Source organism: Pyxicephalus adspersus, chromosome 12 (genome assembly GCF_032062135.1).
Source record: "Pyxicephalus adspersus chromosome 12, UCB_Pads_2.0, whole genome shotgun sequence".
Classification (NCBI taxonomy): Eukaryota; Metazoa; Chordata; class Amphibia; order Anura; family Pyxicephalidae; genus Pyxicephalus; species Pyxicephalus adspersus.
The window spans coordinates 9,415,264-9,559,442 of record NC_092869.1 but is presented as its reverse complement, the minus strand read 5'-3'; the positions used below and the strand labels follow the sequence as shown (position 1 = coordinate 9,559,442).

The following is a 144,179-nucleotide window of genomic DNA, read 5'->3' as shown; positions in this document are numbered from 1 at the left end:
AATAGCAGCTGCCTCTGCTTCCCTTTAGCCATGTATTTTATTGGCATCCCCAGCACATACTGTAAGGCTGTGCACAGCTGAAGGGAATTTTGGAGGCTGATCAGTTCCTGACTTTATCCTGCCATTGGCTGCTGGGACTTTATAGCCTGTCTGCTCCCAGTCACCAGTGCCTGTTGTAGCGTTAAGCCAGGCTGACTTGCTGCTGGTGTGTATTTGTGTGATTTACTGTTGCTGACCCTGTGAGTTTTTGCTGCCTGGACTGACCTTTTGCCTGTGACCCCGACTCAGCTTGTGTCTTGCATTTGTGTACCTCATCAGGTGGATGGATTACCTGTGTATGTCTCCTTGCTCTGTATTGTGGACTTGACTCTGTTGGAATCTTGGTACTGCTTATCTGGGGGCAACCGTGTGCTGGGAAATGCAACCAATCTCCCAACGCTGAGAGGGGCCTTGCTATAGGTGATGAGTGCGGCATTAGATTGGGGGACTTGTGTCTGGCGAGTATTGTTGCTGGACCAGTGCCTTACAGTTATATGTTTTCTTTTACCTTCTATTCCCTGGCTGTCTTTTGTTCTGTAACATCACAGGTTCCTTTTCTAATGTTTCTCTCTGCAGCCTCCTCTTTTGAGTCCAGAGCTTAGCTAAGTGATAGACATGTTTCCCTAATAAAAGTGATGCACATATAGATAAAAAAGTAGTGCTAAAATGGAAGAAAGGTCAGCGAGCACACAATCTCATTCTAAATACCGGAAAACTGATTTCACTTAGCATTTTGATATTCAGCCAAAAGTATGCCGTTACTACATGGTGAATATATAATAAGCTGCAAATATGTTGTACCTCTTGGCTTCAATGAATTTGCGGAATTAAATGAAAATGGGAATGCTGGAAGCAATTATTGCAACTGCATTAGCTGAGACACTTAAATCAAATCATATGACATAATTTAATAGAACATATCAACATTTGCTCTACTCACTGTCATATGCTCTTGAAGTAGGCACAATGATATATTATTAGAGTGTAGGCAGCTACCAATTTTTAACCACTTTCTTTGTTGTGATGGAATTTAATGCATACGTTCTGTAGATAATGACCTCTTTTTGGAAATAAATGTGGTCCTCCAAAGTTAAATGCCAACTGTAGATTTTGAAAGATAATAAATAAATGGACTACGCCATTGGAACAGAAATTTGTAAAGTTTTCTTAATTTTTAAAAAGTAAAGCAGTTCTCAACAACACACATCAAATTTCAACTTTCAAAATGTAATATTAATAGCAGAGCAGATCATTGTTGTCTTACAGTGTAGGGTAAAAGCAAAAAATGTGCATTTGGTTTAGGCCTATCCAGTAGCATGGCAATGAAAATAAAAAAAAAGGCTTTGTTTAGGTGTAACACTCGTCCCCATAGGGGCATTCAATTTTTCCTGGGTTTCAACTTCCGTGTTTTCCCGATGATAAGCCATACCCATCAAATAAGCCACCCCCCCCATTTTTGCTTAAAACGTTAAAATAAGCCACCCCCCGCAAATAAGACACCCACCGATACCTGCGCCTGCCCGAATCTCCCATTCGGGTGGTACGGTGGGTAACTGTGTGCCTCTGTGTGACTCCGTCGGTGCTGGCTGTAGTGCAGAGCGAAACAGAAAGTGACTACAAAGGCCTGCGCACGCGCCCGCGCCTCCGCGCCAGGAAGGACAAGCAAGCTGCTGATCTCTGCCCTAACGGAGTCTGTTACTCGGCCGTAGAACCCAAAAAAAGTGAGTCAGTGAACAGAAGGGGATAATGATAGGCACAGAGTAAACAAAATGGGACAATAAATGGCACATGAGTGATCAGAAGGGGACAATGAATGGCACAGAGTGATCAGAAGGGGACAATGAATGGCACATAAGTGATCAGAAGGGGACAATGAATGGCACAGAGTGATCAGAAGGAGACAATGAATGGCACAGAGTGATCAGAAGGGGACAATGAATGGCACATAAGTGATCAGAAGGGGACAATGATTGGCACATGAGTGATCATGAGTGATTTTCAACAATAAATGTGTACTGTAATCTTCTTCATGGAAAGAAAAGACATCCCCCTGAAAATAAGACCTAGGGCATATTTTAACATTTCAAAAAAAATATAGGACAGTGCCTTATCATCGGGGAAACAGGGTTGTAGTGTGAATAGAGGTTGGGCATCTTACTTTTAGGGGTTTATTGTTGTACAGTATAGTTGCTGACTTTTAACCTCCCTTTGTGACCTCTTGGTTCCCCAATGAGCCAAACAAGAAACATCAATACACCAGAGTGGGTCTCTTGTATAAAATAATAGCCCCAAATTTTAGCACTAGTGGGATTCTTTCCTTAGCTTTCATGTCTCTGAGCCCCCTTCTCCTGAACTTATCTTCTTAAAGCCAGACTCTTTTTACCATGGAGAACTACGTTTCACTCCTCATTGGATTAAGATTTCAGGCCCAGGCCTAGCCAGAGGCCTAAGGGACAACCTACCATGTTCCTTCTGATTTATTTGGCATGCTATGGTGAGGGAACCCCTGACCTCACTTCTTTACACATAAAACCACTCAAAAAGCTATGAAATGTTGTTATAGGCCCAAAATGTATTGCACCATGGAAATGTTCGGCTGCTACTTAACTATAGGCAGATACTTCTAAAAAAAAGGTAGTCAACACTCCCCGAGGAGCACTGAAGGGGTGCTACCTAGGGCTAGGGTTTAGCTTAGAGATAGGTGATGCTAGTTAAAGGCTCAAAGATTAGGAGGAATAGTTTAAATTTTAGGGTTCTTAGTGTGTCAGGTTATGGGGGTTAATTAGGTAACAAGGTAATGTGCAACAAAACCCAAGAATAAATATATAACTTATTGAAGGTTACCAGTCTTTGGTTTGGTAAGTTTGTTGATTTCCCTTTTCAGGCTTTTTGTTCAGGCTTACTATTGTCAAGTAACAATGTTTACTCACTCAACTGTGTTGAGTAATAGCATTGTCATCCTTGGTTAAATTGTATTGGGACCACACCTCACCCCTAAAATAGTCTCTGAAAAAAAAGGAATATTCAGCTTTGGCTTCAGAAGCTCATTGATTTCACTGGATTTTGAAAGCAGCACAACCAATGTCTATATGCTGTAAAAAAACTCAAAAATAAGTCCTGCCCATGTCTATTTATTACTTAAAGTACAGTAGAATTAACCTTAATTGGATGGCATTTCATTTGTGAAACAGCGCACATGATAAACAAATGCTGTGGTTTTTATTTAAATAAAATACTTTTTATTCATCCTTTCATCCTGTTTTGCATCTCGGTGCTGATAACCTCCTCTGGCCTTTTTCAGCCGATTCCGGTCTCCATCTTTTCCTTTCATTTACTGCACATTACTGAATAGCATTGGATCAGCTTTCTAATGACAGTGATGAACCATGGCTGTGCAATTTGTGCATAGCTGCTTGTAGTCCCAACCCTGGATGCATATGATGCATAAATGATGCCACTGATTTTACAATTCATGCCATTTCCAGAGGAACCGTAGCATTTGTTTCTGAAGTTGACTCCATAGCTTTGTTAAACTCAAATTTCCATATACATGAATCCATATATAAGGTGAATCATCAGAAAAATTTATTCTATAAAGCAAACACAGAAGATAATAACTTGGTGCCTTACTACACTACTGTGCTTAGTTATAAGGCTCATGACTAAGTCTTAGCCTTAAGCGTTATGACTAAGCACAGAAACGTGAAATGCACACTGCTGTTTTTCCTTTCTTGAACAAAGTTTCTTGGTGTTTTACCCACAGACTATATATATATATTGTGAGGGATTCGCTTGAAACGCATTCACTGCAGAAAGGTATTTCAGCCTTTAGTTTAAATTCAGGGTTCTCTGCTCATATTTATTCACAAAAAAAAACTCCAAAACAGAACAAATTTCAGGGTTTTCCCTTGCAGGGGATTAGTGACAGACAAAACATGAATTTTAGCGTCCGGGCTCTCTCTTTTGGTCCTACAGACCTCAATGTTCGGAGACCTCCTTGGCTCCCCCAGCATACAGGCTGCATTCAGCCTGTCTACCTCAGTCACCTGCCCTGCAATTTCCTGGCCAGGTTCTCCAGAGCCACCCTCAATTCCTGGCCTGGAAAAGGGGCATGCCTGGCCCATTCATTGCTTCCGGGACACTCCGGGCCTGGGTCCCAAATAAAGTGCTGCAAATCTGCAGCAACACAAATATGCAAAGTCCTATTCAAGCCCTTTAATCCCCTTTCCAGAAGAAATTGAGACAGATGAATTACATAGAGTACCTGCAGTTCAGTAATTATTCTTTTGACTATTTTGGCCCCAGCCATGTCATTATCTCATCCCGATATATACATTTATTGAATGGTATAGTCCACTTCTCTTTCTCTTATTTTACTAAAGAGATAGATAGATTCATCCAAGTAATTATTAACCTGCTACGTTAATTTTCCTGTCACTGTAACTTTGTCCATCTCAATTCACCACCTCTTAACATCAATGGCTTGGATCAGAGCAAGATAACATCTTTGCCCAGGAGCAAGTTGTTAGAATTATCATCAATTAGAGCAATCACAGTTTCTTCTTGAAATGAGAAGTAGCATTTTCATGACCAACTTCCCAGCATGGAATTTAAAGCCTGAAGAGGCTTAAAACCCTTTTCAATGCTTAAATGGAGCTATATTGGAGCTAACTAAATGGAACTTAAATGGAACTATTATATAGAACTGACATGTGAAATTTATATCTTGTGGAATCGTATGAAAAAGATACTTAATACTAGATGGTATAAGTACAAAGCAGTGCTAAAAATATGCTTTATATGTCTTTATCAATGCTAGAAGACATTGAATAAAGTATATGTAAAGCAAAAACTGGATACATCTAACACTTGAGAGTTGTCATGCAAGCCAGAATAGGAGGAATTTTACAGTCTGGACTGATTTTCCACTAACAATGGTTTACAACAGGATGTCCAATTTTTTTGGAAAGATGACTCCCTATTACTCTTTTGTGTTTTTTGGACAGGAAGTGAAGAACCACCAAGGAGGGACATAAAGCAAAAAATAAACCTGACAGGGGTTTTAACTATTCCCTACTATATCTGCAACATTTTATCTAAGAACTGCCTACTCTGTTTACAAAGTATTATGTATGTTTAAAGAGTTTTACTCTTAAATGAATAATTAAAACCAATTGACATTTTAAGCAACCCAAATAGTGATTGTCATAGGAACCAACAAGAACACCCTTCTAGTGAGCTAAGAATATTTTTGACAAGTACAGAAAATACATAGATTTTTTTCCAATAATGCCCATTTCAAGCCCCTCTCGGTACTAAATAGATGGGGCCAAATAAAGTTTATTTTTATAAACTTTTTTATAAACCTGTGTGATGAACAAAAGCAGACATGTTTGAGGTCTGGCCTGGGTGGCAATTATGCTTTCCCTCATAGGAGGAGTGAGCATAGCCACCCAGATACAGGAGGAGTGTTTATTTGCAAGATAACTAGGTAAAAATAAACGGAAAAAGGCTGACAAAATAAAACAGTTATCTTATCTAAAGACTGGTAGGCTGCATAATATACATTTTTGTTTTTGGATTTAGATACATTTTAAGTTTGGCTTAGACTTTATGTATAGAATTGCCTTTGTCCAGATCCCTCGCCTCCCCCAAAACAGATCAGTGTTCTTCTATAGGATAGTGATATACTTCTACACTTCACCAAGGATAGCAAAAGTCTGATAAAGACAGAGAAATGGTTGGGAAGGCAGCTTTAGTGTCTATCGAGAACATTTGCAGAAGTGGAATATATGTCCTTGATCACTCCATAGTTTTAGGTAAATACCACATCCTAAGCAATACCATATCAAACTGGATTTCCCTGTGCATGTGCCACAATACAGTACATACAACTTGACTAAGAGTGAACAAACAGGTTGTCACAGACTCTCTTGAGTTGAGACAATTAGCTGGCGTTCTTTACAAGTGGCTTAGACAGCGACTGGGATGTGTGATGACTTTGTTTTAGGGTCAGAATAGCCCTTTGGACTTGGTTGTTGTAAGTCAGCCAAAGAGCAGACGTGTTCTTCCTTTTATATGTGTCACTGGTCCTCCTTGACAGCTTTTTTGACCTTTTCATGATATAGTATCTTTCGATACAACAGTTACCGTTCTTGAAAGATTAATTAAGAAGAGTTCATTAAGAAAGGGATTTACTAACAGTAGCACTCCATGGAAGACATAAAATGTAAGATTCTCCAGAACAATTTCATGTTGGATTGGAAGTCACTTTTTTTAGGGAACTAATTCAATTTTTTTATCTCCATGATTCACTGGCCTCTGGGTGCACCTCTCTGTTTGCAAGTCAACGTAACAGAAGCAAGTCAAAGTAACAGATTCAACAGAAAAAGCAAGCAAACACAAGAAAAAAATCAGCTGCTTAGATTGTTGAACTGTATTATCTCAATCATTGCCTAAATTTTACGTTGTTGGACGAGAATTCACTTCATACTGCTTTAACAATTGTCTAGAAGTTCCATCAAATATTTTTTTTTAATTTCCAGTGTCTAATACAATATGCATATCCACAACTACAAGAGCTCAAAACTTCCCTAGACTTCCTCTTAATAAGGATAAGTCATGCTGAAACTGTCATATGCTAATTGCCAACAGTTGAGGATGCCAACCACCACTGCAATATGAAAGAAAGAAAGGCAGGAAGTGTCATCTCTTATGTAAGCTGTATGAGATTCAGGACAATTTGAGTATGTCTCTTCTACACATCTGCTAGTATGGCTTCCTAAAGTGTAATTTTTAGTAATTTTACCATAATAGAGATCCACAGGTTTGTCCTTTTAAACCAGTACAACAGTAACACAATATTGAGTAGGAACAATATTGATATTTCCTGGCAAATACTTTTACTGTAGGTTTGGTATGTTGTAATTCCAAAAGAACAAGCTTTTTTAGAGTTTAAAAGCTTTCAAAACAAAAAGTTTTCCAGCTACTAATTATACCTACGTTAATTACAGTCTTTATTTGTCAAACCATATAGTATTGTTTATATTGTTAAAACAAAGTACATTTGTACAAAGTCTTCTTTGTTTCCATTGTTGCCTCTTGTACTGAACATACCAGTCAACCTATGATGCTATAGCATTGACTTTTTTGTATTTTATTGTACAATTTTGACCAGAATCTTTAAAAAATTGAGGCTTTGTATAACTTGTTACCAATGTATCATAGCCACTTTTATTGTTTTTTTTTTTTATATGGCTAGATGAGATATTACGTTTGCACGATCGGTTGTGACCTTAAATGTGGTGGGAAGTCCTTGATGTTGATTTGTTCTATTTAAGCTTTGTGTTATTTGTATGTTATATCATTGTTACCTAATTCTGAGCCTGAAACAATGCTTCAAATAATCTGATTAAACTCATCTCTCTATTTGGATCTGTTCATGTTCTGATAAATGTTGAAAATATTCTCTTCTACAATGTCACATTTTGCTGGAACTCAGATGGATCCTCACATACATCCTATTTATTAATTTGCTACACTGCACTTCAAGCACATTAGTGCCCAGATATGCACATGTATTCACTTTGATATGTAAATGACCATCACTGCGAACCACTGGTAACAGGAAAGATGATGACAATCTAAACCAAGGTGTCCAAGAAGCTTCATTTGCTTCATGAAATACCACCAAGAGCTTTACTTGCATAATAAAGGTGAAAAATACAGGGATGTAAATTCCCCACAAATTGGCAAACACAAGACATAAACAATACATATTCCAAAAGACCTTTTATATGTAGCAGTGGCTACATTATTCAACTATATGTTTAGTTTTGTGTCTTGGGGCCCACTTATAGGTTTTGAGGATCCACCAGATAAAGTTCACCTCAAAAGGTGTAATCTTTACGACAGTAGAAATGTGTTTGTTTTGTTCAACTTTTCTTTGGGTCCAGAATCTGCCAGCCGTATTTTTCTTTCTTTGGTTCCTTCTATATAAACCCTCATCTTTAGTTTGCACCATGTATTATTAGGAAACTTGTAATTTAGAAGTACCAGGATCTTCCAGCCATACTCCTGTAGGTTTTTGTAATATGGTCCAATAGTCTTTCTGTAACACAGGTAATCAATTTGAAGTCAAGTTGGTAACATTTTGCCTTGCTGTGTTGTTTAATGCTACATTTGTGTTTTACTGTAGCATGTGGAATGATCCATAGTTTCAGCGGGTTACTTATATTAGGCAAAGTGATTAGGAATCACTGATTAAAGAGCAACTGCGATGTGTATTTCTGTACCCCAGCATGGCAATGTATGGATCTGCTACACTTTACATTCGAGAAAAAATGTTTTACAGTTCTCCAAATTTGTACATTTGACCATGAAAAGTTAGGCATGAAAGTATACTGAAAGTAATGTTACAGCAAACTAAAAGCCATTGTTTGATACAAACACTTCTAAATTCTGCATCTAGAAAGCATTGTTTCACTGTCCTAAGAAATATAAAAGGTTTTTTTTCAAATACACATTAACCTTTATGTAACAAAACATAAAACACAATGCATAATATGGTTTGCACAGTGTCACTCAACAAACCTGATATCCGGTGCTATGATGTTCTATATGCACTTATTGGTTTCATGGAATGAGCATTTTGGTGCAAACAAAGTAGACATGTTAGTACCCTTTGGTCAAACTGATTCCTGGTATTTATTCTTAGCCCGTTTAATACATACTGGACTCTTTTATACATTTATCATCATCAATAGCATTTTTATATTTATTTATTTGATTTATTTTCTATTGGATTTAGAAATAATCAACTGGATCAACCATTGTAGCCATCTATTTTATATATATATATATATATATATATATATATATATATATATAAATGTGTATATATATATATATATATATATGTAATTGCATAATTTCCTAATTATTTCCCTTTTATTAGCAACAGAGCACTAGGTTCTTGTATGGAGGCATCCAAAATTGTCACTTTTTAATGTCACAGTAGACCAATGGTCCAACAGTAGCAAAGAGTTTTTTTCCCCTTGTCGAATGCTTTATTCTACTTAGATTCTCACTAAAAGTCAGAGTATTTCTTAAAAAGGTGATAAAACATCAAAAGATATGGAATGAATTTTGCCAGGTAATTGGCCATTCCTAGAGTCGTTTCAATGTCTGACTGTGTTCATGTGGTCTCTTGTGAGAGAATGCTGCAATTTTATCTAGTTTTAGGAAGCCTGATGACAAAATGTGGCCAAAATACTTGACTTCATCTGCTTGTAGTGTATATTTTTCTACACTGAATGTAACTCCTTTACTCCTTAATCTTTTAGGTTTTGGTTTCAGATTTAAATTGTGTTATTCATAATTGCTGCTAAACATTACCCACATAACAGCCTTCAATTTTGAGTTCTGCATATGCTTCCTCTTCCATCCTTGGGAACACGTCTTGCACAGATCAAATGTCAATACGTGGGTGTGTTATGCACAGAAATTGTTAATCTTTTGTTTGCCAATATTCCAAGCAGGCATACAAAAGACTGAAGTCAATTACACAAACCTATGGGTTATGTCTTCCATTGTAGGCATTGGATAGTGCTTCTGGTTTAAAGCCTCATTTAGGACTCTGATGTCAGAGTTTGTTTTTCAGCTATTGAATTTACCTATTCATCAGCCTTGAAAGTAACAATGGCAGCCACTCAGATCAATGTATAATCTTTGCATTGTTCATTATCTTTGAAAAACCACATCTGGTTTTTCTGTTCTCATATATACTCTTTTGTAGGTCTTTCTTTAGGCATTTTGCTTGACTAGGGCAAAACAGAGGGTCACTCTCCTGTACACCTCCCAACTGCCCCCAGATACCCAGTGACCACATATACTACTTAACTCTTGTTACAAAATTGGCCATGGTGGCCGTTTAATATAATCAATATTAAGTTAACAACAATATACCAACAAGTATACCAGTTTCATATTTTACAGATGTCAATTTTCATGGACCAAGGATCACTTACTCCTACTCACTACTTTAAACGCCTGCCAACTCCACCCACCGGCCTGACCAAAACCTAAAAGGTAAGCTATACGTTCCCCACCTTCTTCCTAATTAAGACTCCTGCAACACCCCCTCTCCCCCGCCATTCACCCTGTCATGTAGCCCCTTTGCCTATTGCTTCTTTCTTTTATACTTGGGGTCTAACTTTACAGACAGAAGTTTGGGAGATCTTTTTACTTACTGTGTATCTGATTTTATCTATATATTATATTTTTGCCCAAGCTGCCCTCTAAGCTCTTGCTAAAACTATTTGCTTGGAGTAAGATCACTGCTTTCGAATATTAATACCTTTTATACTGGTAAATAGGCTATTCAAAATACAATATTGACACAGGTTAGTTTATAATTATTAACAAATTCAGGTTTCCGAATAGTTTATTCATGCATTTTGCACTTGATGTAGAATTTGTGTCTGGCAAACACTTGGATTTGCTTTTGGGATTCACATAATTATTGCATCGTGTGTACTAAACATTGAGCTACTTGCTCTACTTCTACTGTGTACCATAAATACATTAGTCTTTATCCCCAACTCATATTAGAGAATACAAACACTTAAATGAAATTATTTTAAGAAGCCAGGATGTATTAGGATACAATCAATATATTTGTTCTTCCTTTCTTGTTTTTTTTTTTTTTACCTATGCATAGTTTGCATTTTCAGGAAACATGTTCTGTCAATGGGCTTAACACTGAATTTATGTATTTATATTTACTTGTGTTGTAAAGAACCTCTAGTATCATATTTTTATACCCTGACATCTGAAGGCTTATACACTTTTGATGCACCAAGAATATCTTCAGAGTCATATCACGATAGTAAGGAATACCCAAAACATGCTAATACAGATTTAACTGCATGAATAAAATTCTCCATCTAATACAGATAGTCAATTCCTCACAATATTCAATGGTACCATGCATTAAATTCACCTGTGGCTGATAGTTATCTGGTTAGTGCACTCAACGTATTTCACAAGTTTGTGTAACTGTTTCATCAAAAAAGGAACTACCTTGAGAAAATTATATATGTATGTGTTTTTACAACTTGCAATTTACATAGGTTTGCCTCTTAACTTTTGTATAAAATGTTTTTAAAGCATATAACACAATATTACCACAGGCCAACTTGAATAGGTTCTTGGACCCAGAGTGAAAGAATCCTTGGGGGCTAAAGACTTCCACCAAAACACCTCAAGGTGATGGATATAAATAGTTGTTAGAAAAGGATCATGATATATTGGCCCTGGATCCAAGTTATCTATTAGGAAACAAAGTCATGTTTGTCATGCCACCTGGAACAAACAACTGCAAACATAAAGATTAAACTCACCTTGTTATTTTTCCACCCAATGATCATCACAGTAAGTTTCATCAGAACAATGTTTGTTAACCAAAGTCCAGAGTTTGCTTGGGGTTCTTTAAGCAATTTATGTATCTCAGGTCAGGTACCACGCGTGCCAATAATCTTTTTGGCTTTCCGTATGGCTGGCATTCCCACTTCCCACTGGTCAGCAATGAAAGAGGCATTCTCCCAAATGACCACCACACCTATGTAAAGTGAGCTATGATTATTGATAATATTGTCAGGGGTTCCCTAAGATGTTAAAGTTTTTTAAAGTTTTTTTTTAAAACCATATATAAGCCAACATCTCCAATGCAACCTTGCACAATAGGAGTATACTGTGCAGTATGGTGATATGCGGCAACCTAAACAACATATCATTTAAGTGTAGTCAGATTATCCAAAACTGTTTTCTAATTGTTTGCTCTGGATTACCGCAATCCATGTTTTTTATGCAGTGAATCCCAATATACGGCTATATTATTCCAAAATTAATTAGAACGTAACCACCAATTCATAATATTAGTATTGACAAAGCACTTTCTTGCAAGGTCTTAAATTATTAGAGCCATAATGCAAAATGTAAGCCATCTTTTCAATATGTTTGCTCCATGTTTACACAACTGGATCATACAGCAAATGACAGGGTAATGATACTGCCAATGCAACGGGGGCTGCATTGGATCCACCCCCAGCAAATCACCAAAATCATGGCCACAGGAGTGACTGTTGCAGCTACTTTTCCTAATGCTAACTGTTCAGTATCATCAATAAATGATAATGAATATATAGGTTTAATAAAGGATCAATCCACAATAAATCTGTCTCCAAGCTGTGTAGGCGATGGAACGCTTTAACTAGCCTATATGAAAGCAGCATCATGAGCATGCTTTAGAAGATCAAAAGTACAGAGTGAATTTACAAACTGTCATATCCTTTTGTTGTAAAATAAATGAGATTATTTATGGTGGCAGTGTGTGGGTGTATTATAAGGGGAGCCCTCTTAGGTACACTCCGCTACTGTGTTGTTTGCAACTTAGGTTCATAATTATATCAGTGTCGCTTTGTAAAGGACACAGGTGACCAAAAATAGTCTCGGAAGCCGGCTACTGCAATCCTTGTCAACAAGATGCTGAGGTGTGTTCATTATCGAGGATGTAGCCAAAGAATACAGCCTCTGTAATGGAGGGGTTAATTGCCTTCAGAGCCAGACGCTGGCTCGTTAGCCCTGGTTGCTGAAGCAGCCCAAGCGTGGGTGGGGGATGAGGGGGTGCTGTAGGGGGGATTTTAGTAGCTGGAAATGTTTCCTATGGCTCCCGTTGCCATAGTAACCACGGCTCAGTGTGTACGTGTTCGGAATGGATGCTTGAGGACCACATCTTTTCGGTCAATACCTGCTGTATCTAGACATACAGTACACATCTTCAACATTAACTCCCAGTGTGCTGGGGAACGTGTAGCCACGTTGATAAATGTTAATATTTCAAAGGCCCAAGTCTATTTATTTTGTAGCGCATCTCATTGTATAATCCAAAAGGTTTAACGAATTTGCCATAAATACATAATAGCGTTAAACCAATAAATCCAAATCTACGGCTCCTTTTTTTCAAGTGCCAATAAATATGAAGAAGAACCACATCGGTAGCAATTGGTTATGTATCATTTAATTACCCCTTTATTACTATCATTTCATTACCATTTGATTTGATGTATTTTTGGGATGTACATACAGTATGTTCCTGTTTAGTATAGAGTATCCTAGGTTCAATGGTTTGGTTGCAGTATGCTAGACTGAATTGGCAAACCCTAGACAACAAAATCCCTGAGCTTTATTAGAAAACCATGTAAACCGCCATTATTATGCATGGTATGGTATTGTGGCAGAGAACAATATTGTACAATGCATACACCATCCCATGTCTCCAAGCTTTATTAGCGATAGAATCAGCCCCTGAGCAGTGCAGTTAGCAGTAGTATTAGGACTATTTTAGATTTGGTTGCTCTTAACCAATTTAAGTGCTCTCAACCAAATGGGAGTGGTTGGAAACTGTTTTGTGCACATGGTTTTGTGAGAGATGGTGACACGGTTTCTGAACACGTCATGTCGCTTCTGACTGTGCGGTTGCTTTTCTGTAGAATGAACCACACTGCAAACACAAAGCTTGTGAATACATTGAACAGTGGTGTGGTTTGCCACTCCTAATTTTAAAGCAGCAGTTTGCTATGTCGAGCTGCTAACTGTCCGGGAGCTGCTAACTGTCCGGCTTTCCACTGCAGGTGTCCAAAATAAAGGAGTCAATATCATCTAAGCAGTTTCTACCTTTTTCAGTATACTAAAATCAGAATAATGAAGAATACCTGGCTAATAGTAATGATTACTATTTTGCAGCACTTGGTCACAGGTTCAAATCCCTGCCAGGGGATTATCTGTAAGGAGTTTCTATGTTCTTCCTGTGTCTACATTCTCCTTGGTACTCCACTTTCCCATATCCCAAAAACTTGCAGTTAGGTTAATCAGCTTTCCCTCAAAAATTGTCCTTAGACTTTGGTATTGACATATGACTATGGTAGGGACATTTCATTGTGAGCTCCTTTGAGGGAAAGCTAGTGACATGACTATGGACTTTGTACAGCTCTACATAATATGTTGAAGCTATATAAATAATAACGTAATATTAATAAACAATAACTATGTGATGTAGCCCAGCACCAATAGATCATAGTCTAGTTAAACAACCTAGACTTTTATAGGAACCCCCACTGTGTTTTTTACTATTTAGATTGTTTCATGCTTCAAATGCAAGTACTGCCATAGAAATGAATGATACCTTGGCATTTAGAAAGTCAAGAAAATCACAGAACACAGGGAGTTTTGTTTTCAGCTGTAAAATATGGAGGTTTGGTGATGCCTGAATGTCTTGTAGCCACAGATCACATTTATCCCAGATGCTGAATCACAGCTGCCATATATGCCTGCAAACACTAATTTCAAAATCACAATTAAGCTGCAGTTCATTAGCGAAGCAGTAATGCATCTTTTGGGACCTCAGGAAACAAGAAGTGTTTTAAATGTCTGTTATATGCACTGATCACTCAAAAACAGGGATGATGGATGAGAGGGGGCTACTGTAGTGGGTGAAAGCATGCTGATGTAAAAAAAATCATAATAAAAAGGTATACCCTGCATTCTTTTCTTCATTTCATGCATAGGTTTTTATGTGAGTTACACCGACCCTGTTGAAAAACAAAAAAGAAGTTTGTTCGAAATAGTTTTTTTTTTTTTTTATTCTTGCAAAAAGGCTGGCTTAAGCATATATGAATATAACAATTGCATAGTAATTCCGTCGAAGTAACGGATCATACTAGTAAATGTTTTACGGTCAGTTTTACAGTAAGAAATATCACATCATAAAAAAGCAATCAACACAAAGAGTGCGCTTCCTCCATAGACGTCATTAGCATGGGCTAGAAAGTTTATGTTAAATTGTCCATTAAATTTCAACATAGTGCAGAATCTACAGCAGTGACACACTATTAAAGGAACTGTGCTTGAAAAATTGTGCTGTGCTACATTGGGCAATGAGCAATACAGATTGGAATACATTATACACTGCAGTAATGTATGTATATGTGGGAAATTGTATGTGCCTGAATTAAGTTGGTCATGTCAGTTAATGACATTTAAAATAGAGAACTAGCATAATGATACCATAATTGTATGGCTGTGCAAAGCTATGCTTATTTCTGCATTATTATAGGAAATATTTTGAGCTTAGATGTTTTGGAGTTGCCCTTACTGACTTTGGTGTTGTTGGTAGCTGGTTCTGAAGATGTCATGTGTCTTTTTATAACCTATGTAGCAATGTAGATCCTCGAGTCAGTACCTAGCCATTGGAGGCGTATAAATGTGCAAAAGATGAGTTTACACTTCTCAGTCTTTTTTTTTGCATGCATGCCCTAGGCTGGTTTCTCATGTCCCTATGTGGTAAAATCAAGATCAAGTGAGGGATGGCAGTTTTCATACTCTTTACTTAGTTGAATGTTAGGCTTTGACGTTGGGCAGTACCATGAAGTCTGAAGCTCCAGCAAGTTCATTTTGAATACTAGAATGTTCAACCTGCCAAGACTTACCATTTTGTCTCCAAAGACAAACTGTAATTCCAGCAAACTGCAAACCTAATTGGCTTGAATGAGGTGTATCAATGATAACCAAGGATGAGGTTTGACACCCCAGTGGGTTTGCGCTGAAATTGGGGAAACCAGAAGGTTCATTGAATTTATAAAAAAAGATCTTGCTATGTATAATTATTCTGAATAACTATCATACTACTTGGTCTAATTTATGTGACCATAGATGTAAGTGCAATCTGTTGGGGGAGCCACTCCCAATTTACTCTATTAATAAAAAAATATGGGCTTAGGTGGTCAGAAAAAAATATTTTTGCTTGGGCCTTACATGGTGAAACTCGGATAACAGTACAAAAAGTATATGTTGCCTTTAGTACCCAGTCAGCTTCCAAAAATTATATCAGTGGATGAAAATGAAATTAAACAAGAATTCTTATTTTGTTGTTAGATCACTTTTCATTCATAAACCCAACAGCTTGTCACCTTTATTTGATCCATACATCTCTCTACCATGCTGTGCAAGGCAAGGCTCTGGTTCACAGGCTTCTAGGTGTCTCAATGGATCAGTCAGCAACCTCCTGGATAGTGCCAGACTGAAACATAACAGACTCCTTCCATCTGCTCCTCTTCTGCAGATCTAAACCAGGAAACCCCTTTCTCTTAGTCCTGGACTAAACTGTGACTAGCTCAGCTCATCTGCTGCCAGTTCCAGAGCCCATGGGAGATATAGTTTTCATCACTCTGTATGTCCAAAAACCATGTGGAATTGAGAAATAAATGGCATAGGCAGTCACTCATCTAACAATGCATAGAGGACACAATGAACGCATATCTTTGAAACATCAAACATAAAAGCTATACATAGTAGAGTCTTGCTGTTGCTTTGTGTTTTGTTTCACTTTACTTTGTCCTTGGTTGTTTTTCTCATATTTTGAAAAGCTCAGAATGGTACAATATTTTGAGAAATGAATGAATAAACCAAAACTTTTTATTCTAGTTTTGTGTAGGATGGGAATGATTATAACCAGATGGATATTTGATAAAGCTGGTAGAGGAAAGTTAGAAACCTGTGAAGTTAGAAACCTGTAAATAAAAAAGGCACAATAACTCCCCTAGCGTTCTAATTCTGTCCGTATTTCCATGCAAAAAGTGTTACATTTTTTTTGCATGGAATTTTATTTTACATTGTAGGCTATAATTCTTAGGCATAACTCACCGAAATATGTCCAATATTTTATCAATTTAATAATAAACTTTAAATAATAAAACACAAAAATATGTTGAAAAATAAAATAAAAAAATAGTTAACCATGTTATATAACTGTACAGTAGCATTTATATATATATATATATATATATATATTTGTTATATAAAGATTTTTTTTTGTATTGGACTCAATACAGCTATTTTGTATTGAATCCAATACAAAATTATTTGAATGTCCTGCTGCTTCTTCCTCCAACTTATTTCTTCTTGGATACGACCCCTAATTTTGCAGTGCGCAGGTGCAAGTTCGGGTGACGTAGGCTGCTGAAGGAGACGTAGGTAACCCAAGAGCGTCATCCAATCCAAACAAATATATTAATTGAGAATAAGGTAGGCTCTAGAGATTTCTTTCTGCTCCCCAGCTTTTTACATACAAATCGCATACTAACATTTTTCCCTACCTGGCCTGCTAGGGTAAAATGGTAGAAACAGATGATAAACAATTTAAAATAAATGCAAAGCATTTAATGGTGTTTTATACAGAGGGGTTTTATATCAAGTTTTGGAAATATTGTATATCAACATAAGGATATGTAAAATTAAATTGTAGGAATTTCCTGCGAGTTCACAGCATGGCCGAATGGAAATGCTGCCTGTCTGTGTACATTGGGAAATGAGCAGGAGCCAGTGTCAGGAGCATTCCTATTGGCTGACAGTTGTTAGGTTATTACTGCCCTTGATAACCAAAGTGGGTTGCAAGATAAAAAAAAACGTCAAAACCAGTTGTCGCTAAAGCAAGTGCTTTAAAGTCGATGTTAATTTAAAGTTCAGACGGTCTCGAAACTTTTTTCAACTGTTAAGAAAACTATAATTGAAAGAAAGTACATTGGCTGTTCATTCATGATTTATGATGACACAAATAAAACCAGATGCAAAATCTGCATAGGATTGTACACACTATTTATTGTATTTATATGGATAGCTTGATTAGATAAATGTATACAAATGTATTTAAACACAATAAAAGCAACCTTTCACAAATTATATATATTATATTATATATATATATATATATATATATATATATATAAAACAGCAGCAGTTGTTGTTCTTCTTTTATCAGCTGTCTACAAATAATTTTAACAAATATGAAGAATTTCAGGTTTACGGGAACTTATATTACCATAACTTATTATCTTTATGACACATCAGTATATATTTTCAGAGACTGAATTCAGTACTGAGATGTACTGAATCATATTCTGCATATTTCAGTGTAGACATCAGCATATTATGATAACTGATTATTCTATTTAGAATGCTGTATCTCTGGCACAAATTCCACCATTGACCTATATGCTTCATTAGTCAATACAGAAAGTGACCATGTGGAACAAAAGGAAAGGTCATTGAAGGATTCACCTGGCATAATAATTGAAGTCATTAATACCATTAACACTTGCTGCAGTTTTCTTAATTTATCCAGTGGCAAATTAATCTCCTTGTCGCAAACTGTTATAAAATGGCCTGTTCAGCAGATTTGAACGGAGCACATTCTGCACATAAAGAGCGTTGTATTGTTCAGGCCTTTAGAATTAAACAATTTATGCTCAGTCATACAGGGGTCATGTACAGATCTCTCTAGCATCATGTACCTGTTTGTGCATGGATGCACTTGCTTCTAGACATGTAGCTTATAAATTGCAAGACAATAATGATGACCTGCAAGTCAGCAAAAACAAATGATCAGTGTTTGTGTATATTAAAGCTGACTGTATTGCTGTGTTGCTGAATGAAATTCTACTGTCATTCAGAACTGCATGGCATAATACAGTTTAAAGTTATTTCTAGCCTGAAGCCCACCTAAAAGTTTTAGCACTATGGGGAGCTCGGGCTGGTAAATATGATGGCTAGAGATAGTCCCTTAGATAGCCATTCATGATAACCTGCTTCATGATCTGTGGTCCAGACAGGCATACTGGTTGTTGCTGTTTCTGGACTAGGTAGGATTGCAAGGGTTTTTGCACTTTATAGAATCAACTACTGACATTCTAAGCTCAAACAAAAATAAAGTAGTGCTTAAAGGCCAATGTTTTGTACCTCAAATCCTTTCACCCAATTGTCTTTGAAAGCAGCCCAGTGAAATTCTATCTTACTTCCTTTAAGCCCAGGGCAACATGGATACACGCCTTGGCTCACAATACAGGTAGTCCCTGGGTTACATATGAGATAGAGACTGTAGGTTTCTTCCTAAGTTGAATTTGTATGTAAGTCAGAACAGGTACATTATCTTATTAAATGTAATTTGGACAGATATTTGTCTCAACATATTATTAGGCGGCATGGTGTTAGTTACTGGATAAAATCCTCATTGTGAGTTAATCACAAACAAAACACAGCTTGCTTATAAACATCTGGAGCAAGCTGTGCTTTAATATCCAAAAATAAACAACTGCAGTTTGTCTTGGTCAGTAAAGAGTTACAAGAGGCTGCAGAAGAGCTTAAGATCACCCACAACTTCAGCTGTGTTTAGCAAAAGATTTCTTCTGCAAGTCATTCAAACCGCTCCCCTCCACCCCATCAAGCCTTCGCCCTGCACCCAAGGGAACAGGGAAGCCCTGTTCGAATCTAGGAGTTATCCATATGTCAGATGTCCTTAACTCAGGGACTACCTGTACTGCATAGAACAATGTAACATCATATTTTAACACTGGAGTAAAAAAAGAGAACCCAATATTGTACACTAATATATTGCTAGAATACAGAAAACTGGGGTCATCTAACTAGGAAAGTTTTGCTGAACCCCTCCACAGAAGATGAAGTACAACCCTGTTGTACGATTCTGTGTAAATATGAAATTGGCTCCCTCAGGAAGTATTTTCAGCTGAATATAACTGGGTAATAGGGATTTAAAGTAAAGATAACAGTGACTGTTGATCCAGGGAACATCCGATTGCCTCACGGAATCAGGAAGGAATTTTTTTTCCCCTGTTGCAGCAAATTGTACCAGGGTCCGCTGGACCAACTATGTCTTATAGGGTTTTATATGTAGGATATGCTTATTTCCCTAGTGGTTGAACTTGATGGACCTATGTTTTTCAACCTAACCTACTATGTAACCCCATTGCTCTTCCAGTCTTGCCTTTTACTTTAGGTTGAAGTTGCCCTTTATGGTTAGAAAAATAATGAAAACTTTATAACAGGAACAATATTGCAGCAAATGCCACTTAACATTAGAATCTGCTTCTTCCATAGAAAGCAAATAAATCTAAGGTATAATTTTATTAAATGCATTAACTCTGAGTGAATAGTTGTACTTTGTTTGTAGACTTTTTCAATCTCATTTCACTCTTCTTTCTTTAATAAATGATTTGTTCTTCTCCACTTTCGGGAGACAAGCTGCCATGCTAGCAGGACCAGTCCAGCATTCCATTTTGAAAATACATTGCCAAAAAACTTTTAGGTTATATATATATATATATATATAGTTGGAAAGGCCTTTAGAATACAATTGACTGCCAAGCATAAAGGTTTTGTGCCCAATTTAGTTTATTTTTGGGTTTTTAAAGCTTGTGTAATGCTTTAAAACTGTCTTTTAAATATTTTTTTTACTAAATGTGTCCAATATATGATTTAGAATTCAAATCATAAAGTATGGGGGGGGGGCTCCTGAGCCACAACCCAAGATGGAGGACATATGAGTGAGCTCCGCCATTCCCAGGTGTGTTGCTGATGTAGCATACAGTCTGAGAGGCGATATTAGCTTTAAAATACCGGCATCTGACAGCGGAACACCCAGTGGGACTCATGGGCAAGAATTCTGGCACCGCTAATTCACAGACGCGGATCCCGGCTTCTCACCCTTCTCTGCGGCCACATGGTAAGAAGGCGGATGTTACTGAGCCCGATTCAAATCTTCCTTCCTCTCCCTCAGTAAGGTCAGTGTTAGATCAGGGATCTATTGATGGCTTTTCCCCATCACTTCCAAGTGCTCAGCCCTGCGCTGTTTGCAGTGATTCAGCTCTCCTGGAGCATTTTAAACAATTACTTTAGCAAGAATTAACACAGACAACAGATAAACTGTCAGTTACACTGACTAAAGAAATCAGGGAACTGGGCTCAAGAATCATTGATTTAGAACATAAGATGGATGACACAATTACAGTGTTGGACTCTGTATCATGAACAAGACTTATCTAATCTTTATTCTGAACTTCAAGCCACCTTACTGGACTTAGAAGATTTGGAGAACAGGAATCGGAGGCAAAACTTTAGATATAGAGGACTGCCAAAATCTATAGTAGACCTATCAGGTTTTGTCACCTCACTGCTACAGGAGATGCTCCCACAAATTCCTACTGAAAGATTTAAATTCGACTGCATACACTGTATGGCAGGTCCAAAGAAGCCAGAGGAGCCTCCAAGAGATATCATAGTGTGACCCACATTTTTAAAATGAAAGAAGCAGTATTACAAGCAACTTGGAATAAAGGGATCTTTCCTTTCAATTTTATGCTTAGCAAATATATAGTGACCCAAACCATCCAGAAAAGAAGGGCTCCCAAACCATACCTCAACAACACGATATAAAATACAGATAGGGGTTCCCATTTAAACTAATCTTTACTCACCTTTACCTATACTGTCAGTACAATGTAATACACAGTTTTTGACAGGGCTGGAATCACCTAGAGCCTTTCAATTGTGGATAGATAATGGCTTTACTACAGTACACTCCTTACTAAGAAAATGGTATTGTAAGGAACTTACCCGTCCTGCGAGCCCGCGGTGTCCCTGGGGATCCCAGCCGCAGAGGGAGACGCCGCTGTAGCAGGCAGCATGGCCGAGGCTGCTGCTCTGCTCGCAGCGTAGTTTGGCCAGGCGGCATCCCTTGCATACCTATGGACGTGGTTACAGAAACTCCTGTTCTCAGCTCTCCTTTGGATGTGCTGTGGAAAGAGGTGCGTGCACTACCATGCATGCCTCTTGTACCCCCTGAGGGCGTGGCACTCGGCTGCCTCACCGCGGGGCGGGACATAGTTAGTTTGAAGGGGGATTCAGTTACTGTCCAATCAAATAGCACCAGGTTGCACAAGGTCATTGATCACTCTGGCCATTTAGGGAGAGTCTGTCCTGTACACCATTGCCCGCTATAAGCCTCTGTGAACACAGTGTGCTTGGGTGCGTCCTTGTATTGGTTTATGCTAATCCCATTTGTCATTTGCATAGTGACCTGGTCTTAACCTGACTCTTGCCTGAACTCTGCCTGCCCTGACCTCGGATTGTTAATGACCATTCTTGTCTGCTGCCTGCCCTGACCTTGGATTGTTCCTGACCTGCCTTTGCCTTACCCTCCTGTACTTTGCTTATTTGGACTTAACCCTTGTCGTGTTTTATGACATTAATAAAACGTGGTTTGTGTGCCCAGACGCATTACAGGTATCTTGAGTTGGGGAACAATTACCGGTATACACCCAGCCCCCAGATTGGAACTGTTCAGATATATCCAACTGAAACATTGGATCTCGTCCCTAATAAGTAATGGAATTTCTAAATTATTGGTTCTGGAACATACCTGTTTTATAACACTATTGACCCCGAAACTGATCTCTATTCTGTACACTGAACTAAACAAGTCACACGCTCCCATATCCACACATATGACCTGAGGGGTACCAAAATAGATACAGAATGGTTCAATATGTGGGCTAAAGTAATGGCTTGTTCATTGAATGTTACTACAATGGAATCACTATTCAAAGTAATGAAAACTATCACTAGATATCCCTAGCTAGCAATGCTCCATTTTAAACCTTCCACCTTAACAACAGTCCAGTTTAAATTATACTCCTTCATACTCCTAGTGGCAAAACAAACTATAGCTAAACATTGGAAAAAATACTTGGTACCCTACCATGAGGTATTTTTGTGGGTTGACAGCCCAATATTGGGAAACTGTCTAGAACGGATTCCTATGGTAAGTTTGTTAAAATATGGCTCCGATATTCTTTATCTAATATGACCATATCTTCCCTAGCAAGCCTATGGTAAGCGATAGTTTGATAGTTCGGGTTTTCATTGAGGAAGCCCTAGCTAAAATAGGTCTCCATGGACGGGATACATTTTCCCCAATACCCCCCCCCACACACACACACACACACACACACTTCCCTTTGTTTTATTGTTTCCCCCCTCTTGTTCTTTCTTCTGTGAACAATACAGTTTGTCCTTAATATAGTTAAGAATGTAAACTGTTATTAATACATTTGCTTTGTTTCAGGTTTTAAATAACTATTTTGTACTAGCTGCTTTAGGTTGTGAAACAACTAAGAAGATTAATGATGTTAACTTATGTCAAAGTGACTTTACGTTAGTGGCTGTAACTTTATATTTATAATATGTAAAAAGGACATGTTCTTATATATTTGTTCATGTTTTTTTTTTATTAAAATACCTTAATAAAAAACGTTGAAACCCAAACATTTACTATACCATTTCCAAGATCACTGAGGGTTATCTAAAGAGACAGCACTGCAGAGTTATTAACACAGCTTTGAGGCTTTTTATTTAATTACAAACCAGTTAGAGATGAATCACTCCTGTAATTTAATCACTTGCATTTGTAAATCAGACTGAGCTATTGAACTCTGTAAAGAAAAGTTCTTTTTCTATAATACATGTTAAGCCTGGTACTGACATCAAATAGATGTCAGATGATTGTCATTGGAGACTGTCTTTCATGATTGTTCCTGGTGACAGATGAATGAGTGAGTATTTTAAACATAGGAGTTCTGTCCTATGAAGAGGGAAGGGAGGAGGATGAGGAAGTAGTACCATGCTGTACTTTCCACCATAAAGGTGCACAACATCTGTTACCAATCAGTCTGCCAGGTTTATCACAGGCAGCAATCATCTGATGTGTGTACAAAGTAAACAGAAAAGTGTGAAGAAATGCCCAGAAATCAATCTACTGACTGAAAATAGGTGTACAAAATATTATTATACTAATAATCTTTGGTGTTCATATAGGTGTACACAATATTACCATGATATAATACTCTATGTGTACCTAATTAAAAAAAATGCACAAAATATTGTTATGTCTGGATACACTAAATAACCTACCCAGAACATTTATAGAATATTGATTTAGGTTTAGGGGAAAGCTCCCCTTCCTCTTTCAGGAGGCTAAATCTACCAAAGAGTACAAAGCAGCAATAAAAATAAAATACAAATTTTCAAGAAAGGTTTAGAACCTCAATTTTTTTCTCCATATCCTCATGGCATTCTCCTTACTTTCTGTCTGAGCGAGGAAGGTTGAAAACATCTGTCAGGATTATACAGATCTCTATGTCCCCATGAGGGACATTTCTTCTCACTTCTTTAAATCCTGGCTGAAGTTTCAAGACTCAAACTCAAAAAGAAAACAAATTTATTCTGGAGTTGGGCTTTAACCAACTGCAGATAATGAATATTATTCACCAAAAAAGAAAGCATTATCTTTGCAGTAAATAAAACAAAAATATTAGAATATAAAAAAACAATATATGGATTGCAGTAAATAAAAACATTGATAATATAAAAAAAAATATGGATTGCTTTGTAATTTAAACACTACAGAAGAAACCGACCAGTAGCAGAAATGTAAAAGTAGTATTGTTTAATAAGTTTATGCAATGAGACGTTTATTTCAGTTGCATTATTTTTTTTGCCAAGACTGATCTTGTACTGATGATGGGAAAGTTGGATCACTGTGAAGTCTTCTTCAGCACATCCCAAAGTTTCACAATTAAATTAAAGTCTTGATTCTGTCCATGGGTGAAAATGATATCTCATGCTCCCTGAACCATTCTTTCACAATTCTGGCATACATTTGGAATAAGCCTATGCCATCAGATAACAAAAAAAAAATGAAAACACCTGGTAATTCAGTAAATTCAGATCAGTTGGCTGACCTCATTTTTAAGCAAATACTTGTGCTGAACCTAGACCTAACAAACTGAAACAACTCCAGATCATAACATGGCCCCCAAAGGTTTTGGATTTTTTTAACACCAAATCCAGGAAACTATGATCAATGATTAGCAAAAAGGTCACACCATCATATTAAAAAATCAGCTTCATAGTGTTTGGTTTCAGGAGCACTGGTGGTCCCACAGCCAGTTTTGGCAGGGAAAAGGTGTCTGAGAACAGGTAGAACAGGTGGTTTAATTGCTCAAATGTTAAATTAAGGACAGGTGTGCTCAGCTAGAAAAAGGAGGAGGTTAAACATAGGAAGGGGATCACTTTTGCTGTGTGCATGTCCAGGTTTGGTAGTGAAAGAACAAACAGGGAACTCAGATTGTGGGGAACTAGTTTGAGAAAGTTGGCCAATAGAGCCAGTCAGAAGGCCAAATCTTCAACTACTTAGTAGAATTACAATATGTAAGGGCCTATTTTATATTATCAGTACTTCTGAAATAGTAAAATGTGGCCGAAAGCCCTGAAATGTAGCTCACTAAGTGAACCGAGAAATTGAAAATGGTCTACATTTGATTCTGATCTATCCATGGGTTACAATGCAAATTTATTTAAATATTAAAGGAACAAAACAGGGTTTGATGGTGTTATACTGAACCTTTTTGTAGTATATGTTTAATATATGTGATGTAGTCACAACCCAATAAAGCAAATAAGCATTCACAAGATTATAGTAGTTTTTATACCAAATGTCACATATATCAATGTAAAGTCCAATACATATATTTAAATTGTCTACAGCAACATCATATAAGCCCTGCATCATGCTTTTATCTATCTAATTAGTAGATCAGTTTGTCTGCCCTGGGATCCTGTTTGATCCATATAGGTAGTCAGATATTTGTAAACCTTTTCCATTCTGATGGTGAAAAGATTTACTTCTTATTTTGGTGTAAAAAAAGGGGGGGTTCCGGAAGCAACATGTTATTACTGCTATATATAAAGTATAACCTTAAGCAAGAAGTAAAAGTGACATATTTATTAGAGTATATCATCAGCATTAGAATGGCAGTTTTTTATACTCCAAGTCCCCTGATCCTGGGAGTGGATTTGTTTTATTTCCCAGTTCTTTTAATAGGTTTACAATGCTCTTTAATATGCAACAAAACCATGCAGCAGCATTGTCACCCTGTAAACAAGACAGTCCTTGATAAATATGTAGGTAGGCTTAGGCTAAGAGACAAACAAATTAAAGTTTAAACCCAGTTAACACTCTTCAAGCAGTTGCAGGAGCTCTTTTGTATGATGTATGAGCCGCATATTAACACATGGGCATCCCGATGCATTTGGACAACTCAGTCCAAGGTATATGTGCTGCAGTGCATCACAATGCATGAAAATACTACTGTGCACTGCACCAGAAAAACACAAAAAAATATATTTTTCTTTCTGTTGCTTTGGTTATTTAGAGGCCATGTCCCAATGGAAATCAAACCCCAGATGTAAAATGCTGGGTCATTCATACATGTTACTAACCCATGGCCTCATTTTCTTATATTTGGGAGGCTGCCAGTCAGGGAAATCTGAATAAAGCTGTTTAGATGTATATTGCTCTGGACATTTTATAACCTCCTGTTGTATATGATATTAATGGATTTAATACCATCCTGCCAGTTCACTGACACTGATCAGTATAATACTTTAGGAAGATGTGTATAATGTAGGTGCAACGGTTTCATTTATTTCCTGCAGAGATAGCCTATCATGTATGCAATACTGAATCTCAGATAAGGACCAAAGGCACTTTACTGATAAAAATACATGAAAAATATCATGAGCAACACAGACTATCTTTTTCATTCCACTGAACTTCTGCATTTTTGGATGAGGTTAAGCCAATGAAAGAATGGCAGCCACCCAAATATATGTCTACTATCTCCTAAATGTAGATAAAATGGCATTGTTAAATATTCCCTGTCCTCAAGAAGCCTGCTTCAGGCTATATATGTATCATGGAGTCTGAAGTTATATCTTCTGCTCCTTCTGCTGTGATCCCTCCAATGTTCTAGGGATATACTGTACACATCATGGTAGATAAGTTTCAATGTATAATGTACAGTGCTGCGTAATATGCTGGTGCTAAAAAATACTGTTTAATAGTAATACTTATTTGATTCTTCCAAGAAGGTTCAATGGACATCATTGCTTTTGATTTCAAAGCTTTGTAGATATGTGGTCTACAAAGATGTAGTACATATTATAAACCAAGCTACCTTTCCATCCATCCCAGAAGAAAAGAACAAATGCAGTTTTAACCCTCTTCCAAAAACACAATGTTGCTGCTAAATGGGTGCTATCACTTCTATATGTTTGTATTGACAAACCGCTCTTGGAAGATTTATGCACACCACCAGGATTGAATTGAAGTTTATGTACCATGTGTGTGCCATTCTTTCTGTTTGCTTTTACTGCCCACCTCTCTTGGAAGGTATGGCCCACATTGTTCACAACCTTCCATCCAATACTGGTGGTGTGTATATCCTTTCTATGTATTTGTAATATGAAGCTTGTCTCTTGGAGGTATAATATGCACCACCAGGATTGGTGCATTGTTTGTGTTCAAGAGTCCAGGTTTGCTACCTGTATTGGAAAACAAAGGTAACCACAGGGTGAGGACAGGGCTGGCACTGCAATTTATAAGGAACCCAGCTTGACAGACCTGGCAGTTAGGTGTTCCGAGGCTTAGCCATTAGGTGCTCCAAAACAAAGCCTACCAACAGCTCTATTATTTCTATTCAGTAGATGACATGGATATATGCGCAGAAGCAAAAGTGGGGATAAGAATCTGCACATCCCATAACGGGGGAAAGAATAAAAAGAAAACAAAGCAAAACATATTTCAAGGAAAAGAAATGCTATTAATGAAACAGAGAGAAATAGGTAGAAAGACTATGACTATATCGTATACTATTGTAGACTACTCAGCACTGAGCTGGTTATACTAATTATCCACCAAGGTTTTTCATTCATATGTTTTACAGTTGGGAGACATGGTATTAGAGCTAGGTACTGACTGCTAACTGCCAGTGCTCATACACTGCACACCCAGAAGATGTAACAATGTGTGAGATCAGGCAGATGACAAGCCAGCATTTGTCAGATTTCATATGACCTCTGATCACAAATTGTAGACCATTGTCAGACTTCACATGACCTCTGACCACAAATTGTAGACCATTGTCAGACTTACCACAAATTGTAGACCATTGTCAGACTGCATATGACCTTTGACCACAAATTGTAGCCCATTGTCAGACTTCATATGACCTCTGACCACATATTGTAGACCATTGTCAGACTTCAAATGACCTCTAACCACAAATTGTAGACTATGGACAGACTTCATATGACCTCTGACCACATATTGTAGACCATTGACAGACTTCATATGACCTCTGACCACAAATTGTAGACCATTGTCAGAGTTTAGGTGACCTCTTTCCCACTTTTTGCAGAATGCTGTCATACTTTAGGTTTTCTTTTTTCTAAACAGAATGTTATTAAGTGAAATCTTCCAAACAAGCACACAAGTTACCTTTGTTACTGTTTTCTGTTTTCTACTGCATTGGTTTGACCGCTGAACACAGATTTAGATTGTTACCAGTTGAAATCTAGTCCTTCCAGTGATTATTCTGATCATACAGAAGGTTAGCTACTTTAAGCACTCAATATTATTACTTTTGCCAGTATCAGACATCTTTTCTGCAGTGTTATTTCAACCTGCAGCATTGAGGCTTCCCAATTCCCTGGAGTACATAGACAAGCATTTTCCTAATATTCAATCAGGTACTTACCTACATGCCTCAAGGATTCAAGTTTGTACAGCAGTTTGATAGTCAATAAATGTCTGTCTAGACATTGTACGTATATGGCACCTCATTAATCACCTTTAATCCAGTTCAGTCTGAATTAGCCAAATGTTGTCCTTACCAGAGTGTGTATGAAAAAAGTTGATAATGTATGCTGAGCATACTATAAGATCTTCATATTGTAAATGGACATTTGAGATAATGTAGGAGGTCAGACTGCATATGATAGATTACTATGTTTATGTATTTGATGTTCTGAATGACAATGAAGGATAATGAAAGGCGTTCTCAATGATCTTGTCTAAGCATGAATATGCCAACCCATCTGTGCAACCAGCAGCTTTTCATTTCTTTATACCCTTGGCATCTAATGAAAGGCGTTCTCAATGATCTTGTCTAAGCATGAATATGCCAACCCATCTGTGCAACCAGCAGCTTTTCATTTCTTTATACCCTTGGCATCTATTTATTAAATAGCTGCGGATGATATGCGGTCAATACTTTTCATCTACTGATGCATGATAAGTAGTACAGTATATTTCCTCTTTATTGCTGCATACTGGGATAAACGAGTCTAGGGTGTCCTGTAAACATTTGTAAACAATTAGAAGTTCTGCATGATGCGTTGTTCTTGTCATGTAATTGGCAGACAATGCCTTGGGGTTTTATCCGAATTCTCAGATGCTGCTACTCCCATGCTCGATTTGTGCTTTATTACTGAATTACATTTTCTTTCCTTAGCCCCGTCCTGCCATTTTGTCTTTATAAACTTGTTTGTTTTTTGTCACTAAACTACGACAACATTAAAAGTCTGTGCTAGCTGATTATTTTCCAAAAATAAACAAACACAGCAAATAACCGTGCCATAACTGAATCTTCGGTACGTGTTTTTACTCCCAATCTCTGCATCTTTTCCGCAACGCTTCCAATTCTTCACTGGCTCCCCATCCCCTGATGCTCTGGGTGTCATAAACTCACCCCCCCTCCCTCCCTGCGCCCGTAAACTGCCTGTGCACAGATGCCGGGAGCTTTCAGGAGTCGGCTGCACAATTACAAATCTCCGAGTCCCTGTGTAACTGGTAAGAAACGTGAGAAGCATGGACAAAATGAGCACTGCAGAGCTTGTCTGCTTGACGGGACTTCATCATCACGCTTTCCATCTCTCTCTCCTTTGCGTTATTTCTATATAGGGATTCCTCCAATTGCTTTCTGTGCGGAACAGACGTTAGCTCAGCAGATGTGAGTGAAAATCACTTTGAAAGTCATTTTATAGAAGTTTTCCCTTCTTTAGTCAGGCGCAAAACTAATTATACAAAGGGTTCTTGTATTTTCTGACAAGACAAAGCTACGTTTTCTGTTCCGAGACATGTTTTGCAGCATAGTGATGTTTGAAGTCTTGGATGATGGCAATGATTACGGGTCATGGAATCAGCTGTATCTGATTTAATGACATTTAACAAGCTAGTAATAATGTTTACACATTCTCAACCACAATACTAACACTTTAACTATGCGTAGGGATCTATGTAACAGGTCTGGGGTAGAAGGTTTTGTTTGTTTGTTGTGCCTTGCTGAAACATTTGAAAACAATTGAAACCAACAGTCACTAATATCAAACTTTTTTGATTTCGTTTCTACTATGTTATGTGAATGAAAACCAGCAGAAACACCCTTCCATCCCCTATATCTAACACATGGAAGCACTTTGCACCAAGTCAAGCCAAATCACATTAATATAAAGCTTAGAAACTCAATTATATCTTCCAGTAATAGCAATGCATACTATCTTTCCCCACCTGATGGGGTACAATGAAAGGTATGCAGCTTTATTAAAAGAGAATATGATTTATTCAAAATAGAACTATAACCAAAATGCTTTACATAAAAGGGTAGTCAACTTTTTTGGGTTTAAAACCCTTTTAAAAACAAAAATGATGAAACCTCTCCCCTTCTGTCTTTACTGCTGCGGCAGTTAAGACAGAATAGGTGCGCAGAGTCTCCTGGGATATCTGCATCACGAATCCCAAGAGTCTTCTGTCTGCTTCTTGCACATACCTGAGAACATGCATGCGCAGAAGGGACTTTTACCTACATGGCAGCAGGCTACTTTACCCGGTCTCGCAGCTGTGCAGTGCGATGTTATGAATTTCTAATAATTGAGGTGTGCACAGAAGTATGTAAGAAATGACATGAGAAAAAAAATATCGAAATCAGAAGTACATATGTTATCCCTAAAACAGTTAGGCCGGGGGTGTCCAAACTTTTTGCAAAGAGAGCCAGATTTGGTGAGGTGAAAATGTGTGGGGGCAGACCATTCAGTACCTACTCATGGTTAGTGTGGGTGTGGTGTGCGCGGGTCCCGCACAGCACATGCCCACCAGGGTGACGTGAGGGTTTCCCTATGCACGAAGTCTGGTTCAAAACACGCTCTTGGAATAAGAGTGGGCGTGGTCTGTGCGGGTCCTGCATAGAACACAACCACTATAATGACATAGGGGATTCCCTGTGCACACATGGGGACTCCCATCCTGCCGAATATGCCCGACGAGTAGCGGGCCAATAATTGCATGCCAGTTGATCAGCTCTAATGAAATATAAAATAGTTTTTTGTACATATTTATTTTATAATGTAGTCCACAATTCTGGTGGGCCGCATAATATTGTTTTTATGAAAAAGACTGTGGGCCGGTGGAAATCTCAACACGGGCCACAATTGGCCCCCGGGCTAGACTTATAGAAAGATATAATAATACTTTTGATATGAAAGGTTAAAAAGCTACATATATACATACATGCAGTGATCTCATCCAGATATGCTGTCTATGAACTTCCAACTCCTCGCAGATATAGTGTGCTTACTAATTTTTTGGTTTGAAGTATTTATTTTCTTTCTTGATTTTATACATTTATTGCATTTCCTACCCTCCTTGGCAAGCCATCAAACATTTTCCACAATCCTCTTCATATCCTGTTTTATTTCTGTCTGCAGTTGTTAGAACTTGGTAGGGAGTTTTCAATGTTATACTTGAATGTAAACAATTTATTCTCTGTTCTACTACAGTTTTTCTATAATTTATTTTGAAAAGTGAGCAGGCCTGATATTTTTGGTATTTGTGATTGTCCTTAATCCTCTTATTATACCATAAAATATACTACAAGAAAAAGCTCCAAAAGCCAATGCTTCTGAAATGAAGCCTGAAATAAACCTTTATCACTTTACTGGCTCTAGTGTGTGTTTACCTGGATCTGCACCTGCACTATTAAACTTTTTTTCATGTTAAAGCAGATTAACTTCTGCTACCATGGAAACATCAATCAGTGAGACATTGCCTGCCACTACAGTGATGGTGCCCATGGGCACAGCTTTGGCCAGTGTACTCAATTAGCATGTTACTGCATTTGTGTGACATACAGGGCCAAAATGTTACATAGAGTTACAAATGACAATACAAGTTAGCCTTAATGCCTAAGTCATTAGAGAAGTATGTAATGGAAGGTGTCCTTTCGACGTTTGTCTAACAAGCTATGATGATATATTTAAGCTTTTTGAACTACTATACAGAGATACCACAATGGCTGATCTTCAAGTAAAGGTTCTAATATCAGACTGCAAGGAAATAGAAGAACTCTACAATCCTAGGCAATAGTCTTTGCAAAAGCTTTAATCATTAGGTCCTTTATTAAATAGGTTTGGTGATTGGAAAATGAACAGATCACTAACTGTTTATGTGTAGAATAAATAGCCTTATCCGAAAGTACATTTTATGGAATGTAATATTAATCTACTAGTAGTCATATAGATATGATAAGATGAAAACAATGCAATACGATCAAAATAATAATTCATTTGGCTCTATGAATGGGTGTGGTACTAAAGCTATTCCTCTATCTACGGAAAGAATTATTGTTGAATAGAGAAGGTGACTACTTTTATAGCAAGAAGTCCTAGCTGCCTCTGGAAGAGATTTTTCGAACAATCCAGAACCAAGAATCCTTGCAGTGTTGATGTTGCCTAAAAAGTCAAATGTGGTAGGGGTAGAGTTTCCATAATCTACATCAGCTATTCTCAAACAGGGTTCCTCCAGAAGATGCCAGGAGTTCCTTGTATTGTTGGTGACTGTCCTTTTTTCCAATGGTGTCTGCAAAATTTGGGGTCTAAACCCACAAGGATGACCACAGTGATCTTTTTACATATCTATATGGATTGAATTCAGACCAACAGGATAAATGGACATTATTAACAATAACCAATTAATGTGAGGGGTATAGTTCCAAATAATGGTATTTATCAGGAGTTCCCCACTACCTAAACCTTATTTTTAGGGTTTTTCAGGGGTAAAAAGGTTGGGAAATGCTAATATATATAGTCTTCATACATGGCAGTTAAAAGTGGAATGTTTACCAAATATCTTCACAATGTTAATGGCAGATCCTGTATGCAGCAAAAATATTTGGTGGCATCATTTAAAGTACTTTTATCTCAAACGCATCTACAGTTTAGAAAAAAAAAATAAATATTTAGAAAAAATATTTACCTTGACGACTAATGGCAGATCACAATAGGAATTGTTTAGGATGGATGGCTTTTGGGGATATGCCTGCACACCCAACACCCTGCACAGTTTATTTCTTTAAATAACACCACCAGCTACCAGTTGACTTTTGACACCAAGGAATGGGCTCACTCTTGCTCCGAACCTTTATTTTGAGGGACTATCACTATTTCATAACATCATACTTTGCCCCTTTTATTCCTTCTTGAATGCCCGTTTTAGCACTAAAAACACCCTTTCCCTACTTTTCTTTGTTCCTTTCCTTCAGAACCAAGTTTTATAAGACATCTTGGTCTTAGGTCCCATTGATTTAGGGGATGTAGAGACACACATATTACAAAGATTTGATATTATTATGGGGTAGTGTAAATGAAGAGGTAAGAAGTAGAGTTGGTCTTTAAAAATTGGAGAACGACAATCAAACTTTAAATCAATCCGTCACTCACTTGCCCTGTCTAAAAGCGACCTTTAGGATTCATGCTTATGAATATTCTGTGTAGCACATTTTTGATACACAACACTATAAAAATTATGCACGTTTTTGTTTCTGTTCATGTCCCTGCATTTTGTCAAGGAACATTTTTTGTTCATTATGCAAAGCAAAGGCCACAGATTCTAAAATGGGATTTTACTTGGAGTAGACCCATTAAAGCTAACGAAACAGCGTGATGCATGCATTTTATACAGTTACTGTTTATTGTATTTATACATATATTAAATGGGCATGGTAATGTGTATAAACACAAAAGCAAAGTGTGTTCTATAATTAAAAGCACACTATGCTGCAGCACACATTGTTGTGAGCCAGCCTCATAGAAATAAATGGGCTTTCTACTTGCAATTAAGTAAAATGAATGCATTATACTGCAGGAAAAACAATGTGTTGACAAGACATTATGCCAGTATCCATAGCAAACCTAGTGAGATGAACGTGTACAGGAAAGGTGAAAGGTGTAACCAATTACTAAACTTGGCCAGTAGGTAACGTCTTCGCAAATTATGGGTGATTTTAAAGCTGAATGGCAAGCTGTATCATTTAGCTGCACAAAAAAAATGTCAAGTCGCCAGACTGGATAGTTTTTACTAAATGGGCACAAATGGATTTATTGGCAGGTTCCATATATGCATCTTCAAAAGTGTATTTGTGACAGGAGTTTTGCTTAAAAGAAAAAAAGCAAGAGAAAATTAGCAGCACCAACCTCACCAATAAACCTTGTTCTATCTAAAAGATAGAGCTCTCAGTCTTCGTGTTTCCTTTTGCAGATCATGTATTTGCGCATCAGGGCAGTAGAGCGTATATTATCACTGGGAAGGTCATACAAGATCAAGGAGTTCTGTGCTGCTCAATTCAATAAAAAGGAAAAAAGCAGCATGAAACTAGGTAGTAGTATGTTAACTGTTAAAATAAATCTGTAAAAAGATCAAAAATATTTACCTGTACATCTAAGAATGCTAAAGGACTGACTGTTATGTCAGTAATTCTCGTTTCCAATCCTTTCGCAGTAGGACAACTTGATATATCATGCATCAGGCAAAGCAAGTAATGGCTTTATACCAATTGGTCTATTGACAGCTTTGAAAAGGGGTTTGGTACTACAGGTCTTTCATCTTCAAATTTTTGCAAACTCTTCTAAATTTAGGGTAGATTCAGATGGGTGAACTAAAATTATTATCCTTTGCACTGCATTGAACTCTGGTCAGCATGGTTACAATGGACAATTTTGAGGGCTTTATTAAGTTTAAGTTTAAAATATAAAATATTGGTATTTGAAATGGAGATTAAAAAGAATAGAAGTGTTTGTGATCCAAAACAGATTAGCTGCCCAGGGTAACAATGCTCTTTCCTAGGGTAACAGCGCTTCTCCACAATAGATGCAGTACAGTGAACATGATCATCCAAAGGCAAGAACTATATTACCTGCAAGATCAACAGATGTGAAAATAAATACCAAAAAAAAGCAAAAATTAGAAAATTATTTCAGCCACCTTATCTAAAAACGTGTACATTGCAATATATTACACTTTTGGTTTTAGGCTTAGAAACAATTTACATTTTCTGTTAGCACTCACCACTGTACAAGTGACTGGCCTCCACCCAGGTTCTCCTCTTCAAGTGGGGCAAATGAACACACAAGCACAGTGCCAAATTGAGTCTAGAGTTTATCTTAAGGTGAGGGATAGGGGCGCGTAACATCCCAGCAGCAACTTACTGGTCCAGAGAATGTTAGGACAACACAGCGCTTAATACCAAAGAACAATTTTCACTATCAACATTTCCAGGCTGGGACTAGAAGGCCTTTATAGTAGCTCCTCATGTCAGGGTAATCAAGCTTAGAAAAGCTCCGGGTCAGAGTCGGTAACCCTTTCTATGACAGGTCAATAAAAGCACTTGTGGGTCCCTGTGTTGCTCAAGGTTTCTAACATCTTTTTCCTCCTCTGAACTTGTCCATCAATAGTAAAGAGCTCCAGATTACAAGTGAAATTGGGAATCCTCTCTTGGTAGTCTAAAACTTGGCCCTTGCACAGCCAGCCATGACAAAGCCCCACAAATAATTTATTAACTCATGGTTGGAACTTACCAATGGTATTGTCTTTTTGTAAAAATTGAAATGTCCACCTCTTTGGGCACTAGTACCACAACTGTCAACAGGAAAAGCATTTGCTCTGGTGATAGGTCCTCCTCAGTACTATGGTCGGGCACACTACATAAAAATATAAGACACCCTTGACCAATTTAGTGACGTTAAGGTCTTAAACTTACTGGAAAGTTCTGGACTAAAATTAGCTCCAACTAAATGGACATTACAAGTTTAGAGGCTCTACATATCCCACATTTTTTTATATTTTAGGTTATTAGGGTGTATTATCTATTAGGTTATATTTTGCTGACTGTGTCCAGTGGCTAGATTTTCTATACTAGAAGCTCAACAGGAAATAAGAAGACATTTCCCAAAATTAGTATCATTCAGCTTTATAGATGGTTTTAGAAAAGTTGTGCCTTCATATTTAAATATGGTGAAAGTCAGTCAACTAACATAGAGAAGCCATGAATTCACCATTAAGAACCATCTGCTTTATTTTAAGTCATTATTTACTGGTAATTTGACTAGTCTGATATAGCTGGTTGAAATTGTAAGTTTAGTTCAGGTCTAAGCTGGGTTAAGATGTAAATGGTTGCTGAGTGATACATTATCATTGCGTTCTGCAATGCAGTACTAAATTAGTCAATTTTTGTTTAATTAAATTGACTGTTCCTTTTCCACAAATTAATCTAATTCTACTTACAAGATTAGTAAGGAAAAATACTGTGCCGTATTCATACTTTGTTTTCACCTTTGTCTTACACCTTTCACACCGAGAAAGTAAAAGTAGGAGGCAAAAGAATCCATTATATTAATGATATCACAGTTTAACATTGTTTAAATTAAATAATTTCCTTTCAGATTAAATGCTCATGCAACATTGCTAGACTGTGCGATGCCTGAAATACTATTTTTTTACTGAATATACCAGTATATTAAATGTTTAATTCAAATTTTGAAATCCATTTTATTTTACAAATTTGGATTATTACACAACTACAATTAGCTGTCCTTACAAAGGACTCTTGGCATTTCAAATGCTTGTATCTGAAGAAATAAGTAAAAAAATATGTTAACAACTGATTACAATTAGTGTAGAAGATAATATTATGGTATGTAATTTAGCAATAAATGCCCTTGATTTAAAATTGGCATCAACTAATATCACGTGTAATCATTAGTGTTTGCTAGTATACTATTTGGTTTGTGGATCCCCTTCTACTGTCCAAAAAATGTCTCTTTTAGGCAGATTTCAATTAAATCCTAGGATTCTCCAGAGGTCATTACAGATTTTTTTCTTGTCTGACTATACTTGCATAGTTCTTGCACTGATGTCAATTGTCACTGTCAAATATAAGGGGTACATTTACATTGACCACCTAATAATTCTGACCACTGGCGTAAGGGGGTACAGCTACTCTCTACTGACCACCAATCTTGATTTGAATGAGCACTACATTCTACGTCAGTGTAATGGGAAACTAATTTGAAAACCAAGGTAAATCAATCACAGAAGCTAAAGGGAGAATATCTACTGTTTAAAGTTCACTCTTCCCCAAGACAAAAAGCTCTTTTACATGACACAATGGGAAGCAGATCTAGAAGTAGAGTGAAGTAGTGAGGATTGGCAAGAGTTGGCTAACTCTATGTCAGCAGTCTTACTCAACACTTCACTCATAGAAGTCTTGCTACGGTGGTATATGGTGCCTGTCCAGATCCATAAACTAAGTTTAAATATTTCGCCATTATGCAGACAAATGGGCACCCTATATTATGCTTGGTGGAAATGTCCTAGAGTATAGAGATTTTAGATCCAAATCTATATACTCATCTATTTACACAAGTTAATGTTCCTAAACATGTAGCGAGTGCTCTATTGTCTAAACTAGAAGACTCACTACCTAGACAGTTCACTAGATTAGTCAAATACATTTTGTTAGCAGTTTGTATCACGATTGCCTGCTATTGGAAAATATCTACTATCCCACTTGACTTCACAAAACACAAACTTAATTAGATAATGACCAATGACAAACTGGCCTGCACCCTTCAGAGTAATCTGAAAACATTTTACAAGACCTGGGACCCCTGGATTGAATATAATACCCAGTACAAACCTTATGAGTGGAACCTTTCTTTGTTTTCTCCCCCTCCCACTGGGCCACATCCTACTTTTGCCCTAAATGTGGCACCCCTAAATGTTTAGAGCCCCCCTTTTTTTTGTTTTTTACCTTTTATCCTGAGAACTTGCCCCCAACAGGAACTGTCACAGTTCTCTAGAATTTTTTGAGGAGAACCCAGAAACAGTTGTTTGACACATAATTGTTTCACCAGACTTATCTATGTTATGCTTGTTATTCTTATACTATTTGATGATGGCTGTACGTGAAACATATGGCATGGTATGACCCTTGATTTATTTGTGGCACACAGTTACTTTGTATTTTTGTATGATGTGTCGCCATTGTTATGGGAGACCCTCACTTCCTTCATGGGTATGTTAAATTTTTATTGTAAAACCTTATTTGAAAAAACTTAATAAGATTCTTTTAAATATTGACAACCAAGGCAAGGGGCACTAATTGACCACCAGTAGAAAAGAAGTTGTGTAATGTTCTGAATGTCTTCTAGTGAAGAGAGTCTTATCTAATGTGAGATGTTTCTCTAAACACATCTTCAGGCCAAAAACAGTCTTTCTTCTTCGGACCCCACCTTCCCTTTAGCATCTTGTCTATGTACCCTGTTGGCTTTGTTTTCGAATGCATGGTGCAAGTAATCCGGTGCTACATATATGGCGGTGCCAGCTGGTTCCTGCAGGGACCTGCCAGTTAAGCAGATAATAGGAATTTCCTACATCAAGCAGGCACCGATGTGATTAACAGAACAAGGACCCCTGATGTCAATACCAGAATAATAACCTCATCTTCTAAAGAAAGTAGAAGACTCAGAACTGGAACCTTAGGTGACCACAGATTTAGATAGCTAAAATTTATTTTTTTTTTTTTTGCTAGCATTTTGTTCAACATACATTTGCCTTTTGTGCCAAAGATTTTAACTTGTAAAGTGAAAAAATACAACTTTACTACGCCTCTCCAGGCATTTTCTATCATATGTCATACAAAATTTGATAGATCTGACCTTGATGTTTTTAATTCCTAAATATAATGTCCAAGCAGCAACTCACTTGTATTAAATGTTGTGTCCTCCAGGTATTCTCTGGACCAAAGAACAAGCTGTGCCTGTTGGCTTTATCTGTGGTCCTGATCAAAGACCTATGTTTAATGTTCTTTTTAGTTAAACGTTTATCAAATTTTAATTTGTCAGCTGGTAAAATGTCAGAATGAGAGTATCTTTCAGAAGAAAATAATATAGCGGGCTATATAGAGGGCTTTTTATAGATGTATATGAGTTAGTTCATGGTGACCCAAACAGTTAATGTTCCTGAAAATACCAGGTGACACAGTACCGGGTGCAGTAATCCTTTTTTTGTCCTTTAGGGTTCTGTATAACGGAACCCTAAAGTTTGTAGACTCAGGTAACATATTGCACTCTATTCATCACATCTTGCTTCTGTTTGTGTGTTGCTATGTTCTGCTGACCTTTACAAACATTGTCAGCATCTCTTCTTTTTGCCTCTCCGCTGTGACCCATGTGCTTCCTAAATTATCCAACCTATTCCTCTCAACAGGTTCCTTCAGTCTTCAAACATGCAATCATATAGACTTTCCTATTTCTTGACTTTACCAGCTTTGATAAAAAAGGAATTAAAATCCAACCATGCCTGACAACACTCAGTATATTATGTAAATTAAATTCAGTCCTTAGGATGTGCTTCTAGTGAATAATACAGTACAAACATGTGAAAAGTACAGAATACATTTATTTTCCAATGATAAAGACAGTTGGTTAGAGCAAAGTATGACGGATTGCATCAGAGGCTCGGCATCAGAGGCTCGGTTATAAGAAGAAGGAATGCGAGCATCAATTTATTCCAAATAGCAAAACCTATGGTTACAAGTCTGATGTGTCTGATGTGTCTGCTGATCGCTAATTTTGATGATTGGCGGCATCGTCTTAGGAACCATCAGTAAGCCTAATCAGAAGATATTAGTAGCTTTTCTTTTATAGTGTTTACAAAAAAAACTGTTTATATTGCTGCCTTATAGGTTCATGCAAAGCTTCATAGGAACCTGGTGGTGTCAGGGTTGGGAAGGGATAATCTAAAACTGTCGGGACAAAATAGCACCTACACTCCAGGAAGTTTTGCATAATATGTTGGTGCTAAATAAATACTGTGTATTATTATTATTATTATTATTATTAATAATAATAATAATAATAATAATAATAATAATAATAAAAAATGTTATGGTGATAGAAAATAGAACAGCTTTATTCAATAAAACAGGAGAACAAATAGACAGGGAAAAGGGTTGAAAATTATGTTTTACCATTCTGTACTTATCCTATTTTCTTTATTACATCCAATCTGTAGCCTTCATTGGCAATCCCAATTGAAACTGTAATTTTTAAAGAAGCCTTTCTCCACCTTTTTACCATAGACGAACATTTGAAATAACTCTTAGGTATCCAGGAATACCTATATTATACCAACAGATCAAGGAACATTAATACAAGAATGTAGCATACTCAACGTATTTGACAAGGTTTTTTTTGTCAGGGATTCTTTGTACAATAATATTTCTTTCTGTAATGACAATGAAAAAAGACTAATAAACATGCCAAAAAGAAGTGTAGAACTTAGTATATTGCAGTGTTCCCTGGGGAAAACTTTAGTATATGGCAGTCACTGGGGAAATACCTACTAATGCTGATAGTCAATTGAGGCATGGCCGTCTACATTGGTGGACAATGTCTGCCCCCTTAAATTGGTGTACAGTGTCCATCCCTCTTACATTGGTGGACATTGTCCGCCCCCTTACATTGGTGGTCAGTGTCTGCCCCCTTACATTGGTGGACATTGTCTGCCTCTTACATTGGTGGACAGTGTCTGTCCCCTTAATTTTGTGTACAATGTCCATCCCTCTTACATTGGTGGACATTGTTTGACCCCTTACATTGGTGGACATTGTCTGACTCCTTACATTGGGGGACATTCTCTGACCCCTACATCGGTGGACAGTGTGTGTCCCCTTACATTGGTGGTATTAGTCTGACCCCTTACATTGGTGGACATTGTTTGACCCCTTACATTGGTGGACATTGTCTGACCCCTTACATTGGTGGACATTGTCTGACCCCTTACATTGGTGGACAGTGTCTGCCCCCTTACATTGGTGGTATTAGTCTGACCTCTTACATTGGTGGACAGTGAAATCCTACCCTATACATAAAAAGCCGGTGGAGACAGGTTATCTTAGATAATGGTCTTTGGAAGAAGATCCTTCTTACACTGGTAGTCCATAGTAGAAGACCCTGTTCTGTCAATAGTTACTGTTAGTCGGTGGGAATTTGCCTTTTAGATTGATGATCAATAAAAAGAAAACCTCATTAAAAATAGCTAAAAGATAATTGGTGTCAGTGGTTTCTTATCTGAAAGTCATTGCTCAATGAACATCTAGCTACTACTGGAGAAACTTCTGTTGAGAAAGGCTGTGATTGTGGCCTTTCTTCAACAAATATCAAAAAGTCACCTTTTCCTACTTCTGCTCCACGACCTCTGCTCAGCTAGCTAACTGTTAAATTTGCTATTGTATGTCCTTTATTTTAGTGACCTTTGTAACACTATCCTATAATAGTTTCTGTTTTGCTTATACAGCTATGACTTCTATCTACTTTCTAGTGATACATGATTCTCCCCCATACACCCTCTGTCAAAAAAGATTCTGCTTGGCATACTTGAAAAAATAGGACCCTTTCTAAGAAAACCACCAAAGTCCCAGCCTATCTTTTAGTAGCTTCCTCTTGTTCAGTGCTTAATAAAGGGGCAAGTTGCTCCAGAAAAAAAACTTTTTTTTTGCACTTGGTGGCTATTGTTTACTGTTTGCCTATATTTTGTCTTCTGTATATATCAATATATATGTATTGTGCTTATGGTATACTATTGTTGTATTAGTATATCTTTACCATTTGTATTTATTGTAAAGTGTTATCCTGTTGTAAAAATCTATAAATTGTTATACATGGCCTCCTAAATAGTATCTTTTGTGATGCATATTTGTATTTTAAATTTTTATTATATACGTTGGTAACTTGAGTGGTTGGAAACACCTTTTTTGGTAAACAGCACACTGTTTTTTTGCTGTTTTGAGTGTACGGCTGTATAGTAGTGTGCAAAGGAACATCCTAATTACTTTCTACCATTCTTTTTCTTTTTGCTCTTCTCATCTGTGCCAATCTTTTGACTCTCAATCAACATAAGAATAAAGGCTTTGGTGCTTTGCCTTGAATTCAGATCACAAATTAGGTTCTTTCCAGATTTCTGATCTGATATAAAAGTACTATCATTGCCTATCTATAATGAAAACAATTATACTGAGCAAAGTAACCAATAATTTAAATAATAAACTATATCTTTCCCAAGATATTGATCTTAACGAAAATATGCAAACACCACTCCCCACGCAAAATACAATGTTATATATTTGTACAAATAGCAGCCACTGAAAGGTTTATGTACCGTATATATATATGAAGAAATGATTGCATTCAAATATTCTCTATTAATATTACAATTCACAAGATTTATTCATCTTCTAATAATACTTACCAGTTACTTTATTAAGTACACTTAACTAGTACTAGGTTGGATCCCCTTGTACCGTGCTGAGAATATACTTTCTAAATTTTTGTCCATATTTACATAATCCATTTTGACATAACAGCATCACACATATATTGTCGATTACCAGCTGCACATCCATTATGCGAATAGTACAACAGATAAGAAAAGGAAGTAACATAAAACATAAAACACAAAATCTTGACTATTAGTGGGTATTAGAGATTACTTAATTACAAATTAAATGTAGAAGCCTTTTAATTCATTACAGCGCTGGAGATTGCTGTGAAAATATTATCTGCTACACCTGTATACTATATGCCATTCATTGCTTTTTTAATAATAAAATATTAGACATGCAACAAGATTGTATTCATGAATGAAAATGGGTTGTAAATGTGTGTTTTTTGGGATGAATTTCCACCCAAAGTCAGTCTATTGCCAGAATCTCTTTACTAAAGTTCACATGATTTTTCCTGGACAAGCTATCGACCAAAAACTGCAGATTTATTAAGTCTGTGAGTAGGTATAGAAATTTAAATTAATTTGATCAGACTGTTTTCTAGGCAGAATATGATATTGATTTGCCAGTCTCCAGATTGAAAAGAAATGAGCTGGATTTTTGTTTTCAATTTAAATTTTTTTTGTAATCACATATATGCTTTAAAACTTAAGAGCACATCCAATGCAGCCTAATGTTTTTAAAATGCTTTTTTCAAAAGTATTAGGTAAAAAAAACGGTTGTCAAAAATCTAATACATTTCATCTATACATTTATTAACTGTCCTCTGTTTGACACCATCAAGCTTCATAGCTCACTGCTGTACTTAAGTACATGTTGATAACATATAGTTTTTTGGTTCTAAACTCTTTAAGGCATATAAAAATTTCTTTTACATCCATTAGTCTTCACTTACATGGACTAAGCTCTTGAATCTCCACCTAAACCCAGGTTGCGGTCTATTAAAACCTGTCAGATATAAGGCCAGGGGGTCATGATCTGACCACGGAGTAGACAGAATACGTGCTCCCAGCAAATTGGGGAGCATAGAGGACTGTATGAAGCCATGATCTATGCGTGAGTACTGATTATGCGCTGCTGAGAAATAGGTATAGTCCCTGACCGAAGGATTCATCTCCCTCCAACCATCTACTAAATTATATTTTCTCAATAAAAGAGAGAGGTTGTGGCTTTTTTTGGGGGGATCCCTATATCTGCTTAATTTAGATTTGTCTAAAATATGATCCAGAGCCAGATTGGAGTCCCCCAGCAAAAGCAAAGAACCTCTTACTTTGGGCCAAATCTCATCTAAAAGAGCATGAAAAAATGCCATTTGACCCTCATTGGGTGCATAATAAGAAACAACAGTGATCACATGCACCCCAACATGCCCAATCACCGTGTAGGACATATGAGAAAATAGAGAACAAAAAAGTATTAAATTTCAGAAAAGAGAAAAAAAAATTAAAAAAAAGGGGGGCCAAGATACAACTGGACAGCTTTCAAAAAGAAAGGGTCGATATCAGGACAACACTGACTGTACATCAGGTGGAACAAGTAACTCCAGGAGCATGTATCAAGTGAAAACAGGAATGTGTAACACAGGAATGTGTCCAGCTCAAACATTCAAGGTATTTTCCAGATATGTTTCCCCGCAGCCTTGGTTTTATTCCACAACGGGTATAAGGACGTGGACACCTCTTTGTCGGAAGCAGGCTGTACCTCTGTTGTTTGGATTAAATCCAGATCTCTGAGAAGTTGTTCCCCCTCCTCAAAAGACGAGAATGAAAAAGTTTTCCCCTGTAGTTGAAAAAGCAATTTCAAAGGAAAGGCCCATCTATATTTGATCTTGTGATCAATCAAAATTTGCAATAAAGGCTAGAAGCAGTTAGCTGAATGGTTAAAGATAAAAACCTCCGTTATGTTTTCATGGAAGTCTTTGTCCCTGCTGTGTATATATATTGCATACTATGCCATCTACATATAGATGAAATGACTATACCATTTTTTAAAAGGTATAAGAAACAGCAAAGCATAAAATGCAAAACAATGAAAACATTCTATTTCTTACAGAGCCATCGGGGAATGATTTGATTTGCAATTTCTCTTTTGCCAAATCTTTTTTTTTCTCTAAGTAGTGACAGAGAACAAGAAAGAGACAAAGCATACAATGGGAAATAATATACTGCCCATTTAGTGTTTCTTATATATAATTATACCTATGTGAACGTAGTTCATGGAGCAGTTAAGCACATGATTTGTGTGGTATGCACCCTGCTCATTTCACAAAGCTCACACTAACTAAGCCATCACAATAGTAATAGAGTCAGGAGTATGTATGGGAAGAAATACACCTCTTTGACTGTTGCAGCTTCAAAGATTTCACCACCACGTCCTCATGCAGCAATTCTCACACTCTGCTTGAGACTAGAAATTACACCTGACAGGCTGATTGTTATGGATAGATGAAGCCAAAACGCTAGTGAAAGGAGAAGGATCAATGCTGTTGCCTCTCCAGAAAGGTAATTAGGGAGACTACCTCATTAGTTTCCCAAGGCTGTGCTCTGTATAAAGGCTGTCCATTTAGATTCTTTTTCTAGATAAGAAAGTGCTTGGGTATCATTTCCTTGTGTCATACAATGTTAAGTTCCTTACATCACATGAAGGATGTTTGGCATTTGGGGAGTTGTTTGTACCCATGCAGCTAATGCTTCTAGAATGATAATAGCGAAGGCATTTGGAAATGACTTTGTTTTTTTTTTTCTTAACACAGGAAGTCGTGCCTTAAAACTGCAAACCTTTATGCCATGAAGGTTATCAGCAAATGCCACATCTAAAAATGTCTGCAGGAGAGGTAAGAAACATGTCATGGGATATGATAATGTCACATTGTCACATGTCATTTATGGTATTATGGCAGCTGGGTGAAAATAAACACTGGAGAAAAACAAAATGAATTGGCATATAGCAACCAATTGCACTGGTCAACGAACATTTTCTTGCCAAACAGATTAAAGTCATTTTAAATTATGTTTGATGCACAGATTCCAAATATGGTATTGGTTTTGCTAGATTGGCTCCAGTTTTTGAAATAATGACCTCAATAATAACCTCATAGAAAACTAATCAAACATGAAAATTAAGCAAAATTAAACTAGATATGCCTATGTATACAGATTACATTTTTGAAATACGTAATGTCAATATCCTATTTATTCAGTATATTTACAGAACCAATCACAAAGAAGTCATTGAACACTTGTTTCCTTTTATGCTTGATGATCGGGACAATCATGTTGAAGGCTCCAGCAGTAGTCTGCCATCAAGTGTCTATGCCATCTGCCCTGATACCTTTCTTCCATCACCTTTATATCTTGATGGAACCTCTCCCCTTGTTCCTCACTGAAATCACCAAGGTTTTCTGGAAATTTTTGCAAATGGCTATGGAGATAGTGTACCTTTATGCTCATAGTAACACCCAAATTTTACTCACCGCCTCTGTAATATCCTTAACCGATTCAGGGAGGCCTCGAATCCTGAAGTTATTTCTGCGGGATCTATTCTCCATATCATCCAGTTTAAGCTGCATGGTCTCAAGATGATCATGAAGGATCTGTATCTCTTTAGAATTCTGATTAACACAAGTCACCGTCTCATCCACTTTTTTCTCAAACATATCAATTCTGGCACCCAGTGATTGTAAATCCTGCCGTACACCCGAGGTAATTTTCTCGGTAGCTTTCGCTAGCTCGGACTGCAGAAGACCAGCCAGATTCAAATAAAGCCGATTTTCTGCTTCTGGAAGCAGAGAGAGGGGAGGACATACTGGAGGGTCCTGGCTTAAAGCTGAAAATCTGGAACCATGATCAAACTGGTTGAGGCTATGATCAGGTGACACAGAATCCTCTCCCTGCGAACTAAAAGGACAGGGAGCCACAGGAGAGTGTCCTGGAGAGGGGGGTGAAGCAGCCATCTGAGGGCTGGGGGAATCCAGCATGTCAGCATTATCTGCTGAAGCACTCTGGGGCATGGATCTCTCTCCCCCCTTATCCCCTCTTATCCCACATGTACCTGAAGGGGAGCCGCTTGCTCCCTTCATCTCCCCTGGGGCCTCACAGCCTCGTGGGTCCGGAGCGGTCGCCATCTTGGGGGCTGGGCGCACTGGCTGAGACCGGGAAACCCGGTCTTTTGCTTTGTTTCCGGCTCTCCGCATCACCGCCAAGTGAGGAGCCGGGTGAGAAGAGAAAGAGGCTTCCTGCAGGGGACGTGGCTGCCGAGTCCGTCTGTTGCAGGGAGCCTTACTAGGGACCAGGGAGCGCCGAGCCGATCAGTGAGCAGCCAGCTCCGTCGGGCGGCGCATGCGCACTCCAACTTGTGAAATTTGAATCACTTATCACCCTCCTTGTTCAGAGCTCTAACAAATTGTTTCCTTAATCCCAACTTTATGTGTAGTGGAGGGAGAATATTTTTTTCTTTGTCAACCATTGGCTCGTTAATGATGATCGCTGCACCTTTTTTCATGTTTTCCCTTGGAGGCCATGTCACTTTTTTCCAGTGATCCTGCATTGGTCTACTATCCCACAAGCAGATGAAACATGGGTACTTGGTGTATACACTTTGCTGTCCAAGCAGGAAGTTCACTATTTTTAAACCAACACATATGGACCATTGGTATTCATGATAGCAAAGCTTTTGTAAGACCATTTTGATATTTTTGAATTCTTCTTTAAGTTTTGTTGAGTGACCAATTGGAATTGATGCATAGCAGTTGCCATTATGCAGTAAAACTAATTTCAAACATCGAGTGGAACTGTATGAAAAGCCGCCAGTCTTCTGCTTGGTATTCTGGTACTCCCTATGGGCTAGTAGTCCAGGGATGTTACAACATTACAAAAAGTCTCCATCTTCACTGAAATATGGTAAGAGTGTCACCTCCCTTGTCCTATAACCCGTTATTTTAACTTCTGGTCTCAGACAGTTCTTTTCTTTTAGCCTGGATGCTAAAAGTTCAGATGCTTGTTTTGACAGACTTAGGTCACGTATTAAATCATTGAGCTCTTCTTGGGAGAACTGCCAGATTGAAAAAACACTTCCTTCATATTCACTTCCACTGCTAACTCCTGGATTACACTCCAAACCTTGTATATTCTCCATGTCGGTTACAGGAATATTGGGGAGTGTACTGAACAATGGTATGGGAACATCAGCACCATGCGGCACAGATTGTCTTGCTAATTTCAAATCAGGGTACTCCTACTTGTTTTTCTTGTAATGATTGAAACCTTTTTCATTCACAGCACCAAAATAACAATCATTATGTTGATTTTTGGGCTTTCGTCATACCATAAAAACACCAAATTTTAAACTTTTCAGTTTTCCATTTTTACACTGACGTAGACACTTTACACAAGTTTTGCATACCATATGGGGAGCCCAATACTTATCTTGGTCCCCCAGTTTAATACAAAAATATGCAAGATATGCTTGTTTCACAAATTCTGTAATTTTTCTTCTGTTTTTGCTGAGAATATTCACCACATATGTAGCAAAATACATTAGGGTCATTTAAACAACTTCTTCTTGAAGAACTCCAATTTCTGTAAAAAAAAAAATAAAACGTATGAATAAAAAGAAGGCAAAAGAAAGTTTATTGAAAATAATGCTACATTTAATATATAAAATGCAAAACATCGGTGTAAATAAAGATTTATAATATGCTGTGTTAACATTTGTTGTTGGTAAAGTCATCTATTCCGATTTCTGTATCACAAGAACTAGAGCCAATTCAATGAAACTGATGTCATTTCTGGATTCAAATATATTGAAAAATCCCTGGCAAGTGAAAAAATGGAATTGTCTGGAAAAGCAACCAGAAACTTGTGACACTATAACCTTTTCCTGCATTGCGGTGCACTAAGGGGGATCTGAAGTGGTAAATGCATGAGGTCCACAAACGTTTCAGATAAAGTATCATTTCCCTGTCCATCGGTTGAACATGCTGTTCTGTTTAAATAAAACCCATAGTTCAGTAAAGGTCAGTAGGAGTAAATTAAAAACGGCCCTGCAGTGAGAGTAAATAATGTCCTGGCATTATGGGGCAGTAGGAGCTGGGACCTGGCCTCTACAGATAGGTACCCCTCTGATCCACATTGACAGTTGTAAACAAAAGTGATAGAATCTCCTGTCTGCCTAAAATAAATTTGGAGGTAGTGGGACTTAGACAGGAAGTGGGACTTCTGATGGCAAGGGGGAGGGCATTGGCGGTCCATCACTGTGTAGGCTGAAGCCCTTCTTGAATAGGAAGATTACCACCCTTGAGCACCATAAGCTACATATACTTTCCAACCTTCTGGAGTAGTGGACTGAACTTCTTAGTGTATTTCCCATTTTGTGCTGCTTAAAGCGAACCTATCACCACAATTTCCACTTTATATATAAGGGTAGATAACTCTTCTGTATAAAGGAAAATGTGTTTTGTTTTATTTTTTTTTAAATTAAAGAGTGAATTGGAGCACAGAGCCTCGTGGGATACGCATGTATTTTCTGTGCATGCCCGAGATCAGAAGGGACTTTTTTGTCATTAAATAAAGAAAAATGCCAAGCTCACGCATGCGCAATGAGATCCACACTTTTTTTTTTTACAAATACAGCGGCATACGTCATTCGATCTCGCGCCTGCACAGTGTGAGTTTGAGTGACGTATGTAGAAGTAGGAAGAAGACAGACGAAGATGGCAGCGCGCGGTGCTTCCTCCACACCGGGACAAGGCACAAAACTGGGACGACGCATGACTGTATGAAAGACGGAAATGAAGGTGATTGTCATTTTTTTTTATTTTCATTTAAGTTATTAATACAGTTATCTTTGATTGTATAACCAGTAACTTGTTATCTCAAACTTTGTACTAAAGCTATGTATACATGACTGTTACTAGAAACAATCTTTTGTGGTCATTTCAAACAATATTTAGAACAAATGATTGCTAAATACAGATTGCGGTTTGGTTCCATGGAGAGGAGGGGAAAGTGAGCAGGAGGCATTCATCAGTGTCCTTTTTTCATAGAAAAGGATAATGGTTATCCCTGGTTGGTCATTTGAGATCTGGCATTGCGATTGCTAAACTACTTTGGGGGACCACTGTAAACTAGCTAGATTTTTATCTAAGATGATCTGACATCACAATCAATCAACTATGTCAACAATTATTTAGTGTGTGTGTGTTTGTGTGCATAGCTTATTACATTATTTGTTTGAGAGACATAAATTTGATTTAGGATAAAGGTCTGTTGATGTCTCGATATTGAATTCTTGTTCTTAATTTACATCATTTAAGTATACATTGACTTCCTATTGGAATACCGATTAATCCAAGCTCATTTACATTGCTGGTATGTGGTTGTATGGGAGTTTCCTTAGTCCGTAGGAGCCAAATGGGTTAATCTCCTTACTGCATAATGCATACCATTAGCAGTGGCTGAATTATTATTTCTAGAGTCCACTTAATTAGTCAATTCATTTGTATGGGTTATAGAAAACATTTTCATGTGATAGAGGTAGGATACTCTGGAGGAAATAAAGAGGTAACGTCTTGAGCTCTCATTCCTGTTTAAAAATTTAAAGCAAGATTGACCTGTGAGAGATTACTTGTGGTTGGACAGCTTAATTGTTTCAGTCCAGATAATGAGACTAAACACCCTTCCTTATAATAAGCAGCTTGGGAAATGTGAATATAAATGAATAGCGACAGGTTTGGCAGCTTTCTTGATGGGCGTCCCACAACTCTATTGTTTGTTTCTGCATTTACATAATATTGCAGTAACCTTACAGTATCTGCAAGTTATAAATAAGATGTGGAATACAGCTGCTTTAGACAGGTAAGTAGTCTTTATTTTAAAAGAAAAGTAAGGCAAAATGTGGTTCTCAGTGGACTGTTTCTATACAATAGACAAATGTAACTGGGATATCCAAACACACGTCTGATAGGGAAGTTTGGACCAAGAACCTGCTACACCATATTGTTTTAATTACATGAATGTATTGCTTGTAGAGGAATAAAGAGGCATTAAAAATGAAATTTTATACTTTGTAATTTACATGATCATCATAATTATGTGTAAGGTAAGCATCCAGCCCAAGTGTATAAAATAATTCTAATGCAGATTGTCTAGTTGGCCATTCTTCCTGAAATAAAATATATTAGGGACAGTAATACAGTGGAGAATGCTTGTGGAGTCAGCCATGCATTGGGAAATTCCTGTTGGGACAGACATGTAGTGAAAAGTGTGTGAGGGTCCAGCCATGCTGTGAAGAATATGCGAGGAACCAGCCATGCAGTGAACAATGTGCAAGGGAACAGCCATGCAGTGAACAATGTGCGAGGAACCAGCCATGCAGTGAAGAATGTGCAAGGGACCAGCCATGCAGTGAAGAATGTGCAAGGGACCAGCCATGCAGTGAAAAACGTGTGTGGGGTCAACCATGCGGTGAAGAATGTGTGTGGGGTCAACCATTCAGTAGGGACGTCAACAATACAGTAGAGAATTCTTTTAGAATCCGATATACAGTGGAGAACTCTTCTAGGGTCAGCTGTTCAGTTGAGAATACTTGTGGAGACAACCATACAGTGGAGAACTCTTGCAGGGTCAACCATACATAGTAGAGAACTTTTGTGGGGTTAACCGTGCAATGAAGAATACTTCTGTGTACAGCTATGCAGTGGGTAGTACTTGATCTTTGTGTTATGGATGTAAGTAAAACTATAACAGACCATAAGCACTTGGGTTCCAAAGCCGTTGAGCTACACGGCTAAAGCATTGATGGCAAAAGCATTTGACAGTTTCAGATAAAATGGGTGATATTATAGTTTAGGGACCTTTATATAATTGATTATAAAGCAATGTTCTGAATTAATAGAGAAAGGATCTTCTAAGACGAAGATTAGAGAGACGGGGAGGCTATTTATGGTATTCCTATGGGGCCTCATTACATTCTGTTCATGTGATGAAAATATCATGATCATTTGGTGTTGTTTTTTTAATTGCAGTGCTCTAGGGCTATCCCAAATGGTTTCACATTTTGCTTTGTCAAGTCTGTTGGACAAAAGGCCCAACTTAAAGTTACTATAGCATTGACTACAGTAGCCTAACCTCAAGCTAGGCTAAAGACACGCTGCAATAAATACTCTTACCCTAGCTGTTCCAGTCACTTCTGGAGCCCCATGAAAACCCAGAACTTCAAGGAGGAAAGCATACATAACACTCCCCCTTGCATCATGCAATTTAATAATTCATGCAGCAAACTTTAGGTTTTTGCATTTCTGTGCCCCACAGATCTAGGAGCATGAAGAAGGTATTGCCAAGGATCTTAGGGAGCCTGTGTAGGGTAATGCTTGAGCATTTGTTTATTAAAACCTATAATGAGTACAGGATTACTTTTCACTTTTTTCACTGCTATACTTTTAATTTGAAATGCAAAAACCTAGATCAAATCTAGTTCATTAGTGATATTTCGGCACATAAGTTTTTTGCGTTGTAACTGCTTTCTGGAACTAGACAATAAATGATGCTCAGCAATGACTATAAGGATCAAAGTGCCAATGTTTTGGGGTCCCACTTGTCAGTTTTTGAAGAGGTTCCATTCTATAAAAATATATATTTCCAATAATTTTTTTTTTACTTATGCATAAAATTACATTTGGTTTATTTACCTTGCTGATAGCATATTAACTTACAAATATGGTATTTCTGGTACCACACCAAAATTTAAACCATGTTATAAACGCAACCCACATTAAAACCTGTCAATAACATCATAACAAAAGTAGATGCTGCAGACTTTTACAAAGCACACACTAATATTTTGTTCTCTGATCTATGTTAATATTACCAGTGGGACTTTTATTTAAAAATGACTAAAATGAGATCAAAGTGGAAACATTTATAGAAATGCTTTGATGTGTGTTCCAAGAAGCATCACAATGGTGGTGCAGACAGCGCTGAGTTACACCATGATCAACCGTCAAGGTGGGGGAGGGTGTGTGACTTGCCAGTTGAGATGTCTCTGTTGAGATGTTTTTTTTCTCCACTCTTTACCCTGTTACTCTTCTTTCTGGTTTACAGTAGCCTGGCTGGATTATTTATTACTAAACTCCACCTACAGCCATTTCAGCCTTTAAATGTGTGTGTATGGGGTACTACTTTGTTTGAATAATAAGTAGGTAGTAGCGAAAAAAAACTATACCGTTTGCAGTGTACTGGGGTGCATAAACTTATGACCCCCTACTTCTTTATGTTACATAAAACTGACCCCTGCTCTCTTTAAATTCTCTAAACCAGACCTCTGCACTTTATGTATGCGTGACCCCTGTGCTTTGTACATTAAATACACTTACCTCTGTATATTAAATATGTCTGAACCCTGCACTGTTGCATACAACAAGCTCCTGTACTTTTTACTTTACCTTACTCCTAACCCCAAATTATCATCACTCTTGACTCAGAGGAGAGTAGGCTTAGGTTTTAGTTACATTGCCCTTTTACCCACACATTTCACCATCCTTCCAACACCTCTAGATGTCTAAGAGGTGAGTTGCCACTCTCATATACTCTGTGCCTGCTTGCAGTACACTGCAGCAAGAAGATGTTTGGGAAAATAAAATGTTAAACTTTTACATACAAGATATGCATGATAATGTGCAGCACCATGGACAGGGGTTGGTAAACTAGCTCAGCTTCATAAAATTAAAGTGATGCATAAAAAACTTCTAGCATAAATAAAATGTTAAACTTTTACATACAAGATATGCATGATAATGTGCAGCACCATGGACAGGGGTTGGTAAACTAGCTCAGCTTCATAAAATTAAAGTGATGCATAAAAAACTTCTAGCATAAATAAAATGTTAAACTTTTACATACAAGATATGCATGATAATGTGCAGCACCATGGATAGGGGTTGGTAAACTAGCTCAGCTTCATAAAATTAAAGTGATGCATAAAAAACTTCTAGCATAAAGGGACCAGTAATTTGTCAAATTTTTATTGCATGTATATTAAAATATTTGAACTTTTTTAAAGTAATTAGGCATGTCCAGAAGCATCTGTGTTGTACAACTACATATTAGCTAATATGCAGATTGGTTCCCCTTTGAGCACTATAAGAAAATCTTCAACACTGGTCACAGTTGGTACACAAATTCAAAGTCATATGTTTTTTTGTGTTTTTGGAAATAGAATTTTCCATTTTAAAGAACATAATATATAACTATTTCTATAGAAAAATCTGCAGGACTTGGATACTATTAGACATTGTTTAGGCGTAGATTAGTTCTGACTGCTGAATTTTAAAAATTTAAGCTCACAATAAATTATTTACAAGAAATGTCATATTCTACTAACTTCTGACCTTGGCTTACTATACAGAAACAGCAATAGATATACACAGCGGAAAATACTCATCATGGTAAAGCAATAGTAAGAATAGAATATAAAGCTGAAGGCTTGTAAAACTTAGGACTCTTGACCTATCTAGACCCAAAGAAACACAATTTGGTGTGATGTGGAAATAAGACTTATTTCAGTGGAGCTCATTGCTACATTAGTGGCTGCAGTTGTAGTAAAAATTTCATGAAATGTATGGCAAAACATTTTTTTTTCAGGATAGGGAGGGAATAAATCCTCAGGAAACTTTGTATTGCTGAAAGAAGAAGAATGGGTTAGAGCTATTGGATTATTAATTATGACTAGGATAATTCCAATAAACTATCCTTTTTTCGACAAGCACAGTGACTCCAGTGCAGCATCTTTACAATAAACATAGTTACCACTATGGCAGTGGGGGACCCACACAATCCAAAATAAAAGCACCAGATTAACAAATCTTTAAAGATTTCCTAGTCTGTTGCCTTTTTTGTATTTGGGTCCCCATTGAGGAGATTCATCCATCTACTAGTGGCCACCAAGATAGAAAATTACTAGAAATTCAACATTTTATAATTATCATCAGAGCAAAGAGAAGGGGGGGGGGGGTCTTTCAACTGTTTAACATTTACTATAACACATCATACCATTCATGCAAGTGTATTATGAGGACCTGCCTTTAAATATTTAACCAGCTTTAGCATTACATAGTTGTTGGCAGATTGTACTTTCACTTTGTAACAGCATGAGCTTTGGATAGGAGCGCCTCTTGCTTTGGAAAGTTTTCCTATCATTTCCAATTGTTTCCGGGTCAGAAAATTGAAAGTAATATCCCTATTTTGATACAGAAAGAAAAAATAAACCTGATGGGGGTTATAAACCTTCCTCCAAAACAATTGTTATTTTTCAATAAATAAATTTTATCATGTCCTGAAATGCAAGCTTTCGCCCATACTTGGTTCCTCCATTGAACCATAGGTCACTTTGGCAATGCAACACACAACTATGAAGGGACACAATATTAACATTTTTGTCTCAGTTGCACCACAGGCAATAAGAAAAGATTTCTAAATGTATCTGACCTCAGTCCTTTGTTCTTTTTATTTTAAAGGAATTTAAAGGATAAAGCATTCCTAAGATATTGCATTTCATACCAATAAAGCCAGAGATTTGTGAAATAAGTACTAAACGCCTCACCAGCTCTAAATTACATCTCTGAAGCTGTAATCTATATGACTATAAAATACATATTTCTATGTTGCCTGAAACCTCGGTAGCCTCACTTCAATTTATTTACTGATTGTTATGCAGCTGCAGTCCTTAGTTATCTACATGACTATCAAGCAATTGTTTATCATGGGAAGAAGCCCTGTCCTATTGAAATAGGGCAGTAGCTGCCATTTGAAAGTGTTTTCAAATTGCTTGGTCCTAAATTATTTCTTTAGCCCACGGTGTATGAAAAACCTTGGCAGTAGCAGTGTTTTTTTCCATTGTGATGATTAGCAGGTCAAAACTACCTCTGCAATTCCAGTCATGTTAAACATGTACAAATGAACAAAGCCAGATTTCATATGAAATAAACCATCTTTACTTTTCTTTTCCCATAATCATATACCCCTGTGACTGCAAATCACTATTATCCTGCTAGAAATTGATTCAGTGCTTTATTTTTGCTTTGAACATTTCCTTTTTCTGTTCACTGCAATATGCACCTTTTAGAAACTTGACAATTCTAGCCAGGAGGTAGTTGTATTTTTCGACCAAGAACCTTTACATACAGATTACTGAGAAAGAAGACTTAAACTACAACTATTTTAGTATTCAATCTACCTGACTAGTCAAATATTTTCAGTGCAAAATGATTTTATTGAACTAGGATTATTATAAAACTTTGGCGTCCCATTTAAAATATATATACACAGGGGAGTGGCTGGCTTATGGCGGAGTAGGATGCATGGTGGCAAAGCTCCTGCACCCGCTCGAGGAAAAACTACATTCACCCTGTATCTCAGCACCTAAAAACCATCCTTGCTCATGGGGCCCAAGTCTAAATCCACTCAGGGGGATTTGGCAGAAAATCCGTGACAACCGGCAAGATCCCCAGCCTCTTTCGGCCGGACCAGCTGCGACCAGGCCACAAAGCCGCAGCCTTAATTTGAGGATTAGGCCGAGCCGCGATCTCAAGCGGACCAGGTCACAAATCCATGGCTTCAATTTATAGCATCCCTCGCAGCTGAGAGACCCGAAGAGCTCAAAACCAGGCAGAAAACATGGCCATTGCATCCTCCAGCTTCTCCATCTGGGCAGAGCTCCAGCAGACCAGGCCGCAAAGCCCCGGCCTCAATTTTCGACATCCCCCAAGGCTTTGGAACCTGACCAACTGGATCCTGGGCAGCGACCTGGGCCTTCAACCTCTCCAGCATCCCAGCCTATCACTTACCCCCTCAACAAAACTGCCACAAATCTGCTCCATCGCTAGTCCCTGCATCCACAGTAGAGGAATTTTCCAGCTCCAGCAGTATGACCCTGCTAGGAGGGGATGTATGGAACTGGAAGGCTCACCTCTGGGCCCTACCTACCAGACAGAACCTGGAGCATAGTATTGGTCATTTAGAAGCCAGTTGCAAGACAGAATTCCAGGCTATGCAGCGCTCTCTGCAACAGTGCACCAATACTACCAATGCCTTAAAGCAAACGTACTCTAAGCTTTCTTCACAGGTATTTTCTCATGAAGAGATACTTGCATGTCATGAAGCACAGATCAACGCACTCTTTCTACTCCATGATGAAGCAGAGAATCGCAACCGTAGGAACAACATCCGCATTTAGGTGCTCCCTGAAACAGTTCTCACCACGGAACTTGCCACTGCAGCTTACACCACTGCAGCTTCTATCGCACTAAAGAAGATATCATGCGCAAGGCCTATAAAGCAAGTTCCATTATATATGCTTCTACGTCTCTTGCAATGGTTCCTGATCGCCTGATGGCACCTTCTACACCACTTTCAGCCCCTGGAAATCACTGAAGCAAGGTGAGTTTACTATTTGCCCATCCCTAAGAGCACTTATCATGCTTGGCACCTTCCCCTTGACATCGGCATCATGGGAAGTTACCTCCATCCAGCCTTAATTTTTGTTTTCATTAGACATCCACATCTCAGTTGATCCTGCAACTCCTCTCCTGATGACCTAGCATTTTTTCCGAGAGGTACTACGAATGTAGTCATCTCAGGTCATATCATATCTAATCTAGGGAATATGCTCTAATGTTTTTGATTAATGCATTTTCTATGTTATATGTTTTTGCCATGTTTATTAGGGCACCCATTTTTGGGTTGTGAGGTTACAGTGTCCCGATATGCCCCGTCTTATTTTTACCTTTTACAATTCTGTACCTCATGCTATCACACTATGCCCTCAGGTTGGATGCTAGTTTGGTCCTTTTGTCCTGAATCCAGTACTAGTTTGTGTTAGTCCAATGAGCATTTCAGACCTTGGTATCAATGTGTTGTATCTGTACTTTCCCTGTTGGTTTCTTGGACCACCATTGCTGCTCGAATATTTTATAACCTACTAGACCCCTACATGGACACTCTTACACATAGACGTAATAGATAACCAATACATGCCTGTTCAGCATGGCTCTGCCGGCCCAGGCATCTGTACAGAGATGTCATTTGATTTAAAAAGGAATGTCTATGGTTGTTTCATACAATGTTGCACAATAGGGTATAAGGTTATAAAGGTTACACCTTCTACTCTAACCCACATCGTGTATACTCGCGTATAGACTACATTTTTGTTAGCCATGGAGCTTTAGATTTACACCCTATGGCATCTATTGACAGCTGTCCCTGGTCCGACCATTCCTCTGTCTCTGTAGCATTACCAAACCTAGACAGAAAAGAATGGTCTTGGAAATGCAATGATTCTCTGTTCAAGGACACAGTATGTGCCATTGCTGTGAAAACTGCAATCACTCATTTTTTCGGCGATAACACCTCTGACCCTACACCTCTCCCCATAAGATGGGAAGCTTTAAAAGACGTTATCAGAGGCATTCTAATTCAACAGGGTACACGTCCCTAAAGGATCAGATCTCAGGATATAGCAGACACCTTAAATAAAATTCACTCCTGGAAACGCTACATAAACATAATATGGCACCAAGAAGTTTTCCTGGAGCTGTCAGCGGAAACATCTTCTCCAATTGTATGACCTGGCCCACCAAAAATACAGGGACAGGTCCTGCAAGCTGGTCTTTCAGTATGGAGACAAATGTGGCAAACTTCTTGCACAAGGTTTACATCCCAGAGCACCGATCATCTATATCTTCTGCATCTGCACCTCTCAGGGCACAACTACTTCCATCCCCCAGAGCATTTTACAAGTGTTCCAAACTTATTTTACTCTTCACACACATCCCCACAATTTTTGCAGGAGTACATAGACTCTACGGCATAGCCCCCATTTCTAACCAGGGTTTTCGCCTCAATTTTAACTGACATCCTTTTTCTGCCACAGAACCTAGAAGCTCATATAACAGTTTTGCCCAAACCAGGCAAGGACCATTTGGTATGTTCTAATTATAGACCTATCTCATTGATCAACGTAGACGCTAAAATATTTTCCAAATTAATAGCAAACAGGCTCTCGCAGTACATGCTATCCCTGATACACTCTGATCAAGTCGGCTTAATTCCAGGAAGGGAAGCTAAATATACCACCATTAAGACACTTTTACTAGCCCAAGCAGCCAAAACCTTAAAGATTCCTATGTGTCTTCTCTCAATTGACGTGGAGAAGGCATTTTATAGGGTGAACTGGGAATTTATGTAGGCATCATTAAGGCAAATTGGCTTGGACCCAACTATGTTATCCCTTATTGCAGCTCTATACCCGGCTCTTTGTGCCCAGGGGGACGTTAACGACTACCCATTTGAGCCATTTACAATCAGAAATGGTACTAGACAGGGTTGCCCCCTGTCCCTATTACTATATGCTCCGGTGATGGAACATTTAGCAGTTGCCCTATGTACAAACCCTGATTTTAAAGGCATTCAGATAAGAGATACAGAATGGAGACACAAAGGAGACACGACTTGTTGCAGGAACACAAAGTAGAGTCTGACAGACGGAGTTGATAAAGCTTGGAAACAGAGGCACACCCAGCATCAGAACTGCCTGCATGCACATGGGGGAGATGCCTGTGCTTTAGTGAGGAACAGGTAAGTGTGACATAGATCTGCACAAGTAAGACTCTTTAGCCTTGTCCTGGTTCGCTAGAATTATTTCACTTAAAATGGACATCCTGCCCACTATCCTATACATATTTCAAATGGTGCCAATCCACCTCTCAACTTTCTCCCTGCAAAATATTCAACTTTTCACATCATTTATATGGAAAGGTAAACGTCCTCGCATAGCCCTTGTGGGGGAGGGGGGGGGGGAGCAGGTGTTCCTGACACTCTCACATACTACAGGGCATCTATAATAATAGTATTGGTAGATTTGTTTCATAATAGGGATAGAAAGAGCTGGGTGGCCTGGGTGAACCTTGATGAGCATAAACATCTTCGGGACTTTGGGTCCGAGATTGTGGCAATCTGGCCCCTTGGTTTCAATACCGGCAGCTCTCCTCTTTCATATTAAAATTCAGAGATACTCACATTTTTCACAGAAGTCTGACGATATTGACGATATTGAGGTCCCCTGACCACCTGTCGCATATCATCTCCCTACTGTACACTCTCCTTTTGTCAGATACCAATTCCAACTCTCTATTATAAACTAGATTTTTGGAAATCTGAATATGCATATTTGTGATTCTGAATGGGAACAGGCCTTTATTTTGACACATAAACTGGCATTGCCCTGTAAAGCGCAGTAAACTAATTATAAGATACTCTCCAGGTGGTATAGGTGCTCCACAGATCTACACTGTTTTTCTCCTTCTCAGCCTGATACATGTTGGCATTGCCTATCATGTCCATGCTCCATGCTTTATATATGGTGGGAATATCTGCCTATATGTTGTTTTTAGGGAACAATCATAGACGTCTGTAATAATCTGACAGGCTCAGATATTCCGAACAACCCCAAAGTGGTGCTGTTATCCATGATCCCAGGCCCAATCAAATCTGCGAAAAGGAGTGTGCTCAGCCATTTTTTAACTGCAGCCAGAGCAGGTATTCCCAGGTTCTTGAAACAAACCAACATCCCCTCCTTAAAAGATTGGTTCATGGAACTCGAAAGGATCCAGCATATGGAATTATTAGTAGCTGAAGACAAAGATCAATATGAAAAATTTCAATTGATGTGGTCCACCTGAGACTGTTTTAAGAAATCACCTCAATTGCGGACTTATCTGTAATGAGGTTCCACTCACCCCTTGGTATTGATTTACCATGATTTGGTAGCATATGTACTCTTTTTTTCCCCTTTTTTTTCTCCTGTACTACAGGACCGCGTTGCCTTTTATTCCCCTTCCTCATTCACCTTACCCCCCTTTTTTCTCTTCTACCTTGTTCACACCCTTCTATTCCTTCCCCTAAAACCCCACAGAGCTTTGTATTTGTTGTTTGTTTCCTTGTCTTCCCCTTTTATTTCTGTTTTAGGTGACGTCATTCTGTGAATGTCTTGTTATAAATATTGTCCTTTTCGATTGTTTTGACTCTGGTATCAAAGTTACAAGGTTATAATCTTAGACTGTCACTGTCTATACCTGTCTGTCATTTGCAACCCCTATTTAAAGTACAGAGCTGTGTAATATGTCGCCATTTTATAAATACTGTTTTTTTTTATTTTACTGTTTTTTAAAAAAAAAAAATTATTTAATTATTCATTTAGGAATAATAGTAATAAGGTTGCTGGTCCTCGAAAGCATCCTCAACCAACTTGGGATCTGTGTCAAAATAATGTTGCTGCTCCCAGCCACTCTATCACCCAGCTCTTGAATGATATCACAACTACTCGCAGACTATCCCAAACTAAAATTTCACAGCATTCAGGAAAATTCACACTAAAGATGTGTCCCCCCACCCCATTGACACTGACGCCAAAAAACACTGCCCTTAAGGTTCTCAACTACTATCACCAACCCTAAACTGTGAAACGAAAAACCCCAAGCCTTAACCCTCTCCAACAACACAGGGGACAAGGGTAAAATGCTTTCACATTCGCAGCTAAATTACTTGCGACCTTACCTCTTTTCCCCCTAACCTTTATCACCTTAACTCCATCCTTACCTTCACCCTCCAACCAGTTTAAAAACCCTTCAATAACCCCAGAACAACTTTTTACCCTAACCTGTCTTTTCCCTTGTCCCCCCTGTCATGCAAACCTTCCCCTAGTCTGCCTTAAATTACTCGCCAGGCCTATCTTTCCACTTGGGAGGCGTGCACTGAGCATTACACAAATAAAAAAAAATCATACTCCTTTGAAACAACAGCTTTGCCCTGGCCATCTTTTTTTCTTTCCAGCTACAGATAAATACTTTAAATAATGTTCAATGGACCCCTTCTCATGAGTAAAATGTTCTCAGTTGTAACATTAATTACTGTAACATTATTTACTGTCATCCTTTTCTAGAATTCAATAGGTATGGTCCTAAATAGACCTAATGTGGTCCTTTGCAGATTTTACATTTTTTTAAACCAGTTCAACGTTAATGTAAATTTTACTGCCAAACACACTTTATGATGTTGTCTGACATCATGTAGCAGATTGCTTAAGTGCACATTAGCACACATTTACATATTTTTTATGAGCCTTCTAAAGGACCCCAGTGAATTGGACACTGCAGATCAATGAACCAAAATTGTTTACCATCATGGGTAAACACAAAACATTGGCCCTGATTTATTAAAGCTCTCCATGATTGGAGAAGATAGATTATCATGAGAGAACCCAGGTTATCCAGCAAGCCTAGAATGGATTTCCTTAAATAATTTCCTGTTATTTGGCAAATATTTTCAATCCTTGGGTGATACAGCAAACCAGAAATTGATTTGATCACCTTTACCTATGATATTCTGTTTTCTCCAGTCTTGGAGAGTTTTTTAAGGTCAGACCCATTGTGAAAGACTATGTTAACAATTCATTTTCTTGCATCCATGCAATTTGCCTGGCTAGAATTTTTGCAAAATCCACACCAGCACATCTAATATGAACAAGTACTTGTATGTCAGACACCACTAATTTTCATTCTATGTGTGGATTCGGCATTGATAAGTTATTAGGCATTACTGATTATACAGCTCAACAAAAGACATTTTTTTTCATTTGCCAAGGATTTTTCAATATATTTAGTGTATTGCAGGTCTGCTGAATCCAGAAATGACATCAGTTTCATTGAGTTGGCTCTAGTTCTTGTGATACAGGAATTGGAATAGATGACTTTACCAACAACAAATGTTAACACAGCATATTATCAATCTTTATTTACACCGATGTTTTGCATTTTATATATTAAATGTAGCATTATTTTCAATAAACTTTCATTTGCCTTCTTTTTATTCATACATTTTATTTTTTTTTTACAGAAATTGGAGTTCTTCAAGAAGAAGTTGTTTAAATGACCCTAATGTATTTTGCTACATTTGTGGTGAATATTCTTAGCAAAAACAGAGAAGAAACATTAAAGAATTTGTGAAACAAGCATATCTTGCATATTTTGGTAATAAACTGGGGGACCAACACGACCTGTGCCACATGGTGCTGATGTTCACATGCCAGTGTTCAGTACACTCCCTCATTTTCCTGTATCCGACATGGAGGATATACAGGGTTGGGAGTGTAATCCAGGAGTTAGCAGTGGAAGTGAATATGAAGGAAGTGTTTCATCAAACCAGCTGTTCTCCAAAAAAGAACACAATGATTTAATATGTGACCTAAGTCTGTCAAAACAAGCATCTGAAAAGAACTGTGTGAGACCGGAAGTTAAAATAACGGTTTAAAGGACAAGATAGGTGACACTCCTACCACATTTCAGTAAAGATAAAGACTTTGTGTACTGTTGTAACATCCCTGGACTACAAGCCCATATGGGAGTACCAGAATACCGAGCAGAAGACTGGCGGGTTTTCATAGACAGTTAGACAATTAGGAAACTGATAAGTGATTAAAATTACACAAATTACATGACTGATACTGAAGCTTCTGCCTGGCACAGCTAGGTCATGGCTGTCAAGAACTTCTAGAGTAACCATGAAGCACAAAATTATGAAGAACTTCTAAACTTAAAAAATGTGAGTGCTACTATGAGCATAAAGGTACACTATCTCCATTGCCATTTGCAAAAGTTTCCAGAAAACCTTGGCGATTTCAGCAAGGAACAAGGGTAGAGGTTCCATCAAGATAGAAAGGTGATGGAAGAAAGGTATCAGTGCAGATGGGATAGACACATGATGGCAGACTACTGCTGGAGCCTTCAACGTGATTGTCCTGATCATCAGCATAAAAGGAAATCATACAAACTGAGTTTTTCAATGACTTTTTTTGTGATTAGTTCTGTAAATATACTGAATATAGAATATAATGACATAATGATAATGACATTACGTATTTAATTTTTTATATGTAGACATATCTAGTTTATTTTGCTTACTGTTTCATTGGTTTTTTATGAGGTTAATATTGAGGTCATTATTTCAAATACCAGAGCCAATCTAGCAAAACCAATACCATATTTGGAATCTATGCATCAAACATAACCTAAAATGTGTTATTCTTTTACGCACTGACATATATTTATCTTATTATTGGTACAGTGCAGGTTCTTGATTTCAATAACCCAAAGCCTCCAACCAGAATTCACTAACCTAACTTTGGAAGAGTACATTCTGTTTAGTTACTCAAACTACACAATCAGTATTTATTAAAAGTACCAAATTAAAAAAATTCAAACCAAATACAATACATTTTTTACTAGCAAGACTTAAGCTATGTACATACATCAGATGATTCTCGCCCGAGATGTGTACAAGCAGTCTTAATTCATCTGTCACTGGAATCACGAAAGATAGTTGAAATTCTCTCACATCCTTGGGATGTCTGTACAGGGCTTTAGTCCAAGTAAATTCTGATTGTTGAATTAGCATTGTTTAAATTAATTAGGGCTGTTTTTAAATGGCAAACCACACAGGTAACTTGAAACAGCTGGAGGAAGTTACAAATATAAATTATTAATAAAATAATTTGTAGGAGGGAAATTTTCAGCTTGCCTAAGAAGGAAGACCTCACCTCGACCTTAGTGATCGGTAGTTGCCCAAAAAACATCCCTCCCACCCATCCTTATTTTGTTGGAACTGGAACATCTGCGTGCCAGTCCTCATAGATGGAGAACAGTTGGAGACTCTAAAGGTGGTTTATTTGTTGTTACTGAAAAAAGTTGTGAACCTATGTTCAGTGTGGTGTCCTCTGTTCAGTGCTGTCAACTCATTCAGACCTGTTTTCTATGGTACATGTTTACCGTTGATATTGTCCCCAGTGTTTGGGGCTGGATGTCTAACATAGGTTAATTGTGCCACAGTCACAGAACAAAAATCCTATGATGCCTTTAAAGATCTGCAAACTATATGGGATATTTGAAATGCTATTTACAAGTATAATAAAAAGCTGACATGGCCATTTAACTCCACCCTAGTGTTGAGAGTTTTATTTTGATTAAATGGGATAGTGGAGGCTCTTGGCAGTTGATGACCTTTAAATTATCTCTGTCATTATCACACCTTTTTTAGTATGTAGAGTACAACTACATAATAAATATAAAAACAAATACAATTGCTTTACACCCTACCCTGAATTATTGTATGTAATCCTTTCAAATATAAGCAGTAAGGAGGCTAAGAACAGAAAAGAAAACTATTCTAGGAACATTCTGTTCTAAGAGAAGAACATTCAACCCTTTAGGTGGAAGATTCCTCTCCCACAGACTTCAGTAAAGATTGACTTGAACATCAGATTCAAGAGACCTCAAAGAATGCTCACCAAACCTTTCACAAACTCAGGCATGTTCTTCCATTGCCTATCCTTAGCAGCTGCTATCCGCCACACATTCTGCATTGTTTTAAAAAAGTTAATGTCTTAGATTGTGATAAGTAACTGTGAAGTAAAGCCTAACTTTCTTTGGCCTTAATATGTAATCGGCAAGATAGCTTCCCATGTACAAACTGTACATAGCTTTGAACTATACATAGAAACAATCTGAATGTGTGTTAAGGTTTTTTTGTTATTTACATCAAGCTGATTTCTTTCTAAATGTATATCTAACGCAGGTAAAAGATAATTATCTGTAAGAATTTTTTATCATTGTCATATATACCTCATTTTTAACCAAGGAATTAATACAGCAGACCGTTTATCCCTTGTGCCAACCAGACATTTGTCAGAGGTTATGCATGAATATTGCAGAAACCCAATAATTAGACTGTGGTCTTTACTCACAAATTGTAAGCTAACACAGCCACGGAGGACATTTATTATCCTGTCTTATATTCTCTTCCGAAAATTGTCATTACTGACCATATCACCCCATGTGCATAGAAATTACTGGCACATTAGCTCTACTTCTACTTAATCTCCTATTGGTGATATCCTTGTCTATGGACTCCTACAGTCAGACCCTCCGGTTATGATTTTTATTTAATGTATAGATTAGTCCGTAGTTATTAATAGCTGATGATTTGTCTGTGATCATTACTTTTGCCCCAAAGTCATTACTGACATTAATCTTTTCCCACTGTGTATTGGCAAGTAAAAGTAAATGGCTGCTTCTTGATATATGTGAAGGACCTCAGCTGTATCCCAGAAAGAAATCTATTGTTCCCCCTTACTAATTCATCTCATTTACACAAAAAATTATATTTCATATATTCTAGTTTAGAGTAAGAAAATATCTAAAATATGTATAAGTAATGTACCTTATTTTACAAAAAAATATATTTAGAATTTTGTAGCTTACCTTTTTTTTCTTTTGTTCTTGTTTTTTTTTTTTGGTTGAAGGATTTCTTTTGTTGACCTGTGGATAAAAAGTGGTTGCGTTGAGTGAAGTAGAGGTTTGAACTATTTGAACTTATGTGGAGAGGACCGCTAGTTTATACTATAGTTCATATGGTCTAGTGAGTGCATATTTATTTATCTGGTGATGGTGTTGACCAACTGTTTAATTCCTAAAAGGTGAAGCCAGCAAATACAGAAACCAAGGGCAATTTTTATGAAACGTACATTTGGGCTGGGTACTCTGGTAATCCTTATTAGCTAGGTGGGTTAGTTGCTAAACCTATAGACCATTTTTGGTTCTTCTCTTGAAAATACTGCATTGGGATGGTGAACAAAAAGAAGTCAATGCTCTTCTTTCCATGTGCTTAAAAAATAAATAGGTTGCCACTACTCACAACCTGACAATAATGTTAGTCTTTTTACTACCTCTGGGCTTGATACATTCTGAAATGAGACTTTGTTTGTAGTTAGTAAAGTCAGGGCTCATGATCTATATTCCTATGACATATCAGCAACTAATAAACTTCCATTTGAAAGCCAAGGTACTAATATTTCCAATAGGAGGAAATGGCCATGTATTAATAATGGTATATGTTCATCAAGCTCATCTACATGTTTGTTTTTTTTATAATGAAAAGGGTATAACTCTTAGCAACACTAAACCTGAAAGACTGAGTGTCTCCTGGTCCTGTCCACTAAACATGGCACCATGCACTTAATGGATAATGGCCCTCTCTGTATTATCCTGTATAACCAACCACCTTGAGAAGATTGTGCAGGTAGAGGTTGCAGCCCATCATAAGACCTGGTAGATAATTCATCTACTGCTGCTTTTCTGCAATGTTATGTTAAAGGAGGTCCTTTAAATTAATTTAGTAAGTCTACTATAACCAAATTGTTCAATTCTGCCTGGATAATATAACAACAGGAAGTACTTACAGCATGCAGGCCCACCCTATGGGTTATGGATGTACATAACAATTAACAGTACAATACCATACACAACATTAACAATACAGACCAATTATTCTTCATGTGTCAATTGTGTCAAGTCCAATATCTTCAAATCATCTTTACTATCCTGAGCATAGGAGGCAGATAAATTACAAGATGTTAAAATATTCAGCTTCTATTGTTAATTTCCCAACACATTGGGACCATCATCCTGACTTTACTAAGTAACAAGTTGCCACACTAGGGTATTAAGTTTATATAAGCATGAAACCCCAGAGTAAGGTCTTTGAGGAAAAAAAACAGTAATAACCACTCTCATTTCTATTCTGGCAGATCTGGCAGAAAAACCTGTGCCAATGCAAACCAAAGCAATAGGTTTTGTAATGCGCCTGGGCACACAAACCACAACCAACTCCAGATATCCTTGAATCAGGTTTATTCAAAACAGCACAGCACAGCAAGGGTTAATTTCAATCAAGCAAGGTACAGAAGGATAAGGCAAATGCAGGTCAGTAACAATCCGAGGTCAGGGCTGGCAGCAGGCAGAATGGTCAATAACAATCCGAGGTCAGGGCTGACAGAGTTCAATCAGAGTTAGTTTCAGACCAGGTCACTGAGGAGATGACAAGCAGATAAAGTTTAACATACACAAAGACACACCCAAGCACACTGTGGTAACAGAGGCTATAGCGGGCAATGGTGTAATGGACAGGCTCTCCTTAAATGGCCAGGATGACCAATCACCTTGCGCCACCTGGCACTGTCTGATAGGAGACTCAGTAAATCCCCTGCAGCTGATTGGCCGCAGGGAATTCAAACTAACTCTGTCCCGCCCTAGGGCGAGGCAGCCGAGTGCCACGCCCTCGGGGGGTACAAGAGGGACGCATGGTGACACGCGCACCTCTTCCCACAGTACCCCTAGGACGTGCACTACTTTGCACTTGCAAAGGAGTGCTGGGAGCAGGAACCACATCCAAAGGGATGCAAGGGCTGCTGCCTGGCTGAACAGTACTTTGGCCAGGGCAGATCCCTCCGCCTGAAGAGACAGACAAGCTGCGAGCAGGGCAGCAGCCTCGGCCATGCTGCCTGCTACTGTGGCGTCCCCCTCTGTGGCTGGGAACCCCAGGGACACCGCGGGCTCGCAGGGCGGGTAAGTTCCTTACAGGTTTACTTAAAAGACTCTAGAATTTATCACGAACCTCACCTTTCTTAGGTTTCCCTGATGCTTCAGTTTGGAGTACTGGAACTACCAGTTACTTAAGGGTTTGGAAGAGTGTGGGACTTACTCTATATGAAAGCACTAGTTATTGGTATTCGGCCCAGCTTACTCTCACACCTGTGTAAACGCTTATTGGTATTCCAACTTAAGGTTACACAGGTCTGTTTTTTTTTTGTTCTTGGAGGTCGGAATAAGTAATGGGGGAGTGAAAGGAAATGTACTATACGTAAATGGGCAACGCACAGGTTCTCTTCAAAGCCGTATACTAGAAACTGAATGTTTTCAATTGCCCTATCCTTTAGTTGTACTGTGATTAAAAATTCCTATTAATGGCAAGTTGACACAGTTTCTTTAAAACTTGACCAACTCGCTTATATTTTGGTTTTCTGATATTTGTTATTCCTTCGGGGAATGCATGGCCTTTTCCTATGATACAATGTTTGGGTTTCGCAGCCAATTCTTACATACCTACTGTCACATGATGGTGGGGGGTAATGTATCTAATCCAGTGTGGACTTCAACACAATCTGAAATTTGCAAAGGCTGTTTTGTTGTTACTGCAGCAGAAGAAGATGTGAAGCAGGAGTGATGCAAGGTGAGTGTACATATATTGGAGTTTACCTAGAGTATACCTTTTTGTCTCGAGTAGGTAAAGTGGCAGAGGCTCACCCTCTAGTTTCATGAACCTTGGTGGGTAAGTGCATGCATGAATTTTAATTGTTATCCAGAAGAGTTGAAATGAAGATGTTTTCACTAATATATTGTAAAACCTATAAAACACTTTCATACCAAATGTTTCAGACTTGTACAGAAGTTGTGAGCATTTGATACTGACACAAGCCCTGTCAAGTAAATCACAGCAACATTAATAGAATTTGCTTGATATATGTCCCTTCTTGTGCTATGCAGTACGAGCACAAGTAAATGGGAATGAGTAATATTGCCACTGCCGTGATAAGCTGCTGCAAAGGACAAAAAGCTCCCAAGGCGACATTCTCTGTACATCAACATGCTTTAAAAACAATACCGGTAGAACTCCATCTCCTTCACGCTGTCTCCGTCACAGCTCATTCATAGCTTATCATTACTCAGTCTTGTATTATTTTAAGGTATTGTTATAAGTTTTATGTTGGATTATAAACACCCTAAGAATTTTGAAATATCTTCTCATGATCTGACACATACATATATGAAAAATATAAAAGTATAAATTACAAGTAAAATAGATAAATATTGCAATTTGTGTAAAGTATTGATTATAATTGATGGTTTATAATTGAGCAATCACTGAATCAGCAGACAAACTGAGCTTTTTGTTTATGAATGATATTTCAAGCAATTAAATAGAATCTTATTCTATTTATTACATTTCAAAAACTGTTTTGTAAACCTAATTTAACATATATTTGAATCCTATACCGTATTCTTGTAGCCCTAATGAGGGGGAGTGTTTAAACCCCTGAAACTGGTTACCAATTACCCTATTATTCCTCTAATTTGGCTCTTTTTGGTCTAGAGCTCTTCATACAATTTCCGATCTTTTGCAGTACATTCTCACAGGAAGGTAAACATAGGGATATCTTTTATTAGAGCTTGCTCCTACTCCTTTTCTTTCCTTCCATGTAAACATAATTTACATAACATGGTTCCATCATATTTTGCTGAATCAGCAATTCCCTCAAAATGTGCATACTAAATATATATCCTACTATTGCACAAGTTCCACTTTTTTTATAGTCATTCACTAATCTTATCTCCATCTTTACGTACTAACCCGCAGAGTGCATTGATACCTCTCCTAACACAACAGACACCTTGGCTAAGCTTCACTTTTTACAGGAGGCAAGATCTGAGCACCAGACAGGGGATTAAGTGGGTCTCAAGGGACAAAAATACAGTAAAAGTTTATGCCTGGCAGGAATATGATCAAACATTGGAAAAGAGAAAAGAAATGTCTTGGATGAGCTATTCCGAGACAGGGAGGTAATTATTAAGTCCAGTGATAAGGGAGGAAATATAGTCATCTGTACATAGAAGTATTCTTCTGGGGAAATCAAAAGATAGTTTCAGAAAAAGACCTGTTATGAAAAGGATGTAGCAGTGGTCACTGAATTTAATTAGATTGGGCATCCTAAATAGGAAAAAACATGAAAATATGCAGATGGGTGACTATAACATCCTCACTTCCTACATACTCCTAAAAAATCCAAAAAAATTAAAAAGGCCCCACTAGGCCACCCAATAACTTTGGCTAATGATAGCCACCACATCAGGAAATTTGTAAAGAAAATCTTGATTTTATCTTTTCTGTTTCCATTCTAATGGATCCCTACAGCAATTCAGAAAATGATAAATGCCATAGCAGGGGGATTGGAGGGCATTAGCCCACACTGGTGCACGAGCAAGGATAAATCTGCAGAGGACTTGGATGGCATCTTTAAAAAATTTGGGTAGAGTATTTATTCATTCACAAGGTAACCTTTTTTGAGTGTGAGCAAAAGCCAGTTGGAGACGGACAATAATAGACATATAAAGGATTAAGTTACCTAGTTAGATTGACACACAGACTTTTTTTCAGTTCTGTTGCATAGTACAGATCACTGACTCTACCAGAGTATGTGGCTCTCTTCCAGTTGTTTTATCTACCCTATACTGACACTATGGGGTGTATTTACTACAAGGACAAGTTACTTAGCTTAGTAAATACTGGGATAATTCAAATTTAATAAAAGTTCTGCTTCAAAGGACAATGGACCTGATTTATTAAAGCTCTCCAATGCTAGAGAGAATAAGCTTTAATCAGTGAAGCTGGGTGATCCAGCAAACCTGAAATGGATCTGGTCCAGGATTCTCTCCAGCCTTGGAAAGCTTTAATAAATCAGGCACGATGTTCGAGTTCGTTAGGTTAGGGGTTAGGGAGTTCGGGGAGGGGGGTTGTAAAAAAAAAAGAACTTGTGCTGTAGGTGAATCTCATCTTTGGCAAACTATCCAATGTTTTGGCAGAAGAGATTACATCAGCCAGCTGGTTTGATCAGCTGTAACTGGTAATCCCCAGTATTTGAATCTGTTTTCTTAACAGTACTTCATATAACAAAGCCTAAAGCAGCAGCTACCCACCCTTCAAACAACACGGACGCTATTTATAGGGATGCTGCGGACCTTAAAACAGTGTGGCGTCTTTTTTTCTTAAAGGATTAATAAAGTTTAAATGAATCCAACTCTGTAATTGGATGTCAGAAATAACTGACACATGTGTGGCAATTGTGCACACAATACAGAGGAAAGAAGCACAGAAATGTGTTAATTGTAAAAACTGGCCAACAGCATTGCCTGTCTGCTCCCGTGTGAGTATGGCGACAAATATTCCTTAAACCCAATCTGACTTTCCCCTAGAGCAGTACACGATGTGTTACTTGATGTCTTGCAACAGGAGCATGATTAGCCCAAGCAGAATGTGTCTCCTTCCATTAGCTGCTATGGGACATAACTGTATATAAATGTGTTACTTTCACCCTTTATTGCGCTTATAGGATACTGACACCAAGACAGGAAGACCTTAATTTGATGTATTTTTAGGAGTAGGCAGTGGCTTCTCTTCAACACTTAACAGGACATTGCAGTGACAGAGGAGAAGTGCTACAAACGTAAAATGTCAGAGCTATACATCAAGACTGTCCCTTGCTGCAGGAAAACCAGCTGCGTGACAATGAGTTTTATGGCTACGCTTCTAATACTTTAACCCTGCTAGCACTGGATGGTCGCGCAATGCACCTCAGTGCAACAGATTAAACATCCTACTGGTGTGCTATAGAACCTTTGCTTGCAGCAATCCATAGCAAGTCAATAAATGTCTTCAAAGGGCAGCACAGAGGGAGAGGAGGAGTTATACCAAGCATAGTGCAAAAAAAAAAAAAAAGCCAATAGTGTTTGCGCCACAAGCAAGAAATGAGAATGCTGTGGGTTACCAAGGTCAGCATATGAATAAAACAGCATCAAACCATTGCCTGACAGTGGATATCATCAAGTGTGTCTCTCAGGGAACCTTTAGATTTTTGATTACTAGGAAAAACAAAGATTTGTAGGGGAATTCACTTTCCAACGACCAAATGCAAGTTGATGTACCAAGGGAAATCTAGAAAGAGCACCAAAAACAGAAGAGCTATCCGAAATAAGGAATGTATTGTAGTGCACAATTATGTGCTGCCCAATATGAAAAGTGGAGATGGGTGACAGCCTCTTGAACCCTGAAAAAGAAAGTCTTAACTGCTGGGAGCAGGGTATTTGAATACCAAGAGAGTTCTTTAAATATTTGGATATAAACGGAATGGTAATTTAATATAGCACTGTGTAACAAAAACAATTGTCATTTTTGTTAATTTTTTTATTTTATTTTTTTCATTGCTATTACCAAAGCTGCTCTAAAACTATTTTACATGTTAAACTTTATAATAGTGTTTCTATATACTTTTCATACATTTGTAAATATTACTGTCTCTTTTTGGGTACTGTGAAGGTATAGGCTTGAGATCTTTTTTTTACTATAGAGCTGGGCAGAGATGAGAGTATTCCTTCAAGTAAGGGGTCATTGGAGCACAAAGGGTAATTGGTGTACAGAAGTCATTGGAGCACAAAGGGTCAGTGAAGCACAAATGGTCACGTAGGTACAAAGGGTCTCAGGAGCACAGGGTACATGCTTTGTATGCTTGCCGTGACACATGGGAAGAAACAATTGGAAGTAAGCATAGGGAACTTGAGAACATTTTTGCTGTATAGTGAAGATTAGCCTTTTACAAAAAAATATGCTTTTCGTGGCACAAACAACTTTGTACCAATTGCCTGATAATCCCCAGTGCTGGGGTTACACGCACTGACCTTGAAGACTCTAGCCATCTGATGAGTTCCTTGACCCCCCCCAGCCTGAGGTTAATTGGTTGCACAGCTATATTAGCGGATTTTGCCTTGACAGCTTTTGTGTCTACCCTTAAGAGAGAGTTGCCTGGTAAGGACAGTTATTTATGCTATGGTTTAGATATTGTTCAAGTGCTCTCAATATACCCTGGACTGGTAAGGTTTTTCTTGTTTAAAATAGTTATTTGTCTCATGTAAAATTGACTAATTTCAATAAAGCTTGGCGTTGCTCTTTTTACTACTTGCAAACCATTATTGGACAAAGCTGTGGTTATTTATGGATTTGCTAAATTCTTAGCAGCCAAATTTCAGATTAGATAGGCAGACCTGTAGCACTGCTAAGCACTAACAGATCCTCCTTCCTCTAATCAAACAGCTAGACTTTCTGAATTTGTGTTTGCAATATGCTTTGAAAATAACAGAAGGACCAGTCTTACACAGGACTGACGGCTCTCACAGATAGTTAGCCCTAAACAGTGAAGTGTGAAAGCAAAGAGAGCAGTAGTAAAGAAATCAATGCAGGCCTAGGTTAATGAGGTTTTCCTGTGTAAAAAATGACATAACATATATTTACTGCTAAACAAAACTGTTCTATCATGGAGTTTCAATAAAACCAAGAAAATGTGTGTTTGTTCAAAAACAGGCATGTGCAGAGGCAATGATGGGGAATGAAAAGGAGACATGGAGTGGATATGGTGGAAAGCATGCACAGGCTTGGTGACGTAGGAGTTATAGGCTTGGTGACGTAGGAGTTATAGGCTTGGTGATGGGGTTTGGGGTGCAGCCATGGAAGTGGCAGGGGAGGCGGAGGGCTTGCACTGTTGGGGGGAGTGGTGCAGGTGTGTTGATAAAATTAGGGGAAAGCATTGAAAAAAGAGTTTAGGGCATCATGGTGCTTATGGTGGTAGCTAAGAGCGTATTGGCACCATTTTGTTGGCCGGGGGGTTGGTGCTTTGTGCAGGCATGACGTGAGAAGGTGGTTTGTTGGTGGTAGTTAGAGTAGCCATGGTATTGATAGCGGAAATGAGCCTAAGAGTAGAAAACTTACCAAAGTCCTGCACCAGCAATTCACCAGCATAGACTACATAAACTATAAAATTCAGATATGTGTAATATGTGCATTTGTGACATGTTGGGCAGCAGTAAATGGCAGGCAATGAGGCAAATGCTACTCCATAACTGGTAGTATTGGATATTTCCTTTAGCTCCCTGTTTTAACTAGAGAGCTGGAGTAATAAAGGAAAGTTTTACCCAAATACGAATAGCACAACTTTGGTTTAAAGGAAACAAAGGCGTTGTATGTCTCCTGGTATGTAATGGTTGACAAATTTCCAAAACAATTCCATGCAGTGGCAAGACCAATACTAAACCTGTGTTTTCATTTAAAGCTATTAAATATGACAAAACTAGCTGACCTCATCTTGATGGTTGTCTTATTGTCTTTCTTATTCCAGGGTTTTAGTACCAACATTTAATCATCTATACTTGTTCTATGTTTGTGACTTGAACAAAGCCAGAACATCAAAGTGACAGCCAGGCATCTATCATTTTCAAAACAGGTCAACAGTTATTGTCATTATATTTTTATGACAGTAGATACATTTTTTACAAAAGCTTCTGCAAGCAAGGCACTTTATATTTTCACAGGGAAAGTTATTCTGGAAATAGCATGCCATCAAAACTCTTTCTGGTGTGAACTAAACATGGATTTGGAGAATGAAAGAGAACAAACAAAGGAGACTATGGTGGTAGTTTAGAGTTTAGAATATTGACTACATTTAAAATATAAGCTTTGGTTGTAAAGGGATTTAGCAAAAAAATTATCACTCTAGAGACGTTATAGCAAAGTCAGAACTTTTAATCTACATACTTGTTCCAGAAATAATGAGGTCTTTAAATCAATGTAATAAAACTGCAGCCAAAATTGTATATTTTTACTGTACTGGTTGAAAGCATGCATTAATGATAATTCCAGCATTACACAGCAGTCTTTTAGGTTACAAGTCCTTTAAGCTGCAGTAATGGCAGCACAGTAAAATAGCAGCTATTTTGCCACTTCTGGTGCCATCTGGACTGGGAGTGTACAATGGATGGGGAACCTTTATAGTCACCAGCTCCTCTCCAACTCTGCTCATAAAGGCTGATTGAACATGTTCCTTGTATATTAGCATTGCATAGTTCATGGTTTCCTGGTTATTTGGAAAGGAATCTCATGACTGTGACTGCATTATATGTTACCAGTTATAGCTGCGGCAGGGATTCCTTCTCCTATTCTACATCTTTTGAAATAGAAAGCTGTAAAGTCGAGTCATGTTACCTGATTTTATTTATAGTACTTTCATGTTTTTTTAATACATGCACTGCTTTATTCTCTTTAGGTTTTTCTAAAGCATGAGTTTTTGGAGCAAATTTATGAACAAATTTGCCACTTCTGATAAGGTACATGAGACCTCACTATAAAAGAGGTACAAACCAAAGCAAGTGTATTTCACCTGATTGTGGAGTTTGCAAAGTGCAGTATTCACTTGCTGGTAAAATCTGTTCCATGAGCTGCCTTTTGTTTGCAGTATGTAGCTGAAACAAAAAAAAAAAAGTGTGAACAGCTTGCATCTAAACTTCCTTACATTATATTACATTCACTGCACCCACCCTGTCCTGTTCGGGGTCATTTTATGCTGTTTCACCTTTGCTTCATGGATGGATAGACCTGCCTTGTCCTGTTTTTCAAGTAAATTTTGGCATAGACTGGCTCATTAAAACTGGTCAGTTTTACATTTCTTTATCATCTGCACTCTTTTAATTCTTGAAGAAAATCACTGTGCCTTTTTCCCTAATCAAAACTATCCTGCTACTGGCCAGTTTTTACATTGCTCATTGTATCATGTGCAGTCCCTGAATTATTGATAGAAATTGGCATGCCACAATTTCTTGACTGTTTTATCTGTCCGTAATGACCTATTACTACTCATGAACAAAAGTATGAGTTTCTGCTAATATACAAGTGAATTGTAAAAAAAAGTCTAAAAATGTGTGCTTTCAGGGTACACTGTCACTGAGGCTATCCCACACTAAAAGATGTAGTGAAGATGTAGTTAAAGCAGAACTAAAGTTAAAACTTTCTTCTGCTCCATTAGTGTTGCCACCTCTCTTACATCTAGTAATTTAATCCTTCTTACAAATAATTACCTAAAATGGTCAAATTGTCTTGGTTTCACTTTTCCTTCAAGCCTGGACCAGCAGTATGCCATACTCAGCTTCCTGCTGTGATTGGTTATTTAAAGTATAGAGAGAATTAGACAAGCTTCTTTTTGGTAAGTAAACAATCCAGGAAGACATGGGCAGATGAACTGGCAATATTAATATCCTTTCTTTACTCTGTACAGGGTGTGACCTAACCATTCATAATAGCTGCCTGAAACACTAATGTGCTGTAAAATAAAGGAAACTGTGTTTTGTTTTTGTAAAATATAGGACTTTGTGGTTTTCATTACTTTGGAACAAAGGCAGATAGGATAATAATATAGGCAATAGGGAGATAAAGCCTTGCATGGGCATATTTTTATATTGTATAATAAACTAGCTGGTAATTCTGTTTTAAAGAACATTTTTTGACTATAGAATGAGCACTTGTTTAGGAATGCCTTTTAGAAAAGCCCTTTCCTGGCCATGATATCTGTTGTAAAATATTTACCTTGTGCCAAGCATATCAAAACATCTTCACTGGAAACTACTTTTTTACAAAGCAGTCTTGCTAGCTATAAACCATGTTTAATTTTAAATGGAATATAAGCAACAAAATGAACATATTCTTTGATGGCATGGCACATGTTTTTTTATGATTTTTTCAGTTCCGATTTCCAACATTTTAACGTCTCAGTCTATGAGCTGGAGCCTATGCAAAATGGTGCCCCGTGCATGCTGGTTACTTGGCATCACACACACAAACAGAAAGCAATTATCAAGATGTTCTCTGTTGCAGGCTTGGCATTTTAATATCTTATTTTCAAGATTAAACAGCCAACATTTTCTGTGCTGCATTCAACAAGGGAAAGTGACACTGCATACGAGAAATGTAAATTCTCCTCTGCGGAAAGGAGTAATCATTGTGAATGAGGGAAGAGCACAAGAAATGCTGTAGTCAGCATAATGGTATTTGTGTAAGCAAAGAAGGAGGACCAGATCATCTCCCATTATTAATATTCATTTCGCACCAGCCATAAATGCCAAGTTTTACAATACAGTTATGAAGGAAAATGAATTATAGGGACACTGTACAGGGCAAAGCGAGAAGAAGAAGCTGTTACCTACTGGAGTTTAACCACTTCACTGCATCTCTGGTTTGCTTATATTTTTCAGTAACAGAACATTTAAAGAAATATTGGTTTTGTTTTTTTTAATGTGCCATGTTTTTCAGCTGATAATGAGTTTTATAACAATTTTAATCATAGCTCATGTACATATTCCAACTGGTGTTTTTTTTTAATTGCTCCGCAAAGCAGCTTTGTGACTAAAGTAAAATTCTATTGGAATATTAGTGCTGGCAACCAGCAGTTACATTCCCAGTTCCCAACTGTCCCTCATTTTAAGGGCTGTCCCCACCAAATTCTTCTTTCCCTTCTTCCTCTATAGTTGTCCCTATTTCTGGTGTGTGATATAGACATTTTAAAATAAAAAGACACTGTTTAACAACCAAAATATTACACTACACAAAACCTTCATCCAATGCTTTAGATTAGCAATGTATAAATCCCTATTTTAAACATCCAACTAAAAAATGATTACTGTACTGGGACCTAAGAGGAGAATTATTAGAATGGCACCAAAGCTAAACTAAGACAAATACGCACTTTGCAAAAATAAAAATTTTGCAAAGCTGATAGTTATGGAAATAAGTGGTAGGAAAAGACAGTTGAGTTTTTTTCTGCATTTTATTTCTTCCTGCTTTGCGAAACTAGGGGCATGGCAGGTATGCACCCAAGCAGACACATCTTATGCTGAAAAATGTCCCTTTTAGAGCAACCATGATCCCTGTGCATGAAAACCTACATCCTCTAGGGAAGCAGCAAACTGACCTATCACATCCCATGCCTTACATGTCTTTGATTTGATGGATAATCTGCAATGCTTGGCCAAAAAAGTCCTGTAGGATAGTGTTAGACATTTGTCTGGGGTTATTAAAGTTGGTCAGAATGATGGACTTTTTTTTCCTAATGACACTTGCATATTCCAATCTGAAAATGCTAGGATCAATCAAGCTCAGATTTTGAAAAAGTGGTTCAGGGAGTATGGGACATCATTTTTACACAAGAGATGGCCACCATAAAGTCCAGACCTCTAATCCCATTGAACATTTTTGGGATGTGTTTGAAAAGACTTTACACAACAATCCATCATCAGTAAAAGATAAATGAATGCAACCCAGGATGGAAATAAATGTTGTGACAGTGTGTATTGCAATGGTACCATAGTAAATGCATGCTGCAAACAAAGCTAAACCTGGTCCAACATTTTAGATTGTTTGACTTCTTTTCTCGGCCTGGCAGTGTATGTTTTAATTTGTTTTATCTCCTCAACATTTATGCCTACAGTAAGAGATCATTTAAGGCTTTAAGGCTTAACTTTCTTCAAATAATGAGACATTCAACGGACTTAGATTTCTTTCTATTTGCTGGAACAGTTGGAGAAATACAAATGGTGCTTGTGGCATTCAAAACATATAAAAAGACTGGGTGATTCATACACTCCATTTTGCCCAAAACTGTAATATTATGGGCAGACTGAAAATTTTAGGTTCACCTTGCATAGCCTAATGTAGAAGGTGGACCATCATACTTCATTTTGGTTAGACAAGGCTTTATTTCAAAGAGGACAGGATGGAATTGAATAACTTACTATGGTTCCCAAAGCAATGCATTTTCATTTCTGCATTTACTTAAAACCAACACAACTAGTGCCAAGACCAGGCTCTCCCCCAGTGGACTGACCCCAAAATGAGACAGATCATGCTATCACTTCTGCACATAAAATGGTCAAGTTGAAGCCTTTCTATTCTCTGCTTTAGCCTTGCCTAGCATTTAATCACATTATTCATTACTAATTTTAGCTTTTAATGAAAAAAAGTGCCTTATTTTTATAAGAAGCTCCATGTTCTTTGGCAAGATTTAAATGAACAGTCTTTCATTATCATCATCAATTATTGATTTTTACTTGATGTTGAAAATGAACAAACAGTCTTGAAAATTCAGAAAAGTTCCAATTCAGCCTGTTCTGAATAGCAGAATTGTGCAATTCAGGTGTTTGATCCTTTTTAAAAAATTGGCAAAAAAAAAAAAGCCAAAAGGACATTAGGCAAGTTTTGGTGGGAAAAATGACGTTAGCATACCCATCAGCTTGCTATCATGACAGTGTTGAGCATACTTTATCCCTTTTTATAAAGTTTGCTATGGACCTATATTTTACAGCAACATTTTGCTAGTTCAGCACAAAATATGTAAAGTACATAGACAGTTGCCATTTCTTTTGTTTGACTGGCTCCCCATTTTTTTCTTTCGACTTGATGCATTATTAAAACATTGCCCTCTCAAGGTCACACAGCTGCTTTAATAGGGATTATGCTTTAAATCACAGTGGATAATTAAATAGGATAGAAAAAATAGCAGCGGGCTTTGTGCAAGAGACAGCGGGTGGAAAGACAATATGAAAAGGCAGTTGTTTGTAAGTTAGACAGATGAGGTTAACGAAGGACGGTCATCTCATATCTATCTGTCAGTACACAACAGCACATTTACCGTATTTTTCGGACTATAAGACGCACTTTTTCTTCCCCAAAACTGGGGGGGAAAAGTGGGTGCGTCTTATACACCGAATACATATTAAATATACCGGTAATTAAAAAAAATCATACTCACCCGATCCCGCGATGCTGTGGGCTTCTTCTTCTGATCCAGGCTGATCCAGCCTGCTTATGGGATCGCGGGGGCACGGGTGTCGGCTTCTCCTCGCTCAGAGGAGGAGGGGACACGCGCTGCAGCCAGGAGGAGAGCGAGGAGAAGAAGAAGCCCACAGCATCGCGGGATCGGGTGAGTATGACTTTTTGGCACAGGGTGATCAGAAGGGGATACATTGTGTCAATGTATCCCCTTCTAATCACTCTGTGTCAATGTATCCCCTTCTGATCACTCTGTGTCAGAGTGATTAGAAGGGGATACATTGACACAGAGTGATTTTTTAGTATTTTGTTCAGAATCTTTTTTTTCTAGGTTTTTCTCCTTTAAAATTGGGTGCGTCTTATAGGCCGGAGCGTCCTATAGTCCGAAAAATACGGTATGTCTTGCAAATAAAAAGATAAAAAATATGGTAGTCTCTCTTTGATTATTCTTTTTGTCATTTTTTTGTATGCCCATATGTAGATGTCACCAACAACCTTACAGACACGATTAATTATTTGGTCACTATTGCCAATTAGAAATACACATTCCTCATCATCATGGCATCACTTGACGATTCACAAAATACGTTCTAAGCTGATGATGCTGCAACCATACACTTTGTGAATGACTGAGAATAGATAGGGAGAGGGTACAGGACATTGGCACACATATCTATCATACATGGAGCACTGATGTGAAAGTACCGCAGGAGCTGTTCTACCCTGTAAAACTGCAAGCCCGCTTTTTTAAGACTAACAATTCAGAATGAAAAAAATTGATGTTCTACACAGAGAAAGAAATCACATAATGACTTCTTGTCTGGAGTTCAATGTTAATGGTAAATAACATCACATCAAATATATAAAATTGCCAGTGGAGAATTGACAGCAAAATGCTTTAAAAATAGGACATTCAATTGTATAATGTTCTATTAAGTTCTCCTACAGTTCAGTCTTTTATTTTTATCAGATATTACTTTTTATTTGAAGAGCAACCATTGTATTTTTTAATCTTCATCTATTGAACTATCAGGCCTGCACATTGTGCACCATGCACTTGGGGAAGTAGAGCCAGGTGATGGAATGATTAATTACCACCTGCAATACCACCACTCACCACAGGAGCTGAAATACCTCCAACCAATGGGAGGGGACCTGCCTGGGTGGACTTACACAGGTGTCAGCACTTGTGTGTTTATTTAGGGCTGCTGCTCCCTGCCCTCTGTGCTAGGTGTTGGTTTACAGATCAGCTGTCTTCCTGAGTCCTGGCCCTTGGCCAGGCTAGGCTTTTACCTCTTATCCATCTCATCTGATCTATGGTTTAATTTCCTACACAAGCTACTGGGTCCATTTCCCTTTGCTGGCTCTGTTCAGGTGTATTTGAAGACCGCAACTTAGTATCTGTTAGCAGAGTGACATCCTCACCACCAGAGGTTCTGGAGAAAACCAAACTGATACTTAAAGCCTGATTGATTAAAGCTCTCCAAGGCTGGAGAGGATACACTTTCATCAGTGAAGCTGGGTGATCCAGCAAACCTGGAATTAAGTTTTTCAAAGTCAATTGCTAGAATTGTTTTGAATCCTGGACCAGATCATTACAAGTTTGCTGGATCACCCAGCTTCACTGATGAAAGTGTATCCTCTCCAGCCTTGGAAAGCTTTAATAAATCAGGGCCTTAGACTCTGCACCTCAATCTACACTGTGCCAATTGTCAAGATTTCTAGGAGGAAAGAAAAAAAAATTACAAAAAGTTGCAATATAGCTTTATATAATGTTATTAAATTATTACAAAAAGTTGCAGTATAGCTTTATATAACTATTAAATATCTTTATATGCAATATAACTTTATTTAGGTTGCACAACTATCCTTACTTTGCAATGTAAGTAAAAAATGTATACTGGCTTGTTCCAAACTATAGGTATGTGGGGTGTTTTAGCCCTTCATCTGAATGGCTGGACAAATGCAGCACATCACACACAAGTGTAGTGCATGCTCCATTTTATTTTTAAATCACATGGCCATGTGTTACCCTGCAGTGCGTTAAGAGAGTGCATTTGACATGTCTTTATAAATAACAACCTAGCAAACCAGCACATGCCTTGTACATTACAATAATGCATTCATTAAAAAATGTATGTGGTAATGTCATGCACTAATGTGATTAAGCCTGTAAGCGAAACTGTAAGTGAAAAAAATAAAGCAAATTAAAAGGGAAAAAAAATCTGCAAGTGAATCATTTATAGAGCCATGAAGTTATCACCTTCATGTTTAGGCATTTGGGAGGTGTCCCTAACATATGAATTATAGAGTCTGGAAGTTTTCAAAACTCCTCTTAGATTTTATTGCAGGAGAATGAACCATAAGAAAGGGATGAGAAATTCAACATTTAACATGTCACTGGAATAGAAATAGATGGTTAATAGATGTCAAAACAGATATTATATTTTAAAACTTTGAAAAGATTTCTTTTCACTTATGTATTTGTTTCCGGGACAGCGAGGGGATATGTCCACAAAAAAACTTTTATGTTTCGCTCATTCTGAACAATTTTTTATCCATACCGTTTGCTGTGTCTTAAAGTGCATGAAAACTGCAAGTCCCTATTTATGTAAATGAGCTAATTCCTGTGTTACAGAACACTTTGTAAATGTTGGATGATATATATGTGTTTACTTGAGGTTTAAAATCTAATAAATTGTAGATTTTCCAAATTACATTGCAACACTTCTGGCCTATATACATATATATATACTGGTACAATCGTAAACATGCTGAAATGCCCCTTAGTAAGGGGTGATGAAAGCACCATCTACAATCAAATACATGAATACAGCCTGGCTGTAACCCTAACCACTTTGTATAATATGGGTTAAATTTGCCTCTGAAACTCAGTTCAAATCAGATTTCTAAAGAAGGATAGAAGCCTTGAGCAAAACCGTAATCAATATTGGCTGCCAAACTTTTATAAACAACAACTGTAGAATCAGATGTATTAGAGTTTATCTTTTTGGTTATCATCAAGTTAATTCAATTTTTGACAGCGTCGAAGAAGACGGCAGGTTTTCTTCTCATGGTTGTTTAAATGAATTTTTGCAGCCATTGCTATAAATTGTCTAAGCTTAGGTATTTGTTCCTTAAGAGAAGGACTGAGAAGGAAGTTGCATACATTTTTAATAAGCATTACAGAGGGCATTCTAGTGATTTTGATCCAGAGGAATGTTGGAGGTGGGAATGCCACCATATGTGATTCTCTCAAGCAATCTGTAAATAATAAAATATTGAATACAGTACATGAATGCAAAAAGTATTTTTTTTCTTATCTAGAATGCCAACGTAAAATATTAGGATCCTTTACGCCAATCCAGGTACAAAATCCAGGTACTTTGTAATGCACAAGACATAACAAAAGCTACAGGCTTGTGAATAAGAACTGACAAGACCTATCCAGGTATTTGGTAGGATTTATACATTTATATATATATGCACTTATAGTTAGGTAGGCCATTATTAGTGCAGAAGTGTCATCTCCTGTGGGATTTGGGGTACACAGCATTCCTGGGATCTTGCTAGAAAAATTGTGTGAGTACTCAACCACTGCAGTGAGTATGTTTTCTAATATGTAAAATTGTCATTGTATACAGTGTTTTCTACCAACCCATAGGATTTAATACATGTTTCTTGTCCAAGAGGATTCCTATGTATTAAAATGGAAATGGGAAAGGGAAATATTTTTAAAAAATACAGGACTCTGGATAAAGAGCATTTTCCAGTATAGCCTCAAATGGCAAGTTCGACAGTATTGAGTCTCCTTTTAAAAGTTTCTCCAGCAGAAGAGAGTAACTCTTACTATAAATGGATGGCTGGACTTTTCAGATAGACAGGCATAATTTTTCTTTTAACACAAATAGTTGAAATTTTCTGCCCACGATCCATACTTATTTCAAATATTACACACTGGGGTACCTTTTAACTTTTACCTGAGCCTATGCAGTTTTATATTGGTCTCATAAGTACATTTTCATTTGTTGCATTTTTGAATGACTTTTGGGTTTTGTCTTCAGCCATCTAAAAACAGCCTCCTCCTGCATATATATATGTTGTTCACAGGCATTATCAGTAGCATTAATTTCTAGTGAAGCAAGTTAGTACTAACGAGTAGCTTTGATTATGTTTTTGCTTTTATTTTTTTATTTTTTTTACAGCACCATGTCCCCTTAAAATATACATTGATATTCAAAGTCCATTGCTGAATATATAACATATCTTCATAGAACTCATGAAGCCCTGAACAGAATTGTAATTATGAGATGCTGGTAGTGCATGAAATGAAAACACAGAAGGAAAAAAAATGAAAAACAACTTGTATCTTTTGTGTTTTAGGGCTACATAGAAAAAAAAAACTTTAGACATTGGTTAGAGAAATGATTAAAATGCCTAATGAGGAAAAGAATTAATGGCCCAGAAGAACTAAATTGCGAATTAAGAATTAATTGATTTATTTAAAAAAAAAATCAGATTCAAAGGGAATATTAAATGTAATTGTTCCAGAGTCATTAGGCTGGAAGTAATACAGGGTGTTAGAGCTGCTGTCCCTCCTCTGCAATGTATTACTGAATGTACTATGCAGCAAATTAATATTTTTACCACCCATAGTAAAAGGACAGTTACCAGGCACACTAATGTTTAATATATTCTGCAAAATTGTGTTCTTTCTTTATTTTGTGTTTTGTATCTTTTTTTTTTTTTTTTGTACTGATAATTTAATCTTGTATTTATCATAGAAGATTTTATAAAAATGCAAATAAAAGGCAAATTGTAGTAGAAGCACTGTTGAGATTTACATCCTAAATATATATCTTGGCAAGTTGCTCTTTTTTCACTCGCTATCTATTTTTGTTCTGCTGATTAAATCTCATATTTACTATATAAGAACATCTAAAATGCAAATCTTCAGTATATGCAATCTAATGAAGGAATCACAAAGGGAATGAAAAGTTTAAAGATTTTTCATGATGCTTTCAAGCAAGTTTAAAAATGGTTCCCTGTAAATTACATCAAAATTGTTAGGATGCTTCTTCTTTGAGAGAAAGTCAAGCTTTAGATGCTGGCTTTGGATGAAAAGCATAGACCATTCTATTTTTTAACTGATGATATCCATAACTGGCACCCACAAAAGGTTTCCTTCCCCATTTTATTTGTTGTGGATGCCGGTAAAAAAATGATTGTGCTTTAGTGCCCTATGAATTACTAGCCACAAATTTACCATATGCCAATGTAAGGTCAGGTCCAGCACCAGTGCTTATCAGGTGCCAATCCCCCACTCTAACCTCACACTCTTCACCAATAGCAAGTCTCCGCCCAGTCTTGGGAGACTAGTTGCACCATCCTAGCACACACTAGGTCCCAGGACTTTGATGTGAAAAAAGATAGTGTCTGCAAAGGACTTACATACAGCAGACTAGGAGCCAACAAGAGCAGGACAGGGGACACAACAGAAAGACAGCCCAGTGTCAGTTACCAGGGGGTCCACAGATTACACAGTACAGAAAACTCAGCAGGGACAAGTTCTGGCAACAGAGCCAAGTGTCAAACACAGGTTAAGAGTCCTTCAAACATGGTATCCAAAGCTTAAGACAAGCAGATTCAGGGCCATAGCAAGGGTTGGTCCTGGCAGCAAACATTCACAAGAATCTTTGCTGCTGCAAGTGACTATATCCGAGGGAGTAATCAGGGTTTTCGGAGTAGGATTGCCAACCAGATATGCGTCTAACAGTCAAATTGCACAGTTGTGGTTATACACAATGCTTCCTACAACAATAAAATTATCTGACCCAGTTAAACAAATTTTAGGGTAACAGCGCTAAACTTCATGCTCCTTTTGTTGCCTACAAATACTCATGTTAGTGGTCAAATAAATACCTTTGTTTCTGTGAAGCCTCTTGATTCCTAAGTTGAGACTATATATATAACTGTACTTTCTTCTCAAGTCAAGATTATGCCCAACATCTTCTCTCGTCAAGCCAGACCCTTATGATTTAGTTGTAAAACATCAGAAGTCCAGTGGGCAGTAGAATCTCTCGCTATTGATTTTTAAAAAATGGGCAGTAGGGCTTAGTATCGGGAAGGGGTGAATTGATTCTTCTTATTATTCTTCTGTAGCTAGGTCATACAACTCATTCTAAAAGAACTCAAGAAATCCATTGCTATCTGACTCCTTCTTATAGCCTAAGATCAGGAAGACCATCCTTTCTTTCTGTTTAGTTATACTTATGTAAACTCCTCAATTCTACATATCTAATGGACCATTGTGGACAGTGACTAGTCTGCATGCTCAGAAACTTTTAACAAAGACTAACTAATAAGACACTAACTTTAATGAAAAAAATAGTTCCTTAACACTGGCTTCCTCAGGGGATACAGAGACCCTAAAATTGCAGTAATGATATAATTACAGTCATAGTTTAAGTACGTGTATAATATACAAAGTAGTAATGGGATGAAAGATACAGCAGTTCCTACAACACTTAGAACCATTAAATCACTTACAATTGGGATAAGGGTCCCTACTGTACTCCCTATTGTAAGTGATTTATTTGTTCTAAGTGTCGCTGGAATTGCTGTATCTTTCTTCCCATTACTACTTTGTATAATATACATTTACTTAAACTATGACTGTAATTATATCATTACTGCAATTTCGGGGTCTCTGTATTCCCTGAGGAAGCCCTCACGGGCGAAACGCGTTGGGTTGGTACCCCGCCCTCTAATGTGTGAACGCAAGTTTGTGACTTTCCCTACTGATCAAAATTAGTATAGAAAGATAATAATTTCACTGTGTGTATATTGATTACTATTTCAATGTTTTAAAGGTTTTGTACTTAAATAAAAATTCTAGTGATTTTCTACATAATAATTCTCCTAGTGTCTTTAAAAAAGCCTACTCTGCTTTCCTTTTTTTCTCTATGATACCTAGTCCAATCTTGGGCTGAAAAGGCTTTGGCAGCCAGACCAATTAATTGGTAACAATAATATTACTAATTACAATTGGCATATGGCCAGTGACATCCAGCACTTTAACCATTAGAGGTATTTACTACAGTAACCCAATAGGCTTCATGCTAATTGGTGGAGGGCTTTCAAGCAATAAAAAAAACTGTTCCCCAACCCCCTTCTGAATAAAATGGAAAGTTTTTGTGTTTAAAACTGTCAGTCCCATCTTCGTGACAATTTTACACTGGCTATCTCAGGAGCAGTAGTGAAAGATTGGAAATTTGTTTTTTATGTCTCAACTGTACATGGTAAATCACATTTAGTAGGTACTGACTGACACAAAAGACTAATAAAGGACCTCCCTCCTTCCCTTGAACAGGAAGACGCAGTTCTTCGGTCCTTTTCTGTAAATAGATCAGGGGAAAGAAAGTCCCTCCGAATGTGGAAGCACAAACATATCACGGATAATATGTTGAAAAGCCTGGGGTTGCCATGGTAACAGATTAAAGAAGCCTTTCTCTAGAGAGGCTGGAAATGAGTTTTACTTCCCTGACTTTGATGGCATGGAGGTGGGTTTCTTCAAATTAATCCCCCTCCCTTAGCCTTGTATTTTCTGGCGGCATTGCCTGGAGATGTTTACATAGTCTGAACATCTTAAAAGCATTGGTAAATGAGAGGGAGCTTAAAATGGCTGCCAGTCAAACAGAAAGCCAAGCTTAGGCACATTAGTCCTCCCCCTACATTATTGAGCCAAACAAAATAAAAATGAATATTATGACTTCAGTGGTGGTAGGTTAAAGCGGTGTCAAGAAAAGGTTGCAGAAGTCAATCAAACAGAATGGTAAAGAACTTGGGTCCCCTCCTCTTAACACATGTATTGGCTCACAATGAATAAACATTAAATTATCAAAATATCCAGTAGGACAGATCAGATTGTTCAACAACATGCAGCTAGCTGTTTGGGTAATAGGTTATTGTTTTTAAAACAAATGTGGTACCAACAAATGAACATCCTATAACTTCTACTTACATGCATGGGATGCACCATTGTTTCTCAAATTTATATTGATCATACTATTGTCAGTTTGGCAGAGACGGGATTTTTTTTAAATAGCCAACCTAGAAAAAAAGCCTGGACTAGGAGGAAAGAAGATATTTGCCCCCTTGCCAGTACTAATATGGTTGCGGCCGTGATTGTCATGATTCAGATATTTCAGCAGGACCAATAATTTATGACACATGGTGATCATTGATTAGATGTGATTACAACATATTGCATACAACAAAGGGAAGTCCTTGATTGCCTTTACAGCTCTGGGATGTCATGCCACCAAATGCAAAGAAGCTGATGTTTTAAGGACACGCAGCATGGCACATGACACATTGAATTCTTTTCCCTACCATTGGCGACTGAGTACCAAGGGTTGCTTAGTAGAGGTATCCCCCAGGCCAAAGATTACAAAATTTTCCCTTACTTCTGGATGTAAAAGGATCATTTGACTTATTGTAGACCTAAATCTATGACAGACCCCCGGCCCCAATACATATATCCAAAAAAGTAATACCTCCTCGTACTAAGTCTAGAGGGAGGTGGTAGTTAGGTATTAGTTAGTCTAGTTGCATGCATACCTTCTTCATGAGACATTTAAGAGAAGCTTTCCCCTTAATTCAGTAGTACCTCATTAAAAAAATGTATATTACGAATTGTCCTTTTACAGATTGCCGGTCCAGAAATCAAACACACATGTCTGCCCACATTTTGGAACTGTAGTTAACTGAATAAAACTCACAAAGGACTCCTTTGCCAAATCGCTTTTGTTACAATACTTTACCAGCCAACTAGGAACCATTTTTTAATACTATTTTTAACATTGAATGTAAAAAAACAGCTCAGGCAATACTCATCACAAATACACTATCACAAGATGTTCTAAGTCCTCCAGGTTGATAGACATCCTAGACTTGGAGCATACTATAAGTGCAAGGTGTTATAGACTACCCTAAAATTGCAACCTTCACTTACATGGAGTGATGGTTAGCATTATCAGGTTAGCTGTGCTTTATATATTTTATGAGGGTTCTCTTACCTCATGATGATAGGAAGAGGACCCTATTCATCATATCATAACCCTGAAGACTTTAGAAAGAGGTAAACATTTAAAAAAATGCTATTTGAAAATCTGCAAACTTTTAGTAACTCTCTGTTTGGGGCATCTTATATTGAAAAACGAGTCATAAAGTGAAAAAAAACAGAAAATAGTTCTTCCTATGTTATATCAAGAAGGAGTAAAGTTGCAAATAAGTAATCAACACCATTGGAAGTGTCATTTAATCATCCTGTTTACTAATTGCCCGTATTTAGTTAAACTCATCAAATTTTTGCTCAGGGTGCAAGATTGCTTTGGGTTTCTGATTTAGCATACTTTGATCTGCATCAGGCAAAGCAATTAATATTATATAAAGAACTGCATGTATGTCTGTCTAAAGAAATACAGAACACCCAAGTAATACTCAATGATATCCTGCTTTCTGCTGATGTAAATTATTTATATTTTTCTCCTAGTTAGTGATAGTAATCAGTTACTGCTAGAAGCCTGTTGCTTCTACCCTGTCTTCCAGTGAGCCTGGAGTGGGAGCACCTGGGCATCCTATGTATTCCTGTTGTGTTTTCCATTGGACATGGCAGGCATAACCCTACCCTGACCCTGCTCAGACCTGATCTCTGACAAATTAAGCTTTCCCTCTGACAGACCATCTTGTCCATGTTAGTGTTAGTTTCTTAGCTGTGTTTACTAGGCCCTAGATGTGGTACACTACACCTGTCGATGGTAGGTATAGTGTAGAGCTCAGCGTATTCAGCTGGTGGACCATGACAGGTCCAATATACCTGTTATTGTCCTAGGCGTTGAATCTAAAAGGAGATATTCAACTTAATTTTAGATATTCTCTTTGGCCCAAATGATGTTCAAATCGAATCTGACAGCCTCTAAGCTAAACAGAAAGCTTAAAAGGTGTAAGGCCTTCCGTATACATCTCCTTTGAGCCACATCTACATGATAGGGTTCACTTTTGGAACCACGTTAAAAACACATGAAGAGTGTCCGAAAAATAAGTTTAAGAGTTGGAAACTCTTTTTTCAGTGATAGATTACAAATAATATGTTCAGCATGGAGAAAAGGTGCTCTAGAGGCAACTTAATTCCCAAAGTATAAAACTTTGGTAAATGTATTTTCATTACCAGGAACTGTTCATAGAAAATCAGGACACAAACAGCATATGGAAGAAATATTTTTTTATCTGTCCATTTATGAAGTCATTCTTTACAGTTAGTGCTTCAGCTGTTGAATGATTTACCAAATTAGATAACATTTGCAAAAGCAATGATGGAATTTTAAAAAAGCACTGGATAATGCTCCTGAAACTAATACTATCCAGGGTTTTTATTACTGAAGGCTAAGAGAGAAATATTGTGACCCAAGAAACTGAGACACCTAATGCCACAGAACTGGTGGGGTGCTGGATTCTGATATGCTGAGGTGCACTTAGGTTTTGAGTCTTCCTCGAAATCAATGGGCCTGTATAGGGCATTGGACCTTTGTCAGTAGATATAGCAGAAAAACAAAAACACCACAAGTTCATTGTATATCCAAGACTTTGCTAGGTATATCTGCTAAAATTGCATAATAATTATTCAAAGAAACCTGCTCTGATCCAGCTTCTATATATTTTTTCCAACATTATAAGAAGGGTTTATGAGCTCCCAATGCACCTTGGATATTCCTTAATTATACCATGTCCAGTAAGGACTGATTGGAACTATAACAACTGACTTTTTTTCTATACCTACAACTGACCTTCAGATAGTAAAAGGAGTTGTTTTGCTATACTAAGGCAAAATTTATAGTTTTTACAATTTACCTCTGTTGAGCCCAAACCCAGCATTATAAAAGCTTAAACTTTATGACCAGGGGAGCTCAGAGATCATCAGCCCATTACCACATAAAAAAAACACCTGTCCATCACCCGACTCCAATTGCCCTTTTAACTTCTCCACCTAAATTACAGCAATAAATGGTTACTGTAATTGTTACATCACAATTGGTATATATGTTTGATTATATGTATATATACCCATTGTGATGTAACAATGTATATGTTTTTGTCTTTATTTGATGTTTAATACACTGCTGCATTTAAAATACCCTACTTTCTTCATTCTTTATTTGTTACCATACATTCATGAAGGTATGCAGCCTATTCAAAGCTAGAGGAGGTGATTTGGTATATTTTACACTAAATCCATTTCATACAGCAATAAATGACTTAATTATGTGGGTTCAATGGTCCAAGCTACTGTTTATTGACAAACAATTTTAAAACCAGCAAGCAGCATATAAAAAACAATCCTTCAATAACCATGAGTTGTAAAAGTTGCCTAACAGAATTACAATGTGCCAACCTTCCCCATAACCTCAATATTTAACACCTCCCACAAAGTTACAGGTCTACAAAAGTATTGATCCCATCACCAATAACAACTATGGGGTCTGCTACAATCTTAGCCCAACTGTTCCTAGCTGTATCACACTACTTAGGGAACCATTTTTAAGACATCATATTCTCTGATGGGTCCCGATTACAATACAAGATAACCCAAAAAACACTGCTCTCGAGGATCCGTAACTGCCCCAAATCAACACAAAACACCACCAAGCGCTGACAACTTTTTCCTTGCAGGAATTTTGTTCCTAAGGGACCTCTCTTTCCTGTCCTCTCTACTTTATAACTTTTCACCTCTTAACCCTTTTCCTTTCTTAACCAACCCCTGCCTCTGACCTTTTCTTCAATTCAACAATCCCTCATTAACATTTTCCTTGCTCTTTCCCTGAGCCCCCTGTCATGCTAGCTTTCACCTACAGGCATTTTGTCCCTCGACTCCAGGCTATTCGTTCAATATGATCCTTTTTTAGCCTCAAAGATCCTGTTACTATTATAGTATTACATCAAGTTATGTTATTTTTATGTTTATATAGCACTTGGTGTTTTACCAAGAACCTCACGCCCTTAAAATTTGTCCCTGAAACAGCTCAGAGTTTATTTTAAACTTTACACACTTAGGGCCATTTCAGGAGAAAGCCAAAAAATGCCCCACTCACTTCTTAGCATAAAATACATTTAAAAGCGTATATTGTAAAACAGTATATTGAGTTTTTATTTTATACCTCACTCCTAATTTAGATTTATAATATATGCATTTATGTATATGTCTTTATGTCATATATGTCTTTTACATCAATTTGTGTCCTTTAAACTCCATGCATAGTATGCGTTTAGCTGTTGTCCAACAGATTCTAATATGATTTATTTCAACACTATAGTATTTCTCTTTGGGTATCTGAATTATTGAGAGGTATGGAGTGCATGGATTGCAGTTACTATGACAACCAAAACAAATTGGCTGCACTGTGTGAACTTTTCTATCATATAGAAGTAAAATTGGTGTTCCTGCAAACATGTAAGAAAATTGAAATATAAACAGTATGAATGTAGAACCTACAAGTCTAAAGAAAATTGTGAGATAGGACATTTCCTCTCATTCTCTATGGTTACCTTTAGCACCTAAGATAAGCTTCTAATGACATTCCCATGAGATGTTCATCTGACATGCACTGATCTCACATTTGGTAGATATTGGCAGAAAGAAAAAATGATCATAAAAGCTAGATACATAGTATTTTTGAAAGGTGCAACTTCCACATTCCCTCAGCACTGGTCCAATGAGAAAATTGACACCAGGATAAGGTGCCGTCTTGAGTGCCAAAAATGAATAAAACTGGATCACTTTATTGCTTGATAAAATTCTTTGTAAAGAATTTGGAAAGTAGAACATGGAGAAACTGAACATTATCCTAATGATTTGGGTAAAGAAAGATTCTTCCCCATAAGTTCCATAGAACACTTGTCAATACTTCATTGACCCAAATTGCTATTGCCTTAAAAGTATGGTGTTGTTCTTAAGAAACTTGTAAAGATGTTTTTACCACTTAGATACTTTTATAACATGGCAAAAAGTCTGCCAAGATTTTTTCTCTGAAATCTGTACTTTTTTTGCCACACAGCCTTTTGTGTGGCTTGTTTTTTGTTTATTGTGCTCAAAAAGGTGGTGTGGGTTTCACATGTGGGCAGTTCTTCTCCTGAGCTTTATCAGTATTGCCCCTGCCACCAGCAAATCAGGAAATAGCCTCTTAATAGCCCTTGGCTATTTAGCTAGCTCAGACACAGCATTTAGCATTCGTACAATGTCTCCACTAATGCCATGCCACTCTGCTCTGCTGAGCATTTCCTGTACACTTGCCTGTTTATTGTGTGTTTCTCTTGTGCTGTTCCACTGTTACCCTGTGTCTTCAGTGACCCCTGTGTCTCCCATGTCACCTGTGCCTTCTGTCTCTTCCTGCATCTCCTGTGTCTGCGGTGACCCCTGTGTCACCAGTGTCTATTTGCTGTATTTCTGGTTCTTGACCTCTGGCTTTGCTCCTGACCTCTCCTGCTTGCTGCCTGCCTCGACCCCAGCCATCCTTGATCACTCTACTGCCTAATGATTCAGTACCACACTCTGTTCTGCCCATGGACGGCAACCTGGCAGCAGCCTGCAGTGCAGCATCCTTACCACTAGAAACTCTGGAGAAAATGTGGTTACTGCATAGATTCTGCACCTTAGCCCTTCTCAGGGCTCACACCATGATTGTGCAGGCTATAGCACCCCAAAGAGGCTCCGTCCCTCCAAGCGTGACAGTGGGAATGCAAAGGGAGCAATAGTAAGTCACTACTTCTGCCCCTGGCAAACTAATAAAAGGAACTAAATAGTTAAAAAATACTGATGGTCATTTTCAAAAAGTTTTCTCTTTCACTTGCTCGCACATTAGCTGCAAATCATTGCAGTGGAAAGGCTTCCTGATGGTAACAGCTTTGTATTGTACCTATGCAATTTGTGTTGCCAAGGCTGCATACAGTCTCAGCTGGGGGCTCATGTGCCACGGAGACAACATAGGAATATAACTACAAGACATATATCAGCCTGTATTAGAAAGTACCTGAACAACTCTATGACAGAATCACAATGTATAACTTTTGTAATTGTTAATATGTTAAAGCTTTTGTTTAGATCTACTTTAACCAACAAGTAACACAGTTTTTCCACATGACTCTAATATGACACCATATGGTGTTCAACACAATGAGCCTGATGTATTAAAGCTCTTCAAAACTAGAGAAGAGAGACTATTATAGGGAAATCAGGATGATCCAGCATGCTGGAATGGATTTCTTAAAAGTCGTTTACTATTAGTTTTCAAAGGACCTGATCCATTCCAGGTTTGCTGGGTCACTTAAGCTCTCCCATAATAGTCTCCTGTCTTGGAAAGCTTTAAGAAAATAGAACCCAACATATTGTATAGAGTCAAAAGCAGAAAAAGGGCCCTGTTGCTGGAGACTACAGATGAATGGCCATGCAATCAAAATTTTTTATGAAATAATTAATAAATGAATTGATCCATACTGACACTTGTAAAACTACCTTCCTCTATATAGTATATAAGTTAATTAATGTTGTGACAACATGACTTAGTGGTATTTCTGTTGACTTGGGAACAATTGAGGTTGTACAAATTAACTATAAGATTACTTCAATAATTTACTCTACTAGATATTTTCTATTAAATTTTTTTTTAATGTCAGTAGTGTCAATAAAATCATATTGCTATTAGACACCATGAAGTCTGCTGTATGTTTCCTGCTGGACTGAAGGTTTATAAGTATCTACTAATCCACTAATGAAGTTACAGTTGCGAGGGGTGGTCACAGGTAGTTCTAAACCTTATAGTCAAAATCTATTTTGGGTTCCAGGTCTAACAACAACATGTTTAGAAGTAAGAATTCCATGGATTATGGACATCTGCCTGATCCCAAGCAGTAAATATTGGTTCATGTTTGGTAAAATTAATTGATCACAAAGAACTAACCTGTGGATACCATTTATTAAATTAGTACTTTCATTTAGTATCTGTTTACCGTAATATGCTTTAGCTGTGGTTTTTATTGTTGTTGCTAATAGTGCTACCTGCTGACACTTCTTCTCTCTCTGCATTTAGGTCTGTTGCACCTGCTACTTCCAATATCCAATGAATGGTAGGCTACTTTGCTTGGTAAAAAACATATCTCAACAAAGTCAATAAAGGTCTAAAATTAGCATGGGTATTTGTATTTTTTACAGGAAAGTATTAAAAGAGGTGAAGCCAAAAGGTAGTAACTTGAGATGCCTACCTCCAGTTGACCTTTCTGGAAAGATCTTCAGCAGCAAACAACATCTTCTACCCTTACAACTGTCCATCAGGTAAAAAGAAGTTAAAAAACATCCCAATAGTGTCATATACCAAAACAAAGAAAAGCAACAATCATCAGACAAAGATACAAAGTTGTGCATTTACATGCACTGTGATGAGGAAAACCATTTATTTTCAATGGTGCGCCAAAGCACCATAGCATGGCTAAGTTTGCATACCTGTGATTGGCATGCATTGGGGGCAAGCATTGGGGGCACAGTGGAGGGGGGGCTTGCAGTTCAGATGCATTGAGGTGCCAATTAAAATTAACGGCACTGTACTTTACTATTGCATGAAACCTGTTACTGCCATATAATACTTTGGACCCCCCCAAAAACAGACTTACAGTGTACTTTCTTGTAATTATTGCATGATGTGATCAACCTATAGCCAGGAAACAGTTATCTTTAAACATTTTTCTACTCTCAACAATGTTATGCTAGAGTAAATCTATAAAATTACCATAATCGTTAGTATAATACAATGTGGGCTCAGGGTTACCTGTACTCCTTCCATGTTGTTGGATTTTAGATTGATCCTTTATTAAATATGGAATGCACGGAGTCAGGTGGGTAATTATTCTGAGGCTATATGCCTCACTGGTGTTAGATAGCTTAATGACTCTTGTTAAAGTGTAGGGTAGGTTTGTTGTTCTTTGTTGATATTGGCTTAGGGTCAAGTAGGGGTCTGATCAAGGCATAGAGCCTTAATTTACAGTTTGTATTAGGTACCTATTTTCATGTATTATTCATATTTTTTTATTTCTGTATTTTTATTTCTATATGTTTTTTTAGAAGTCTGGATTACTGTTAAATTTTAATAACCAAAAAGGTATATGGTTTTAGAAAGTAATTTTCTCTGGTAGCACCATATCTTTAAAAGTCTACATCACCAAGACTAGGATCCAAATTATTATCTGATGTTATACTAAAACATTACATTTTACAATTACAAAATGTTAAGTCACAAAAGATCAGAAAAGAGATATTATACAGGAAAACAAGACATGACAGGTAACATGTTCAATTAATTAGCTACATTCATTTTCATGGAGATGGACAGTTAACAAATATTATTCTTCTTTCATGCAAGAAGATGCTGGAATAACAGGGAAAAAATATACAAAAAGGGAATAACTGCAAAATGAGCTGCCAGAACAGAACTGGCATATAATATACAATAAACCCCCTCTGTCTTTCTGTTTTCTTGCATGTCAAGAAAAAACAAAATCAGAAGAGGAGGCACAGAGCCCCCTTTCTTTATCTAGGAGAATATGTCACAGTGGATGAAAAAAATCCTAAAGATCGGCTTTAATATTCCAGCTTTACTGCTTATTATTTTGGAAAGAAGAAGAGCCATGAAATTACTGCTTTGCCTTCAGATTTATTTGTTTATTTTTTTTTTCAAAATCAATATTCTATTTTAGCTTTCATTCATTGCAAATTCTGTTAGTTTACCGTGAGACCCTAAAAAAACGTAAGAAAAAAATTGATATTTTTTAACAAATTTTCTGACAGTTGCTTAAGAGGTCAACTCCATTGGGTGTATCACAACTATACAGAAAATCCCTATAGATATTTTTTCATAGACCATATAACATTAATCAAAATGTTTCATGTTATTTACTGTGAGGCAAGTAGTACTGCAAGGTAATGTTATAGGACAATAGCTATTCTACCCCCCTTCTCTCTACCTCTAAAACAGTGTTTCTCAACATTTTTAAAATGGAGGAACCCTTAAAATAATTTTCAGGTCTTTGGGGAACCCCTGCTATAATTATTGTATCAACAGTTCACAATACATTAGTGTAGGGATCAGTAAGAAGATTGCCTCTTACATTGCTGATCAGAAGGAAAGCTGCCACCCCTACCCTGATCGCCAAAAAGGTCATTCATATCAGTTAACTCACAAACTGCTTATTGCTCAAGGAACCCCTAGCAACCTCTGGAGGAACCCTAGTTGAGAAACTATGTTTTAAAATGTGATTTAACATTTCAAACTCTAAAAACTAACCTATTGCTAGTAATGTTAGCACATCATAATTTATTTAAAAAGTATCATTTCAATCCCTGTTGATTAAGTATGTGACATGAAAATCCATATCAGTGTTCCGAATGTGGGTTTTTGTTGAAAACCAGAGCAAAACACTAAATGTTGGGTTCCCACAAATTTTTTCTTCCCTTGATACATCACACATTTTACATTTGGGTTTGTATTTGGGTAAATATCAAGTTGGACCACAATTTTGTCAATTTGGTTAGGTTCAAATATCAAAAAACTTGTTAGTCAAGACATGATATTTTTGGGGAGCTAAAACCTCTGCCGATTTCTACTGCTGCAGGACCTTATGGGGTTGAGTGTTATTGTACATGCAGGATATTCATAACTCATAACAACTGGCATTGTATGTGTCATACAGGGACCATAATGTTAGTGTGTAGAATAGTGTTGCATATCAGTTATTATTACCATTGATTTCCGCTGTCATCTCATTGCACTAGATTTTTTGCAAGTAAATCATATATTACAGCACACACAGTGTTTTGCACATTATATAAACCACCACCTGAATTCCATTGATCTCTGCGGTCTTTGGGGCTGTTGTATCTTTATTGTGTCATTTACTGTAAAAAATTCAACACATTTTTATACATGTTTGTTTTACATTTCAACCTACAAAAACAAAGTATTTAGAACTTTTCAGGAATGATTCCAAATAATGGTAATGTGTTATCCAGTCTATTTCATTTAAAATTGGGACTTTAAGGGCCAATGAATTAAAATTCACAGATATCTACTGATTGTAAAATCATATACTTTATTAAATAACTTTAAAATCGCTAACATATAAAACATATATTAAAAACATGCAAACTAAACACCATACAAGATATTCTTGTTAGGATCACTCTTTGATGGATGCACCCTGTGTGTATTGACACATTTCACAGACTAGTTCCACTTCTTCAGAAAAGAAAACAGGAACATCTGGTGTTTTAAACTTTCAAATCAATATGCGTCAGCACAGAATGTCTGTGTATGATATCTGAACACAGATATCATATAGTTTAATGTCTTTTCTGTTTGCTCTAAACTATCGGTTGGCAACTTTTACTATCAAAAGAGCCATTTTGCCCCCACTTCCACTAAAGAAAAAAAGTCTTGAACTGCAAAACATAACACAGCTTGTAAACTTTTAAAAGTTTTAATCTTTATTTAATTTTACCTGTTACAACAACAGCATACAAGAAACAGAAGTGCAGTGTGCATGTGTAGGGCTACTTTGAAAAAAATTAAACCTGAACTATGCAGGCCTTTTTGAGTCTTGAGTCCCGTATTTGTGTAACATTAAAATAAAACGTAGCCCACTTTAGTATAAAAAAACATATAGTTGAAGCTTGGCAGTTTTAAAAAAGTAAACATAAAAAATTAGGAACATTTTTTGACAAGTCCATTTCAGTATGCTCCCATCCTCTTCGGGGTTTCTTTCTTAGCCAGAAACCGAAGCACCTGAACATACAATAAAAAACTACATCAGCTCTGGGTCTGAAATAATTTTTTTTTTGAAAAATAATAGCCTAATAAATGCTAGTGTTATCATCTGTTTAATTTGACTTTTTAACTGTTTCTGAAGCTTGATGCTGATATTCCCTATGTTAGGGCTGTAAGATGTGACTTTGATCTTCACACAGGAATGTAGGCTCTCATTTGTGAGCCGGGAGTGATATTTGGACTTTATGAAGTTCATGCTCGAGAAAACTTGCTTGCACAAGTATGTTGAGCTAAAAATAGACAGGACTCCAAATTCAAACTTTTTTTATGTTCATATACATGTCGGGAATGGCACTCCGTGTTTCAAAAACAAGTTTGTTTAGGGAGGTTTTCAATATCATTCCATTTGTGCTCTTTAGCGACAGTGGCCTTCTGACGGGTGACTTCTTCAAAATCCACTGTCAGGCTTTTGAACTTGGACACCCATATGTCTTTTTCTGCTATATCGGCCAGCTCAATTTCAAGATCGGACTGACTTATCCCTGTAAATGCGGATATGTTCAGCAGGGATGGGTCGATGTCCAGCGGTGTGACAAGGAAGGAGAGAATGTTTTTTTCCTTTCTGAACTCTCAAAATCAAAATTCTCCAAATGCAGCTTGCATTGCCATAATTGCACGGTTTAAATATTGACAATTTATGTGATTGTTCTCTTCTTTGAACTCTCTCAGGGAGAGGAAGTGAGAGAGCGTACCTCTCTGTACATCTCTTGCAAACACTATCTTCTTTCGCTCAAATGCCAGAACATCCTCCAGCAACTGCAGGGCCGTGCTTCCCTTTCCCTGGAGATTTTTATTCAGCTTGTTTAAGTGACTTGTCATATCTACCATTAAAAAAGAAATTCTAACCAATCTCCCAGTACTAGCCAGGTCTCCAGTTTGGGATAGCTGAGGCCTTTGCTTTCCAAGAAGGTTATCACATGTTCGAGACAAGCGGAGAAGCATTTCAGCACATCTCCTCCTCCTCCTCCTTGACAGCCACCGATCTCTGTTGTGCAGCAGGAGATCCGAATATGCACTCTCGACTTCATCTAACAATGAACAAAACTGTCTGTGGTTTAGCCCATTTGCAATTATTTTGTTCACTATCTTAACGAGGTCCATCACTTCCACACATTCAGGGGGGAATATTTGAGCGCACAGTGCTTCTTGGTGCAAGATGCAGTGAAACTTCATTAGCTCTCGATCCAGTGACTTTTGATGTAAATTCACAAAGCCCTTCTGTGCTGCTCTCATACTGGGTACACCATCAGTAGACACTGACACCAGGTGAGTGGGGTTTATTCCTTTGGCTTTTAGACAACTCAAAACCGCCTCACAAATGTCTTGTCCCTGCATTTGGCCATTTAGCAGAATGAGTTCAATCAGTTCTTCCTGCGGCCCATCAGAGTTCACATATCTGCATAACATTTCTGTCTGCTCAATATCATATACATCATATACATATACATTGCTAACTTCTTGCCACATATCAAGCACACAGGTAAGACAGCGTCGTTGGCAGTGAAGGCAAAGGAATCTGTCCATGCAGAATTAAACTCTCTATTTTCTTTTGAGATTTTTCTTTTTTGGGATGTATTCATGGTTAGCTTACCATGGGGGTCTCTCACGAAGCTGGTAAAGGCAGGTAAAGGCGAGGGCTATAGACGTGGATATAGCGCAAGATAACTGTGCAACAAAATAAACAAAAATAAAATAATATATAAATAAAAATTAAATCAATAAATAATCGTTATTTTTTTTTCTGTTGTCAAGGCAGAAGGGAGCCACAACAAGGAGGCTGAAGAGCTGCATGTGGCTCCCAAACTGCAGGTGTCCAACCCCTGCTCTAAACCATGGCAATAACACTTTCCAGACAATTCCAATAATTCCCTTACCTCTAGTCTTCACTATTCTTCCATCAGCTAGAGCAGAGATGCACTTGGTACAGCATAGTTGCAGCTTTTCTAGACTGTTCAAATAAAAGTCCTTTGGTTGGGCTGCAAACCAGCTCTCAGCAGCATCTTTGACATCAGAAATGTCCTCAAAATGTTGCCCCTTCAGGTGTTTCTTCAAACTCGGGAACAGATATTAGTCCAAAGGTTGGACGTGTGCCCAAGTGCGTTGTCCTGCAAAAAAGAGATCCCTTTGGTCAACTTTCCACAGCGTTTCGTCTTAATTGCCTCCTTCAGCTGGTCCAGGAGGTTAGCATAATACTGTCCGGTGATACAAGAGCGCTGAGGTAGGTAGTCCACCAACAGAATACCGTCTTTGTACCAGAAAACGGACACCATGACTTTTTTGGCCGATTTCTAGGTTCCGAACTTCTTCGGCCGCGGGGGCCCACTGTGGCACCATTCCTTTGACTGTTCCTTGGTTTCAGGATCATAGATGTGGTTTTTATCATAGATGAGGTTTTATCTTCAGTCACTAACCTAGACAAAAAGTCCTGTGCAGCTTCAAAATAGGCCAAAACAGCTTTGGATGCTTTAACTCGTTCCTTCTTCTGATCACTGTTCAAACATTTCGGCACCCACTTTGCTGAAAGCTTGCGCATGTCTAGGATAGTAGTGATAACAAACCCAACATGCTCTCGTGAGATGTCAAGTATCTGGGCTATCGTTTTTGCGGATATTCACTGGTCCTTAATAATCAGCTCATGGACAGCATCGCAGGTTGCTTGGTCAGTTGAGCTTGGGGGGCGCCCAATGCGGGGCTCATCTTCAACGGTGAAATGCCCAGTCTTGAAACAGGAAATCCAGGTTTTGACAGTGCTGTAGGAAGGACACTTTTCCACCAGTGTTTGTGACATCTCAGTGTGAATGTCCTTTGCTGAATTTCCCTGGAGAAACAAAAACTTCATGACGACCTGTAACTCCAACGGCGTGAAACTTGCTTGTGTCTCTGCCATTACAACTTCTCACTAAAAGAAAAAACAGTTTTAAGAATCGCAATGACCTGACATTGGCAGTTACATACTAAGATATTAGGCTGTCATATGCCCCCACACTCATTTTTCTATTTCATCTGGAGGGGGGCAAAGCCAGGAGCTTCTCAGCACCTCTCATACAACTTTATGGAGTCCCTTATTTACTTTTTCATGAACATGAAATTTTGTGTACTGAGGGATTTTTTCCTATATTGTCCTCAGGTTGCAAAAATAAACTATCCCCACCTGTGTACACACACCTTCCCCCATTTTTTTTAATCAACCCAATGTTCTTCAAGAATTTGATGGTCTTCCTATGCTGTTTTGGTGCATTAGGTTGTTGTAGTTACTATCAAAAAAACAGAATCAAACAAAAAACTTTTAAATGGTGTTCATACTCCAGAATTTTTAAATCAGTTTGGCCAAAAAAAAACCTAAAATTATACTGGGGCAAATTTTATCAACAAGGAAAATGTGTTTTGCTTGGAATACAACTGCCTTTAGTTTTGTACAGCAGAAGCACAAGTACTGTCAGCATCTTGAACCAAGAAAGGATTGGGATGGTAATAAAAGTAAAGATTTATATAATAATTGAGAATTATTTGAGAACTTTAAGCTTTATGAAGTACAGCAATATTAGATTCATCCCTAAGCAGAAAAGCTAGAATCCATGATGAAGAATTAAAAAAAAAAGAAAATTATTTTATAGATTTTTTTCCCCAATGTATAACAGTTCCATGGCAAAGGAAGATTGGCTTCCAACCTCAGCATCATTATAGGCAGCAAACACCATCATAATCTAAGATCATGCAGAGAGGCTGATGATGAAAATTCAACTGTTGTTTTATAGATTTTTCCAGGGTGTGACCACACTACAACAAAGAACCATTAACTTATGTCCTTGAGTTAGCACGAAAAGTAATAACGAAAAGAAATAAATATTTAATAGAGTTTTATGGAGTGAAACAGCACCATGATATAGCAGCTGCATTAAAACTGAACTTCAGGCAAATACAGAAGTCACAAATTAAGGCAGCTTTTTATTTATTACTATATCATTAAATGTATTTTGTCAAATACCAGTGGAAATACTACATTTGATTTGGTACTACCCTTTTACAATTCGACATTTTGTAGAGAAGCAAACAGGTTCTTCTGCACTGCTCATATGTTAACAAGCTGCAATGCTGATGAATAAGAGAAAACAGAATGTGCAAGGTGAGCTCATCAGTTTGCAGGCTGTGGGCAGAGAGGAGACCTGTACTGTAAATGTTGTGAGTGTGTGAGCTATATAAAGGTTATGATCAGAAATACAAATCCTTAGGGAAGTAAAACAGCTTCTGTTAACCTATTTAATCTGTATAATTAACCCTTTTCCTGGAGTTTAACATTCCATCTTTTGGGTTGCCAGAGCACCATACCATGGCTAAATCATTTTAGCATTCACATTTGTGATTTGCATGTATTTGGGGGGGCTTGAAGTTCAGATATATTGAGATACCAACTTTCCAACTGTAGGAATTTGATGATAATTATAATGATGAATGTAGACATTCTGTATTTTTTTCGACATATATAATAAATAAACCCCACTTGGAACAGACAGTAAAAACCAGGCATTGCTGAGGAAAAGTAGGTCAGTTGGTCCATTGGTAGAAAGACATGACTGATGGGAAGATGGGTCACTCAGTGTAGTGTGATCTGACTATTTGTAAGTCCACCATTAAAAATTGGCAAGAAAGTAACACCAACAAAAATCTTGACTTCGTAGAATGTTAATGCATTGGATGAAAGATGTAAGGGTTTTGATCTAGTCGTTGTCAAGTTCTCGTGTACAGATGGTTCCTCATCTTACTACTAAGTATACTAAGGAACTGTCCCATGTCTGCCTCTAACCTTATCAACTTCTTGTCCAATCATAATGTTTAAGATTTTTGGCTTTTTTGCCTATACTTCTTGTTTAGCCGAGTCACTACACTTCCTATATGCCAGATTATTGCATTCATGTCAATTTCAAATTTGCTATTGCATATGCTGATGCACCCTATTTTTTCCAACGGTTTCCAAAATATCTATCTTTGCTTGAGTAGAGTCTGCTCTCCAATTCATATGTCATACTATGAGCTACCAACCCCAGCTTGTTTATTGACTACACATTTGCTGGATCCCATTTATCTTCCTGTTACATGTGAACTTACTGAACTTGATCCTCAAACCTTGTCTGATGTTTCATAAGGTAGACTCTAATCCTCATCGTAGACCTTGTCTGAATTAACAACATGTCACAAACAACATGATCTTTCTATGTAAATGTATTTTTATTGTCTCACTCATATGTATGTAATATATATATATATTTTTCTCACTCATCGTAGTTTCCATTTTGTAGTCAATAGCAGCATAGGGCACAGCAGAAAAGCACAATTTCTGCCCTATAAGTGAGTTCAGAACCAGTAAAACACATGTATTATTGTTCTTGGGATATCTTTAGCATGTTTGAACATCATGGCAGATCTACCTACTCAAATGCCCTCCTTCAGCAATGCTACATTCACACTCATGCCATCTTCACCTCTGCCATCTTCTCCTGCTCTTCTTTCAGGTCCGGAGTCTTCAGTCAGTTTTCCCCATTGGTTAGCCACAGATGACATAACACATAACTAAGTACTTAGTCCTGAGATGGAATTATTACTCCCACAATCGATGATGTTGTGTTGAAGTTGAAGAAAATTTTGGCAAGGAATAGGTTTTAAGGCAGAAAAGAATTGCAAATTGTATTTTGCCATAAAGCTCTGTCTGCTACCGATAAAACTTGACAGTAGTTTAACTTTTTCAATATAAATACATTTAATACACAAACGATGAATAATCATTGATAATAAAACATAATTACATAGTAGGTTGGGTTGAAAAAAGACATAAGTCAATCCAGTTCAACCACTAGGGAAATAAACATATCCAAGATATAAAACTCTATGCACATTGTTGGTCCAGAGGAAGGCAAACAAAACTGTGGTACAATTTGCTTCCAGAAGGGAAAAAAAAATATTTCCTGATTCCATAAGGCAATTGGATATTCACTGGATCAACAGTCTCTGTTATCTTTACTTTCTTTATCTTTAATACCCAATTATATTCTGAGTTTCTAGAAAAGCATTCAGCTTTTTCTTAAAGCAATCTATAGAACTTGCTGAAACTACTTCCTGAGGGAGCTGATTCCACATTTTCACAGACCTTGCAGTGAAGAATCCCTTCCTTATCTGGAGCTTAAACTTCTTTTCCTCCAGACGCAAAGAGTGCTCTATTGTTTTTTGTAATGATCTCAAAGTGAATAATTAGGAAGAGAGTTCCCTATATAGACAATTAAAATAAATGTATACAGGGTGATCATAGCCCCCTTAAACATCTCTTCTCAAAGGGAGAAAAGATTCAGTTCAGCTAATCTCTCCTCATAGCTGAGCTCCTCCATTCCTTTTATTAGTTTAGTTGCCCTTGTCTGCACTCTCTCCAATTCCAAGTCCTTTTTGTGAACTGGCTGTAACACATCAATATATATTTTCAAGGTCCTTTAAGGCACACTGAAGCCATTATTTTGGCAGTGGCCTTAATAAAAACACACAGCACTGGCATCATTGGAAGCAAAGTCCACAATAATAGAGCCCATGGCTGTGGCAAAACTTAGTTACGCAGACTTGCATCCGCCTCACACTACAAAACCTCTTAATCCCCCCTTTATTACCCCACTCACAACTTTAACACCTAACCCCTACCCAGAATAAAGACCACACTATATATTGGGTAAATGGCCCATAGGCTTTTTATTAACAAAATATTACCTAAATAACTTTATTATCAAAAAAACAATAAAAATAAGAATATAACAATATAAATAACACACATATATATATACATACATATATATATATAAATATATATATATATATAAAACCAATATAAAACACAACATAAATACAATCAAATATTAACAAAAAAGTATACATGTAATAACTATAAGATTAAATACCAATTATGCAATAACCATACCATAACAATATTGGCGCTATATAAATCCTGTTTAATAATAATAATAATAATAATAATTCCTCAATTTTAGCTTACTGGTTGATGGTCCTTGAGGTCTGCACCTTAAAACATAATTGCTCCCAGCCACCCATACTTCCAGCTTGGGAACGAATATATTTTCCTTTCCTGTGCAGACCACCCAAAAACAATTTACACCAAACCAGTAACCAAAACCAGGGACTCCATACCATAGATGTGTCCCTAAAACCAAAATTATTAACAACCAGCACACTTCTCTCGAAAGACCTCAACAGCCACAAGCGAGAAACCTCATGCTTGTGCGCTCCTCCAGACCTGCAATCTCCGTTGAATCCCATTCTGAAGGCCCAGGAACCATAAATCTGTACCCACATCAGTCAAATGCACCGCATCTTACCTCAAACACAATCCTGTCTCAACTTCCAATTCCTATGCTTTACCACCAAACCCCCATTCCGAACCACAAACCGGCCCATGTCCTTATTTAACTTCCTATTCAAATGTTCCACGGACCTAGCCCCTCTCCAATGCAACCTGGCCACCATATCGGACCACACCACTAGTAAACGCTTAAAGTGCAGAAAATCCCCCTTTATGTCTCTAATCAGCTCCCGCACCAGCCTAATTCCCAAATCATTCCCAGCAACGTAAAAAACACATCAGGCACCTGGCATTACGCTGCTCCATTGCAAACTGGGTACACCGAGCCACTGAGGCAGACCTGCAACTCAAGGGATGCCCAGCTGCCTCCCTTGTGGGCGAATATTCAGCCAAAAATGCTAGGACTTCTACCGCCTAATGCGCTTAATTACATCAACCTCCAACCCCCACCGGCCGCTTCCGTGGCTGCTCCAATGCCAGATTAATGAGATAAAAACTTTTCATTCAAACCTTCCACCTTTGCAAAAAACTGCTAAAAACTGGTACCTTGCCAGAGCCCGCCCATCTTCATGTATTAATAACGGGCTCTCTCCTCCTGGCCGTACCCTAAAAATTCCCCCACAGCCGCCACAGGGCAGGCCATTCCCCCATCCAATGCCAATTCGACACTAAAACCCACGCCCAATTGTTCCGTTTTTGACCTGGCAATCCATACATTTACTCTATTCCAATACCAATCCACCTCCCGCTCACCAGTTCCCCTATCTGCATACCAACAAAAAATGCTATCACAAAGGCTGTCCTAAACAGCAGAGCCTCATACCCAGATGCACAAACCACACCCAACCTCCCCAAGACTGCCCTTAAAATTGGAAATGAAAGCAGCCTTCGCCTATCCGCCACCTTCCTTCCTTTCCTGTATCCTTTGAGAACCTGCCGAACCAAAAATTCCTTACTAACATCTTTTAAACCCAACAACTTAAACAAAAAGGCAAGAGCCGCCAACTTCCATTTAACTACTGACACCCCTTCTGCAAAACAACAACACAAAAAATACAGTAACAAAATGGTCCTGTTAAGTTCCACACCTTCACCCCCAAACTGCAAACAGAAACGAAACTACTCAGACAACACCACTGAATTGGCTGCCCAAGTAGACTGACTCACAGACTGCTGAACCATACCCGCTGGGAATCCAATGCGATCCTCCACAATTCTGGCGGGCATCCGACTCCCTGCTGGGCCGCTTCTGGTTCCAACTGCTGGAACCGATCCCACTGAAATCGAGACAAGGCATCCGCAATGTAATTCTCCACTCCAGCCCTTCCATCCAAACCGACTGCGAACCCCAAACCTTTCCACCAACAGCACCCGACAAACCGATGAATTGGCCAGGCGAATACAAAGGAAATCGTCCAGATAGTGAATGACAGATGGGACTTCCGTTACATCCTTAACGACCCACTCCAGAAACATACTGAACGTTTCAAAGAGTGCACAAGACAAGGAACACCCCATAAGCAGAAATCTGACAACATAGAATGCTCCCTGCCCTACACACCCCAAACAACGCTGGCTCTCCGAATGCACTGGCAGCAACTGGAACGCCGCCTTGTTATCGGCCTTTACAAGTAAAGCGCCTTTTCCATAACGCTATACTCACTTTAGCGCACAATTGAATGAAGTAAAGGACACAGAGCATAGCTCCAGATCAATGGCCAAATTAACGGAGCCACCCAGCAGATAAGTGATGTATGAGCCTGAACTTGTTCAGCTCTTTTTTGGGGACCACCCCTAAAGGAGACACCACCAAGTCCTCCACCGGAGGGTCCGCAAATGGGCCACCCATCTTACCCAATTTCATTTCTTTTTCCATTTTTGCTGTCACCACATCTGGCTGATTCAGAGCCGATTTCAAATTTCTTGCAGGAGGGGGTGGGGTCCCCATCGAGCAACGTTTTTAAATCCCTTCCTAAAACCCAACTCTATCATTCACACCGCAGCCCTATCCGGATATCTGTTTAGAAAGGGGACCATCCTTTCCACCATCACCGGCTTCTTCCATTTTTCCAGGGAAGTCACCAAGCCAGCCCTTCACATGTTTAAAATATCAGGCAAGGCCTTGGGCCCCGCCCAGGGCACTTGTGCTGAAAATGACAGGCTGCACCAAACCTGCATTTACCATCGTTGAATTCCCAAGGGAACCTGACCCTCCCCCCCAAGAAAGGACGAAATCACCACTTTAGCCGGTGTCATCAACTTCAACCAAAGGCTGATGTCCTAATGATCCCAACAAATTGGACTGCCTGAATTGCTCATCATAGTGAAATCATGCTAACCCGCCATACACCCTGTGCACTTCCCCTATGACATCCAGATAATAAACAATGCTGAGCAATGCTCAGGTGCCTTTTACCAAATAACACTAGCCAAATTGCCAAATGCCTGCAGCTAATTGGCAAATGCCCTCGGAATCATCCGATAACGCCTCTGCTCTTCTTCCCTCTTTTTCCACTCACCCAGTCCTCGATCCAAGTTAAAACACTCCAGCAGCAATAAAATGAAATCATATCAATAAATTCCCAGCGCAAAATCTTTTCTCCCACCTCACGCTCCAAATGCACCCCCAGAGGACCCTCAAAGCAAATATATATGTTCCCCCTGCCACATCACCCACATTTACCTGGTCACTGACAGACCCCGCACTTACTACTGACGCCTCCTGCTCCAGATCCAAAGTCCCGCCCCCACTCACTCTGTCATCTCCTTTTTCCATCCTTTTTTTCCACCTCTTTCCAACCCTGGTTGAGGCCCACCCACAGCCATGCTATCCGCTAGACTGCCCGCCCCCTGTCCACCCCCCCACCCACCCAGCGGACCCATGCTGCCCAAACTCTCATAAATAAAAAACCCACATGACTCACCAGGAACACCAGATCCTTAAGCCACCTGCTGCACTCCCTGGGCCACCTTGGGGCCCCCCAGAACTCCTCATCAGAATCCAACAGTTTGCCTTCTGATCGATTAACCGCCACAGCCACCTTATGTTCAACCCAGTCCCTAGGTGCCAGAACGCACCAAGCCGCGGCCTAGACCTCCGTCTGGCATCCAGTCCCCCAGTCATAGGGACTGAAGCCAACCCCTGTAACACCGTGCTCACCTGCTCTTGGAGCCAACCTGGACCCCGAGCTGTGGCAGTGTTCCAAAATTACGTCAGAAGTTCTTCTACATCGGAAAAATGTAAAAATGTAACAGTGAAAATGTTTTTGCAAAATTTTCCAAAAAATTCAATTAAAACTGACAAAAACATTCCTGTATGCTGTCTCTCTCCGAATAGACCCTTACTTCCTCGTCCTGACCTTTTAACTTCTTCTGCCCCTCCTATACCTCCTCCTCCTTACTCCCCCCTCCCCCTTTAGCTCGCATAACCCCATGCTGTCTACTCCCAGTCTACCCATTCATGTCGGCCTTCCCCTCTTCACCTTTCCTCACACGTTACAGGTCTAACTGTATTGGGGTCAATGACTGCAATAATACTGCCCACATTAGTGTTAGAAATCACAACAAAAAAAACATCATTGGCGTCGGTGGATGCAATTAAAATCCAAAAAATTGTTGTTAGTGATTTCTACACACACTCACACAACACCCAGCACACAGAAATTTACAAAATAACTTGAATCTTTTCTACTTTTGTAATGAGTGAACATTTCTTGTGTGTTCATTACTATATTACGTCTTCGCACAACATGTTACATTTTGCTATAGTTTCTTTAACATATACATATATGTTTTTCGATACATTTAAAGTTATTCTGTATATGCATTTCAAATGTTGGATTTAGTATTTATTCCTAACATTCATTCTGCATGAGGATATGTTTTGTGCTTTAAGCAGGACCTGTGTTTTATAGGCAGTATATGTGATGAGTGTTGTTCATATCTCAACAAATCCCAATGGAGGCTTCAGAACACTGGAAGAAAATCAATTTGGCACAGATTGCATGTCATTGTTTAACTGGTAGACAGCATTTTCCATGTTTTAACATCTCCACCATCACTGAATACAAACACGCAGTAAAATAATACACATCTATACATACCTACATTTTAGGAATTTAGCATGTTAAAGATCATACAAAAAAATTAAACCCATTGGGTGTCACTGGTACACTGATACCACATTTCTTTTTTAAAAATGTATAGAAGTATCAAGTATAGATTGTGGGATTTTTAAGACAAACATTTATTCTCTAATATATATTTGTTTAAACAATGCCATAAAAAGCATGTTAAAGGTAAAATATCAATTTATTAATGGAAAATTTACATGTGAAAGTGAATAACCTAACTATGTTTAAAACAATTTAGTTGTATATAATTCTCTATAATATACGTTCAATGGCTAACCTCATACAAACATAAAGTCTGCATTCTACATGATAGATGTCAAGCAGTGGTTTTGCCTTACTGAGTCTCTTATCACACTTAGTCTATCAGGCGGGGTCTGTTTATTAGAAGATAAGGGTCCTTCTTCAGTCTTAGGGACATCAGAAGCTTTGTGGATATTTAATTTTAATATAGACCATATAGACAAAGGACTTGGGTCCAGTTTTATATTCTAGAAGAAGCTTTTAAAAAAATAATTTGATTTGGTTATGCCAATTTGTGCCCTACTGAGCCACTAAAACTTGAGTTTTAGAGGCTCATGTAAGCAATTCATACTTAGCAATAGAATATAAATCTATTCAGCTGTGGGATATTCACCACAATATTCTCTACAGCTTTATTTGTGTATAGCACTAAAGCTAATAAATGAAACTGAATAAAAAAACCTGAAAATTAACTAATTAATCAGTCTTACTCAATGATAGACAATATTAATATATTGGAATATATTTGTGGTGCACTCACCAGCCATGGGAGTGGGTACCAGCCACAAATACTTTAAGACATAGCAACATTTTGATGGGTGTCAAGACAACCACCCATGAGCACATAATTGCCTACACTTGAAAGTACTGTAAACTTACTAGCACTTTGAAAATAAACAATATATTTGGCAAGTAAAAAGATTTAAAAATGTAAAAGAACATACAATGATCGTAACTCAGATAGCCAAGTTTGGATATTTTAATTAGACATGATAGGTACATGCTTACAGATCCAATTTCCAGAGGAGTGTCTGTTGAAAATACCTCCTTACTACTAGTAACATGTTTTAAAGCTCCAGTTGAGTTTCCAGGCCTGCTTACTGCCAGATAATATTACATATTTTTAAGAAGTGTATTGTCCAATCTCAACACACACATTAAGGAGTAAATATTCCATGAGATTATGCAGTGATGTCCAGAAGAAATAAACAGGTGCTTCACATTGTGTGAACATTCTTGAAGTATTCTCGCAAATTAGTCTAAAAGTGTCCATATGAGGTATTTGAGAAAGGGGATATTGGCAAAACTTAAATGCATACATGCACACTGTTGGTTGCATAGCTCAGAGATTGTAGAGATGAGAATTGAATTCACCACTATCTGAGTCCGTAGTGAACTTTCAGAGTTTGTCTCTCAATATGTTTGCAAACTAATGCAGACATTTTCAAGAAAGCAGCACGATATATTAGGACTTTTAGGGCACATGCTCTGAATAAATATACCATTTGGTTTACATAAAATAGAAAAAATATTTTTCAACAATACATAAATATGTAAAACCATACATACATTTGATTCATTAAAAACAAATCGCTCATGCCAAAAACAGTGACATGCAAAGTTCATACTTTGTCTCAATGAACATTGACCCGTTTCATGGAAGCTTTTTGTCTGCTTCTTCAGGATACAAATTAGACCTACATTATAATACATAATTCTAATTACAATAAAAAAAAATTATATATATATATATCTATATATATATCTATATATATATATATATATATCTCAATACATGTTTTATCAAAAATAAAGCTTACTTTGGCCTGGATAATCCTTAAAGTGTATGGGGCTTCCCCAGATCTGAAGTTGGCATCACACAGCAACAGAGGACATCGGAAACAACATCCAAGCAGCAAACAAACTGCTATTTCAAATGTTTGTAGGTTGCCTCCAAACAGACAACCAACTGCCTAAATAAATGAATAAATAACAGCTTAGGGTACATTCTGAGATTTTAACCAACAATAATATTAGTCTTAGGTAGGAAAATAATTATGGTGGCATCCTATTCTAAGCAACAACTTGAAATCCTTATCCTACAAATTTTAGCACCCTTATAACATTAGAAATGGGGGTGGCTACAATATAGTATATAAATTTACTCCAAAAAAGTTATCATGTAACCTGACACCACTTAAGTGGACCACCAGTGCTTCAATAAACATAGACTACAAAAAAAATCATGTTTGCGGTAGTGATGAAGGTGATCTCTCTCCAACTTTGTTGCACGTCCAGCTGTGTAAGTTTATTATACCCTTTATGAATTATTTAAATAGAGGTATCTGTAAGGTCAATCCTTGTACTTTCTTGGTTGTTCTCCTCCAGGTCTCCACACATCAGTTCTTAGGTAATTGAATGGGTTAGTGGTCAAGACTCCCTTTCACCCCTTAACAAAGTAATAACAACAAAAAAAAAAAAAATACCCCATCCTCAATTCCAACACCAACTCCTGAAAGGTGTAGCCGAGGCTAAAACCCATTAGTTTTAGCCACTATTGCTTTCAGTGGGCTGCAAATGGTACACATATACACTTATATTTATCTAAACTGGTCCGTTATATATAGTAAAGAACCATACCATATATGTATATAGTATGGTAATACTATATCACTTATATATAGTCCAAAACTATAGTCCATACACTTATAATATAGTCCAAACTGGTGATAATGGCACCACTACATTATAATGTGGTGACACAATAATGATGTAACAATACAGGATGCAAGAAATAGAATATTTAGGGGGATGCAAGACCCAAACACAGCCAAAAGTGATGGTTATTTAAAAGTCTTCTGGTGGTCATAGGGTATATGCATCTGGGTGACTTTGCCAGTGGTTATATCTCTGGAAGAATGCCAAGATCCCAAGTAAAGGTGGTAGAAAAGGTAACTACTGTTTTTTACAGGCTTTTTTTTATTGTATTTTGGGGATAGAGTCACTTTAATGAATATAATAGGAAAAAATTGCAGAAAAACTCATTGCTGCTTTTGCAGAAGATTCTCAGAGAGAAATTTTGCAAGACCTGGAGACACAGGATGGTGCTTGAAAATAAATAGTTCCTCTGCAGCTTGTGAAGTCCTGTATTAAACCAAATATAAAAATGATTTATGTACCCTTTTGCACAAGGGACTTGCAGAGGATATATCTGCCGATGTCACTGTGTTTTATTTCAAAATCAAACATCGGAATAAGCAGTAAGGCAGGCTGGATATTGCTTTGTATTTCTGTCCCTTACTGATAAGGAGAAATAGCAAATAAACGCGTTAATGAACTGTTTCAGGTAACAGTCCACATAACTTACACATTCCATAAAGAGAGAAGGACAAGGCTTCTGTACTACCAAACAGTTTCAGTATATAATGTTGTGTACCTGAAAATTGACCTTTCAGCGGCTTTAAAGAGCTTTTGGCTATAAATTATCCAACAGGTAATTTCATGCTAAACGGGATAATTCACACATTTCTGTGTTAAGATCAAGGTTATTCTAACCCATATGTTTCTCATTAGGCAGAAGGTAATGAGCATTTGAGAATGGTCTGTTTTGTGATGTGCTGAAGAATGCTGTAATGTATTATTTACTTCCCCAATACAGGCGATGCTGAGGGATAGCTATGTTTTTAGTGGTTCTCAATTTCACATGTCTTAATGAATTTTTTGTAGTGTAAGAGGTTATTCAATCAACGCTATGTGTTCTACCTGCAAGATAAATAGGTCATACATTGAAGTTTTGATTTAAAAAAAGAGCGGTCTGCATTCAATAAAAGTTCTTCAAGTTGACATATAACCTTGGCACCCCATCCCCAAACCCCAACTGCCACTTGATTCACTCCTATATTTTTACCCTCCATCATGTGATACCCAGTGAATAGATCTCAACTGTTATTCTATTCTCTGTAGCCTTCTCCTATAAGGAAAGGTTGCCATGATATCACGCTCTCAGGGGTGGGACAATGACAAATTTAGCTTACATGGACTACATTTAATGGCCCTTTTAACCTGGTAGACTTAGCATGTTATGTGGGAGAGTACTGTGAGGGCATCTCTCGATTAAAACATTTGTTTTACATTAGCACACTAAAAAAATAAACCAATAATACATTTTCTGTGGATACAAAATATAGAGCAAATCTTCCAATAGGAACATTTGTTTCAGTTCAGTTTTAGTTTAGTATAATCTTACCCTTTGGAGGTCTCTTCACACTGTGTTTTGTTTTGAGCTAGGAAACAAATGGAAACCTTGTGCCCCAAGAAAGTGAATGGAATCCCCTTCCCCCAAGTAACATACTGTAAGGGGGTTTAGCTATTCCTTGTTCTATAAAAACTATTGGAAGATTATAATTGTCTTTTAGAGGTATATGCTCTTAAAAATAAGTTCATACATACTACATAAATACAAGATAATAATATTAATATTTTTTGTAAAAATAACATTACGCAGGATTTGAAGTTCCCTCCTCTCTTCTTTGGTGAATATGGCTTCACCATATGGCACTGACATGTTCTCCCTATTAGTTCATCTGCGAAATATAAATGCTGAAATCATTAATTAAACTACAAATTCTATTATATTTCAAGAATTACATAGATATAACCTACAATCAATAGAAATGTGTTCTCCTAAAATGTTTTTATTCCACTTCATCTTACTCATTGTTTCATTTGACCTTGATATGTTTTGCATGTACAATTCAATAAAGATTTAGATTTTCATGAAGATGATTTATGAAAAAGCACTTATGCAGTAATTGTGCTTATTCTATATTTTATAGGAAAGCTGTTTCACTAATTGTTCCCTGTTTAATTTAGTTGTAGTTCACAATGATGAAAAATGCAAAAGAAGTGCTTACAGTTTGTGTTTACCGTGTTACAGTTTGTGTACAGTTAACACAAAAACATTTTAAAGAGGGTATTTGAAGTACAAGCCAAAGACTTGCATTCTTTGAATTTTTTTTTATATAATTTATATTGTTTTCTGCATTGTAGTGAAACATTACAAACTTGTATACTTAAATAAAAATAAAAATAAAAGTAAAAAATAATAGGTTCATTTCTTTTAAGCCGAGGATAACTCACATTGGTTTTGCCAATCTTTCTACATGTCTACTTTATCATCAGCTACATATATAATTGAAAAGCTGCACAGCCCTTAGAGAAAGAGATAAAAAAAAACATTCAATGCATCAAACATATGCATGTTCTATAAAAAAAATATATATCTTGGCTATGGCACCTAATTGTTGATGACCAATCTATATTGTGAGATATAAACCTGGTAGGTCTGCACTGTCTGTTTATTTATTGCTTCCCATAAGTCCTGGTGAGGGTCATGAAATATATAGTATTCCATATGAAACAACACAGGTTTGTGTAAAAATAACCCAAAAATGTGTTATTTTTCTGCAGATGAGAGACAAAGAGTTCCAGATATTTTGAGATAGGGGTAAAAAGGTCCCACTTTCCCCATTGAAGTTTTGATTTAAAAAAAGAGCGATCTACATTCAATAAAAGTTCTTCAAGTTGACATATAACCTTGGCACCCCATCCCCAAACCCCAACTGCCACTTGATTCACTCCTATATTTTTACCCTCCATCATGTGATACCCAGTGAATAGATCTCAACTGTTATTCTATTCTCTGTAGCCTTCTCCTATAAGGAAAGGTTGCCATGATATCACGCTCTCAGGGGTGGGACAATGACAAATTTAGCTTACATGGACTACATTTAATGGCCCTTTTAACCTGGTAGACTTAGCATGTTATGTGGGAGAGTACTGTGAGGGCATCTCTCGATTAAAACATTTGTTTTACATTAGCACACTAAAAAAATAAACCAATAATACATTTTCTGTGGATACAAAATATAGAGCAAATCTTCCAATAGGAACATTTGTTTCAGTTCAGTTTTAGTTTAGTATAATCTTACCCTTTGGAGGTCTCTTCACACTGTGTTTTGTTTTGAGCTAGGAAACAAATGGAAACCTTTCATGTTAAAATATTCCTGTGTCATCTGCTCAAATCTGGTCATTCAGTATGCCCAGGTAGTCAGCTAACCTCTTTTTTTGGGGCACATAATCTCGCAGAACCCAGACCAGACCACCTGATGAAACTCCAGAACATACCACACTGTCCCTACAGGTGTTTATTTTGTTTGTGTGCTGTATGCAATAAGTGACGTGGAGCTCAGGATTTCTTAACCTACCTCCTTTGTGTATACCTGAATAAACTATATCTAGAATTTTGATTTTGAGTGATCTACTATTCCATTATTGTCTGTTTTGCTCATTTAACTCTTATTATATAATTTAGTGTTTTAATTTCTGTGATCATTTATAAACTGTAGATATGGAGAATACTATTCACATTATAGATAACACTGCACTCGATTTTTAGTATATTCATTATTGTAAGAGCCAAAGATGGGATCATATTAAATTTTGAATTACTTTTTTTCTAGAGTTCATTTTCATGGCCTGTGTTAACAAATAGCTGCTTATGATTTGAAGGTAGTTTTCTCATTTGTGTCTATTGCTGGAGCTCCTGATGGCCCAGCCATGATTTAATAGGCACTGAAGAGCAGTTTATGACTGGCACCATGGCACAGGGCTAGACAGATGGGTCTGAGGAGCGATAAGGTCGTGTGGCAGCAGTGCTCACTTCTCATCCTGATGGAAAGTAAAACCAATCATTTTAATTTTTAATACATCCCATTCATATTGTGACACCAGCAGCAGCAGCGTAGGCAGAATGACAGATTGTTTTACTTAAACTGGAGGAATTTGATTAAAATGCATCAGCAGGGACATAGCCAGAGTGGAAACATGGCCTGGATTGTACTATTCTCATAAAGTGCTAGTCATGGGCGATTTGTCACAAATTTTATATTTTGAATTGTACTGGAAAGGGAATGTGGTTGACCAGGTAAAATATAATGCATGGGGCTCTAGGACAAAGTGTTATCTGCTAATATTTTGCATTCCCTGGATCCTTCTTTACTTCTCCATCAACGTGCTTATCATTTTTTTTAATGAAAACTTTCCATTGTTCTTTTCATACGGTAGACCTATCACCATCACTTTGCTTGTATGCTTATTTTTGCAATGCAGGTAGATCATGGTTGGTAAGAGGGTCTGGCAGGGGAGGCTGTATATATCTGCCGGAAAACACTTAATATCATAGCACCCAATCTCATGCAGAAAATCACAGGTAATTCCTATATGTGATGCTGAACCTCTTTGATCGAAAGGACTGAAATCAAATGAAATAAAGGGATGGGTCAAAAATCATAAGAATGGGTAGGGAATGTCTACAATATACTTGTGTGCAGTGAAATCAGAGTAAGCAGTTTCCAAACACAAGAAAAGCCTGTACAACTGTTAGAGTTCATCCTTAATTCAACTAAGATTCAAATAAGAGATTCCACTATCACTTCCTTGGGACTGACCAGTTATATTCCCCTGAAAAAGCAGGTTTATTCTGCGAAATGTGTTGGGTTTCAAAAATATCACTGTTTTGATTGGACTCATTGACACCTAATACTTGTTTTTTACTTGAACAAACATAATGGGATTGTAAATACTGTGGATTATAAAGGATATAAATAAAAAGTTTTGATCTTTTAAAGATGAAATGTATTGGTACCACATGGCTCCCTACTTTACGGGTTCATCATCTGGGTGAATACCTTAAGGTCTCCTTTGACCACCCACTATTTCTGTGTTTACTTTAATTCAACTATTCTGCAGCTATTGGGTGTTTTGTGCAAAGAAGCTGCTATTTGTTTTTTTTTTTTAAATATATATATGAATTATTCATGTTTATTTTATGCCAAGAAGTATATATAGTATAGAATAGTATAGTATAGAAGTATAATGCAATATACATATATATATATATATATACACACCTCTACATACACATACATATCTATTTACATATTCATAAACAATCTTGAGGTGCAACAGTTTGAATACCTTATTTTTATCTTCCATCTGATTTTACTTTATAAATTATCCAAGTTGGGAGGGTTCTTTATGAGGTTAGTGACTGTTTTTTTTTCAAATGTGACATTGCATGGGAAAATGTGGATGCTCTATGGTTTCAGCTAAGGGCTAAGTTGAGCTAAAGATGGCTTCACATGCAGACACTGCATCCTGAGGGAGGATGTTTTTTTATCTAATGGGCTTCATATGAGAAGTTACCTCTTGATAGATTCATTTCTGTATATGATGTGCATACAGTAGCTATTTGGAGAGTGATGTAAGTCTTCAATACAAATACTTATCAACATTCTACAACATTTTTGGGTTGCCTGATTCAATACTTTTGAGTAAGGACTTGATTGACTGTTTTTATAGTTCTTAAAAAAGCAGCTTGTGCTGTGAAATGCATCGGGTGCATGGTTCTGAAGATATTGGTTTAATCAAATAGAAGCATTTAAGAAAAAACATATGTTATGCCACTAATATGTTTGTATTTTAATATATGTAAATAAATGGTAATATATTTTACATTGTGATATGTTTTTGGTGCACATATAGAGATCAACAAACCCCTAACGTTTTCAATAATTGAATATAAGAACAAAGTTCAATTTGCTGGTAATTATACACAGACATATTTGGCATCAGTAGTTTCTGTATATTTGTATGAGTTAAATCTTTAAAGCTCAATAAAGGCAAAAGTTAAAGAACATTTAAATGCTCCTGTGTGGCACTCTAAACAGGTCTCATATCATGTTAGTATGTGAAAAACAAGCCTCATCAATTAGGAAAGAACAAAGAAAAAATGTGTTGTACCTTCCTTTTAATCAGTCAAACCCTACAACTCTCCTCCATCCCAAATGCATGCTTAAGCAGCCCTGACCATCATCAATGTTTGCTTCATATGGACTAAGCTGAATGTGACCATTTTTATTCTCTCTCCTCTAGGACTACAAGGATACAAGCTGGAGGTTACAATAGAAAAAAAAACTTTGGAAAAATTTCTCTGAATTTGACTCCATATCTGGTGTACGTTATCACACATCTGCTTTTGAAGGAGGTGCAATCATCAGAAAGTGTCCTGTTAGCTATACTAGAATATAAATGCCTTGAAATAGTCAAGGTGAAAGCTGTATGTCATGAAGAGTGTTTTTGTTTTAGTGTAGTTTGAAAAGTTATTGCTGTCACACTTAACTTTTTCTCACTAAAGTGCAGACGTCTTTCTTCTGCGCATGCGTGCAGTTCTGAGGCTAGGCATGTCGTGAGCATTTCCAAGCTTTATCAATTCCATCCAATCTGCTGGCCAATCAGAAAATAGCCTCTTGATCAGCCCTGGCTATTTAGCTAGCTCACGGACTGCACTCAGGGTTCATGCAACGTATCTCCATTGTGCTGAGCCCCTAGTTCTGTTGAGCTAGTTCCTGTTCACTTGGTGCTTAATTCAGTGTTTCCTCTGTCTAGCTCTTACGTTAACCCCTCTGTGTTGTCCAGTCTGTTGGTTCCCAGCCAACTACCCTGTGCTGTTCCAGTGTTCCTGTCTGTCTGTGGATATCCCTGAGTCATCTGTGCCTCCTGTTGCTTCCAGTGTCTCCTTAGTTCCCTGTGCCTGCAGTGGTCACTGTGTCACTGGTGTCTGTCTTCTGGATCCCTGACAACTGACCTCTGGCGTGTGACCTGACCTCTCTTTCTTGCTGCCTGCTTTGACCCCAGCTTTTCCTCGACTGTCCTTCTGCTTTGTGATTTGGTACCGTGTTTTGCCCACTTTAGTGTGCCCAAGGACTGCAACCTGGCAGTAACCAGCGGCACAACATCCTCACCATCAGAGGCTCTGGATAAAACCTGGTTACTTCTTAGACTCTGCACTTTGGCCCTTCTCAGGGCTCACACCACCTCCATGCAAGCTGTAGCACCCCCTAGTGGTCCTTTCTTTCCATGCATGACAATTACTTTTTATCTTGGTATTAGTAAATGTCTTTTGTACCAGTATAACCCATCTTTTTAAAATCCACCACGCGCAGGACAATCATAACAAGGTTGGGAAAATTTTCTGTTTTTTCTGTTTTGTGCCAATAGTGTAATAGATTTTTGTTAAAACATAATCTGTGTTTGTTTTGTATTGAATCGCAAGCAACTCTAGCTGTGGTTTAGTAGGTGGTAAATGATTTGAAAATATAGGATTCACTTTAGAATATTTTAGCTAAAGGGCTATGTATGTGACATGTCATTTTCCTTAATTTTTTATGGACTTTATTTGATCTGTATAAGCCATTTTAATGTTTCCAGTAAATGCCTTTAGCACACCACATAGCTATAGCTGTTTTTCTCAGGTGCAGCCCTTTGAAAAACATTCCTTTTGTGAAAATGTGGGGTATATTCATAACCCCTATGCAGATGGCCCAGTCCACAAGGCCAAGGTTTGGGGTGGCTGCCACTTATGCCTAAGCAACTTAAAATTCCATCACAGGGTACCAGCATTTTTCTTTACTTTTCTTCCTGCCACCTTGATTGGCTGAGCTTGAATGACATACCTTCTGTGCAGGGGCACTGAAGTTCATTCACTCCCCGCAAGGCAAAAGTTTGAAAGCTGGGTAGCAATTAGGCAATTACAATTATTGCAGAAAGGGTATCATCTGTTCTTTTTTTTCAAACAAAACATCTGCCCGATCATGTATTTTCAAAGTGGAACTTTAGTTCAACTTTAATAAAGTAAACTTGAGATCTAACTTAGAGAGGTTAAGAAACTCTACAAATGTTGAAAACCACTGGAAGATCATACAGATTTACCACAAATCATGGTTTTTTCCACAGCACTGTAGTTCCTCGCCAACAGGATTTTAGGCATTGAACTGGCTTGACACTTGGCACCAAGCTTCTATGAATTTCATCTGTTTTCAACATGTTATTACAATGTAGGTTGTAGTAGGTACAAATTGTTTTCTTTCATCCCAAGTATTGATTATCATTTTAGTTGCAATACTTTCTGTAAAGCCAAATGTTTAATGCCACCAAAATGAGCAAATCTGGAGCAACAAATATGTCCACCAACATTCACCAACATACAGATCAGGGGTTATACTCTGAGCATTTCTGATTTTGAGGCAGGCAGCTATCAGTATGGTAACATTCTTCCACAGTATGTGATTCCAAAAAGGTTTAGGAAAGGAACATGTGAAAGACTAATAGAGTACCTGTATTTTCCATTTCTCTTTACCTATTTTCAGTAGTATTATTTTTCATTGCTTTTCTCTGATAATATTTTTTTATCTTTTCTTTTTCTGTCTTACCTACTAAATGCATGACATGGTTTTCAGAGATGCTTGATACAGTCGTTGACATTAACCGCTAGTCAAATTTGATGTCAGCAATCAAGATGTGGTATAATTCTGTATAACAGTGCTTGTGGACCATATTTTATATACCAAGCTTGCAAGACGTTTTCTTTAACGTAAAGAAACTTTCAAGAGATATTTTTGGAAGTTTCCTTACATCCCCCCCGACACACCCTTCCACTATTCAGCATATGAAATCAAGAATTTTTGGGACTTTTTTTTTTTTTTTGCAATGCAGTGGAGTGTGTGGTTGGTTGCTAATTTTACCTGGAAATCAGGAATCATTTAAAACGCTCCAAGGCAAGACAAAAAGTTAAACTTACTAATTTACTACATAAATGAGGGCTGTAAAAAAATTTGCTTTTTTATAGTCCTTCCAGAACTGAGACTTTCCATGCAGGAGAGTCAGTCAGTAATGTGACTTGCCTGATCATCATCTTGCACCTTATTGTCATTGGACACAATTAACAAACGATTATTTATCTCTTAGCTAATTATTGTTTTCTCTCCCCCTATCAGAATGTTTCTTGCCTGCTCATGTGCAATTCAGCACATTTGATTGGCCCTTAGTTCTGCCCCTCCCCTTCCTAGCCTGAGTGGTGGTGTACAGGGCAAACCGCTGATACCAAGTTATAATTACTTAGTTACTTGATAAAATGTGTACAGAATTATGACAATTAAAAGTACAATGACAAGATAATTAGACCAAAATCAGTGATGAGTAAAGCACTGTAACCCCAAAAGCCAATCATATTCCAGCTTACTGTAGCCCTTTTTGAAGATATATTCTGATTGATTGCTACGGGTGACTGCATTTTACACATTTACCGTATTAAACGTCTAGATAATGATGACAATCATTGACATTCAAACAGCTACAAATCTCCTAACGGTGTAAGCTTTCAGATTAACAGTTGTATAAAACACATCACACAGAGAACCTTCCTAGAGAAAAAGCACAAAAAATGTCAATTAACATCACACAGATGCGGCAGAATGAAGTCGGAGAGAAATGAAAGGCAGTGTGGTGGTAATGCAGTTTGCCTGATAAAGGAACCCTAGTGTTCTCCAGGATCAACTTGATGGGCAATGCTTTGACCTAGCATCTGATCCTTGAATAGAAAATACAGCTCTCTTGTGAAGATAATGAAGAAGCAAAATGAAACACAAGTATTAATTACTGTCTCTGTGTGCAGCATTGTACCTAATCCAATCACACAGAGGCCACCAAAACAATGCAGAGTGGGCGATGAAAAGAAGGAAAAAAGAAGTTATTAGCAGACTAATGTACTGCCATTATCTGTGCAATGGTAGTCAAAAAATCTGAAAAAAAAAAAAAAAAAAAAGGAATAAAAGGATTTAAGAAAGCATGCCTAAACAAGATTAGTGGAACTAATAGATCACTAAAACATGTATAAAAAGTTTTATTGTTTCCATAAGACAATGTAGGGAGAATAAAGAACTTGTATTAAGTGTATGAATTAAAACATGTTCGGTTTATAAATAGTATGTGTAATATACATATCTATCTTATTTGATGAGGAATTGTCGCCCATTTTTGTCAAAGTGATCATCCATCAGAGGTAAATCCTTGTGATTTTCTTACCAACCCTTCTTATCTATTGACAATGCTGTGCCATATATGAACAAACGTAGAAATGTTTATATCTGAGCCAATTGATTGTTAAGGCAGAATATCCCTTACATGTGCATTGTTTTGGTACCTATAAATGACTGATTGCAATATCAAACAGATTGGTCAGTCAAACCACAATATTGGCAGACGGTCCACTGTGTATTAGGCTTTGGAATCCAACACTGGGGAGATGCACCCTGATGAAAATAAAAAAGATGCCTTTTAAATTGAATCTTACACAATGAGCCTGAATTATTATCAAGAAAGTCCAGGGGAAAGGAGAAGAAAAAAGACAGGCTTTTGTAGGGCCAAGTGGTTTATCATAAAAAAACAAACTTTATCCTATACAAAAGCCTGTCTTTTTTCTTCTCCTTTCCCTTGGACTCTGACTTTCCTGAATATTTACCGGCTTGGTCTTCAAGAGATAACTCTGGGCTACTCTATTTGGTGTTACACCTCCCTTTTTTAAATACTGATTTATTATCATTATTAATAATAAACAGTATTCAAAATGCCCCAACATATTATGCAGTGCTGTACATTAAAAAGGGGGTGCACATGACAGACAGATACAGACAGTGACACAGGAGGAGGAGAGGACCCTGCCCAGAAAAGTTTACAATCTAAGAGGTGGGGGAAGCAGCACACAATAGGATGGAATAATTACGTTCTATAGGAGAATATAGACTATCATGAGGGAATCTGAGAGATCCAGCAAACATACAATGGATCTGGTCTAGGATTGAAAGCTAATGCCAGATAATGGCATATGATTTTTAGGAAACTCAATTCAGGTTTGCTGGATCGTCCAGGTTTTCCCATGATCATCTAACTCTTCCAGTCTTGGAAAACGTTAGGAAATCAGGCCCAATATCCCAGCTTTAGTGGAAATAAGGCAATTGTTCATCCATTGCTAACTTTGCCTTCATAGAGAGCAAAAATCTGAACCATCATAACCAGTTGGTTTAGTTTCTTGGATTATAATATTATTAATTTAGCTTTATTAATTATAACTTTTTTTAATGAGCAGTCCCAACAGGTTGTTTTTTGCTGCCTGCACCTCTCTAAGATGTTCTTTTTACTTCCTGCCCCAATGATAAAACAGGTAATTATTTTCCTGAGAGTTCTCATTGGAATATTTCCAATCACCTGCTTTGTTAACAATTTGAGATGTTGGATTTCCCATCACTTTCTGTTTAAGTGACAAAGATCATCATCAAAGAGTATATATAATAAATGTGGTGAACGGAATTGCAATACAATGTGTAAATCTAATTCCCTCTTGTCTTTGAATTTAGTTGGTGGAATGGTCCATCAGATGTGAGTATAAGAACAAATGCCCTCATTCCATTGGGTCATCAATAAGATTTGAATGAAGAACATTCCTCATCACAATTTATGCCAGCGGTCCCCAACCTATGGTCCTCAAGAAAATTTTGGTGGTCCGCCACCCTGGCCGATGCACCCTCCAGCAGGGTCAGGAGAAGAACCCCACTTGGGGGGGGGGCGCACCAGCCAGAGCCGTGGGCCATGTCTCCTGTATGCAACGCAGGCTCAGGGTGGTAGTCTCTGGACACAACCCACCCACTTTCCCATTGCAGGCTCAGACCAGCAATGGGAATGTCGGCGAGTTCTGACATCATGACGTCACTCTGGGGGACACTGTTTTAAAGATTGTCAAAAAACAATATTCTGTCTGTATGGATGATTTAAAAGATGATCTGCAAAGCTTTAGATAAAAAATCTATGAAAACATAAAACCACCAGCATTTTAAAATGTAAACATCAATTCAACTTAACTCCAACAAACTTTAGTCCCCCACCTACAAAACAAGGTGGTGTTTATGGAACAGAAAAGACTACAAAAAGCTCCTTTACCTCTCTAAAATGAATTTTCCTAGGGTTCAGCCATGGGGCCCAGCATGCATGAGTGGCAGTAAATTATCAGCTGCACTAAATACCTGAAAAAGGAAGATTCCAATCCAGTAAGGAAGGGATCTGATAACATGGCATGCGTAATGGACATTGCATAGCTGGAGAAGAGTAAACTGGGGAATAATGATGTACAAACCTGCACACCATGGCAAGTCCTTCTGAGGACCTGCTATGACTTAGAACTTCTTAAATTTTTTTAATAAATAAAAACATATCCCCCAAATACCAATTCCATTAAGCCCATAAAACTATAATAAAGGGCACAGTTCTGAACTTCAGAAGCCATCATTTTCTCTTTATCCAATCCGGGCTGTCTATACCATACTCAATTTTGTCATAATATTAGGCAGTTCATGGGCAGTTCGGGGCAGGAGTGGTGTAAGTCCTGCACAGTCTTGGCATCTGCAGGAGAAGCTGGGATGTGCTTGGGTATCCTTCCTCTATTAAAGACCTACCCGATCGTTCATTTTTAGAAAATGCTTATGTACATTCAGAAGCTGCATTTGCCCTGCTTTTCATCGCATTTTGTTCTGTTGAACATAGCACGTTCATTTCAGGTACCTTTGATGGTAGACAAAGCAGGTCAAATACAGCCCATTCTTGTCAATTGTAAAACACTTATTTAAATAGCTTTGCAAAGTAAATTGGCATTGAGCTTGGAAAATTTAATTCTTTACTAAGCTCCATGAACATTCATTTATTGGGATGAACAGTCTCCACTCCTACTCTACTCCCTATTATCTACTTAGTTCACCTTCAGTAAACCAACTTTAGGGATATCTTTGCTCCAAAATGGCCCTTTTCCATAATCAGTTATTCATATAGCCTATAAACTTTTTATACTTTATACTCATTCATAAACCTTATATACATTTTTTCATATACTGTCGTTCAGTATAATTTTAATTCAGTCTTCACTGCATTGACTAAAAACTGATCTGGCGTACAGCATCAGAGCAGAACAAATGAGAAAAACAGGTAAAACGGCTGCATATTTTTTTTTCACGATGATGGAAAGAACAATTATTACTTTTAATTCCATGTAATCAGAAGTGCATTAAAACTATGTTTATGGCTTATAATTAATTATCTATCTTGGTTTGCTGGATCTTGACATCTGCACATTCATTTTATCCCAAAGATATTCTTGCCACTAACTCCAGGGTGGATCGTAAGTGTAATTAGAAAATGTCTTGTTTTTCTTGTTAAGAGTGTGTTAATGTATTATATCAGGAGATTGCAGAAACGGAGTGCCCGCAGCGTATATGTCACTGATTGCAAAGACTTAAAAACCCTGACTAACTCAAAATTAACAAGGTTTGTGCTAAGAGATCAAAAGTACATTGATTCAATTTCAGCATGGTCAAAGATGATTTCTTACAATATTAGAATCATACGCTTTATCAGGGAAACATGTTGAAAGCAGAATAATAATGTCATACTAGAGGCAAAACAAGTATTGCTAGGTATGGATATATATTATTAAATGGGAGATCCTAACCTGATCAGATAAGTAACAGCTTTGAGAGACATATTTGCTGAATTGTAGAGGTTTCCAAAAATAATATCTAATGCTACAAATAATTGCTTTTATGTAATCAATAATAGGTGAACAAAAATAATGAAGACTAATTGCATCCATATACTTGATTTTATTGATACAATATCGATAGATAATATAATTCATTATTATATATATGTAATGTAATATTGTATCAAAACAGTTCGGGTAATAACCATGTGAATTTCTGTATTTTGATAAAGTGTTCTTCATGACACACGGTGATTTGATTCAGGTTTAGATGTTGAATGCACATGGCAATTCAACAATATTTTAGATATGATCCTATAAAAGCTGATCACAGAGAATACAGTGAGAATGTTTCCAATGCATGTACTTCATCGATTTTGTGTATTTAAAAAACAATCTACCTAAGGTTAAGTTCCCAAAGGGTTGAGAGGAAAGTAATTAAAATCTCTTCTGAAACACATTTTAGTTGCATTTAATAGGTGTTACATATAAAGTAAAGAACCTCGACATAGCATTCATTGGCAAGTTGCCAAATCAATGAGAAATGTTGCAAACACACAATTTCTAATGTGCACTAGAGCATGTCTATTGAAATATAGAACCGGCTTTGAAAAGCATTTGGAAAGCTTTGTTGACCTGTCAACCCTAAAACGATGCCATCTTGTACTGTATTGTGTATACAAGGCCTAAAAGTCTCAAATACTTACCTAAAACTCTGGCATGCCAGATCCCCAGGTCATTTTTGTTTTGTCTGTTAGATCTAGGTCAATTTTTGGTGACATGAGCACTGCCCAATCATTGTTGGAATGATTATCACAGGCTCTGCACAGGGTTCTGAAACCTTCTGGTCTTGCATGAGGGACAGCAGAGATCAACCAACCTGATGAGAAGACTACATCACAATCGGTTCAGGTTTTTTTGGAAGGGGTGCCAGGTTAAGGGCTTGTTTATTGAATGGGTGCACACTTACTTTACTTACATTAATTATGTGCATACTGAACAAATATCATCCTGATGAATGTTACTGTATATTATTTGATAAACTATAAGTTGTAACAGAAAGCACAGTGATCATACAGAGTTTAGATAATTGGGGTCAATACTAAAAGAAACTAAATTTTGCTCTGAAAACTACTCATGTGCCTCTAGGTTTGACAATGCTAGTTGATGTCCTGCTTATCTTTTAGCTTTAGTGCTTTCTTAATTATCCTTGTACATGATTGGGTATTCAAATTGAGCACAATTTCATTATATGTACTAGGCTCATATAATAATACTCGCTTTGACAATTGAACAATCTCTAATCCTTAGTAAATCAACCTTATTGATTCAGAATGTATTGAGAATAGGCCTTCGAACAATCAGTCAATATTGGCCACATATATATATATATATATATTCCATTACATATTGCATTCAGTACAGGTTTTCTTACTTGGTGAGATCACTAGTGCATGAACTTTCTGAATAAGCAGACTGTAAGAAATGATGATAAACAGGCAGGGCTGTTGTGAGAGCTGTACAGAAACTTTATGAATAGAAGTCCCTAAGAAGGAACAATTCATTTTACTTAAACTGGAACTTTGATCCCAGAACATATTTTTATTACAATGGCCAGGTTTTAGAAATACTGATATATGTTGTTTTCCTCTTGTACTATACGATTTGCATCTGTTCAGTTTGGGACTTCTGGACCACTTTTGCTGCACATGTACCATAATCTTCACATGCACTTCATCGCTTAAATACTGGAGAAACAAAAGTCCCTTGCTAGGGTGACATCTGCAGAATTGATTTGAATAAAGTTCATTTCAAACCATGTTACCTATCATTCCATAGGGTTTTGTAAAATTTGGGGTGTAGGATTTATGCTGAGTAGTACCCTTCTTCTTCGTTGAAAAGCAGTGACCTTATTGCAAAGGTTTGGGTTGTCCCCAGTCAATGCCAATGTAGTATTTTATTCATTTAATATTGGACAATATACGGGGCTGTTTTCTACAATAAATCAAAGAAATGAAAATTTTGCAAACTTTTCAACCCTTTTTCATACTCGTAGTGGAAATCTGCATAGTTAGCCACTCCCAGGTGCATAGCAAACTGCCCCTATGTCCTCAGAAGCTGTAACTACAGATCAACACATTTCAACATGTTGCCAATGTGTTTGCAGTGTCAGCGGGGTTGGCAGAAAGCCACCGCACAGCCGGAAGCTTCTCGCATAAAATGCTGCAGTTTTAGCGCATTTTAGTGTAAAAGAGGTCTTTATTATTTTTATGATTAGTAACAATAATAAATAAAAATGTATTTATTTTAGGAAAAACACACAGAATTATGACTTTCTGTTCTGATAAGTTCTGCAATGACAGCTGTATTGCAACATTTACTCAATAGAACATGTATTTGTTCATCTCTGCTAAGAATAACTATCATTTAAAGTTTAAAATAGATATTTTACAATCCTAGCATGACTATATAATAGCTGGCTAGTGCCATGATGAAAAGTGCACTTTAGATGATGAGAATGCAATGCCTGAACTTTGGCTGATAACCACACTAGGGGGTTCATTTCATGTGGCACATTTACTCAGTCCGTGAAACGAATACCAAGCAGAAGCCCACATCACCACTTGTACTAATACCCATGTGATAAAATTAGAATGTAATTCCATTTGCCTTCACCTCTTCACTGCCACAGGGGCCTAATACATTAATGGATTCAACAAAATACAGGAAAAAAGTATGGTTCATGGAGAGATGGAAAGGTATTAGCAGAAGATGTCATGCTGTGGAGCTGGATAGTAATTGAAATAATGAAGATATCTGGCAGACATTTTGAAGTAGATTTGAGAGGATATGGACGGAATATGCTTTTATGTCAATGGAATTTTCACCTCTGTTAGCAGGTTTCAGCATTTTTAAAGCATTGTCTCATAAGCAGATCAGAGATGTGTAGGCTGCCGGTAATGCCAAGCCCATAGAAGATATATTTTTTGTTAAAGCCACAGAAAATAAAGTAGAACTTTTAATGAATTGCAATGTTTTTTTCAATGCCTCCAAGCCCTGGTATATAATTGCGTAGCAAGTAAATACATAAATAAATGTATTAGAATTAATTAAATTATTGAAAGGAAGTAAGTTAAATGGAAGTAAAAAGTACTTAGGAATTCCTAAAATATTAGTAAAAATATTTGCTAAACAATTTCTTAAAACATCTAGGAGAAGCAGGATGTAATTCTTTTTAAATGTATACTTTATCAAAGCTCAATTGCAAAAAATCATTTAAATGTTAACTTCTAATTAGTGAACAGGGAACTGGAACTGCACCAAATTTGTTTTTGTTGGACAAAAAAATAAACTCTTTGAAATTACTAATGATATATGAATAAACAACCAACTCAATCTTTCTATACTGCGGCATTTCTATTTAATGATGGGTAAAGGCTCCCGGGTCCCATTTACATTGGGTTTGGCTCATGTGCATCTCCGTGTAACTTTTAAATCGTAAAAAATGCCAGGTAAGTAGAGAGAGAAATCATGTGGGGTAGTAGACATAAAAAACAGACCTGTTTGCATATTTTTGTGGTTTGACAGTCATTGATGTTCAACAAACCTATTCAAAAATGAACCTTAGAACCAGTTCCAATGGGAGTTCATTCTAAACTTGAACCTTATCCCTATTGTGAATCTACAGCAGTGTAACATCTGCTTGCTCCATCATTACATTTTCCTTCATTTGTCTTCCACATCCAAAATCTATCTTGATTAGCCATGACATCATGGATGAACTCCTGCACATGTGAAGATGTCAAAGTTGTACACTGAGCAGCGCATATGCAGTACTCTGCAGACAAAATCACAAACAGGTATAGCAGACCAGAGTGTACAGGTAGTCCCTGAGTAAAGGACATCCAACATATAGACGACTCCGAGATTCAAACAGGGCTTCCCTGCGTGTTCTTGTGCAGGATGGAGGATTAATGGGGAAGAGGTGGTTTGCATTCCTTGCAGCAGAAATCTTTTGCTGTTCCGAAACCTCTTGTAACTCTTTAATGACCAAGACAAACACTGCTGTTGTTTCTTTTTGCACATCAAAGCACAGCTTGCTCCATAAGTTAATGAATGTCTAGGCTTCATAAATTTTATTTTTTTTTTTGTTTTGGTTGTGATTAACTCACAGTGAGGATTTTATACAATAACTGACACCACGCTGCCTAATAATATGCTGGGACAAACATCTGTCTTAATTGCATTTATTAAAATAATGTACCTGTTCTGACTTACATACAAATTCAACTTAAGAACAAACTGACAGTCCCTATCTCGTAACCCAAGAACTACCTCTAGTAGTCATGAAAATCCTGTTTCTTTGCAAATAATTGTATTTTGACTTCCACTGGACTAGGTAAAAACAAATGTATATGAAACAGTTAACAACTTTTCTGATCAATATTCCAACCCATATCGATATAACATACAGTATAAGTGATCAATATACCATGTGCAAGTTTGATGTTCAAAAAATATCATTGAAAATCCCCAGCAAACTTTATTGATTCCCAATTATATCTCAATATCCAAACGCACTGCATTGCCAGCTTTCAGACTGGTCCTGTACCTGATCTTTACCCTATCATAGAAGGAATATATCATCTGCCCACTGACAGATCAATTTATTCCTCTTCTCCAAATATATGACCTCATCAACAGAAATAAGCAGGCTAAGAAAGCACCTTTTCATAGGGCAATATATGTATTACTGATGTTAAAACAGGCATAAAAATACATGTATGATTGCCTAATGGCAATATTAGTCTGCAGCTTAACATGCAGCTGTGTTTAGCACTTGACCCTCAGCTTCTGATCATCTGAATCCCCGGACACTTCCCTTAACGCATGTGCATGCAATGATACCACCATTTAAAGATTCACCAGTAGGTGTACATATTTTTCTTTTCTTTATTATGTCTCTGATATTATTTGTTAAATATGCTATTACCTAGATAGCAGCTTTGAAAGTCTTTCGTTTATTGGACGGTGAAACTATGTAAGACACATCTGTGTCCCTTGCTTGTACTAGACCAGCTTTTCTCAACCATTTTACCACTTAAAATAATTTCCAGGTGTGGGGAAAATGGGAAAATGCTATTTGCATTGGTTAACGCTTCTAATGAATGCCCTCTACACATTAGTGATCTGAATGCCTCCCTTACAGATAGCTAAATAAGGTCATTGGTTCCATACAGCTGGCTCTGCCAAGTGGTGTTGACCCTGAGACTATGCCCCTGATTCATCATTGAAATCCGCGATCGCGGGAAGCGCGATAATACGCGCTACCCGCGATCGCGGATTACCGCGGTCCGGGACTCGAGTGCGCGCGTCCACTCGCATCCTGAATCTGCCGGCCGGATTCCTGCCATGCGCAATAGGGGTCGCGATCGCCAGTAAAAAGCTGTCGGATAAGCGCGGCTCCGTGCGCGAGCTTTTCCGGTTGTTGAATAGCGCGATCGCGCGCGATTCCGGATCGCTAATACGAATGCGCGACCGATAATCCGATTTTGCTTGATGAATCAGGGGCTATGTAGTCACCATCATAAGGGATCAATCAGCCCGATAAACCCCTGACAATTTTTGGAGGAACTCTGGTTGGGAATAGCTGTACTAGACAGATAAGTCCTAATTAGAGGAAGCATACACATGGAAATGCTATTTGCACTAAATAAAAATTTATCAAATTTGAAAAATGAAAAACACTGCTCTGCAAGCTTTATTTATTGAATAAGATTTAAAAATACAAATGTTGCAAACTCATTTATAACCTTTCAGCTTACATTGAATAACATATAAGAAGATTACCATGACTATGGGTATTTATCATTCATCCTGCATCAGGTACACCCCTGACATACTGAGAGTACTGAGGAATGATGGGCCATATGTGCTATTTTTAAATACAGAACTTCTGGATTGATGATCTCACCCTCACCGCAGGATCTGCGGCTTGACTCTACAAGATAAGAGTATACATTCTACAGTAGAACCAACTCAAATCTTTGTATTGTATGCATCAGACTCATTTTCTTTTAAGTTGTTTTTTTTTTTTAAATAATTACTCTATCAAAAATTATACAAACATTAAGATAAAACACATTTCCTCCAAACTGAGTTGTTGCCCTGTTTCTGTTTTAAATGGTTTCACCAGCTGAAAGATAATTGACTGCTTGATGTTCTCTCTCAAATATACATTTTATTGATCTTATATATACAAGCAGATAATGTTGTAAAATAGCGTTATGTTGCATGAAAGAAGCATCTTTATAACATAAAAATTAGCTGGAACAATATTATAAATAAAGCATAATTTTATAGGACATAAATGCACATTTACATTTTGATACATGTAAATAGTCTTCAATTTTAACATTACAGTTGGATATCCCTACCTCTGCAGGAACCTGGAACATATAGAAGCTCAAATCAAAGGCGTAAAAACTATCATTATATACTAAATTGAGTAATAAAAAGAACATAATTCTGCCATCACAACTCACAATCAGTGGGGTATTTCCTTTTTTAATGTGAAATTAGAATAATACCCTTAGAATGCACACTTTGGTCCAGATAACACCTGTTTCTGTTGACATTGACAGCTGTGCAGAGATCTAATCCTGCGGCTGCTCTCGCTTTGACTGATGCTGGAAGGGGCAAGCACTCCTTCCTTGCCAGAATAACATAGGAGGCTTTCCAATAAAGCAAATAAATCAACTCTAGGAGAATGGTAGTTCACTTATTTCTGTACTTTGTTCCATCTACAAAGGTCAGCCTTTTACAAGAAGAAGATACTAAAGAAATGGAAGAACGCAATTGGATAAAACACAATTTCTTTAGTGTTGTAAATATCCATTTATTTAGGTGATCAAAACCAGTACCAAAAGGAATGTTGTATAAGGATATATAGTGGCTGCAGTCCTACGTACAAAGGCCTACTGAAATCAGCAAAATAAAAGGTGTTATAAAGGGTCACATGGACCTCCTGTATTATTTTGGCTGTCTCATAAAGCATAGCCCATATTCATTCCTCTCAAGGTCACAAGGTGACAGTCACCATAAAAAACAACAAGCTATGGATAATCGATGGTGTGTTCCAAGAAGAACACTAAATGCCAGGAGCAAGGGATGGGAGCGATAGACGAGGAGCTGCATAGTTTTGTTTTACCTGACAGACTCAATAATCACGGGAAAAGCTTAACTGATGACACTTCATTAGCATAATGAGTGGAAACTGGGAAGAGGGGAGTCAGATACTCTATCATCAAGCAGATCACGTACAAGCACACATCTAGCACTTTGCTTTACTATTACAAGCACTGTTTGTGTTCAGTATGAACATTCATTTTCTTTACAGCTGTCTTCTACAGTAACTAGAAATATGTCTGCAGACATTATACCGTAATAGCCCCAAGATAGGTTGTTTAGGAATGGTTCCGGTTTTTCATCTGCATTTGCTCATGGGCAGAATTTTATACATGGGTAGAATTAAGGGAGAAATGGAAGGCCATTAAACAGGAAAAGCAATGATATAATTCTGATCAGTAAAACTGGGGAAAAATAAACATATAACATAATCATGCACATAGTAATGCACATGGACTTTTTCATTTTCAAAATGTCATAATGAGAAAATAAGGGTAGATGTGGAATTCGATCAGTAGATGGATAACAGAAAATGAGGGCTAGGCATGAAATTGTGATTGTTATTGTAGTTTTGGGTCCCTTAGGGTAAGGCAGTCTCAAACAGCATGCGACAGGGCGAGCAATATCTGCAGATCCCTTTTTTATACCCTAGGGTGGAACACTTTTATGGAACAAATGTTTCAGCTTATTACTTGAAACTATGCCAGCAGACATAATACTTTTACCTATTACCTTTCTGTAATCTGGCTGCATTTCTGAGTTCATTAAGTCCTAGTACTAATAGTCACATTGTGTACTTGTGTGTCTAAGCTTTGTCCATATAAGAAACACATTTCCAGCGCACACCTACACAGGATAGAATCAGGATTTTAGGGTGCTGTAACACTTTCTGCTTAAAATATTGGCGAAGAACATTGGAAAAATAGTCACTAGCACATCCATGACCTTGATGCAAACTTTTTTTTCAAGATTTTTTTTCTCAAGATTAGCACAACATACCAGACGACACCTCACAATGGCCCCGATTTAGTAAAGCCCTTCAGGGCTGGAGAGGATACACTTTCATCAGTGAAGTTGGGTGATCCAGCACACCTGGAATGGATCTGGTCCATGATTCAAAACATTTGCTAGCAAATAACAAATGAAGAAATCCTTCCCAGGTTTACTGGGTCACCCAGCTTTACTGATAAAAGTGTATTCTTTCCAGCCTTGGAGAGCTTTAAAAATTGAGCTCAATGTGTCTATGAAGGTTCTATCATGGTTTCCTTTTCATCTCAGAATCAAAATCAAGCTCCTGTACTTTGAATTTGAGATCCCTCCAGAAATTCTATCCCACCTACCTTTCTGACCTGATAGAAAAATATACCTTATCTGCCCTCTTCACACATTCAATGACCTACTAATGATTTCCTCACTTATAACTCGTCACACGCAACTCTCCAAGACTTTTCTAGCGCTGCCCACACTTTATGGAATGGTCTTCAGTGCTCCTACTTTCTGCCTTTTTTTAAGAGCCCATCTTTTCAAACTTGCCTACCAGTCTCTTCTGTTTCTTAAACCATCACTACTTCCCACCATTCCATATCCCCCCTCCTATCATGTGCTACTTACCCCACCTCTTAGATTGTAAGCCTCTCTGGGGAGAGTCATCTCCTCCTTCTGTATCACTCTTTGTATCTGTCTGACACAATTAGCACAATCAGAAAAAACTCAATTCTAGTGACCCTGATGTTAGAAAGAACTCCATGAGGCACCACCGACCCCATCACCTAAATTTTATATATGGATCAAAAAATGCAGTTCTTTGGACATTTATTCCAGATTGGCAGTGAGTAGTTTCGCTTTAATTAGCCGCTTCAGCCAAACTGGCAGATATTTGGGTTTAGAAAAATCTGAATAAAATCCAAAGTGAGCCCTTTTAAACTCTACACAGCAAGCTATTAACCAAACAGCACATCCACAGTTGAGCTGAACTCCATCATTGGAGAACAATGAAAAACTGTAAAAGTCTGAAGAAGGTTTCGGGCAGATTTAGGCACTGTACAGAGCAAACAAGAAGATTCTTTTTTATTTTCTGTTGTCTTATTACACTACACTGTCACTATCTCCTGTTGAGCTAATTGGGAGGTCCATCCTAAATATCATATTCAAAATTAAAAATGCAAACATATGTGTCATTGCTCTCCAAAAAAAGCCTTTCCCTGCAATCCTAATTACCGTATTTTCCGGCGTACAAGACGACTTTTTAACCCCGAAAAATCTATGACAAAGTCGGGGGTCGTCTTGTACGCCGGGTACCAGTACTTACCTGCAGCGCCCGGTGTCCTCGCGAGTCCCCTCTCTGGTCTGGCATCCCTGCGAGTCCTCCTGTGCCTCCTTCTGTCTTCCTGCTTTTCAGCTTACACGAGTCCTCCTGGGCAGGCTCGCGTTGCTTCACAGCAGGACTCGTGTAAGCTGAAAAGCAGGATGTGAGCCTGGATTGGCTCTCCAGTGGAGAGCCTGGATTGGCTCTTCACTGGAACACGCCCATTCATTAAAGGAACGTGCCCATTCATTACTAAGAACTAGTAGTGTACAGTTCTTTCTGCCTCTCAGTTCTCACACAATAGTGAGATCTGACAGGCAGAAGGAACAGTACAATACTGGGCATATAACACGACCCCCAAATGATTGGTTAGAGTGTGGGGTCGTCTTATACGCCCAGTCGCCTTATACACCGGAAAATACGGTACATGTTTATAAAAATGTATGCAACTTCTCAGGTGTAATTTACTTAGCATCAATGATCTTCATGCCAAGCTCTAGCAATATTTGAGCAGGCTAAGTTTCTCCTTGGGCAACATTATCTCTACTTAGGGTTAAGCTTTAAATCCCCAACCAGATGACATGCATTTTATAATCTACTGTTCTGATGGAATATGTAGTAAAATCTCCCCAAAGGTATTCAGCTTTTTGGGTCGCCGTACTTCATAGAGTTCAGCATTCCCTTACATACCCCACGGACTAGAACACAGATGCAGCCCTGTCATGCCCTGACATTTACCTAAAATATGACCTTTGAATAACATTAATTCAGATCGGGTTCTGCCATTGAAACCACTTCAACTGCAACAGTTTTTTATCAGGAAGATGGTTTTATGTGAACCTCTGAACTACCCTAGAGCCAAGTGTCTGTAAGTTCCTTTCTGCTGCCAACTTTTTTCTTTGTTTCAATATTTTCATACGCTTTATTATCACTTTTATTATCTTTGGGTGAATGTAGACCATCTCCTGAAAATGAAGTACTTCATACAACTTAAAAATCTATCCTTGGCTTCAGCTTTCTTACTAGCTAAAGATGTCTTCATAGTATTTCCTCAAATTTTTTCATTGACTGAGGTGTGCAATCATCTGATAAACTCCACATCATTTTCTGGATATTAAGTTATCCCTTTCTCAAGCTTATCATTCCCAGTCTAATAACCAAACAGAAAAAGTCATTCAAGTTCTGGGGTTCAACCATACAACCATATGAATCCATCTGTCAGGATAGAGCTGAACTGTTTTCTAAAGTTGAATTAGCCAACAGTTATCAAGCCAATGAATCTACAGGCTTGTATTCATTATTCATAATATGGCATTTGTGCTTATGTTTAAAGTTGATACTGACTTTCCACCAGGTATTTTCAATTTTGTGCTTCTCCATTTAATTTTTTCTCCATCCAACACTAATAACAAAAATAAACACAATGGCAAACAAATACAAGTTGTTTTTTTGCTCTTTATCGTTAATCAGGATTCATATAAATTCTACCGCTATAATGGATGTTGGAACAAATCTGAATTTTACAGTTCACAGAAGTAAATTTTAGTTTCTCATTGTTCACAATCTCACTTTCATTTACTGAAAATATTGATGCTAAACTAAAACCCTGGAATTGCGAGGAAGAAGTACATGCTCTTGATCAGCCAGGAAACTGCAATAACCTGTTCATAAAATGCTCAGCTCAGGATTTGGGTTTAGTTCTGTATCCCTTCTGCCTTTCTTCCTACAGTTATAAGACACCAGTAGGTGAAACCTAAATGTTACAACTTGGAAGACTGGAAGGATATAGATCAGACTAGGTATTTTGTAGACTCTGTTCCTCTGTGTGAGTCTGCTGTCTACTGCCAGTGACACATAAGATACACCTTTACCTGTGATGAAGAGGATGGATATGTTGATGGAGGAACACCTGCACCAAATGTATTAACTGCTATATGTATTTGAGTACAAGTGTACCACTTTTAAGTGAAGGTTTAGCACTTCCATAGAGTAATGTCACTTAGAATACTGTTCTTAAATGAAAAAAAAAAAACTAGAGTAGCACAAATAATTCTCTCTTAGCCTAAACTGCTAGTGTTGCTTTGGAAAAATCAAGGAGATTCAGGGCTAGTAGGACTTAGGCAGGACACTTTCAAACAACACTAAACATTAAAGCAGCCAAATTCTATGCCTGCCACTGAAGGTACAAGTATTTTAAAATTTGTTTGTTTCTGGCTTTGGTTCTTTCACAATCATCCATTTAGAACAAGCATGGAGCAGGCAAGAACTAGGTCACAACTCCTGAAGGTACAACATTGGTTCTGCATGAAAGCCAATTAAAACAGCATTTTTAGAAGCAGAGGTCAGCAGTGGCAACCTATGTGTTTGTCTCAACAAAAGCTATTAGGTTGACCCCAGCACAGGGGAAGAATTAGGCATCTATACTGGCAATACATTTGCTATATTAAGAGCCTTGAGGCCCTATTTAGCAGAAGAAATAGCTAAATAAATCCAATAGTATCCTTTAACATCTCTCCAAACAATAAACTCAATTTTTACAGGTCCAAAGTTAGGATAAATCTTAAAAACTTGAAGATGTTTAGGGAAGAAATGTTGAAGGTTATCACAGAGGCAAGGCATCATCAGCAAAAACTAATAGACTGTATCCACAACAATGGTAAATCAGTTGTAAGTGAATGCCCGAACAGGCAGGAATGCAAAGAATAAACCGCAACACAATATTAAGAGTTCAGGAGAAAATTCCTTCTTTCGTCTTCCTTCAATAGTTAACAATGTAGTTTTGTTACATTCTACAATTATAGTGGTAGGTTAAAGAAATTTTTAGATTGTCAGTAGGGGTCTTCTTAACCTCCCTAGCGGTAACCCAGAGTGTGACTCGGGGTAGAAAAAAGTTGCTAAAAGCGGTAACCCCGAGTCACACTCGGGGTAGGTAAACCTATGGGAGGTAATAGTAAATACAGCCTTACCTGATCCGCCCACGTCCCGCGCCGTCCATCGCTGCAATCTTCTTCTTCTTCCTTCTTCCTCCAGCCGGCATCTGCACACGATGAGTCACCAGGGGAGTTCCCGGTGACGTTGGTGCATGTGTACATTGCCGGAAGGCAGGGAGGGAAATTCAAAATCCATTTGTATTGCATTCAATACAAAATAACTGTATAGAATGCAATACATTAGATTTATATGTGTAAAAGCAGTACATTGTTTTCATGAACATTTATTTTACAGTATATATAATAGTATGAGTATAATATTTCCAATGACTATCCTCGTTCGTCGGCGTCGTTGGTTACTTTTTTTACGAACGATTTTTGCCCAATCGATCGTTCGTCGTTCGTTCGTCGTTCATTTCCAACGATAAAAATTGGAAGTGTGTACGCAGCTTAAGGAGAGATCCATGAAAGACCAACAGAGAAAGACTGCTGTACAAGTTAATGTAAAAGAGCACAATGGGGTGCCACTCGCTTGTTCCCCCTTCTCCCCTTTGCATAGAACAGAAGTTCCATCTGTGTTTACTTGTGTGCTTATTATAAGGCATGTGGACATCAGAAGAAGAATGGGCAATGTTGGATCTTCAAAGGTTAGGCAAATGATAGGTGTATCTAAATGAGCAACAGTTAAGATCTTTGTATCCAGACTAGTATTTATCTACTATCTGATTTCCCTCTGTTCTGTCTCCAAAGTTCCAATCTAAAAAAAGTCGAATAAGAATCTAGTGTATTGTTAGCAGTGTGCCATAAAGGGATATACCAATATGTGACCATAAAGGAGTGCAATCCCTTACTCATCATACCTCATATATACATGATTAATGGTCTCTTTACAAATGTTTTCACCCAAGAAAAATGTATAAATAGATCCCAAAGAAAGAAAATACAAGACAGACTATCCAAAAAAAAAAGTAATTTATTGTTTAATATTGTGTCTAAACACAGTTTAGTAAAATTATATTGTGTAAAATACCAGAAGTTATAGTTGCACTTAAATATTTTTGCCGTGTTGATGGAATACTTAAAGGTTAGTTTGTACCTGTACCTCTGTATATTATTTACAGCGTTGTTTTTATATGGTCAGGGAACCTAATTAATTTTTATATCTCTGTAATTAAAGCTAGTGGCTACTAGTTAGCCTTTGTTAATGGAATTTAAAATTGTCTTATTGGAAGTGTGATGTCCTTTAGTAAAGTTTTATTTTTTCTGTCTTATTTTACTTCCTCAAATGTATTGTGCCCCACTCCAAAATACTGACACAACATACATACACATGAACTTTTTGCAAACTAATTGCTGCTTTTTAGGTTTCGATCTACTATGATTGGTTCTTTTATCAGTTGGGTCTTGAGTTGCTGGTAAGAGAAAAATATGTTTCTTTCTTGTCAATGGTTTTAGAAACAATTCCTTCCCCACTTTAGAAAGAATTGTAATAGGGTCCTAAGTAAATCTTGGGGAACTGACCTACAGCGTTTTAAGCGTAACAAAAACGAAGGGCCAGAGTAGCAAGAATATTTTATAATAGGGCAAAGTGTGATCATCTGGGCCCAAGGACTTGCCAGACTGAGTGGTCTTTATAGTTTCTCTCAATTCTTTGTCAAGGCTCTTTGTTACAGGGCCTTTTAGGAGATTTCCTATCATGAGATAAGAGGTGAGGCACTTGGCATCGAATCCTGAAGTTTTGTATTGCATCTACATTAAAGGACAGCTGAGAACAACTAATGAAGTGCCCACATAGTCCAACTAGTTGCATGGGACATCAGATCTTCCCTGAGATTTGCACCCCCTTTTTCAAGATGGCCACCCTGCCGGAATTTGTGAAATATTGTTTGGAAAATATAAATGATCATGCAAAAGTGTGCTCACATAAAGCAATTTATTATCACTAAATCAAATGTGTCACCTTTTAAAATCATAATAATAACTGAAATCATGAAATTTGGCCTCATTAAAAGGTTACATACCCTTGAATGTTGGGGCTGATATACACACAAGTTATTATCAGAATTTACCTTGTTTAATTTTAGGTTTGGCTGGACTTTAAACTTTCTTTTTCTAGAGCTCTGCTGTGTGGCAGATATTTGTGTGTTGTTTGTAGAGATGCCTAGCAAACTCCCATATGCTGGACAGCTGTCATGTGTTATACTAAACTAGATATATTGCAAAAGGGATGGATATAACTGGATTCAAGAGTATCATCAATGTGTCATGAAGCCATAAACCTTTCCTGTATAGAACTTCAAAACATCCCTCTGATGACTACCTTGCCCTCGTTTTTCTTTCCCGATTACTGCCGAGTGTATTAACCAAGAGGTCATTCTCGTTTCAGGTTGTATTTCTGTCATATCTACCATTCTCACTTGATACTCACTTGTCTCTTGTCTTCATACATGGTAATTGTGAGGCTACAAAGACATCTGATACTGGAAAAAGAAGAACCTCCATTCGAGCTCTTCCAAGCACAAATCAGCTAGGCTTTTCAGTCTTTTCACAACTACCAGCCTGTCCACTTGATCCTGCATGGCATACAAAGCTGCAGCTGGTACTAACTTTATGCATCATGTCCCTAAAGATTTTCCCTGGGGAGAAAGTGAGGTTTTGTGGAATGTCAATTACAGGGCCAGGACTGGTTTATATCACCAGAGGAGCTATGATTAATTGTACACTTGGTGCTCTTCAGTTTAAGGAAGATTCCAGGCCTCTTGTTATCAAGGGCAGTTTTAGGTCACTCAAAGAATCTCTGCAGAAGCATTTCTTTATATAACTGTACAGAACAATATTTCTCTTCGAAGGTTTAATTCAGTGTGTATTTTCTGGATATATTTCATTTTTAAAGCAGAACTATCCTAGAAGTAAATTTCAAGTAGAGATACGTTTTTTAAAAAATACTAAGCTAATGAAGTTTTGAAACTGTATCAAACCTAAGCACTTTAATACGTACTGTTTTCAATAATATTATACAAAAATGTTTTCATATATTTCGTTATTCTAGTGTGATGCCCCCTTAGCTCACTTGTGGCATTGTCACTCTTTCTAATATGCACTCTTGCCAATATACAATGGACCTGATTAATTAAAGCTTTCCAAGACTGGAGAGGATGGACTCTCATGGGATAACCTGGGTGATCCACAACCTGGAATATATTTTCTAAAATCATCCTAATATTTTTCAAATGTTTTCAAGATTTCTCCATTCCAGGTTTGCTTGGAGAGCTTTAATAAATCAGGTCCAGTGAGTTTTACTATTACTCTCACTTTAAATAGTAGCAATCAGAATTATCTGCCAGGTAGCATTCACCATTATGATAGTGGCCACAGTGGAAGTCTATGGTGGTTTTTTTGTGTTTGTTTCAAACACTCTGACTGTCAGGATTACCAATTCCAAACAAATATTACCACACTCCATTGCGGCCCATGGTAATCACAAATATCCACACAGAGAATGCTATCTGACAATCTGTAAAGTAGTAGTAAAACCAACAATAAACAGAAGTGATCACTAGTCCATTATTAAAATTGGTGGTCATGTCAGCTGACTATCACTTTTATAAATGGGTCTGCTAAAATAACATCACTTTGCAAGTAATTATGCTCATTAAAAGCTTTAAAAATCCTTATCAACCAAAAATAATTACAGTCATAACAGTTTCCTGTATCCTTGCAATGACATATCATCTTTCAAAATAACATCTGTAGCACCTGCCTTCCTTCCCCCATATCTTTAGGAATAACATTAGTTTTAATAATCTTAATAAGCCCAAGGATAGCTGTCATGGAGCAAAATAATAATCAACTGGATAAAACATTTTACAGCTTGCTCCTTGTGGTTTCTTAGTAGCACTAAAGAAAATGACTTTAAGGAGCTTGACGAAAACTAGATGTGACTATCCATTACATAATTATGTTGAAAAAAGACATAAGTCCATCAAGTTCAACCACGAGGGAAATAAACATATCCCAGATAAAAACCCTATAGACATAGTTGATCAAGAGGAAGGCATAAAAACCCCCTGGTTTAATTTCCACCATCATGGCAACAAAAATTCCTACCTGATCCTGTAAGACAATCGGATTCAGTGCTGAAGGCTTTATGAAATAGGTACATGCAACGGCCATAGTTAATAAACCATGCACAGGTGGGTTTTGTATTTGCCAGGTTAACCCAAATAGGCAACCTGGAAATTCAGGAAAAATCGTCAATAAATGTCTATATTAAAAGATACAACTGGCAAGCTGGGTAATGAATAATTCAGTGTTCTGGTTGTCAGATAGTTTGCTTTCACAAGCAAAGTGAAGAACCATATTATGTACATGAATATACCTGCTGTGTAAGCACTGAAACAAAGAAGACATTTGGTTGCCATACTTGCTCCATATTTTGGGATTTTTACTATAGAGTTAAAAAAAGTTCACTTAGCAAGTGAGAGGTACCTAAAATACAGTATTTGTTTTCTACATGATTAAATGTATTAAGGCAACATTGCCTCATTTATTACTTAGTAAGCTGGATAGGAAATGGACATGGGTTAGCTATATATATATACAGGAAATTTATTAAAATACATAAACCCTATAAACCTATATTGTACAAAATATAACTGGCCATGACTAGGTATGACATTCTGTATGCAATTTATAGACTTTTGGCCAATACCGTTATTTCTGGCAACAAATCCACAAACACATTTGACGGTCAGATAAGTCAGAAAAGCCAACAATTAAAAAAAAAAGCTCAGTTACAATTTTTTAAAAGAATGGGTACATCAGCCATAAAGTTTGTGTTGGGTAGAGCTGGCAATGCTACGTAAAGGAATCAAAATGAACAGATTTAGTATATGGTAGAAGTATATTTAAAAAAATACAGAACAATATGAAC

General features: G+C 37.6%; 1 long non-coding RNA gene across 2 annotated transcripts; it reads left to right on the top strand.

Moving 5' to 3' along the window:
* The first annotated feature begins 29,639 nt into the window (after window positions 1-29,639).
* Window positions 29,640-122,372, top strand: LOC140341983 (uncharacterized). 2 transcript variants are annotated; one of them, XR_011922967.1, is made up of 5 exons: window positions 29,640-29,695; window positions 45,268-45,348; window positions 95,062-95,098; window positions 95,184-95,303; window positions 119,341-122,372. It is a non-coding gene; the product is annotated as an uncharacterized lncRNA (long non-coding RNA). The 2 variants fall into 2 exon arrangements; XR_011922966.1 differs by lacking the exon at window positions 29,640-29,695 and adding an exon at window positions 29,729-29,855.
* Window positions 122,373-144,179: the final 21,807 nt, after the last annotated feature.